This window comes from Calypte anna, chromosome 1, assembly GCF_003957555.1.
Source record: "Calypte anna isolate BGI_N300 chromosome 1, bCalAnn1_v1.p, whole genome shotgun sequence".
Classification (NCBI taxonomy): Eukaryota; Metazoa; Chordata; class Aves; order Apodiformes; family Trochilidae; genus Calypte; species Calypte anna.
The window spans coordinates 49,584,517-49,705,386 of NC_044244.1; the positions used below are offsets into that span (position 1 = coordinate 49,584,517).

General features: G+C 39.0%; 1 protein-coding gene across 1 annotated transcript; it reads left to right on the top strand.

Moving 5' to 3' along the window:
- The first annotated feature begins 11,995 nt into the window (after positions 1-11,995).
- ATF7IP (activating transcription factor 7 interacting protein) lies at positions 11,996-115,644 on the top strand. The gene is made up of 16 exons (XM_030445148.1): positions 11,996-12,072; positions 62,865-63,910; positions 70,960-71,043; positions 74,058-74,206; positions 75,381-75,518; positions 77,365-77,430; positions 78,122-78,210; positions 78,636-78,724; positions 79,978-80,619; positions 82,177-82,244; positions 83,667-83,885; positions 97,855-97,933; positions 103,687-103,854; positions 105,042-105,227; positions 109,266-109,378; positions 110,761-115,644. The coding sequence occupies exons 2-16, from the start codon at positions 62,872-62,874 to the stop codon at positions 111,175-111,177; spliced, it is 3,546 nt and encodes a 1,181-aa protein (XP_030301008.1). The 5' UTR covers positions 11,996-12,072; positions 62,865-62,871; the 3' UTR covers positions 111,178-115,644.
- The last annotated feature ends 5,226 nt before the right edge of the window (positions 115,645-120,870 follow it).

The window sequence follows — 120,870 nt, forward strand, 5'->3', positions numbered from 1 at the left end:
AGACGACAGCTCCTTCCCCTCCCCCACCCCCCCCTCCGCTCCCTTTCCAACCGCCGCGCTCCGAACTCTCTGGAGGCGCCTCGTGCCTGGAGCCCTCGTTGCTAAGCAACGCCGCTTACCTCACGCGCGTTGCCAAGGCGACAGCTCCCCGCGGCCCATCCCCAGTCGGCGGCCGCCATGGCCGCCCCTGTTCCTCTGGGCCCTGGGGCCCTCGGGGTTACTCGGGACCCCTCAGCTCCTGGCCGGGCTGTCAGCTGCGGGGTGCCCCAGGACTCCCTCCCCTCAGCCCTTTCGCCGGGGGCGCCAAGCATAAGGGGCACTCCCAGCTCCACCTTACACAGTTTCAGGACCACCTGCTGCTCCGTGACTCTGATAAAAAAATGTGAAAAATATATCGTTCACTAAAAGCACCGGAATTCAGGCAGTCCGTGCAGTGGCCCTTCACAAGCTTCACTGCTGTCGCGGTTCAGCTGTTGGGACATACACGCTTTGGTTTACTGCCATATGCTCCAAATGTTGGTGGAAGGAGTTGTCTCTGAAGGTGCTTGAGAGAGCTGAAGATCGTGTGCGCATTCATGCACACAGGGCCGGAGAGGGCTCATCATGAAGGGCATACCTCAAGTGGGAAATAAAACACTGAAATCCTTAGGTTTCCTGTTCTCAGGAACCACTTAACTCCACCATTTTAACCAAACTCCTGAAATGCAGGCAAAGAGACTATGTTTAGGAAGGAGACATTGTTTGATTCCATTGTGCCCAGAGTCGGCCCCTCAGGGAATATCTCCCAGACTGCGCCTTTGCTTACAAAACTTCACATATTTGTATGCTGAAGGTTATACCCTTGGCCTACTTGGCCTTATACATCACATCGAATCCCACCTATCTACTATATTTGCGTAATGCTAATATTGCAAAATAAAACTAGGCATGTGCGGATGCCTTAGGTGGTCATCCTAGGTGGTTTGGGGAGGTGCCCCCCCCACCCTCTCCTTATTCCAAGGGAAAGTTCACTTTAGGACTCTTCTGCTGCTTCTATTCTAAACAAGAGATGGTGAAAGCATTTTATGTATCTTTTTGTCCCTCACTGCATCAAGTCTTCAAGGACTTTGGGATACAAAGTGTCATCCTGACCTTGTGAATGTTGCACTTGAGTGATTAAAGATGCCAAATAGATGGAAAAATAGCTACAAAAGAATGGCTCCAAACATTTACATAGAGCTTCGTTTAACTCTTGCTGGTATGAATTACCACTCTAGTAGTGAACTAGCAAGTAACTAGTAAGTAAAACCATGTTGCTAATCCTTAGCAAGAAGCAGAAATGGCCTAACCCTTTCAGCAAATGGGACATTACTTTTGAGTCTCTGGAAGAAATCACTTTAAAACTAGAGGGAGTAAAACCGCTAAAAAGAGGAAAATTTGCAAAGCAAAATAAAATCACTCATCCAAGCAAAACTTGAAACAAGCAAACCTTCTACCCCTTTGCAATAGGTGGCTTTCCTGGATAAATAGCATCATGTCTTTTTGAGTATTACTGCAGAGACATTTCAGGTATCCATAGTGTCTATGGATACACAGTGTCTATGGATAAAACAGTTCTGGTTTTCTGCTGATGCTCCAATGCTGAACCTTACGGATTTGTCAGTTGGCAGTTCTGTAGTTCCTCATTGACTTGGATGACTAAAACTGTGAATGAACCTGCTCTTTCCAAAACTGATTAGAGAAGCCCTGAACAGTTTCACATTTCAGAAAGAAATCAATACCACAGACAGGTTGGGAAGCAGTAAAGCAAAAGAGATACCAGGTCCTGGAGCCACTGAAACAGGTGGGGCAGAAACAGCACATGTTCTGTGGACACAGCTCAGGAGTTAATGAGCATTAGCATGTCATTAGCATGACAGGAGTACAGAAAGCAGAACTACACAATAGTTTGGAGAGAAATGCACCTAGAAACCTCAGTGAGAGGTTTCATGTCTTTTGTTTAGAGCTTTGTCCTTTAACAATGAGACGCCTAGACAGTTAAATGCAATTCCAGAACATATTTTTTGTTTTTGTTATGGGGACAGGACTGGAAGAGTGATTGTGGAAAGGAGGATGTAGTGAGAGAAAAGATAATTGATGATATTTCGTAAGTTAAGCAGGTTTTAATGGATATGGTCTTTTAAAATGTGTCAGAATACTCAAGTGATACCTCTGACAAAATTGTTGACCAGGTCTGTTGGTAATCAAATACTGTGAAGAAAGTGTGTTATTTACGTGTTGGGAAATACTTGCTGCTCTGCCATTGATCATACAAAAAGCTGCATTTTGGTGGCTGACAGTATTACTATCAGACACAAGAAAAACTGTATATATTCCTGTTACTTCAGGTAACTCAGCATTATGAGGGTGGGCTATTTTACTCTGGGTATTATATGAAGTTCTAGAATTCTCTCTCTTTTTTTGTTTGTTTGTTTGTTTTGTTGGTTTTTTTCTTTAGAAAGAAAAGACCAGCATAAACTTAGATCACACAGTGATCACATTATAAAAATGTGGAATTTTCAATCAAATATAATTTTAGAACTTTTGACATTTCTTTAAGCAGTATTATTAATATAATACAACATAATATAAGCTATGTTTTTCTTCCAGATTAATCCTAAAGAGTTACTGGTATCTAAAAGTTGGGTTAATGTATAAATGTACCAATTGGCTCAAAGATGTTACGCACATTTAGAACATGCTTTTAAGTGACAGCATAACTTTTTCCATGTGTCTGTGGATTTCAGCATTGTTTCTCTTCCTCCAGCTACAAAAGGGGTATTTTTGCCCCAGAGCTTCCTTAGAAACCTATCCCTGCCCCATCATAAGGAAGAAACCAAGTATGATGATGTTTTGTTTTGACTTTTTAAAGTTGTTCATTTCCTTTTGAAACAAATGAAGTACATCTGAAAATATGGTTTTGTTAATAATTAATAATTTTACTTATACAGTGAGCTACATCAAGAACACATTAAAATTTCAATTTGTAAGATTATAGCAGAATAACACAAACAAAACAAGAACCAGTAGCAGCTTGTCATAAAAGAAACTAATGTTTCAGCATTTTTATCAAAAAAGCTAAGAATAAAAGAAAATGTATGATTTATTACACAACAGGAACTTGGGGCTCTTTTTGATATAAGATAGAGGAGGGACAAAGGCATTGTTTTAATTCTTGGTTTTATTTCTCACTACCCAGATATATTTTAATTACCAATAAATTAGTGTTCTAAATTAACTGGTAAGCCATTTCACTGTCTTTATCTCAACTATCCTAAGCTTGTCCATCCTATTTTTTTCCACCTGTCCTATTGAAGAGGGGCAGTAAGAAAGCAGCTGGGTGGGTATCTGGCTGCTAGAAAAGGCTTAAGCCATCCTTTTTGGTGTCCAACATGAGGCTCAAGGAATTTGAGATAATGATAGTAATTAAAAGAGATAATGTACAAAACTTGGATTAGACATTGCCAGGGAGTGGAATTATTTGGGAGTTATTATTTGATGCTGGTATTGGGATTATTTGTTGTGGTGAAGGGGAAGGGTGGAGTTTTATTGTGTGCATGTGCTGTTCACCCTTGTCAGTTTTGTTATCACATGATTTGATATCGATGTGGGGAATTTTTTGTTGACGTTTTAAGTTTGTGGAGGATGTGGGATGAATGTATATTTTAATTGGGAAAATGTGTTTCAAAAAAGGGAAGGGGAGTGTATTGTAGGTAGGTGGCAAGGTTTTGGTAGCAGGAGGGGTGGAGGGGCATCCTCTGAGAAAAGGTCACTGGACTGCCTAGTGCTGAACACAGCAGTTTCCAGCCTGCTCCACTGCAGACCCACTGAGACACAGCTGAGCCCATCCACCAACATGTTGGCAGCTCCAGGAAAACATACTTATGAAAGGGTAAAAGACTGTACGGCAGAAGGAGTGACAAAAAAAATGTGGGAAAGAACCCTGTGAATGCTAAGGTCAGAGAAGAAGGAGGTCAGGTGCTCCAGGCAGAGATTCCCGTGCAGGGAAGTATAGACCATTGTGAAGCAGGCATTTCCTGTAGCCTGTGGCTGTAGTGTGCCAGGCCATCGAATCCACACAATCCAATAGATTCGGTTGTCCCTCTCCTCCATCTGGCTGGAGGCAGGGCACCTCTAAGCTTGAGTGCATACAGCATTGTCAGTATGTGCATTACTGGAGTTTGCATTCCCAGTACTCACACCTGATGTACAGGGATCTTGAGTCACCAGCATATTTGGATTGGGTAACTCCACACTGGAGACTTGAGCAGCCATCTTTTTAGAAGGACCTCCTTTTGCCTTCGACTTACTCATCAACTCAAACACTCAGTCCTCTAGGACAGCAGTAGGTTTCTTGTCCCACTTTTTCATGTCCTCTCCATACTCACACAGGAGTGCCCATAGGGTTTCTTTTGCTGATTTCTGTTTCTCTCGATTCCGTCTCATAGGAGGGCGCCTCCTCTTAATGGCTGCAATGCAGCGTCCTCCTTCTATCTGAGAGGGAAGGGGTGAATGCAGTTTCTCAGATGCTCTCTTTATAGTTGAGTCCCAGGCCCGACGAGGGGCTGTGACAGCATCTTCACACTCAAAAGAGCCTTTGGACCTCTTTGGAGAGGCTACTCTGCTCTTTGGAGCAGATACTCTCTAGAAGCCCATGGGAGACACCATAGTGGAGCAGGTATCCATTCTGCAGCCCATGAAGGACCCCACACCAGAGCAGGTGGATATTTTCTGGAGGAACTGTGGAGGAATGATGCTGGAGAAGTTTTATCCTGAAGGACTCATGGAAGGACCTACATAGGAGCAGGGAGAAAGTGTGAAGAGAAAGGAGCAGCAGAGAGGAACTACTGTGTGCCAGCTGCAATCCTCCTGCACTACTGGGCAGGCTTAGAGGAGTTGGAAGTGAAGGTGAAATTGGGAAAAAGAGGGAGGGAGAGGAGCTGTTGTAATTTTTGCTTTTGTTTCGCACAACACTGAAACTGATTTCCACAAAGCCAAGTCTGTTTTGTCTGTGACAGTAAGTGGAAAGCAATCTCCATCTTCATCTTGACGCACGAGCTTTTCCAACCAGTTTTCTCCCCCTGTCCTGTTTCAGAGGGGAATTTGAGAGAACAGCTGGATGGGCATCTGGCTGCTGGCCATGGCTAATCCACTGCAGGGGAGCAGCTAATGCCGTTGTGTCTTGGAATCCAGGGCTAGGATTTAGGAGTATTTTCATAAAGGCTTATTATTAATAATTTTTTTTTTAATGTTAATGCCATATGCTATTAGAAATTTCAGAAAACATAACTATTATGTATATGTTTTTGCTTGCTCATATTGAATAAAAGACCTGTCATACCTGTCCTGTGGTAACTATATTTATGCCACAGCTTAAAATCAAGCTTCAGTAGGTTTTTTTGTAAATAACGTTCTAAGACACTTTTGCAGGATAGTATGGTAGAAATAGTATGGCATATTTTCAGCTTTAATTCTGTCCAGTGCCTTTCCTGATGAATGGAAACTAGGAATCTGAATAACAGGCCCATAGCCATGGAACAGATAAATCCAATGGACAGCAATGCAGTTGGAAAAGCAAATGATTGATGAACAGCTCAGAATAACTTTGCCCATCTGTTCCTGTTATTTGAGTCACAAGCAATGGACTGTAGAGTTGCAGAGCAGGTATGTTGCATAGTTGTTGGCAGAACAAAATGAAAACCTTTGGTAAATTGTTGAAATAATAAATGCTGTCCCTGAACAATGGAACTGATTTGGATCAAAGGAAAACAAGCTTTGGTAACACTTGATTCAGGGCTTACATGCAGCCACTGAACATGGATTTGAAATGCAGAAGATTGATGGAAAAGAGGAAAGAATAGAGAATAGAGGAGGGGAAAGAGTGGAAGGAAAGTTGGTTGCAGGTGTGGCAGAGGATGAGGACATTAAGCAATGAGGGATATGGATTGGATAGAGAAGATAAATCCTTGGCAGCTCTAATTTCATTCCTAGTATTTTAATACACTGGTCAACTTCCTTTTAACTTTGACTCTTCTTATTTCATAGGCAGCCATCCATCTGCTCTTCACAGCCTTCACAGCCATAAGGAGTGGCTGGTACAGAAATCGATGTATCTCACACAAAAGTGGGAATGGAGAAGTGATTTTGGGTCCCTGTATCATAAGTAATGTCTCTCCAGGAGGGCCCTGCTATGCTGGTAGAAGGATAGGATTGTTTTGATGTGTACGTATTAGCTTGTTGAAGTCTAAGAAGCTCTTTTCAGCAAAATTTTATTCAAATTTTGAGGACTATGCATCCCTGGAGAAAGAAGAAGAAGAAGCAACCTAAGCTTCCTTCCTTATTTCTTTCATGAGTCTATGTGTATACATTATGATCTGTGGGACCTCTAGCTCAAAAATACAAGACCTCCTTTCTCACTTTGCCAAATTCTCAATTTGCCAAGAGATGGAGAAATCATCTGCTAAGTCATGGAAGTTAAACATGTTATTAAGTAAGATGGCAGTAACTGCCAATGGATGGGTGCCGAGTCCTTTATTTGTTGATGACTTTAATCAGAATCTGTGACTATCCGTGTTTTGGTTAGTTACCTGCCTCCATATTGGAATAATTGCATAGTTGTTTCTAAGCTATATTTATACAAGAAGTATTGATACCACATAATGAAAAGAACCTATAGAAGGAAATAATGAGGAAGTACTCAGAATGAGGCAAAAAATAATAAATGACAACTTCAATTAGGAAAAAGCTTTGAAGGCAAGATGATGATTCCTGCCGAAAATAGTAGGCAACTTAACATTGACAAAACTCAAAACTTCAAAAGGTTCCTTTTTTTTTTTTTTTTTTTTTTTTTAAATAAGCATTATTTTCTTTTTAAGTATGGCATAAAAATGTGACACTGAAGTTGCCCTTAATTTTCACTTTTTAGTCATCATGGAGAAAATTCAACCCAAGCAGGAAATACAACAGTAGCAGAACAAACAATAATAAATAAAACCAAACAATCACATTTTTACATTCCACTCTTTTCCTCACAGCCAAATTCTTATTACAGTACTTCTAGCAACTTAATACAAAGATGATCATCTGGTGTTCAAGAAAAAAAAAAAAAAGGAAAAAAAAAAAAAGGACATCTCAAAATACAACTGAGAGCGTGATGAGATATTCTTAAGTCCCCATTCTTCTACTAAATCACTCTGCATCTAATTCTTCACTGACAATTTCCTGCAGATATACATCATTTACTTATAACTTTTTTACTACTATTACCACTTAGATTCATTAACCCATGAGTCTTCCAATTTCTAGAAAGATCTAAAGTAAGTATGAAATTGAAAAAAGCCCAAGGTTAGAGGTGAGAAAAAGATACTGAGAAAAGAAACTGACTCACTCTGAGGGCAAGCCCTTTTAAACAGCATAGACATTTTTCATTTCAAGAAAGTATTTCCATTTCTAAACATTCATAAAGGTCAAATATTTTAATTCATTTAAACAAAGCGAGTAACACGACTACACAAAAATCAGCCCATATCTTTTAGATCACCGCACAGTTAATTTACTGAAGACATCCCATATTCATTACACTCCTTTGTGATGTTCCTTCCAACAGGTCAAAACTTACTCCCAATGAGAAAATATATTAAATGTCCTTTACATTTCTTCATTAGTTTCTAAAAATACCTAAATGCATTGGATAAAACTTAATGAGACACATATTCAAAAACCTACCTGTGTAATCTGGATGTCAAGCACATTGCATCTCAGGAGTACAGTTATGGTAAAATTGAGCACTAGTTTCTCAGCCTTTACTGTAATACCAACACTTCTGCAGTATTACTCTTCATTTTTAGGGGGAGAAAGGCATCTTCCAAACCAAGCTGCTTCTAGACCAATTTTCTCTGAAGTAATGGAGCTGTGTTCAGGAAGTAAGTTACATAGTAAACAGGCTTGATGAAACCCAAATTGTTGTTCTGCCACCACAAGAATACTCATAATGATTCAAAACAAATTGCAAGAAAAATAGTTAAACCAAATGAGCTTTTTTAGCTTTAAGGTTCTCCATTATATCAGGTGTTGTTTTTACAACTAGGTTTTGTTGTTTGTTTTTTTTTTTTTTTTTTGCTTTATTTTGTCTTCTGTTTTATCTATTTATTTATTTTAGGGATGAACAGGATTGCAATCCATTTTAGGATTTTCTTCTCCCCACCCCAGAGTGGGGGGAGGGTGAGCAAGTGGATATGTGGGTTTTTTGCTGCTGGTTGGGCCTAAACCACCATAGAATGTCTGCAAATTTTCTGAGTGTATACTCAATCCCACTATCCATGTCACTGATGAAGATATTAAACAGTAATGGTCCTAGTACAAACCCCTGAGGGACACCACTTATCATCAGTCTCTATATGGACATCAAGATATTGACCACTACCTTCTGGATGTGACCACCCAACCAATTGCTCATCCACCTAACAGTCTACCCATCAGATCCATATCTCTCCCATTTAGAGAGAAAGATATTGTGGGGGACCGTGTCAAAGGCTTTAGAGAAGCCTGGATAGATGACATCCACAGCTCCTCTCTTGTCCACTGATGTAGCCACTTGATCACAGAAGGCCACTGGGTTGGTCAGGCAGGACATGCCCTGGTTGAAGTCTTCAGTCATCTTCCTGTCCTCCATGTGCCTTAGCATAGGTTCTAGGAGAGTCTCTTCCATAATGTTCCAAGGCACAGAGGTGAGGCCAACAGGCTGGCGGTTTCCATGGTCCACCTTTCTACTTTTTTTTAAAATGGGTGCTATGTTTCCCTTTTTTCCAGTCACTGGGGACTTCACCCCACTTCCATGACTTTTTATATATCACGGAGAGCGACTTGGCAACTCCTGGCTCTGGGATGTATGTCATCAGGTCCCATGGACTTACTTATTCAGGTTCCCCAGATGATCACAGATCTGATCTTCTCTTAGCCTCTGGTCTTTTTCAGAGCCTTTGCTCTCCCAGTCCCTCTTCTAGTCCCTTGCAGTCCATCAATTTGAGAGATGAGGGAAGAGGGGATGCCTGTGAAGACTGAGGAAAAAAAGCTGCTGAGTACCTCAAGCTAATAATAGCTGCAAACAATCTAAATGCAAACATTTTAAGGTGATAAAACCTTCTTCGTTCTTCCTTTAGGTGTACAAAATGCATTGCAGTGAACAAAATACTATATTGCTGTAATGGCTTCTGTACTAAATTAAATTTGAAATACCACCAATTGTTATTCAAAGAGATTGCTGTACTAATCCCAGTCTTTTGAAAACATGCATATTTTAACCACAAAGCATTCATCCCTGATTGACCCTCAAAGAATGTATATTCATAGACTCTTCGAAAATGCCCACTTCTGGATAGTTCTAGCCTATTCTTTCTGACTGCCTTCTTGTCCTCTGACTGTACCAAAAAGCTCAGAAGACTCAACTTAAATTCAAGTCTCCCTTTTTCCAAGACAACACATTCCAGTATTGCACTGCAGCTTCGTAAAGCTAGCTATGAAAATTTAAGAAATTACCATTGCAGGTATCTGCCACACTTTCTCTTAGAAATTGTCATGCCTGTAGCAAAGAAGGCAGAGCAAGGTTTATGTTCACATTGTGGCAGTTCAAATTCCCAGGCTGGTACACCTGCTTAAAGCACTTTTGCAGATGTGTCTGCACAGTTTTGTGGGCAGAACTTCTTCTATTTTGGCTGTGCAATGGAAGCTTGTAGCACTCTTACAATGGCTGTGTCATTTTGCAGCCCAGAAAGCCAACTGGGTCCTGGGCAGCATCAAAAGAAGCAGTCGGTCGAGGGAGGTGATTCTCTCTCTCTGCTCTGCTCTGCTCTCTGGAGCACTGTGCCCAGTTCTGGAGAACTCAACATAAGAAGGACGTATAGCTCCTTGAGTGTGTCCAGAGGAGAGCCACAAAAATGATGAGAGGGATGGAGCAGCTCCCCATGAAGACAGAGGAGGTTTGGGTTGTTCAGCCTGGAGAAAAGGAGGCTCCGAGGTGACCTTAAAGCAGCTTTCAAATATCTGGGGAGCCTACAAGAAAGCTGGGGTAGGGCTTTTTGTGTGGGTGTGTAGCAAAAGGACATGGGACAATGGTTTAAAACTTGAACAGGGGAGATTTAGGTTAGACCTTAGGAAAATCTAAGGTTAGACCTTTCTTCTGAGGGTGGTGAGATGCTGTAACAGGTTACCCAGGGAAGTTGTGTCTGTCTTCTCCCTGGAAGTGTTCAAGTCCAGGTTGGATAGGGCTTGGAGCAACCTGGTCTGGTGGGAGGTGTCCCTGCCCATGGCACGAGGTTTGGAACTAGATCATCTTTAAGATCCCCACCAACCCAAACTATTTTATGATTCTATGATTCCATAGGTATTGTTTCAGACCATAAAGGAACAGATCATCCTGTTGGTCAGTCTGGTCTACATGCAATGAAAAAAACCTTAATTTTTAGCTTGATCTCAAAGTTGAAAAATAAGGTTGCTACTTCGCATGCCTTCAGTAGGAAGAACATGAACTTTATTAACCTTAATAAGGAAGAAACAGGACTCTCCATTACAGGTTTAATAGGTGACTGATACTTGAATGTCAGCATTAGATTAGCACAGGCGGCATATAAGCCTTTTGGCAGAAAACTCCATTTGTCCTTCAGTGCTCTTGAATCTTTTTGCGTACCTGAGGATAGAGTTTCTCTACTGGACCTGACCTGTACTTTGTGGGATGGAGCAGCTGTTGGTCCTGCCTTTGGCTGTAGTACAAAGGGTGTCAAGTTCTGGCTCAGAATGAAGCAGGTTCCCATCTTTTTCTCCCTCTCCCACCCGTGAGTGAGAAACGGAAGGGTGGGTGGGAAGTGGCCACATGCAGGTTTTACCCGCAGCTCACCCACTATAAGGCATGATCCACTTAAAACACAGCCAATTATATTGTTTTATTGAAGCCCAAAGCTGGTTATTATAAAAAGCCTAAACTTCTGCTTTTGGGGCAGCCTCTTGTAGAGAAAACTTGAAGTCCCCTCATGCAGCCCAGAACCTGGGAGGAGTGGTAAGGGCAACGATGCCGAAAGCTGAGAACGCAGGTCTAAATCACAGCTGCCGGGTGGGCAAGCTTACAAAAGTGCCAGAGGCCTGCAAGAGCCACTACTTAGCCCACAGCCTCCGTGGCGGGAAGGAGAGAGGGAAGGAGACAAGGAATGGCGGAGGGCAGAACTGCCCGGCTGCCCCCGCCCTACCCCGGGGCCTCGCCCAGGGCCTCGCCCGGAGTCTCGCCCGCCGCAGCGCCCCCTGGCGGCCACGGCGGCAGCGCCCTCATGGAGTCCCCGTCGCGTCGCAGCGAATCAGAGTCCACCACCTCCCTCCAAGGGGCGGAGCCACCCGCTCATTTAAATAACTCGGCGGCTGATTTGCATGCGGCCGAGGTGTCTGGCCCGGGGATTGGCCGGCTCCGAGGCAGCCCCCACCGCCGGCCCCCGAGCCCACAAAAGGGGCGGGGTCAGAGGAGAGAGGGGAGGGGACACGGGGCTGATTTGCATAACGGCCCGGCGCGTGCGGCGGGGGTAGGCGGTGTTGGTGCCCGGAGTGGGTTCCGATTTTGAATCTGCGGCGGCAGCACCGGTGAGGGCGGGAGCGGCGGCGGCGGTCGCCGAGCGGTGAGGCGGGAGCGGCTGCCGGGGCCCCGGGGACACAGGTACCGTAAACGGCCCTTCCGAGGCGCGAGCGAGCCGGGCTGCGGCGGCACTTTTTGCGTGGAACGCTGCCCCGCGCGGCGGCGGCGGCAGCGGCGTCGGTAGCAGCGCGCATGCTCCGGGGCTGCAGCTCTTGCACACACACCGCTGCGCACGCCCCGCTCCCGCCCGCCGGGTGGGGAGCGCGGCGCAGCAGCCCCGCGCGCGCTGCATGGGAGCACGTGACCCGGCTCCAGTGCAGGCGGCGGCGCGCATGCGCGGTGTTGTTTTCGCGCAGAGGTGGCAGCAGTTGGGGAGCGGGAAGCGGGGCGGTGTCTTCCTTTGCGCCCCTCCCCGGGGGTAGTGGGACCCCCGTGGCGGGTCACAGGTAGGTCTCGGCGTGAGAGTTAGGGTGCAGGGTGGGGGTGCTCCGCTGTGTCTTAAAGATGCAGCGAACTGGGTGACACCAGGCAGCTGTCTGGCTGCCTTCTGCCTTACGCATCGGTGAGGTGGAGGCGCCTCACAGGGCGGGTGTTTGGGTGGGGCAGAGGTGCGTCAGGCGTCTTGGCGCCTCGAAAGGGTTTCCTTGCTCTTTGGGAATGGCGTGACCTGGGTGGTGCTTCACGCAACCAGTGGACATCCTAGCAGGTGCAGCAGGTGTGGATGGTGAGCATCGCGGTTGATGCGCTGCAGAAGCAAGAAAAAACTTTTTCTCGTTGTTGCGCTCAGTAGAGCGCTGGTGAACTTAAGAGTAATGTTTCAGAAATGTATGGACAGCGTATGCGACTAGAAACTGGGGCTTCTCAGTGCAGGAAAGAAAAAACCAAGTAAAGGCCTAAGGCCTTTCTAATCTGCCCAACCAGGGCATATTGGCTACTCCTGGTTGTTGTGGAAGCCCACATCAAACGAAATGGCAACAGTTAACAGTTTAGGTAGTATGGTTACAGAAAGAAGGTACTTCTGGTTGTCTTGCTTTCATTGAATTTAAGTATTTAAAATATTGAAACTGTATTAATGATTAAGCGTTTCATATTTTAATTCTGATGTGGAGTCCATGAGAGTTTTAGCGTTGTCAAACATTTTTTTCTTCTAAGATATGCATGTAGTTCTTATTATCGTAATACTTTTCTTATTATCGTAATACTTGACAGATATCAGTGGAAAAGGCCTAGTTTGGAATAATGTTTTTGTCACATTAACAATCTTCCTGAAATAAATTATGTATTTTAATTGTGAGTGATCCTTAGCACAAATAGAGTTATTGGACGAAATTGTTGATGGAAAAATAGTCTCTTAAAGAGTTGAACAGCTCAGCCCAGATTACGCAAACAAATACAGTATCATTATAAATAAGTTTATTGGAATTTGTATCTGCAAGATCGCTAGGTTCTACAAGCTTGCTATTTTGCTCTCTTTTGCAAGTGAAAATATATTTGGGTCACTACCTATTACACCAGTTCTAATGCCAAGTATTTTACGTTAGCTTTTTAAAAATAGTAGAAACTGGTTAGCTTCTACTTAAATCTGAAATTAAAATGTTAAATATGAATTCTGTACACAAGCAGTGGGTTTTGTTGTAAAAAACAAGTCTTTTTCTGATTAGGTCTTGTTTGGTGCAATGCTACAGGAAGGTGTGAAGAAAAGTAATTGCTTTAATATTAAGAATTCTTAAGATGAAAAAAACAATGCAAAAAACATTGCTATTTGATATGCAGTCTCTCAGTAGATAATTTCTCAGTTTTCAGATCTGTGAAAGGGGCTAATGGGTAGTTTTCAGGCCCATCATAAAATGAATTCACCAGTGACTGTATGAGAACTTTTGCAACTAATGAATCGTAGCAGTTAAACCCACTATTTTTATTCCTCAAGTTTAGCAATTATCTTACTGCTTTATATGCTCTAGAACTATCAAATCAAATTCTTGTTCATGTTCTTGTTGCTCTGCTCTTAGCTTAGTAGATTTACAATGCTGGTTGAAATAAAAGGCTTTTTTTCATCTCCAGCCTTGCTACCAAATGTGGCAGCACTGAACTGATGCTTCCTCTGATGATACATAACAGGGTTGTATTTTGCTGTATGGGTTACTTTAACGAGACTGTCTTGAGTGTTGTATAGGCAAGAAATTGATCACACTTAGAAAAGTTGATTCACAGAAGGATACAGTATCTGTATATCTCATTTGAAACAACAATTTTCCTGCTTTTGAGGGAGCTCTTTAATTCTCATTTCCTGTCCCTTATGAAGTCTGCTTCCAATAAGGTACTGAACCAAATAGCATGCATGCTGTACTCTGTGGTGTTTATTGTCCTTCTTTAGCTTTTCAGGGCTTCTTAGAACCTCAACTTTAACTGTAGTATGTTAGTTTCTCTGTAAAGGGCTCCATTAATAATGCTTCTAGAATTTGGGGCATAAATAATTGCAGGAAATATGGTCTACTATAGACACTTGCTTTCCCACCAGCATGGAAGGTGGTTTGGGTAGTGAAGAGACTGGTTAGTCTATGAAAATAGTGTAATTTCAAATACTAATTTTACACAATCTGTTGAGAACAGAAGAAACAGTTTACATGTAAAAAAAATGTTAAAATCCTCTTTTGGTAATTTATTCCTAATTAGTAACTAAGTTCTCGTTTTCATTGTGTTTGGTTGTGATTTTTAGGAGAGGGCATTAGGGTTATTAATGAAATGGAGATTATAAGGCCAAAAGATACTTTACCAGGATGTTGATGTTATGTAAACAGTTTGAAAATTTAATGTCTCCACCTAGTGGTTTTCTTATATTGGGTGCTAGTTATATGTTTATGCTATGAGTTTATTTTGGAAATTACTGCAGTGACACAGAGGAGCATTGCAGTTTTCGTAAGAGTTATTAGCTGAGGAAAATAACTTGAGAATTATTCAATGATTGTGAGGGTTTACTTTGTTTTTTCTTCCCCAGTATATATTTTGCATAGCATTTCTCTTAAATGAAATCTAAAGTTGTTAACATTTTTCAGTAAAATCTGTAGCTGGACTGTTCTCTTCAGTATGTGACATTACTTTCAAAGATTTACGTACACACAGAAAGCAAATGGGAACTCATAAGATGGCCAACACAAATGATGCTTTCAGGATATGTATTTGTAACTCTGGTATTTTAGTTATACTCATCGCACTATATGAAAAAGCACTCTCATGTTTCCACCATATTGTAGGAAATTATGTTCATCAAGCAGCAGTGGCTTTTCCAAATACGGCATGGAAACTGAGGAAATATTATTGACTGGGGTTCTTCTTCCTTTCTTTAAAAAACAATCCAACCAGTGAAAACCAGAACAAAAGCCCAACAAACACAAGTAAATAAATATATATTTATTTTTTTTTAAATTTCTTGACAGATCATTACAGAAGCAGGAGAAAGTAAGACTGTTCTCTAAAGAGAACCAGCTGTTGATAAGTTGGACTGTTACAAAATGTCTTAATCTCTGAATGGAATTTAGGTATGAATTGCATAATACTAGATATTTAAAACTACTGTAGGTCGTCTTTTGGATAGTAAAGCTGGTGGCTGATCCCAAAGAATAACTGTTAGGTCTTCTAGCGTTGAGATTTTCAGTTGGGAGGATCTAGAGCATAGTTTCTGTCAGCCTTTGAGTTCTGGTTATCTTTTTCACAGCAAAATTGTCTATGAAGTTGTAGAATCTTAATTTTCATTCACCTGAAGAGGTTTTGTGCAGCATTCATAGTGTGTTCAGGTGTCTGAACTTTTTTGTTTGCAGTTTTTTGATAATGTTTTTTTTCTTCCCTATTTCTCTGGTAATGGGAGTCAGAAAATCCTTGCAGAATGTTTTAAGTCTCAGGAAGCATCTGATCATTAGAGTCATTATTAGTCTACACAACAAACTATGAAAATGAGACAGAGACAGAAAATAATATTATCCAAAACTGGATCTGCAGAATGCATGAGTTGTTTGGGGTTTGTTTTGCTTGTTCTGGTTGGTTGTTTTTTTGTTTTGGTTTGTTTTTTTAAGAATGATAAAGAGTGAACTAAACCAATAAATTCTCCAGCTTTTCAGTATATAAGAAACTGAATTGTGATTCAGAAATGGGAGTCTTTGAGTTTTTTCTGTCTCCTACTTCATATTCTGGTTTTAGTTAGTGTTCTAGTACTTACCTCTGTTCTGTCTTGCTTATTTGTGTGGATCCATATGCTTGTAAATCCCAAAGATGAGAGTAGCATTTCAGCTACACTCAACTCTTATGTGGCTTTAATGTTTCCACTTGAGGTTATGTTCCTATTAAACAAAAACCAGAAAGATGTTAGTGAAAAATGCCAATATGAAACTTAAAAAATTAATGAATAGAGTTATTAAATGGCATTTCATAATTCCACCAATAAGGCAAATATATTTAACAAATAAACATTTTTTTTTGCATAAGTAGAAAATTCGCTGTAAAGCAGGTGAGTGACAGACAAAACTGCTTAGTTCTGCCACAGCACTGCCTATTCTAACAGAAATTTGCTCATCATTTACCACAGATACAGTAGCAAATTTTATGCGATCATTGTTTGTCAATTGGTCTATCCTTCATAATTCTTGAAAGATTTGTTAATTTTCTATATGGTTGACAGAGCAGTAAGTATCAAAGGTAACAAAATCTTGAAAATTTTGTGAAAACAAGCAGCTGGGGTGAGGAGAGTTGAGGCTACCATTGATCCTGGTGAGGGACCTTGGCATTCATACGTTGTTTAGGGGGATATCTTGGTGTCAGTCAGGACATGGGTGTTGTCTGTCAGAAGAGGCTGTCACATCAGCACACAGCTTTGCACTAGATGTGGTCGTGCACTGACTTGCCCAGTGTAGTAAGGCCCTGATGATACCCTGAGGCCATGTTGATAAAAACTAGTAAGACAGAACTTACATATCTGCAGGAAATGGGGTATCATTAGTTCCCCTGCTCACTCATTATTTTATTTAGTATCACTGGCATAAACTCTTGAAATAAAATCACCAGTGTATTTAATAGCAAGTCTTCCCTCACTCCACAGTTTTCCCCGTCTATTTTTTTATTTTATTTTTTTTAGTAATTTCTTGGTGGTGTACATGAAGGCGTAATAGTAACTATTCCTAAATGACTGATCCTCAGTTGTATGTCAGCTTCCATCAAATCAGTGTGGAGGAGTTCAGAACACTTATGTATGTATGTGATATAAATGTCCTTCAGGTTCCCTTGAAATTTATGAGTGACTTCAAAAAAACCAAACCAAAACAATACACAAGCCTCTCTCCCCCCTGCTATGTTCTTTACAGTGTTTTATTTTGAAGCTATACCATGTTATAAATGACAAATCTACACTCATACAGTACCAGATCTTATTTCTCCCAGTAACAAACATCAAGTCATGTAATATCTTAGCAAATAGGATGGCTGTGTGCAAAGAACATTTTAAAAAATAATTTGTTTTCAATTAGTTGTTTTGTAAGTAAATCAATAGTGCTTATTAGCTTGGATATTTTTAAGACAGGGAAAATGCTTTTCTCTTAGTGATAGAATTTTTGAAAATGCTCTTAATGTAAATCAAGTTACAGGTCAAGTTACAGGTTTTATGAATTATATGATTGTGGATATGTCAGCTAACTGTTAAAATAACCTGCATACTTGCTCTGTCACTTTGTGCTATCCTAAGCATTACCTTTGATTTCACAATACCATAAAGAAGGGGGGGGGGAAAAAAAAAAAGGCAAAAAAACCCCACAAAAGTTCCTTCTACCTTTGCCTCTGACATGCTGACTTATTGCAGTTTCTGGAAGGTCATTTAAAAAAGATGTTGCTATCTGGATTTTTTTACATGCATTTAAAAAGTGTTTAGTAGCAAACTAGCACACAAACGTAAGTGCTTGCTGACTTCAAGCAATACATTGAAAATTGTCTTTATTTGTTCTTTGATCATGTGGCTTGCAACTATAGGAGTACCTCGAATGTTTTGCAAACTTTGACTTCCTGGACTGTAATTCTTGTCTCATGATCATCCTGGACTTTTCTTTTTTTTCCTCAGGTAGTTTAAGTAGTTTCTATCTGCTAAGTTATTGCAGTCCAGAGTGACAGCAGAGGATGTTTCTTGAAGTCAGCTTACTGGCCTGTGTTAATACAAGAATAAAGGTTTCAGTTGATGCTCTATTGAGACTTCAGTTCAGATGCATGCAAACAGTAGTAGTCTCCCATTAATTTTTTCACTGTAAAATGCGTTCTGCCCATTTAATGTTAAATAGCATACAAAAAAAAAAAAAAAGGAGGGTAAATGAGAAAAGTGCCTAAGCTGTGCTTTGTACACAAGGAAATGTGAATGATGTGTTGCAGATTGATTTCTGATCTTATAATTTGAGCAAAATAAATTATTTATGCTTTGGCTGCTTTTTTACCGCCCTTTTAATGTGAAATGGCATAAACCCCTGCCTGAAAGTCCAGAATTTCTGCCTCCCTTTGAGTCTCCAGGGTAGGATCCCTAGTTATAAAGTGTCACTCTAGCTAATGATACTTAAGAGGTGTGTGTAGGGGTAATATTACTCCTAGAAGGCAACAATTAGAGAAATAACAGAGTACCACTCTGAGTTTCTTGCTTGATGTTCATGAGAAGGTTGGAAAATGGAAGCTCTGTGTAAAAATTTAACTCATGACTAGATAAATTGAACTTGCTGAAATGATAGAGTAGTGTGTTGGAATGTCATTAAAAGTGAGAAGAGTTAAGGCTGGAGTTTTTACTATGCATTTTAAAGGAATTTAAACATAATAGGTTAATTTTAAATTCCATTCTTTATATTTAAAAAGCCCAGTTTTCTTATTTCTATTTTTAGGAAACCTGTACAGATGCATTAAGTAGCAGTAAGAAATTGCAGTCCCATGCTGATACAGGAATTCCACATTAGTATAGGTTCGCTTCAATATTTCCTGGACTAAAGCATTTTCAGATCGGTTACTTCACTCTTATTTTGGTGTTTGATTCAATTTTATGATTTATTTTAAAATGATTTTGGTTAATATTTTCAACATGTTAACACATATATGTATATTAACTGAAATGAAGTGAATTATTGAGTAAATGCATATTGCTTCCTAACATTCAGCTAGATTTTTTTGCAGCTAGGTATCTGTATTACCATATCAGTATCTCTGCCTGTTCATGAAGCTTTCTGACAAGGTAAGACGATGGACTGCAGCAACTGGAATTCTGTTTTTTCTGGCTCAGTGGAAGTATCCTCTGATTTATTTTTTTTTCTAATCAAACCTATTTAAAGTAATTGACTTTCCGTATATTAATGTAGATTTCTTTTGATGGAGAAATTTTGTAGGTGTGCTAACCTCTTCTCTATTAAAAACATTGCTAGTGTGCAAATCAAAGTGTTTGTACTCCTTATATAAACCAAATACTGAGTCTGAATTTTTAAATGTTAGAAGTTACTGTAAACCTTTGAAGTTGTCAGTGTTCTATGTATGAAGCTCAGAGTAAGCAATGTGGAGTTAAAACTGACTAGTAGAAAACATTTCAAGTTGTAAGCTTGATGTTTTGTGGGGTTTTTTTTCTTGATTATTTATTTATTATTTTTAGAAATAGGTCTTGGTGAAGAAAAGCTTCAGGGTAGTGGGTAATGTTGAACTAACTGTCATTGGTCGCCAGACTTTACAAATTTGAGAGACTTTTCTTTTGGGTATTTGAACATCAAGCATATTTTAATTTAAACCTCTGAATCTGTACAGTATTATAAAAAATAGTAATAGTCTAAGTAGTTGCTTACATGTATTTGGCATGTGCTTTCTTGTATTGCATAACATTTTTCCTTTTGTCCTTGTAGTAGTGAGGTAGTGTATTTCAACATTTTTAAAGTTCAAAATACTAAATGGGGTGCTGATGAGTGCATCAGACATCTACTGCTGGCATGTGATTAATCAATCCTGAAATAACTACCTAGAGCTGGCAACAGACATGCACAGTTACATAAGTTTAGGCATTTTCATAAAAGAAGTAGATGGAGGGCATATTCCCCCATTTTGGAGGGAGGGGGGAGCTTACCGTGTTGGGCTAATTTTGGATCACAAAAGTAATTTTTTGGTAGATAAGAATTAATACTGATTTTCTTCAGGACAGCCCCATGTGCTCTTGAAATTACTTTGTTTTAAATAGCTGTATTGTGATTTTGTAGAAGAGGGGTACATGGGGATGTGAAGGGGATACATGGAGGAGCTCCCTCTAGAACTGATCCACCATTTTCTAGAAGAGAGCATGGGATTGGTGTTAAGGAACAGATTCTAGATAAGAGCCTGTATTACATTTACTTCTGCTTGTATTAAAATTGTGTATTTGTTTGACAAGCCCTCTGTCTCCCCGCCACCAGGATTCCACAAAATAGTTCTTTAGGAACAAACGACTCAGTATTGTTACAAGAAAATTCTAGCAAAATTGTTGAAGGTATTCTCGATCTGTCTTGTCTTCAAAAAACTTACCCAATATGCACCATGACTTAGGAGGAATTGGTTACCTGGAGTGTTCTTGGGGGTTTTTGCTAAGCTTTGTTGTTTATAAAGTGAATTTTGTTTGCCCCTCCCCCCCCCTAACTAATGTTTAATTAGTTGGACAAATAATGTTTAATTGGGCAAATAATGATACAGATCATTTTAGAAAACATTGGTTCTGTAAAAAGCTATAGATTTTCTTAAGGGCTTTGAGAAAAAAACAAAAAAACAAAAAAATCCCCACAACTGAAATGGGGCTCCAAAAAGTATTCCCTAATGTCGATCAGTCTGTGCGTGATCTGGCTCTGTAGCTGTGGCTGTTAATATGTGACATGGATTTTAAACTGCCTGGAGTTGGGAGGGACTTGAAGTATGTGACACAAATCCTGTATCACAGACCTAGCAGGGCTGCCTCTCCTTGGTCTTTGGTTTATTTTAGTTTTTCTCTTTACCAGCGGGTGCCTGGGAGTAGCTGCAGTGTTGCAGCAGTGCATTAACCATTTCCTGCCTCTCAGGAGGAAACTATTCCCCTGGCCTCTCTCTGCCTGTGCAGTTCGAGGCAGTGTGGTGAAGAGGGAGGGGCTTTGCTGTATAAGTAAATAAATGCTTTATCCACTGCTGGGTTGTCACTGAGTGCACACGGCAGCCATCTTAATCACGTTTTTAGTGCAGCTGAGGCAGTGCACTTTTAAAATGGCTGACGAGGTGTTCTCATTGCGGCAGCTTAGCGTCACTGTATGCAAATGAGCGGAGCTGTTGGTATCACATGCTCCAGACATCAAGAGGTAAGCACCAGCTCTGCTTTGCTGAGAAACATTTTCAGACTCTGTTCAGGCAAAATTAACTCATTCGGAGCTGTATAAAGTATCTTGAAATAATGTCCTTTTTTTGTCAACAAGAGGGTGGGGGTTTGTGTGTGTTTCTTTTTTTTTCTTCCCACCCCCTCCCCTCACGGAATTAATTCTCTGTTCCTTCTCAATTACAGGATAGATTGGGTGGGACAGGGAGGTCAAAGGTCATACACAGATGTCTTGCTAACGGAATTATTTCTTTTTGGCTTACCTTCCTTACCAGGCCAGAAGAGGCTTCACTTTATGGTGCCCAACTAAAACAGTAGATAACCTCGTTATGAACTTCGTTACATTTTTGTAACCGAGTGGTTAGGTTTACATTTGGTTACAATATTTTACACATTTAACTTTTCTCCAACAGTAAATAACTATAAAACCTGCATAATACACTGGAATAGCAGTGATTATGTAAATTAACTGTTTTGCAGGTAGCAGTTATTTGCTACATAAACTAGTATAAATTGTGCAGAAGTACTACAGATGATAGAATGAAAGTCTCAAAGGAAAATTATGCTTTTAATTCTTTTGCATAATTTTATTGAAATCTGAATTTCAAAGTGGTAGTGGTTTCCTGTGGCCTAGTCTCTTCCTGTGTGTTACTGGTTAGTGGCCCTAGCAATCTGTCATGCTCAACACTCATTAAAAAGTACTTGATAGGTGTCACTTCCATGGCGGAGAGCAGAAGTAGAGGAGGAGAAAGGAGACATTTTTCCTTACAACTCACTCATTTTCTTGTTTTGTCTCAAATACCTAGTTCATGTCTTTATGGGATGCTACACTAGATATGAGTTAATATTAGAAGAGTGAAATAGGGAGTTCCATGGAGTTTTCCAGAAACATGAGGAGCACCAGAAAAAATGGGTACTCACCAGGATGTAACTTAAGAGTATTTTCCTGTGTGAAGTTGAACTTAGTGCAAAGGATGTGCAAATCAGTAATAGAGACCAGAAAGTTTAGTATTTTTGTCCGACAATTCGGTGCTTAGCATAATAAAAAAAACAGTTCATGGTTAAATCAGTTTTAAAATATGTATTCCCATAAGTGATCATTCTATAGTTAATGACAATATACAGTTTATAATGAAATTAAGTATTCTGAGTAGATAGTATACATCAGATTTCTCAGTTTCTCATTTTTTTCATGTTTACTGTGTGCATTTGATACAAAGAAATAAAATAAACCCCAAGCAAACAAAAAAATCCACCACACCAAAACCCAGTAGAATACAGGATTGTAAGCCCTGATTGATTGGTGATGACAGCTGACTCTAAATTTGTGTCACTGGTCATACTGTTTTCAGAGTTTAGAATAAAAGATCAGTGACAGGATTAATCTGAATATCTTTTCATAGGTGATGAAATACAGGTCCGTAGGTAGGTTTATTACTTGTTTTATTGCTAGCTGAATTTTGTTTAGTGGACTTGATTTAGGGCATATTTTAGTTCGTAGTGCCTTTTCTGATTAAGATAGTTAAGATTCTGAGAACATTTGGGAACTTTAAAATGTCTTAGAACTCAAACAACGAATCCTACTTTATCTTAATAAAATGAAGTTTGGCCGTACATTCATTCACCTCATCTAATCAATGTAGATTAATAATGAATTGAGATTTCCTTCTTCCTGTGCCTCAAACTTGCGGGTTTTCTGCAAGATACTCTTGAGTCAAGTAATCCTGACCCGAGTCTTACAAATTATTACTGAGGTTTTGTTTGTGTGGTTTTTAGTCGGTTATTGTTGTTGATTAGTTCCAGATGTTAATAGCTCATATTGTTCAAAGCAAGCAGAAACAATTCATTGAGATCACCCAGCTCCTAGTCATTGAAGAAGATAAAATTTTCTGTTTAAAACGTACTTTACCATACACATCCTGTGGTGGTTTTGTTGATTATTTTTTTTTGTACTGTGGTTTTTTCAGTGCTTTAATTTATTGTTTTTTAAGGACCATATGCAAATCTTGTAAAACAGTAGGCATGTAAAAACTGGTGAGTTCTATTGGTTCTGTTGCTTTGGGGTTTTTGTTATTGTTTCCTCTTTAATGGAAACAGAAAAAGTAACGTATTTTTTGACATCCATTAAAAGGAGTGGTTCTTCATGCCTTTAATAATTAGAGTTGTTTTAGAACCTTTGTTATCTTTTATGTTTTCGTGAGCTGACTAAGCTTAATCCAGTTTTACAGAAAAGGCACGGGGAGATTGCCAGAGTTCAGAGGAAAGCTCTTGTCTGAATTTCTTCCTTTTGGTTTTGGTTTACTGTGCTCTTTAACAGGACATATTGAAAAACAGTATAATTCTTGAAAGTGCTGTACAAAATGACTGGCCTAGCAGGGAGCTGTAGTGTTTTGTTATAGTAAACTGGGTGGGTGGTGTGGTTTGGGGTGGGAGGTTTTTTTGGTGGTGGTTTTCTTTTTTCTGTATTAAAATGGTTGTTGGTTTTGAAACTTGTGTTGCATATGGAACACAACCCCATTTCCAGAAGTCCAGGTACACTGTAGTACTTCCTTCATAATACTGGTAGCTGACAGCATGGTCTCTCCTCTGTTTCCCCCCCATCACATTAACAGTTTGTTCTTTAATAGTCAAAAAGAAAATTAAACCCAGCAATTTACGTGCATTCACCAGGCACTTGATGATAAAAAAATAATACATGTCTGTCTTAAATACATGAATTTGATATGCACAATTTGAATTAGAAAGTTATGTATAATGAATTAACAAATACAACTGATTTAATTGTTACACATTTTTTATGTGCAATGCATTGTCAGATTTTGCTCAGTGTTGCAGTTGTCTGCATTTTCTCCACATTTGAGACCTGCTGCAGTCTCAAACACAACTGTGACTTTCAAAGAGAAATACCCAACAATTGTTGCACATTTTTTATAATGCAATTTTTTGCAAATCGTGTATTTGATTTTAAGAAAATTATTCCACTTTATTTTCATTTGTGCTCTTAACTGAGTAGTTTTTCAATACTAAATCCTACTTGCTTGGAATCACTCTGACATGACTTGATTATTTATGTTCCTTTTAAAATTTAGAATGGTCTTAATTTGCACAGCTGTATACCCTATTTTGGTAGCAAACAATTTCAGGCAGGATTTGAAAGAAATTGGAATGAACTGCTGAATTAATGCAATGCTGTTTAATGAATGTAAATCACTTTCAACCAGCTGACTTGTTTGGATCTTTAGGTACTAAATAAATAGTTACCAAGCACTTACTGTTTTGAACCTTAAATAATGAATCGCATTATGACTTACACAAGTTATATTGGACATTTATTTTTAGCTGTAGACTTTCTCGAATGTGGTGTCTTCAAAGGAATTATGAGCAAGGCATGTGTGTTTTTTCTGCATCCCCTTGATTTGCAGGTTAAGATGTCACCTTTTCAGTATTTGTTTAGTAAATTACAAAATTCTCCCTGTAAATTCAAGTGAGCAAAATTTGTTTCTTTTAGAAGTTGATAAGGAGTCAAACAGTATTTTACCTTTGTAAAAGAAAGGGAGTGCTACATTAGACTCTGGTCTTACTGCCAGCCAGTTACCCGTATTGAACATTTTCTCATCCCTTTTCTTTAGTAGAAAAGCAGATAAAACCAGTGTCAGCTTTCCCAGTCCTCACTTCCCCCTCCTTTCCCCTCTCCCTGTTTCCTGCCTTCCCTTCTTCTGTTCATGCAGACTTCTGCTGCACAGAATCTTGAAAAGGCACACTGGCTAAGGTAATGGGCCAAGTTCTCTACTTAAACTTCACTTTCAGCGCCTTTCAAAAACCGATGTGAAAAAACCCTGGGAACTGCCGAATTTCTGGGTGACTCTTAGGAGTATGGTTAGTTCTGTTTCATGCTTTGGTTAAGTCGAAGTGTAAAGAGTATTTTGGACTTCGATCTGTTGCCTACAGAAGGCCCAAGACCTTTCATTTAATTTTGTTCTGTGGTGGGTGTTCCTTCCTTTTCTTGATCAAACCACTAGTGACAGATTTAATCATTATTATTTTCTTTTAAAAATTCTTATTTTGAGTAAGTTTTGTCAATTAAATGCGTTCATTTCTAACTGTGTTGAGTTAGGCAAATGGCTTTGTGGCAGACTTTGGTGTCTTTCTTTTCTGGATCAACAGACATTTATTTAGGATTTGAGGATGTGGTCTTTGATACATAACAATTAAAACCATACAGCTAATGTTAATTATTTCAAATGCAGCTGTCCTTATTACTGGAACATCTGCTCTTTAAGGTCGTTTCCGATGAGAGGTTTTGTAATTGTTTGCATCTTGGGGGAAGACTCCCGTTATCTGGCTTTGACAAAGGCCAAGTCCTAGAAACTCCCGGGTGTTTCCGCTGACTGCAGGCTAAGTATGTGGGAAAGGCAGGCAGACATTTTGTCGTCTTCTGTTGAGGCAATCACTGGAGGATAGAATTTGAGTATGATATTGTTTATTCTCACGGATTAAATTCTTGAATTTAAAAAAACACACAAAACCAAACCAAAACAAAACCGTACCAAACAACCCAAACCAAGCAAAAACGCGAGCATAGACATAAAAAGTAAAAACACAAACTATCACCACCACCCCCAATCAATCACACCCCACACACACAACCCCCGCCAAGAAACAAAAAAATTAAAAAAAACCCCAAGAAAACCAAACCGAACAGCCCCCCCCAGACCCCCAAATATCCCGTGTTGTAAGCGGTCCCTGTGTCAGTGTGGGCTGGTGCCTGACCGGCAGGCGCTGCTGCAGCTGTTTGGGGCTCGGCGGGCGAGCCCTCGGGTTACTCTTATCTGCGAGGCCACCCCCGTGCCCTTCGTAACAGAGTCGCTGCGTTTCTCGCTGCCGAACCGATCGCTCCTCCTCCGTAGCAACGCTGCGCGTTTGAAATGGAGCTTTCTGCTCCTAGTCAGCTGGTGCGAGAGGCCAGGCGGCGCAGCGGGGGAAGGTGCAGGCGGGGGGGGTGTGGGTGTTTCTGCTTGAACGTTCTGGAAGTGGGGTGTTGCCTCCCCAAGAAGGCAGATGGAGAGCTGGCCCTCCGGGCAGCCAGCAAGCTCTGGCCTGGATTTCCCGAGGAGACTGGAGCCGAGGATAGAAAAGGTTCCAAGTACCGGCTTGTATTTTGCAGTATCTGCTTTATTGTGTTGCGAATTGTACTGTTATTTCTGTTATTTCTGGTATTTGTGTACAAGGCTGCAGAGCTGAGTAGGGGGGCGTGGCATTCTGTGGAAAACACGGCTTGGGTTCTTTTTGTTTGCTGTTTATAAAGCAGTGTTGGTGCTCTTTGATTTTTTTAAGCTCAGGCTGCTCATCGGATGATTCCTTCAGCAGATGACTACAGCAGTTGTGAAAGATGTATTCTGCACAGTGCTTAAATGTGCTAATATGCACAGATGTCTGAAAGCAAGATAAAAGATACATGTGATGTGAAAGAGCAGTACCGAACCACTGGTATAGTTAAGGGTTGTCGCTGTAACGTGATAGTCTTTCTAGAAAAGTAATAATTTCTCCTTTAGAAATCATCACTTTAGGCTTTTGGATACCATAGCTGAGGATGAATTGTTACAACGAATAATATGCATTACTAAATACTTTAAGACACAAAACCTGTAGCTTTACTGTAGATGAGGACTGTGTTATGCTGACATAATCTAGAACCAGACATGCAGCAAATTAGGCTCACACTGGAAAAGGGGAAATGTAAGGTAATCTGCCTATATACAGCCTTGACACTGCTGGCATTCTGAAGAACTAGAAGAGAGGCCCGTGGTGAAGAGCAGCCTTATGTCTGGAGGCAGCTCTGCCTTTGCCCTGCTGGGGATTGACAAGCATCACTCTCACCAGCACTTTGGATTTCCAGTAAATGGTGCCAGGCTGCAACCTACAGCATTGCTGCTAAGTGTGTAACTAGCCAAGCATTAGTGTGGGTTTAACTTAATTTTATTGAGGGTTTCACAAATTCATGTTTGTAGCTAGTGTAACAAATAGTATGTTTATTTACGTTGAGTTGTTTCATGCTCTGAGAATTTTTTAAAAAGGCAGAAAATGAGGAAAAAGGTGTTGGCAAATGATTCATAATTTTCCTGCACACACCTGGTTCCTCCCTGCCCTCCCCACCCCACCTCCCCACCCCCCCCCCCCCAAAAAAAAAAAAAAGTTACTTTTAGAATAAACATTTGTAAAATGTAATTTATTTATTGATGTACTTGAACCTTCACTGGAAGGAGAATTGTAATACTTAAGAAATTAACTGTTTGAAGTTAGAGTGAGGCTGAAATCCAAGCTTCTGCCTCCTTATGTCACTGTATCTTTTAGGTACTTGAAAAGATGAAGTGCAAAGCTCAAGCTCCGGATGACGGATATTTTTTCCTTCATTTGTCTAATGAGGAAATACTAAATGTGAAGTGGAAGCAGCAAATTAAATGGCCAGACATGTTACCTGTCAGCATTAAGTTAAAAATGAGTTTGTACTGCTTGGAGCTGAATGGTACTTATTTGTACAATACAAAACATTGGAAGAACCAGTTTAAGAAAAGCTGGTTTTTGAGCACTGAGCATACCCGTTTTTTCCAATTTTATTTTAGCTACTACAGGGCGCTCACCAGAATCCCTGGGAACTGTGAATCGCTGAGCAATATGTGGAACAGACTTCAAGGTGGATTTTTTTTTTTTTAAAGACTATAGTCAGTTTTCGTTTATATAAACAGTAAACGCAGCACTTGACTTTTGACATGGATCAGGATTATTAGCAAGCAAATAACTAGAGGATAGATACATTCTAGACCCCGTAGTGGTCTCTCGAGGGCGGGGGGAGGCTTTGCCCGGCAGTATCTCGCTGCAGTGTAGCCTTGAAATGAGGCCCCTTTTATGTAAATTTTTACTGGCGCCAGCGAGCTGTAACTGCAGTCTGGCCGTGCTTCGGCAGCAGCTAACATGTGGCATGGACTTCTGTGCACGGATTGCAGGAGCATTCGGGTTCCTGGATCCTAAGAGCCGTACTGCTGAATCTGAAAACACGTAAAAAGGAACCTGGGTGTAATTAGATTGCTATAGTAAGTGAAAATACCGAGGAAATGCTAGCTTTTTTTGTTTGTTTGTTTTTTGTTAGTGTGCTGCCTTTCACTGTGCCATAAGAAATTTATGCTTGTTGGTACTACTGTGTGGTATGTGGGAGGTTCTTCACTGCACATAGTTGCTGCAGTGCTAATAGTTGGCAGCACAGAAGGCAGTACAGAGTCCGACTGAAGGCAGTTGTGCTGTTCCCGTGGCGGCTGTGGCATGCTCAGGGAGCTGCAGGGACACTCCTGCCACAGTCAGCCACTTGTGTGAAGAAGTGGGAATAGCAGCAGGCTTGAACGAGCAGATGTAGGCTGCTAGCTGAGAGGTGCAACAGCACAGATCAGGCTGGCTTAGAAAGAGTACTCGTGCTGCTGTGTAAACAAAACGAGATCTTAGTATCAAGATGGCCGACCTGGAAGTGTACTCATGATACTTATGCAAATGAGCTGCATGTTAGTGGCTTATTCAGAGGAGGAAGCTCATTTTGCACGTGCCACCTTCTCCCCAGGTAAGAGAAGCAGCTCGTTCTAGTAATTTTTGTTTGAGAGGCCTGTGAAGTTATTTTTCCACTTAGATGCCCATCCCTCACTCTGGCATAATGCCAGCAATTAAATTTTAATATGAGGTGTTTTCAGAGAGGCCTGGAAATAATTTGTTCCTGCTGTAATTATTTTTGGGTTGCTGTTGTTACAGGTAATGTTAAGTAGCAAGCACTGTAAAATGTTTACTTAATTAAAATTGAAGACTTAAAAAAATGTTAGAAATGTGAGTATATAGGTTTTGCTGCTATTGTTTTTGTTTGGTTAAAAGCTCTTCTGTTTTACTTCTGTATTATTTTTGCTCCTCTAGTTGATGCACATGGAGACTTAGGAATACTGTGAGCTTACCCCTGAGAAGGGTGCAGAATTACAAAGGTTGAGTGCACCAATGGTGGTTTTTTGGCTTCATGGCATAATGAAGAAACTTCATTATCCTGATCGTAGTTTGAATTACCTTCTTGAGATTTGATGTTTAAATAACTGAGCATTGAACTGTTGTCCATGTACCTTTTAGTATAAATGCACATTTTCAAGCGTATATGTGTAAATTTTTTAAGATCTATTTATAAACAGGGAAACAGATCAGAATAAAATGTCTCTCACCTACCCCTCTGAGAAGACAGTAAACTTGCCTTTGAGCAGTGAATTTTAACTGAATAATGGTAATGCTAGTTACATAATATACTGTATTGTGGTTATGCATGTAGTGCATAAGCACTGCATAAGCAGATGTGCTGGTTCTAGACAAATGTATTTACATTGCTTTTATTCTACAAGGCAAAAAAGTTGTGACAGTATGGGAGACTGATAAGAGACGGTAAAAGAAAATCACTGGATCTTAGAGATAATTGGAGTTGCATGAACAGGCCAAGGAAAACATGGACCCTTAAAGGTAGACAGTAGCTGAAGATAGGGATGGGAAACTGGTGGTAGATGTGCTTGATCTTGTTGAGACAAAAATTAGATTAATTGAAGGGAATGAAACTAAAAAAGTGTAAGGACAAAGTAGGAAGACATTATTTCTATTTGAGCTTAAAATGTCAATGATAGGGACTAAATGTATGGCATCTGTTCTGAAATGAACTGCAGATTAAGGCAAATAGGGAAGATATAATTATGCTGTGAAATAAAACTGTAGTAGGTAGGTTGATTCTGAGGAGGGCAAAATTTAGTTATAATAGAGAAAGATATACTTCATTGATATGTCAGGGTGAAATGCTGCATGCCAGCAACTTGGTCCCAATGAGTTGGGTTTTGTACATATCTCGTTTAATTTGAAACTTTTAACCTTTTGGGGGTTTTTTTGTGATAAATCAAGATCTTATATGGGACACAGTTATGCTTGAGATATAAAATTCTGGTTATTTGTATACCCAGACCAGAAAAGTATCAGATTTGTGTCTGTGGGCACGTGAGAAATTATATTAATAGGTATATGGTAGATTTTCTCCTAAGAAATTACATTGAAATTACATAGAAATCACAATTAGCAACTACCAAAGTTGTCTGTAAAGGGCAAATTCTGTTACAACCAGTCTTGGTTTTATTGATATGTGAAGGGAGGAGCCCTGAATTGCTTCCTTCTTTTCTGTAGAGTGTGAGGATGAAGTGTGTAAGTAGAGGAGAAATGGAATAAAGAGGGGCATGAAAAATGTAGAAAGCTGATTATAAGCAACAAAATGTTCCTGAGAGAAAACCTTCACTTGTAAAGCAAAGGATAACAAAGGTGAGATTGTTAAAAATTGAGAGATAATTCTACGATTAATGTAGATGACAATGATAACATGATCCGTAGTGAAAGAGAAAAGGCAGAAGATTCCAGGAAGTATTTTTGGGTTTTCTTTTAGATGTAAGTGATACTACATTATAATGTCTCACAGTTGACTTAAGTACTCAAAATCTTAGGAGCTGGAAGGAAGATACTAAAAAGTCTGTGAGAGGCATTTCTTAACAAAGGCTACAAGCAGGCCTTTATAATCTTCACCCAGGAGTTCTAACAGAAACTTGAAAACTTTTGAAATAAGAAGGTCAAGCAGGATGACCTAGATCTGACTGTTTAGCCCCCTGTAAGTCCTGGATAAAAATGATGGAGGGACAACTGAGGGATTCAGTAAATAAGAAAGATGATTATCAGAATTAATGCTCAGGCAGCTCTATGGAAAGAAAGCTTAATTCAAAAAAAAAAAACCAAACCTAATTTAATTTGTTTTAGAATGAGGTTTTTAGGTCTAAATACCCAATACGTATAGTGCAACTATACCTTGATACACTCTTTTTCTTATTTAACAAACAATTCCCCACCACCTTTCCCAGCCCCCAAATGCTGTGTCTGTACAGTATTATGTTGATAAAAAAGTTTTTTAAAGCTTTTAAAAGCTGGGGTAGGATGCATGCTCTAAGCTGTTTCTTTACAGTAGGTATTGTAAAGCAGTTACTTTTGTTAACTTTCAGAGAGTAGAGAGATCAAGTCTTGGAGTTATCTGGACCATTTGCTTAGTGGGACCCACTCCAGCAATATAATACTGCACAGCAAAATCTCAAGTTGTACATTTAGAAACTGTATATTACAGGACATCTGCTCAACAGGAAGTCCTACCCTGGTGTTTAGTAGGGATCATAGAGATAAAAATGTGAGCTAAAGCCCCAAATAGAAAGTTAATGTAGAGGGGATGGAATTCTATTGAATACAGAGAAAGAGGAAGGAAGTCATCCACTACATTCATCATTAATACTGATCATGTGAGTTCCATATCAATACAGGTTACAGTCTTGTTGTTCAAAAGGGGTTTTTTTACAATGTTGAAAGATAAGGAAGGGTCCTACAAAAAAGGCACAAAAATCACTGGCTTAAGAACACAAAATTGTAAAATAATTTAAAATTTAAACTGAAAATCTAGGTTGAAGGGACCTCTGGAGATCTTCTAGTCTGACATCTTGAAAAAAAGATAACCTGAAAACGGCACCAGATTGCACTGGGGTTTTTCAGGGTAACACTTGAAAATCAGCAAAGGCAGAGATTCTGCAACCATTCTTGTTAAGCTGTTTCACTACTTTTGTGGTGAGAGGCATTAGCTACATCTATCTGGAATTTCTCCTGCTGCAGGCTGTATTTATTTCCTCTTGCAAGTGTGCTGTGCCTCTCTGAGAAGTCTGGCTTTGTCTTCTCTATGAATGCCAATCATGTTGTTGAAGAAGCAATTAGTAGTTTTCCCCGCTTAGCATTTTACATGGTGCACAAATTCTTATCACCAGTCTCACCTCATCTGTCATGTTATCCAGCGCTCAGTCATATTTATGGTTCTCCATTGAATCTGCATATCTATATATCTTTTCCATTCAGGGTCCCAAAAGTGGATGCAACATAATTCAGATGCAGGTTCGCAGGTGCCAGGTAGTGTAGAATAATTATTTGCTTTCATCTGCAGGCTATGTTTTTGCCTATGCATCCTAGTCTTGCATTTTGAAAGAATTAGTATAAAGCAGGAATTTCATTGAATATGTTCCTTCAGAAAGCAACAATTACTACTAAAATAGGGTGTAGTGAAATGAGGCAACCAGGTGCCACTAATTACCAGGTAGTGGGCATGAGCTTGTGTTAAGCCCACCTGTGCCTGATTAAGGCGGGCCCCAACTGCTCATGAGCAGGACTGGGGGGCCAATAAGCTCACCCTTAGGGTGGTAGTTAGTGGCACCTGGTTGCCTCATTTCACTACAATAGGGTCTCCAATCCAGAAGGGGAAAAAAGAAATAAAAGCGACTAAAGAAAGTGAATTTTCTGTCTTCGTGTATTATTTCTTTCTAGAAAGATAGTAATCTTGATTTGAAGACAGGTTTAAAAGAAAGGCCTACCTAGGGCACTTTAGATGGCATATGGATTTGGAACAGCTGATGCATGTGGCATCTCTGCAGCTGGGTTACATGGGATAATGCAGGCGTGAAGTCTTCCATGTAATCTAAATTTCAGGTAATTTGATACAGTTACCTAGTAGAGACTGTGACAGACTTTACCACTAGTTTGGCTCAGAGCTGGTTAAATATTTAGACAAAACATACTCAGCCTTACACTGACGTGGAGAGACCCTAGAAAAGTTGTCTATGTCTTATGTCTAAAAAGAATTTCTGGATCATCTCATTTTGTGGCTCTTAGCCAGTTAAGATGTTTAGATGATGTCAAGAAAGTCAGCCAGGTTGCATTAGCCAAGTGATTTTCTGGTTTCAGCAAATGGATGGCTAAGGGCATTCAGTGCCCATAGAACCATACCATGGAACCATAGAAATAGTTAATTTTGTTGTCATACAACGTCTTTCTTAATTCCAGGAGTTTCATATTTTTCACCAATCATGTTTCAGTGGGTAGTATTGCTTCCCCCCCCACCTTCCCTTCTGAAAGGACAGTGGGCAAGACTTACTCTGTGCGCAGTAACTTGTAACTGTTGTATGAAAACCTTTATAGTAAAAAAAAAGAAAAACATCTAATTGTTTTCAGTCATCTTTGTGCACTGTAGTCAGTAATGTTACATCTTTTTTATATTTGCAATTTTATTTCTCTTTTATTATGAGTCTTTTTCTTAATTTGTGGTCAGACCTGGTTTTCCTTTTGTGCTTACATCTGGTTTGTTTGGGCTAGGGTTTTTTAATCAAAGAGAATAATACATAGAGCTGCGACTTTTTTTGTACCGCCCTGTTATAGAACTTAAATTACAAGATCAGTCACAGGCATATCTCTCAGTTGAGGTAGAGGCCTGCCCAGTCTATATGTTGGAGTAGGAGGGGAAGTGGTCTCTTCTATTCTCCATCAGCAACCCCATAGAGGGAGAAGTCAAACCTTATTTAGCAGTTCTGAATAGATATGAATTCTACTTAAGAAATATCATCGATGCTGCAAATAATTAATATATTACCTTTATTGAAAATAGTTACGAGCTTTTCCAACTTTGATTGAGGTAGAGGATCAGCAACTTCCTGTTCATGTAGTTGATTTCATTGTTGATCAGTAAGGGGAAATTGTGAAGCTCGGTCAGACCTGGATTTACTATGATAAGATGCGATGGAAAGATATTTCTGAACATTCTGTAGCCTGGGATTTTGTACTGACAGCCCTAATAGTACCTATTATATTTGACAGCAGCAGGGAGAATGAGACTAATGTCTTGTGAGCAAGTTTGCAAAGTGAGAAATTGCAGAACTGCATCAGCTTCATTTTATTGGCTGAGATAAATCTCTTGCTGTGCATGCCAGCACAAGAGCTGCATGTGCATACCAGCAAGCATTGCTGACAGTAGTAAGGCAAATTTGCCAAATAATTTGCTGTTGCTGGACTAGGTAATTATCAGTCAGCTCAGTAATGGAGGGGGACGTAATGCAAAACCAAGACTCTTCATTTGGCACAGAAAACCAGCTGTCATAGAACTACCAAAATTAAGTTCTAATATCTTAACTTTAGTGCCACTTAAAGCAGATGATGCAGGCTAGCAGGTGGCTTAGATGTGATTATTTCTAGCTTGATATGGGAAATGAGCTGCTTCTACGGGAAAAGGCTTTGCAAGAAACAATCACAAGAAGTGATTGTTTCTAATGAAGAGTTAGCACTCATTTAACAAGGATATTGGAACAACAGCTTACAGAATAATGAAAGCACTTGATGAATATAAACGTGATAGAAGACTGGCTGATACTTGAGCTGGGGAAAGCTCATGTTATTTATCCCTTAATAGCTACAGTGCTGTTTGTTTATGTGCAGAATCTGATCACTTTTTAATATCTAAGTAAAACAGATATAAATTTCTTAAAATATCAAGTCTGTTAATGAAAGCAGCATATATTGCTGACTTTCCCTTAAAGAAGATGAAAGCATTTTGATGATCAATACTCTAGTTCTGTAAAATGGAAAAGAAACTTCTCAAACAGCTGTGGTTATTAACTACTCTGTTCAAATGCAGCATATGTAGCAAATTGGAAATTATTGATAGGCTCTGTTTCCTTGCACACTGATGGGCTGATGTGCTACTGCAGTAGCGTCTGCAAAATTTGGGAGGGTCAGCATGCTGTTGGCAGGAGCCTTTTCTGAGAATTGTGCACTTTGAAAACAAGATGGAAATTCTCAGGATTCATTGACTGTTTTTTAAAAAAATACATGTTATTGCCTCTGCTCAGACTTCTGGCTTCAATTAGTTCTGAGTAGTAAAGCCAGCTTAAAATTGTTTGAGTTTTGAGAAGAAATCGTTTGGGTATTCAGTGTTGCTGCTCTCATGATCATCAAGGAGATGGAACCAGACAGGGTGTCTGCACAGGTACTGAAGTCACTGAACCTGAGTCAGTGCTATGAACCTGAACTCACAATACTTGTATGTTAAGATGTGGAGTCTAGTGCTTTGAAACTTTACAATAAGCAGACTAGGTCTACCCAAAAACACAACATCCAGATGTGAATCTGAAATTAAAGGGTGTCTCTAACATAAAAGGCCAAATGCATAAATTGTCAACATCTATCCCAGACCTCTTTTGCATTATGCTGTGCCATATGACTAGTTAAACACTTGCATGAGTATGTGATGTTGTGTGGATGTAATGTCAAGAGACTTTACTTAACTTCTGCATCTAGATACCATTTGTGGGAGTGAGAAGGTTTCTATGGATACCAAGATAAGCAGACACTTTCTAAGCTTTATAGTTTGCTCAAATAATGGCTTCTTGATTTGCCATAAAGTTTAAAGAACATAGGTGCTTTTGATACAGAGCATTTCCAAGCTGAGGGTAACTTCTACCTGGATTCCAGTCTTCCTATTTAAGATTCTCAAGTAGATTGTCATGTTCTGTCACAACAGGGTGATGTCAGGTATTTCACAAAAGATTAAAAGAAGCAGCTTGTTTTTTGCTACCTATCAAACAGGTATTTTATTTCATGGACCACCTTCATTACTGTGCATCGATTTATTCATTTGTTTGGGAGTTAAATCACCAGATTAAAAGTGTTACGTAATTAGAAATACATAGTTGGGAGAACAGTATTCCAGGTAAATTATTTTTTTAAAGAAGTTGTTTCCCTGTAGAACTGGGACAGGCTTCTTATTTGAATCAAAATCTGGAAATGATAACTGGTTTGCTAGAGATCTCTTCACCCCAGTCCTTTCTAGAGGTTAAATAAGCCTTCCTTTATGTACAATATGAAATTTTCATTGATTTGTAATTGTTACCAAGCTAGTACAGCCCATGTAATCTGTGCTCTTTGGTGCAGCACAAGGATAATTTTGAATTGGACTTTGCTTTTGATATATTAAACATACGAAGAAAATTACATTCTGGAGTTTTCCATCTCTTAAAGGTATACCACAAATTATTAGTGTTATTTCATGACTTAGGTAGTCTCCAAGCAACTTTCACTACAGCAGAGAAACCTTTTTTTGGTAGCTTGGAGAAAGAAAGGAGGCATTTACTTTGAGTGTCCTACACTTCTGCAATTTAGGATCAGTTAGTTTTCAAGGACAGGATTCACTTCACAGACAGTCATGTAATGCCATTTCATATGATCTAGGATGTGACTTCTGCATCTCAGCTGTGATTCCAGAAGGGCACTGGTCTCCTGTGCAATATCTGCTAGCTTCATGCAGGTTCTAGAGCATCAAAACCAATACTGGTTGCATGTCGTTAGGCTACTGAGTCTCATGTGTTGGATTTCTAAGTTCCTTGAACTTCTAACTTTACCACAGCTTACTCTAACCTCTGACTCTCCATCTTGTTGTCCTTAAAGATAGAAAATCTGAACACTTCATAACTCTTCAGGTAAAACATTGCATCGTACTTAGCTTAAACTAAGATGTACATGTTCAGTTAATGCAGCACAAGTAGTTCCAGTTTTCCCCATCAAGATATACTGTATACTCTGTTCTTGCTCTCATAAGTTTGAATTACTTAAAAAAGATTCCAGAAGTACTGTCTAAAACTTTTGGTGACTGATACTAGAAACTGCCTTAATAGGAGAAGCGTTCTAATACTTGGTAAAATTGAAGCACTGAAAATAGATCTTTTTGCTTTGGTTATTTGGAGGTTTTGGTCATGTTTATTTCAGTACCCGTGTGGGGAAGAAACAAAAACACCTACATAAACAGTGGAATTTGGCATGAACTTGTAAGTTGTGGAATTTTCTTAAAAGTTGCAAATTTATTAATAAGAATTGCCACTTTTCGAATTCAAAATCTTAAACGCCATTGTTAAAGAATAGGGAAATCCCTTACTTGGTACAGTGTTAATGTCCCCAAGATCAAGAATTAAACCCAGGATACTCAGAATCACTGTAAAGTTTCACAAACAATCATGCCCGATGATACGAATTAATAATTTGTGAGTCATCTAACTGTACTTTTCCCCACAAATCATGTACACATGATAGCAAGTATATTTAGACAGTGTATCTTCAGGAACTTCTTCAGGAACATTAGGTAGACATAGACACACACCATCTTAGTGGTGAAAGTAGATAAGCCACCAGTTGCTGTTGGTTGGGGAAACTCAAAATGATCTCGAAATAATCTAGATGTGATTTCAGCATTTTGCATTCACATTGCTTAAGCAGTACTTGTGACTTCGTGGTTATAGATATTTGCTCCTAGCCTTTGCCACCTTGTTCATTACTTAGGTACAGCAAGCAGGTGGATCTGAAAATTGATCTGAAAGGCTACTGGGTAGAAGGAAGCTGGTTGAGTGGTACACTGTACTGTGATGTACAAACTCTGCTGACAACATAGTAGAAGTAGCATAGGGTGGGAATGAGGGACCGAGGACTAAGGGGTAGGACTGCCTGCTGCAAAAAATGCACATTGATCTTTAGTGCCAACAATCCTGTAAATGCCCACAGTAATTGTAGAACTGAATTTTTGATGGTTACAGGGAAGGACTATATTTTACAAGGACAGAGAAAAAAAAAGGTTTCTAATACACACAATCTTTGTGTGTTTAAGTTTTACTTTTGGTTTAGATGGGGTTGGAGTCTAATCTCTTACTCAATTTAAAAGTATTTTTATTATGTTGACTTTACAGAAAGCTATGTCTATACAGAATAACAATGAGAAAGATTATAAATGTATCAATGTTATGTAATGTGGTTCTTTCTCACACTGTCTCAGTCTGACTGAATAAACACCATTCTATTTTCAAGTCTGTCTTCTGTTGAAATGCCTCTTGCTTTAGGTCTGTCTTCCTTTTAATTTCCTCAGCTTCTGCAAATACATTGCAGAACAGTTAAGCCACAGATGAGGAAGCAAACTTTTTCTCTTCTTAAATTTGAGCACGTGGATCATCTGTTATTACTCTTTTGTTCTTGAAGAAGTCTCAAGTGTTCTAAAAGAGTTCAGACCAGAACAGGATTTTTTGCGGCCTTTTTAAGGAAGATCTTCCAAGGATTGCTGGCAGAACGTATGTTCTAAAACCTCTTGTGCTTAAAAAGAAGCAATTCTTCTCTGCCTGAGTAAGAATGGAAAGATGGGAGAACTTGAGCTGACTGAAACAGTTGCTCAGCTCTTCTGAAGGTACTCTTGCAGTAATGCATTGGCCAACAAGATTCCGAGAGAGAGCAAGAGGCTCTAAAGCTTATTGCTTGCTCTTCCTATCACCTGTCATCATCTGCACACAGTTTGAAAGTGAACCTAAGCTGTGTCATGCTGGCAATGTCAGCCCAGTTTCATCTCAATTGAGAAAGAACTCTGATGGCTAGTTCTGGATCATGTGGTTCAAAATCTGGTCCTTTGGATGTAGGCTGAACACCCCCTGTAACAAAGGATCTCTGCTGTGTCTAGGAGGCCCCTTATGAAGTCAGTAATTCAAAGATGCATAATCCTTCAAGTGTCCTGAAAGAATAAACCCAGAGTTCTACTGTCAGAAGATGCCTACATCAAATTCTGCTTTGTGCGGGATAAAGGATTGAGAAGGACTAAATTTGGATCTTTCTTTGAAGCAAAAAATACATAGCCCCAGCAAAAAAAGATACAAAAAAGATTGTCCCTTTCTTTAAAATCTCTGAGATGGTGAGAAATCTACCAAAGTTGGATTGAAAACCTTGATAAGAAAAACAGCAAAGAAAGCTGTTCTCTGTCATTTGAGGATTTTGTTAAGACACGTTCCCCTCAGCGTTTTATAGAGAATATCCTAACACTGTCCATAAGAAAGCAAAGAAGCTACCTCAATCCCTGAAGTAGTTCCATAGAGGAAGATACTTGTTGGAATAGGATGTGTTTTGCCCCTACCAAACAGTATTAAAAAAAAAAACAGACCTCCAACAAAAAAACAACAAAACATCTTTGATAAGATGTCTGCAAGAAAGGAAAACCATACCGCTCATCCAAGTCTGCGACAGAATCCTTACTCAATATCATTCTTTCTGAATAAGAAAACATTGTTTGAGGTGAAGGCATCTTCCAAGCAAAAATGAAAGATTGATAGGTATTGTGATTAAACTGTTAATTAAAAATACGAGTCTTTATCTTTCAATAACATGGATATCCCAATACAGAAAGAAGACCATTGCCAAACCACCTCATAAGCAGAACAAAAATGTTGTGGGTTGTTTTTTTTCTTTCTTCAAGGGTTACCTATGATTGATGCTCCCATAGCCGCATTTACTGTTATAACCACTTCATTTGTTGGTTTGGTGACTTCTTTTTGAAGTCTTTTGGAATCAAAATGTCATGGTTATAAAGTAGAGTGTTTATAGTTTTCTCTCAGATGAGTGTGTGGGTGTCTTAATACTATCATGGTACATTGTCTTGAATACTTGGAAAACTTAACAATAATGTGTCTGATTTCAAAGGAGAAAATAGAAATTGGAGGGAACATTTGCCCTCTGAAAAGAAACAGTTTTTTAGATTGTTCCTTAAAGGATCACGTTTCTTGTGCAGACAGTTTTCACTGGAGCTGTACAAGTTTTTAAAGAGGATAGTAACATACTCCAAAGAAAATGGATTTGAAGGATTCTTGGAAGGTTATCTGGATCAATAGCTTCTGCTACCCCTTCAACAGTATTTTATTAGTTAGAGAAGTTCTCCCTGAAGAAGATCCCATGTGACAGATGAACATGATCTAGTTAATATTCACCTTTTGGGCACACAAATGCGAACTTGAGATGATCACAGATACAGAATAGTCAGGAGAGTCTGGAGTTAGTCTGCAAGACGAACAGGAAACAGCTAGCCTATGTTATGTGGCAGCATGTGAAGAAAGTATGAATACTGATGTCTTCAGTCATTCAAAGAGAAATTTAGCCCTATTTTTGTAATAAGGTGAAACTAGAGCCCTTTCTTTAGAAGAAAAAAGCAAGCAAGCATTATGGCTTGCTGGTTTACCAAGCAAAAGTCAGCCTGTGGAGAGCTACATTCAGAATATTTCTTCTGATGTTAAATGTTGGTGAGTAGAACCTTGCTGGAGGTTGAGCTATTACAACTAACCTTAATTAATATTTAAGACTATGTTTCTTTTGAGGTTTTTATACCATTTATCAGTGGAGGCATTCCTGACTATAATTCATACTGTCTTCTCCTGGCATCTAAATCTGGGTGGCATTTGTGAAGCTTTCTAGACAAGAAAAATAAACCTTGTAGGTGAATACTCGGACTCTGTGGATGCATTTTTCTCCGTGTAATTTTCTGTGGAATTTGGGAAGGCAAGCAGTCTAAAATAGCTGTATAAATTCTTCACTTCTGTGTTCATGATGCTGCTGTATTGTTGCTTCATCAACTGCTTTTCTCCCCGCCACAATGGTAAAATTAAGGACATTTTTTGTAGAGCTATCTTGAGCTCTTCAAACTGCAGTTTGGAGATGTCTTTTATAGACCAAGTATTAACCACTGCGGAACGTGTTGGCAGTGTCATTGTAGCCTGGCCACTGGCTTTTTGGTCCAGGCTCAAAAACTTTCCATGGACTGTTATAGCAAAATCATTGTAAAAAAAAACGTGTCAGTTAAGTAAAACTTGCATCTTTTTTTCTGTATTGTATAGTATTATGAATGACAGTTTGATGTTTTATGCAGACTATCAATGCTTCCTGAGTTTGTAATGTTGTCTTGTTTTATTTTTAAAGACATGCAGTAGCAAGCAAAACAGTGACCTTATTACTGGAAGAAATGTGTTCTGCTTTTTTTAAATTCCATTCTTTCTGCGTAGGAATGCAACACTGCCATTGGTAGGTGGCTCTGTCTGAGCAGGAGGCATGGGTCCTAGGAGGACTGTACCTCTAAAGACGTATCTCAGGTTCACTAAGCTAATACTTATGATCTTTCCAGTCAGCATTAACAAAATTTTTCTGGATGAGTCTCATCCACAAGCTTGCTGCCAGTTACCCTGCACAGTTGACAGTGTTCGGTGACTGCAAACTGGGGTTCATAGTTGTCTTTGAAAATAATTCCACAGGAAAAAAAGAAATTAAAACATGTCATCATAGATGTAGAGTTTATAGCCAGGAATGGCTTTTTGAATGATTTATTGGTGCATCCTTTATAGTGGCAAACTTAATTGGAATCATTATTGAAGGAGCCTCAAGATACAAGAGAGAGTTCTGGGAGTGTAAGGTGATCTCATCTGAAGCCTTGTATCTTCTTATTCAAAAAAAGGCAGAGTTCTTCATCTATCAATTGGAACATTACACAGTCTTTTATTTTGCATTTGAATCTTCTAAGGACCCTAAGCCAAGATAATCTGCAGCCTACTGTGTTCAAGAGGACCATCAGGAAAATATTTAACATACAACTTCTACTTCCTTCTTCAAGGACCTTTCTCTAAGAAGTTGAGAAAACACAAAAATTGATTCTTTCTTGGTCATGAAGAGATGCCTTCTGACTACAGATTTTGCTTTTATTACATTTAGAAGTCAACATTCCCTTGAAATACTAAAAATAAGATGTAATTCACAAATAATAGTTTGGATTCTGGTACTGTTTATTACAGGTATGGCTGTTGACATTTGGTCATACTGCAACACAGAAGATAAATGCAAGCTAATTAGGAGCTAGAGCACCTTGTTCATAGAGGCTGGTGATGGAAGGGTTAATCCAAGTGACATCATCCCTTAAAGTAACCAGTACTCATGAATAATTTTAATGATCTTTATAGTTTACTGATCACAGAAGACCAGTTTTGAAAGGGACCGATGTCAATATGAATTTACATAAAGATTGATGGGATTTATTCATGCAGCTGGATGAAACATGTCAGACTTAAGAAGTCCCCTTCAGAAGTGCCTCTGTGCAAAATTTTTTTAGACTGGGTTGTTCGAAGTCCCATCCAACTTCTCATTACACACAGCCAACAGAAGACTTTCCTCCTAATACCTAACCTAAATCTACCCTCTTCCAGTTAAAAGCCCTTATCCCTCATCCTGTCACTACATGCTCATAGAAGATCCTCCTCAGCTTTGCTTTGGGCTCTGTTCACATACTGAAAGACTCCTATAAGGTCTCTCTGAATCCTTCTCTTCTTAACGCTGAACAACGCCAGCTGTCTCAGCCTGTCTTTGTAGGGGAGATGCTCCATCCCTCTGATCATCCTCAGGACCCTGCTGTGGACTTGCTCCAGCACCTCCATGAGCTTCTTAGGTTGGGTGCTGGTGTACACTGTTCTAGGTTGGGTCTCACAGGAGTAAAGTGTGAAGAATTACCTCCCTTGACCTGTTAACTATGGCTGCTATGTTTCTTTTGATGCAGTTAGCTTTTTGGGCTGCAAGTGCACATTGCTGGCTCATGTTGAGCTTCTCATCAGCCAGCACCCCCAAGTCCTTCTCAGAGCTATTTTCAGTCCATTCTCAGCATAGCCTGTATTTCTGCTTGGGATTGTCCTGACCCAGGTGCAGGACCTTGCACTTGGACATAACTGAAGGTTGGCATGGGTGCAATCCTGTCAGGATCCCTCTGGATGGCATCCCTACCCTCCAGTGTGTTGACTACACCACACATCTTGGGGTCATCGGCTGCACTCAATTCCACTGTCAATGTTGCTGACAGAGATGCTGAACAGCATCTGTCCCAGTACCAGTTCCCTGAGGAATGTCACTTGTCACTGGTCTCCACTGGGCCATCAAGCTGTTGACCACTACTCTTTTGAGTGTGACCATCTGGCCAATTCCTTGCCGGCAGAGTGGGCCATCCATTTTATCAATATATTTCAATTTAGAGACCAGAATGTCATGTGGGGCAGTGCTGAATGTTTTGCACAAGTCCAGGTAGATGATTTCAGTTGCTTTCCCCTCATTTATTGATGCTGCGACTCCATCGTTAAAAGGCCGCTAAATTTTTCAGGCATGATTTGCCTTATTTGCTGTTGCAAATCACCTCAACATTTTTCATATGCCTTAGGATAGTTTCCAGGAGGATCTTGCTGGGCACAGGGATGAGTCTCACTGGCCTGTAGTCCCCCAATTCTTGGAGGAGCTGAACAAATCTAGGTAATACGCAAACTGCTCTGCGGTTTGAGGTTATTGTTATTGTTATTGTTGTTACTGTGAAAGTCCCTACTTTCTGTTTTTGCTTACCCTAAGCAGAGAAACTAGAAATCAAAAAAGTTAGGAGTCACTGAAACCAGGTGGCATTTCTGTAGCACTGTGATGTTTCTTGCCAGATGCAAATACGCTATGATGCTTTTATCTGCAGAAAATACAGTGGTATTTAGAAAAGCACAGGAGAAAAGTTTTCCTTCTGGTGGGCTTTCTTGAGTTTTGGGGATTTTTTTTTTTCCCTACCTATGATTTTTGATAGTTTAATCTGCAGGTTTGGGGGAAGAAGTCTTTATGGAAGAGGATCCCCAAAAGAGTATTGTAATGGCAGAACCCAATATATAAAGAAAAAGCACCTACTGGCCCCTGGGGAATCTACCTAATTGTATTATGTAACAGTTGTGAACAGCTCACTTTTACATTTGGTTTCTGATGTTATACAATCATTGCATTATGGGTCCTTGGAAAAGGAGAGGAACAAGAGTATTAGGTTCCAATGAATATTCCCAAATGGCAAGTGTCAAAATTGAGATGAAATTAAAGAGATGTTGCTTAGCAACCGTGGTGGTCTCTGGTGACCACAGATGAATACAGTGAGTGTTTACAGCAGCCGGGCAGCTGTAAAGTAAGTCTGTCTGAAGAAGATTTTTTAGATAAATTATTTTTTCTCATGAAACTCAGTAATTTTTTGCTCCTCATTCTGGTGAACCTTCAAACTGCCTTTGTCAGGGATGGGAAAAACAACCTGTCAATAAAACTGATTTTGCAAATTGATGCGTACCTAGTGGTAAATAATACTTTGTATCAAGTACTTTGGTATTGTATTTTACATTATAGGAGCAATAAGCTCCAGTATTTCTATTCCTCAACTTGTCTTCAGAATTTGAGGCAGGATTATACTGGATTAGTTGTGCATAGGCTATGTTAGCAGAACTGGGAGAAAAAGTATTTCATTATATGAGGATAAATTTATTTCAGTATAAATATATGTGATTTATCTCAGCATAAATTGTTTTCCCCGGGTGTCAGTACTGGGGCTAGTTCTGTTTAATATCTTTATCGGTTACCTGGAGAAAAGGGATCAAGTGCACCTTCCAGCTTGCAGATGACACCAAGTTAGGTGGGAATGTTGAGCTGCCTGAGAGTAGGAAGGCTCTATAGAAGGATCAGGACAGGCTGGATCGATGGCCAAGGCCAGCTGTATGAAATTCAAGAATCCCAAGTGTGGGATTCTGTACTTGGTTCATAATAACCCCATGCAACACTACAGGCTTGGGGAAAAGTGTCTGGAAAGCTGCCTGGTGGAAAAGCACCCGCAGGTATTGGTCAGCTGAATTGGCTGAGTATGAGCTGGCAGTGTGCTCGAGTGGCCAAGAAGGCCAACAGCATCCTGGCTTCTATCAGGAATAGCGTGGCCAGCAGGACTAGGGAAGTGATTGTCCCCCTGAAAAACCAAAACCAAACCAACCAAACAAAAAACAACAACAAAACCAGAAACACCTCCCTTCCCTCCCCCCAAAAAAGAAGACCATAAAAACAATAAAAAAAACATGCCAAAATCACTGTGACACAACAAACAAAACAAACCATCTGACGCATGTATGTTTTTTACAGGCACATTAAAAGTCTTTGTTACGTGCTCAGTGTAACCTCGTCTGGACTTCTGAAAATAACCTACCCCCTTTTACAATGGCATCTTTAAGCCTTCCAATATACATTGCCCTTAAAACAAAGATATTCATGGTAGTGTTTATTCAATGTCCTGTTGCTTTGTAGTGTATTCCTAAATTAAATTCTGATTCATACCTTCTCATTACTACTGCATCATTCTTAAATATTAAAACCACTGTCCTTATCTGGTTACAGCAACTTGAAGAATTTTGCAAGATCTGTTAAACTTGGTAGTCCTTGAAGTGTCTTCAAGTATGTTTCACTATATTCTTACCAGCAGCATTTACTGAACAAAGAGTGTATATCACCATACTAGAGCAGTAAACAGTTGAAAAAGAAATGAAAGAAGAAGATGCAAAATGCAGTTCTAAATTTTATTGGTTAACCAAAGAAATGGTAGTCAGGTACTTAGCATTATGTCTCAGGTTTATCAGAAGTCCATGTCTTCCATCATATAAATTACTTCTCAGAAGCAGTCTTACTTCACTTTCTATCACTTTTTTTGCACAGCTGATAAGAGAACATGCTGCATTTATATTCCTGCAAAGATAAGTTCACTTCTGCTTATTTCGGTCTGGTCTTCTACTATTTGCTGTATTTTCAGCTTCCATACTCAGGAATTGTATTTAAAACCCTATTCAAATAAAACTAGATACTTAAGTTCACCTTTATACCATCTTTTAGACTTTTCTGACTGTAAGCTGATGACATTATTTTCAACCATATCTATCTATCTAAATAGAAAATACAGAGAGTACATGAAATGTAATTTGTATGTGTGGGTATGTATCTAACGCAGGCAGGGGGGAGTACTTTGGTTTTTTAATGGCTGAGCATATTGGTAGAAGATTGCTTAGCAATCAGCTGTACAGTTGCTGCTCTTTTGCTGAAGATGTAATGCTCCTTCAGAAGGCTGACTGACCAGTCATCTGTCTACCATTGAAGGTCCTGTTTTAGAGGTATTTTTAATATCTGACAGCTAATGCTGAACTTTGGTCATAAAATTAGTTTTATAGCTAAGTTCATAGAGTACTCCTGTCTGGAGGGGACCTTGAAATACCATCTGGTACAGCCTTCTTTGGGAAAGGGAGCCCAGGTGAGATTGTCTAACACCCTGTCCAATCACAGCTTTAAAACCTTCAGCAGTAGGGGATTTTGCCTTATCCCTGGGGATGTTGTTCCATTGAATCCATTGTTCTCACTGTAAAAAATCTTTTTTAAAGGAAGATCCTTCCTTTTTAAAGGAAGTTCCTTTAAAGAACTTTAAAGGAAGTTCTTCCCTTTTCATGATTCTTTACCCACCAAGTGATTCAGCCAAACTTCAGCGGTATAGAAACCTTGAAGCTGGTTCCTGCAAGCTCTTTGAGACTTGCTAATTGGATAGAAGTGGAAGGAATCTCAAGTTAGTGTTCCTGCTGAGACTAAAGCAGGGCTCTTAGCATTCCTGTGTAGCTAGTCATCAGTTGGCACCTGTATAACTTTCAACAAACCAGAGAGGGTGCTTTCCTTTCTCTCCTGGGAGAATTCTAAAGCCTGTATTGACAAGAAAAAGTTATGCAGAAGTGGAACAATCTCCCATTTTTGTTGTTTGGTTTGTTGTTTTTTAATGTGGAAGCATGTAGAAATGCCTTCCTGATTTTTTGTGCATTTGATATTTTGTGCCTATTTATTTATTCATTTTTCTCAAATCATAACTATTTTTATAAGGTAGCCTGCAATGGTATAAACAGAAACAAAGCTTTTTCATTTTGCTTTTTTGTTACTGACAGTAACAGAATTGAAGTGTAAATGCTTAAGATGCATCTTTCAGAATCACTGTGCTCATCTCTGTACTGCTTCTCTGTAGAACTGGTTAGTACTGACCTGTCCAAAGAGGATGCTGTCCAATAGTGAAAATGAAATCTGCGTGTTGGTGGCACTTGCATGGTTACTTCATATTTTACTTGTGCTGAGTATACACTTGGTTTGAAGGACAGAAGACTCAGTTATCTGGGCATATAATGGGGGGGGGAAAACCAACAAACCAAAAACAGAAAACCAGAAAATAACTTCAGGTTATTTCTGTTACGAGTTTTACAGTGAGAAGTGTGATTGGAAAGGTACCAATGATCAGAGACTGTTGATCTTTCTGTAGTTATGCATTCAGTGTCCTGGGTTTTCTTATTTTGTTTGTTTTCAGTGGTGCACTACCAGCTTGATCTTTCTGAAAGCAGTTTGTTAATGTTCCCAATTGTCATGTAAAATAACTAGAAGCTTTGAATAGTAGAATAGCCTTGTTAACTAGGCTTCAATATAGCTGAGGTTGTGAGGAGTTTACCCGGGTACTTCCTTCCCCCACCCCCAAAGAAAATCTTGAACATTTTCTTCAGCTTTCGTTGTATGCAGCTACAAGTTGTTTACAAATGAAGAAATGGCACCGGACTGCTGCCAAATGGAGTATTGCTGTGCGTCCTTTTTGCACTAACTTCATCAAATAAAATATCCTCTTAGTTTTATCTATCAAAGTACCTTAGAGTACTGGACAGTTTGAAAATACTGGTTTAAGTGGTTGTAGGAACTGGTTAGAAATGCAAATGTGTGCAAAAAAAGGGTAGATGTCACTATTTGGAAGAACCTAATCTAATTCAAGACCTGATTTTACAAGCTGTCAGTTTGGAAGATAATTAGTTTACTTATGGTTTACTGTTATTTATACTTATGGTTTACATGGCGTAAATGAAATGAAGACAGGAAAGACATGAGATTTGCAAATTGTAGGTTTTTTTTCTTACTGTGGTTCGTTGATCAAGTATTTCTAGGCTTTTTATCTCAAGTAACCAGTTAACTTTCTTTCTCTACTGCTAAGTTCACCATTAGTTAAATAAATGTCATATATATGCATTCAGTAGAGGAATCAGCCAGGTCTTTGTTAGCAAATAAGTTGAAATCAGAATGATCATATCTAGAATATTTCTTGAAAAATATTTCAGTATTGTCAATGTGACAGAATTTTTGCATGCACTGTTTAAGACTAACATTGTTAAAGACAGGTGTGACCACAGGTGTAACCATCAAAGGAGACAGTTAATCCAGACTAGTTCACCAGTGGGTGTATTTGGAGTGCTGTGCTCCAAACTTCTCTACTTTTATGTGTTATTGTTTAAAGTGTGTCTCCAACTGGCCAGATCTGCCATCACCTACTGTTTCTCCTGAGACAGGAAAGCTGCATCACATGTTAGTTACTGTATTTATAGGGTTTTTTTGTCAACTTAGTACAGCTACATTATAGTTTGCTCTCTTTAATACTTAGTGAAGAGGTTTAGATCAGCAAAAACTCCGATTGTTCAGTATTGTCCTGGTTTGGACCAGGATAAAGGTGATTTTCTGTCTTGTACTTTTGGTTTTAGCTAAGTTTCTTGTAAGTAGTTGCACTTGCTGAAATTAACAGCAAGTTTCTCAGTGTGTGTTTCTAGGATTGATAACACTTGATGTTTATAGTTACTGCTAGAGACTGGTATGCAGAGCCAAGGACACTGCTCAGCTCTGAGGAAAACATTCTACCGTCTAGGAGGACACAGAGGTCCCACCTGAGCCCTCCTTTGGGGAGGAACAGACAAGATAGATACCAGAATTGACCAAACAGAGTATTCCATCCCATATATGTCACACTCAGTATAAATTTGAGGCATCACGAGGGCCGAGCCAGATCTTTTCCTGATTTCCTGCTTCCCTTCTTACTCGGCATCCTGGAAGGATCCCATCCGTTCGTTTGCCTGTGGTCCTGATCCGTGCCAGCCCATATCTGTGTGTTCCTGCCTCCGGTTCCCGACTGCTGCTGACTCCAGGAGTCCAGCCTGGACTTTCCCAGGGCTGCCCTACAGCCTCGGTGGTGACGTGAGAGTTATTGGGGGAGAGGGGGGAGGAATGTGGTATCCATTTTCCTGTATATTTGTATATATTTAGTAATTTTACCTATTTATCATTACTGTTTCATTAAAGTTGTGTAGTTTAGTTTCCAACCCATAAGTCTCTCTCCCTTATTCACTCTCCTTTCTCTATCAAGGAGAGAGAGATTAATAGAGAGCATCTGTTATTCGGTTTAATTGCCGGGCCAGTGTTAAACCGTGACAAGTATACATCAAGAAGAACTAGAGTTTGAGGGGCTTTATTCTGTTTAGTTTTTTCCTAATACGGTTTTGCAACATTGTTTTTGTCAGATTATTTCCAGGTAAGAATAGAGCCAGGGAATCACAGAATTGTAGCATGATATGGGTTGTAAGAGAGCTAAAAGATCATCTAGTTCCAACCCTTCTGCATGGGCAGGGACACCTCCCACTACACCAAGTTATTCAAAGTCCAAACCTGGCCTCGAACACTTCGAAGGAGGAGGCAGCCACAGCCTCCCTTGACAGTTTGTTCCACTGTCTCACCAACCTCACACTAAAGCATTTCTTCCTAACGTCTAACCTGAATCTACCCTCTTCCAGTTTAAAACCATTCCCCCTTGTCCTATAACTATATGCCCTTGTAAGCAGACCCTCCCCAGCTTTCCTGAAGTCCCCCTTCAGGTACTGGAAGGCTGCTATAAGGTCTCCCCAGAGCCTTCTCTTCTCCAGGCTGAGCAACACCAACTGTCTCAGCCTCTCCTTCTAGGAGAGCTGCTTCAGCCCTCAGATTATCTTTGTGGCCCTGAAAATCATGGAAATCAGTTTTCTGCCTAGGTAACAAAAATTATTTTGGAGGGGAAGGGGAGAAATACTTCAATGATATCAACCTCTGCTAAAAATCAGAAGTTTTCTTTTGAGTTTCAGGATGATATGTGATGCTTGAAGGAGTTGCTTCTCCCTGTTGGTCCTTGTCACAAATGACAGTTCTCTGATTATCAAATGCAGACCCATGAATTTTGGAAATCATGTTTATGCAAGATGTAATTACTTTTAGGCTAAGCCATTTCAGGCTTCAATAGTTATCTTCCCCTAAGGGTACTCCAGCACACCAGGCTTTGATTTTTGTCAGCTTTCTGACCTTTTTAGTTGATGCAATACTCAGCTTCATGATGATGATACTTTGTGGTTTTTTGGGATAACAGTATTAAGTAGAGCCATCCAAACCAGCTGTGGTTGGTATATAGTTATAACTCTTCCTTAATTAATTGTCCTGATATGTTTAGAATAGATACCAAGTCACTAAATTAATGGCTACCCCAAATCGATGAGTGAGTAGAGAATTTCCACTGAAAATTTCTACAGTGAAATTTCATGTGACCAGGAAAATTTGAGAGAACATCTTGGAATAAAGTTTGGAAATACTTAAAGAAAATTTCACATTAAGAGCTTGGTATTGCCTACAGAGCAGAGGCAAATTTTGTCTTCCATTCTTCTTAATTACACTGTCCAAAAGCAGTGTGTGTTTTAGGGCCCTTCCACCACTGTATAATCTAGTACAACCCAAAATTGAATTAAATTAAATTCAGCCTTTAATTTGCTTCTTTATAGTACTTTATTTTTGAAGCTTTCAATAAATAATTATATATTATTTTATGTGTAATTAATGTAATTGCATCTGTTGCTTTTATGTCAGAGTAGTAGTTATGAGAATGTAAAAATACTTAACAAGACCAACACTTGAATATATCAAATACAATTTCATTGTGGGAACAGCCTCCTTGCCTTGTCCCTAAAACACCCAAATAACCAGATGAAGCTGATTTAATGGGACACCATGTAGTGTTTTCTCTACCTCTGGAAGGTCTGTCTATTACAGCAAGTCCTTGACTCAGACATTCACACCCAGAAAATGCAAGGCTGTTCTGTTCCATGTTCTAACACAGCAGCAGCCCTGCTGTTCCTGTGATTGTTTTCCAGCCAGTTCAAGGAGCTGAGTTTAACAAAGCACTGATCCCACTAAATCTGTTTCTGAAGGTTAAGCTTCCTGATCTAGCTCAGTGTTGTAGTTGCAGGGGTAATGTAAATTGGTGTTGAAAGTCTGGTATGCAACACACTAGTCTTGAAATACTTCTCTGTTCCCCTTTCTGCCCCTTTTGTTGTGCTGGCCTAAGTGTCAAAAATAGCTGCATGGTTGATAGCTTCTAGCAACTGATCTGGGCTGATGCTGTTTTTACTTGCTGGGTTATTTTCATTTGCTGGGTGTCGTGGTGTGGGCCCAGCTGGTGACAAAAGAAGCATGTGGCTGCTTGCTCACTTCTCCTCCCACTTTTAATTTGTCACCAGTCAGATCAGGGCAAAACAACAATGAACAAAATCAGATCTTGAAAACACCCTCCTCCATCCCTTTCTTTCTTCCTGGGCCTGAATTACTTCCAGTCTTTCTACCCCCTCACCCCAAGCAGAGCAGAGGGTAGGAAGTGGGAGTTGTGGTCTGTCACACGTTCTCTCTGCCACTCCTTCCTCCTCAAGGACAATAATTTCTCACACTCTTCCCCTGCTCCAGCGGGGGGTCACTTCCATGGGAAAGAGTCTTTCATGAACTCCTCCAACATAAGTCCCTCCCCACAAGGTGTAGTCCCTCAGTATCAGACTGCTCCACTGCAGGCATCCATACAGTCTCGGCTGCTTTGGGAACAGCCACCTCCCCTGGTGTGGGGTCCTCCATGGCTGCAGTTCCTCATCCTCTCTACCATGGTCCTCCTGCCATCTCTCCGCAGGATGCAGGGTAGTCTCTGCCATCTTGCACCTCCTTCCCCATTGACCTTGGTATTGCTCTAACAGGCCCCTACTCTGGCCTGCAGGTCTTTTAGCAGCTTCCTTTTCCCTTTCTTAAATGTCAGCTGCAGAGGTGATATCCCTGTAACTGATAGGTTTGGTCTCAGACAGAGGCAGGGCCAGATTTGGAGCCAGAGAAGCTTCCAGCAGCTTCTTACAGGAGCCACTCTTATGACCCCTCCGTTTACCAAAGGCCCCCATAGAACCAATACACTGACTTAAACTAAAAAGTTAGCTTTAACATGGCTGAGGCTACTAATTTGAATTTACATGCAGCCTCACCAGCACTTGCATCTCTCTTCATGGCACCTTTCAGATGCAAACATGACTGCATACTGTGTAATGTGTAATATCAACACTTTATGTGGAGTATATGTAATTTTGTTATTAATGTTCATTCAGAAACATTCATACAAAGCTTAAATATTTAAGTTTGTTGGGGTTTTTTTGTTTGTTTTTTTTTCTGAAGAACCAAGTACAAAAGGCTTTTTGCATCAGATGAGTGATTATACACAGGACATTCCTCTGGTCCTTCTTTGCTTTTCATAAAACATCTTTGCTTCTCTGAGTATATAACTGAGTTGACCTGAATATATTAGCATTAAGTGTATGTCAGCACCTCAGAAATCAGTAGGGCGTATTGTGATTTTCTGTTTGTTTAAGGTGCTGCTTATGCAGACAACTACAGCTGTGCCACTTAAAACTAGTATGACTGTATTTTAAAATTTATGACTTCTTGCATTGAATTTTAAAACTCTGGGAAGAAGATACTAATGGTAAAAATTAAACCTGCATGTTGCATTTGGTCTCATCTAGGGCAAAATGGAGTATAGCAAGATCGTAAATCTACTGACCAGTAATTACACTAAAAAAAAAAGTGAGGTATGTTTGTTGAAAGTTCTAGAAAGGAGGAGCAAGAATCAGTGCAATTACAAGTAACATTCTGTCCTCAAAATCCCCGTCAAAAGTAGTTCTATTCTTAATGTCTATTTCCACTATGGGAACTACATAAAGAAACCATCTTATATTTGTTTACTTTCTGCTTCCTGTTCCTTAGCCAGTTGAGCAAAGAATTAATTTAAGCCTGGCAATCTGTGTCTGTAGAACTTATTCCAAGCCTACTTAAATTGAAGGATCATCTATGCTGTGGTTGCTTACGTATTGGATTATGAAACATTTAAACTGCTTTTCGGGTAATACCTCAGGTAATTTTTCTTACAGGTCTCTAAAAGTTTGAGATATGACAAACGCAGCAAATACAGAAAAATAAAAGCCCATTGAATTTAAACTACCAAGGAATTTAAACTACCACTGTACACTTTTACTAGCATAAATAATAAGAAATATATATATATATATATATAGTAAAGGTACAATAAGAAATTGACTACCACAGAAATTTAATAGTGACTGTTTATTATTGTAAAAACCTGGACTACCTGCAGCATCTAGGATTCTATCATATTAGTACAGTGCATTACCAGCACTGAAAAGAGGCTTTTTGATTTTTTTCTTGTGTCTAGTAGTGAAGAGACTACTGAGCTGCTAAGAACATTTTAAAGTTCCAGTTCTTCCCCACCATTAGTTTCTTTTGGAAAACATTTAGTTTCTGATGAGTTAACTATCATGTGGGCAGGGGGGCACAGCTACTAATAACATTTAGTAGTAGTAACTAAGATCTGTGGAGTAAGCTTCCTTGCTTAGAGGGATCCTTCTGACAAATAGTTCTAACAGTAGGTATGGTTACTAAAGTTTCAGTAAATTGTAGCTTTTAAAAGAAACTTTTTGTGCTTTTTTGTTTGTCTAGGTTTTTTTTCCCCTAAGTTATGTTATTTTAATTTTTTTTTCATACTCAAATTATGTTAAAGTATTTGTGGTTTATTTTTATGATTCTGTTTTGTCAAGTCATTCAAAAGCCATCAGCCATTGTCAGTGGTCACTCCATGGCCGTCTGCATTATCCATTTTTCTTCCTTCTTACTTAATGGCAACAGCCTTGTAGAAAATACATTTTTACACATCAGAGTTGCTTGTGTATACCTTACATTATTGGTGCTTTTCAGGCTGCCAAAGACCTGGATTAGGCAGCTTTAGAAGTCCCATGTGTACTGGGTGCTTTTCTTTCTTGTCTATCTCACTATGTTTACTTGCTTGTAACTATCTCCATAAAACAAATTTTGGGGCAGGTGCAGATAGAAGAGCGCAGAAGCCTCTTTACTTGTTTCTGCTGCAGTCAGAAGAGTTTATGCTTTCAGTTCTGTAGTAATGAAAATCAGGCTTGTGTAGATGCCCATTTTGTAGGTCAGAAATAGTAAAATGCTGTAAATGTAGATGATTGCTGAAGTTATTAATAATAGAACGTGTATTTACATAATTTTAAAGTTGTGTGCTTTACTTAACCTGGTTTTGCATCTAATCTTTATTCTGAAGATGCCGTACCTGTTTACAGCTTCTTCTCTTGGTTCAGCCTGCTCGCCTTTCCAAATCCACACTTCTTTAGTTTCAGTGCATGAATTGTGTGACTTACTGAGGTGTGACTTACTGAGGGTTAACTGGGGAGCCAAGAAGCAGACTAATTTAAGGTGTAAGGGCCCACCCATATTTAGTGAGGATTTGATTAGAGCTGCTGTGGATGTTGCAGATGATTCCATTTTCATGCCACTGAATTGACATAGGGTATTAAGGAGAGAAAGAGTGATGGTTTCTGTTCCTGCGTGTTTAAAAATGAAGGCAAGAAAGAAGGTCATGTGTAGACAGTACGTGTTTTGATTTGAAAATTGCGTCAGAATGAATTATTTTCCTATTAAAAAAAAAATTGCCAAAACACACAAAATCCGGAGAGACTTAAGCGTGCCGTGCCCCCAAGTAGAGCATCAACTTTTGGCACAAAACTTGGAAGCTGAGGCGTCCCTCCGTTCCTCGAGTTGGCAGAGCGGCAGTCCTGTTGCGTCTCCTCGGCAGCGGCAGCGTGGTGGGTGCGCGTTTCGGGAGGAGGCGGAGGAGGAGCCGAAGCCGCCGCTCCGCCCGGGGAGACCGTTCTATTTTTAGCCGGTTGCCGGGCAGATTTGCAGAGGCCTCCTGGGGCGGCTCCGCGTCGCGGCTGCCGATTGGTCTATGCAAAGCAGCTCTCCCGCAGCCAATCCCGAGACGGTATGCAAATTGCTAACAGTCCCCGCCCATCAGGCAGCTGGTGAGGGGACAAGATGGCGGCGGGGAATCCACCCTGTCCTCCCACCGACCCTAACAGAAAAAAAAAACAAACCACAAAACAAACAAACAAAAAGGGAAAAAAAAAACAAGGAAAAAGGAAAAAAGCCAAAAAACGAGGAAAAAACCCACCACCACATCATTTTGTGTGGAAAACAGGCAAATAACCTTCCAGCCTGCAAAGTACAAGAACTGTGAAAAACCCCTACTAGGTTTCAGTTAAATGAAATTCTGGAACAGTGGGTTCCTTCATACACTGAAGACCTGCTTCCTCCGATCCGAGGTGATGTGCGTGGTGATAGTTTAGCACTGACTTACCTATTTACAGAGTTTTATTTATTTTATTTTATTTACCTTCTACACACACTATGTGGAAGGACTGGTCTGAGCAAGGAACAAGCAAGCAAGGCAGCAGGTGCACTGTTCCTCCTGGAGAAAAGGTATTTTCCCAAGAGGAAATACTGAAAATAACAGGTCTCTACAGCCAACTAGTAACTGCTACTGCATTTTTGTATTCCCTTTTTTCATTACTGAGAAAAGGTAATCTTTGCAAGGAACTTACAAAATGCACACGTATTCATGACAAACAATACCATTTTAATTCAGCATCTGCTCTTTCTCTTTGCTTGTGTTTCTTTTGGTATTTGAGAAGTAATCTCAGGGGACCACTATTAGTATCAGACAGCTCACCTCTGAAATCTGCATTTATTTATCGGAAGATTTGTAAAGAGATCTGCCTTAGAAGGATGTAGTTCTGCATGCATTACTGGTACCTTCTTACAGCTAAAGCTGTGTTTCTAACGCTCTTGAGTTGCCTGTAGAAAGGTTACTGGACTACGCATTTTAATTAAAAGTTGTCTAGGAAAGATTCTCACTTGTTTTCCATTTTTCTGTCTTCGAAAGTCTGCATTTTATGTGCAGTAGTTACCAAGGCATTAACTGATGAAGCCATAAGGAGAGCAATTGTGCAAAACCTGCAAAATTGTGCAGGTGAGTGGTCTAATTTGCGGTGAGTGGTCTTATTTTTCCCATGAGGAATTAAATTTTCTCATAAGACATGGCAGCATTATGCTTACAGAACAGGTTCACGAGCCAGCATCAAAACAGTAGTATCCTCTGGAGGCAGACAAGACGCTGGACAACTTCTAATTTACTGTGATGTGAAAGCGGCCAGCACAGTTCAAGGATGTACTTGATGTTGCTGATCAAGTACAGTACCTAAGGCCATACAACATGTTTGAAACTGCTGGGAATTTACTCTGGTATACCAAGCCTGTAGCCATACGTTGGAGCGTTGTTATTAGGCGTAGATACGTGTGTGGATTCTTTCTGAACTCCTTCTTTAAAAGGCAGTCTGCAAGGTTGGGGGAGAATGGCCTCCACTTTCAAGGCAGAAATCATGTTGCACTTGTGAAGAAACACTGATTTTGATGTTTCTGTTGCTACACCAAGAAATACGCGGGCACTGCATGGTATTTGAAGAAAGAAAAGCTTACCAGCTGTCTCCTTGAACCCAGCCTGGGTCTCAGCAATTCTTTCAATTCAACATGTAAGATCGCAGAAATTCAGGAGTCCTGTAATAGACTAAAAATGCTTCTGCACGTTTAACACCAAATCTTTATTTTGTCTGTGCTCCCCTGGTGCACTGCGCTCACACATTAGTGCTTTTGTGCGGCTTCAGGCCTCAAATCTGAAAACCCTTAACTTTTCCTTACGGCATTTACCAGCTCTTTGGAAAATCTTCTCAGTTCCACGGATACCTGCAGTCCTGCTCCGTGGGCCCCTGCCTTCCTGCTCACGCTGTGGCCGACTTCTCGACGGCTTCACGCGTGTGGTTTGGTTTGAGGAGGGGGGGGTGAGAGGGGAAGTTGTTGCTGGGTAGACTATAAAGAGCTGCTCTCCCATTGGCTGCCGTGCAGCTCCTCTGGCAGCCAATCGGAGAAGGGGCTGCAGCCCGTACCCCCGGGGTGCCGGGGGGAGGGCGCAGCGGGGGAGCGGTGCCTAGCGGGCTCCCCCTCGGGGGCACCGGAGAGATTGCAGCGCCCTGCTGCGGGGAAAGTGGTGTTTGTGCCTGAAAACGCGAACCTGCATGCTGCAGAGTGGGGGGGAGAACTAGATAATTTTTTTGTTTGTTTATTACAGTGGACCTTTTTTTTCTGTGTATGTACTAGGTGAACTAGGACAGGTTGGTGACCTAATTTTTTCTTTAAAAATGGCACATTTTTCTGTCACTTTGTTCAGCCAACACTAACAGAGCTTTAGCCTAAAAGGGAGGAAAATTCAAATTATCTATGGTGTGCTAGTATTGTTAGCACTTACCATATCCTCTGTCCTATTTATTACATTTTAAAATAAAGTCATAATTGTGTGTAGGCTGGTGATGGGTATCTTTCATGGAGTCAGATAAGTAGACTTATGCTACAAAAAACATTATGGGCAACTTATTTCTGCAAGTAAGAAAGATCACAAATGTGGGATTTTTTTCCGCTTTGTTATCAACGTTATTATAGATGATTTCAACTGAAAACTGCCTTTTATGTACCACGGCTTAAAAGGTAGGTTCTATTAACCACTTTCATTCTCTGGGACTCTCCATCTAGATCAAAATGCTCCTGAACGTTTGCTGCTTTGCTTTTCTTGATTTGGCTGTGCTCCATTTTAAGTAGACTTGCATATTAGAGCACTGATTTTCATGATCATAGGCATTACTTCCTCCACATAGTTCTTGTGCTTTGGCAGATGTTTTATGGTTTTGGTGGTTTTGGCTAGCACTGCCTGCACTCTGGGAACCCTGTGCCAGTGCTGTTCTAGACCAATGATATAATGCAAACTGCATTGTGTACAATTGTTCGGATTCCAGCTTCCCCCCCTTCCGCCCATGTTTTCATGACTTTCTCTTTGTCTGTTGCCTGTTACCAGGCAGGATTCAGGCAGTTGCTTTCTGATTGGCTGACATTTTGAATAGCTCATGTGAGCCCACAGCTATAGGCTGTCCATTGCTGCTTAAAGCTATGATTTCTCCACAAAGTAATAATAAATAAATATATATATATATATAAAAGGAAATAGAGGGAAAACTATTTGGATGAGAGAGGGGGCCTTCCTGTATACCTAGATACCCTGGCCTTTGGTCGTGAGGAAGAAATCTCTTATTACTAGAAAGGAGTTGCCTAATGATGTGTTTGTGTCACTCCCGCTGAAGGGTATGTAACTTTCAAGCTCAAAATGAAACATGGAATTTTCATAAATGATAGCGAAAAAAATAGACACAATTTTTGTGTCTGTTTCAAAATTGATTATTGTGTTTAAAAAAATCAGAAAAAAAAAAGGCAACCTAAAACCTACCTCCTTATTTTCAGCATTTAGCCCTTACACATTTAAGCTTTACTTGCAGTAACAGTTTTGTGATGCTCTGTACAAATGCCTTTCTTTGAAATAAAAGATGCCCCGCCATTGCCTTGGTGCTTGGGCCATTTGTTTCTTTCTCATGACTTGGCCGCACAATAAGTAAAAACTGAAAATATGCAAGCATCAGATGAGGGATGTGCATAGCAAATATAGCTAAAGTTTGTGTTGTTTTTTTAAATATTAAGGGAGACTACCAACATACATTAATTTAGAACACTAGTAGTTTTTAATGTTTTATTTGTCCAAAATTGAATTCATGGAACCATCTCTGGAGTTGATGTCTGAAGGGCAACCTCCTTAAGCTCCTTTAAAAGACTGTGCCTTGGGTCCCTGTGGTGCAGTTTTGCTAGTGGAGGAGAGAGGGGAGCAATATACGAGGTGAGAGTAGTGCTGGAGCAGACACCAAGATTGTTGAGGAAGCAGGGGAAAAGATGTCTGAGCAGAGGTTCCCCTGCAGCACGTGGAGTATCATGATGGAGCAGATGTGGACCTGCAACCATGGAGGAAAAGAATGGAGTAGAAATGGATCTCTGCAGCCGTGGAGGACACTGTGCCAGGGGAGGTGATTGCTTCTGAAGCAGCTGTGACCCTGTGTGCAGCTGTGCTGGAGCAGTCTGTGCCTTAGGGACTGCACCTGTGGGAAGTACTCACTTCGGAGGGGTTCCTGAAGGGCTCTCCCATGGGAGGGATCCCACACTGGAGTAGATGAAACCTTCTCCCTCAGGATAAAAGAGTGTCTGAAAGCAATGTGTAACCAACAGACTATAAACCCAACCCCCTGTTCCGATGTGCTACGGGGCTGGAGGAGGTATCAGAAGGAAGTAATTTGGGCCTAGTAAGAAATGGGGGGTGTAGGGTATTTAAACTCTGGGTTTTGTTCTCTCTTTGCCCTGTTTTGATTTGATTAATGATAAATTAAGTTGATTGTTTTTCCCCAAGTTGAGTCTGCTTTGCCCGTGACCGTAATCGGTGAGTGGAGCCCTTGTAGTCCTTGTCTTGAACCATGAGATTTTAGGGGGTATTTAGAGGTATTTCCTCCTTGCCATCCCACAATGGGGGAGGGGGGGCAAGCAGCCACTTGGTCCTTTGTTACTGGCTGGGTCTAAACCATGACAGACTGGAAGGCAGTATTGATGAGATGAATGCTGATTGGCTTGCACCGGTATGACCAAACCTGGCTGGACTGGTTTACCAATTTTCCTTCTTTTATTCATCTCTCGAGATCTGTTACTTGGCTGCAGTGTGCTCCCTTGTGGGTATGTCTGGGAACGCATTAAGGTTGCTCTGAAGGGATACTTGATATTTTCCTGTAGAGCAGCTTTTAGTGTTCATCTTTTGACCTCATCTGTGCATACAATTTTTTCATGTCCGGCAGTTTTTACTGGGTACTTCTTGTTTGCAAAAGATTGTGGGATTGAGCTGAAAATACACATGCGTTACTCAAGCGTGAAACAACGGAATTTTGAGAAGTTTTTTTTCATACAGGTTCACCATAGAACTGTATTAGATTTTTGTTTTTAAACTAGATTTTCTAGTTTTCTTAGAGTATTCCAAGGTACAAAGTAAACATAATTTTGAAATATATCAGAAATTCAAGTTTATTAATTCAGTATTCTTTAGAGAATAAAGTAAGGATGCATCAATATAAAGGTATTCTGATAGTTTGATTTTTTAAGGGCTCCTATTGACAAGTATGAAAAGGAAATGCTCTTCATTTTACTCTGCATTTACTGTATGTTAAAATCTGAATGAAAGAGTGCTTAGATGATTAAGAAAACCAGAGTGGAACATAATGCTTGCAGTTCTGTTTTATGACTACTCGAGTGATGCACTTATGAACTTGATTTTGAGCTGTCCGTGAACATTTTATTGATCTGTTAGTATATCTTTAGGTCATAGGAAAAGTGAGGTTGTGAATTTAGTAAGAACATCTAAATTTTGAATAATGCTTATAAAACAAAGCATTGTAGTCAGGGACATCAAACTACTTGTCTGTCTTAATTTTGATACAGAGGCCCTCTATTTCTGTACTACATTAACAGGAGACTTAGTTATCTCGTCATATATTAGGAGCTCTTGAAGTTGTTCAAGGTTAGCCAAGTGTAGAATTTTCTTTTTTTTTCCAAATTGACTCTTTGAGATATACATCTGTAAGAACATGCTATATATGGAACATCAGTATTATTAATATATTATGTGACTGATACATGCTTTTGTAGTGACATGAAAAAATGTGCTTTACATTTTAAGCTCTTGGGGAGGTAGGAAGGTGTGTGCTTTCAAAAAGTTGCATGTGCACTTCTAAAACAATAGAGGGTTTTATATACTTCTAATACACAGTTACTTCTAATACTGTTTTAATTACTGTGCTAAATGTGTTTTCTTCTGGAGGAATTTGAAGATACTGTATTTAGCATGTAGACAGCTCTGGAAGAACATTAACAGATCGCCTGAAGTTCGTATTTCATCTGACTGGAAATGGTTGTGTGATTTGAACAGTTTCTAAAAACAAGTAAACTGATGTTTTGGATCAGCATTTCTATAGGTGTTATATCTTGCTCCCACTAGTGGCAGTTCAGTAATAGACAATCCTGTTCAGAAAATCTACTTCAGACTGGCAGAAATTCATGTCTTAAAGGTATTAGTGAGAGTTTGTAAATAGAATTCATAAAATCTTTTGTGACAATTTGTTGATCTGTTCCTGATCTGTGATCCAATTCTGTGAATTGAAATGTTATTTAAGCACATTAGAAGGATTCAAGATTGTTACACAGAAAAGAACTGAAATACAGAGGAAGGGAATCTCAATGTTATGTTAATAGGAAATGTAAAATGGGGGGAATCTTAATTTTTTTCATCATACTATTTTCTTTTTTGCCCATACTTAGTCAGGTCATGTTAATTAAGTGTGAAAGAATCCTTGTAATTATAAGATATGGTATATCATGGTTGGAAGGTTTAGAATTTGTCTTGATAATTGCATTCTTATTGTGTCTTAGAATATGTACTCATATCTTACAGTAGAATTCTCTCATTGAGCAATGCGTAAATGTTAAATAATTTCCTGCATAAACAAACGGTTCCAAGTAAGCTAGAGAGGATCCAGAAGAGTTTTTATCCAAAATTATAGAAGCCTTAAACATATGACCTTTGATGAGACACTGAGGAAACTTGACAACTAATTTAGTAAAGATAAGGTTGTCTTATGGCTGCCTAAACAGAACTTGTAGACAGGCGTGGTTACAAAGAGGGTGAAGCCAAACTGTCGCTTAGAGACTGCAGAGTCTCTTTTTCATGAATTTTACAACTTGCTTGCACAAAACTGTCATTAATCTGAGCTGGTGGTGATCAAAAAATCAGAAAAAAATTTTTATACCCATCTGAAAAGACAAAAATCAGTTAACTAATTTCTCAGTTCTGTAAATGCAAGTGGATTGGGCAAAGATGCAAAATGAGATGTACTAAATATTTTAAATGTCTCTTTTTAAAGTAATTCTGCTGTGTTAATTGTATAAACATTTGCTTATGTGGTGCTTATGGGAAAAAAAAACATACAGAGACAACCGCCTGATTTATTTTCTTGCATTGTCCTATTTTCTGTGATATCTTTAAAAAGATACAGTGTCACCCAAGTGAGTTTTCACGTTTTGAGAGACTTCAGAAAAGCCGTATCCTGGACAGGAGTAAGTTACAATGGTGTAGTATCTTCAGCAGAGCTAAACTCGTTAGCATCAGCTGGTCAAGATCTTAGTTGCTGATTGTCATTTAGGATTTAATGAGTTCCCTCTTTTCTGCATCTGAATGAAGTTACCATATGAAGTCCCTTAAAACTGTGTCCTAAAACCAGACTACATGGGGACAAAAATATTTTAAGAATCCCTATGGATTCTTTTTGCTTGTTTAATACAAACAGATACAATAAGATTGTTGTGTTGTATTTCAACAAAATTACTTTTAACTTCCAAGGTAATGCTGTATTCAACTCAATTTATTGATTTAATAAAGTATATTTGAAAAGTTTTCTACACTTTTATAAGTTAGTGTTCTTAATTTGATTAATATTTGCATGGCTGCATTAGATGAATAAAATGATAGAGGAGAACATTAGTTTTCCTGGAGAAAAGATTTTTTCTTAAAAGACCTAGAAAACTTGCAGGTTTTACGAGCACAAATTAGTCATAGTAAAATATTGCAAACTGAATTAAAGTGTTCTAAGAGCCCAGGTTCAGGTAATTATTGTACAAATATGGATAATGAATGGTATTTTATCTCTAAATAAAAAGTACCTTAAGGATATATTTAGAAATTCTTCCAATAAATTTAAGTTTTCTTAAACTACTTGATATAAAAATCTTGTCATTTGCATCACTTCTTAAATCTGTTTGAAATTTGTGAAATTACATTGTTTTAAGTTAAGAAAAATGGAAACTGGTGGAACAAGTATATTTCTTTTTTATGAGAGCTTGCTGTCTCTTACATTAAAATAATATGTATAGCTAAAAAGCCTCATTAGGAGGCTTTGCTGTTAAAATTCTATGAGATAACTGGTGGTACACTGATGTGTAGTCAGAACATTGCTACTTAGTGTGGCAGTGTGATCTTAGGGGTCTTTACATATATCTGTGCAGCACAACTCGTATTCACTTTCTCTGAGGACAAACTGAATTTAAGTATGTTGTCAGGTGTTTAAACAGTTTGCTTTAAAAATTGCTAAATGCTGCAATCTTTCTTAGGAACTCTGTAGCATGATGGTAATAAATAATGACCTTCACAATTCTTTCCCAACCTTTTTTTTTTTTTTTTTTAAGGGTCAAAATGGATAGCACAGATGAACCTCAGAAGAAAGTCTTTAAAGCACGAAAAACAATGAGAGTAAGTGATCGACAACAACTTGAAGCTGTCTATAAGGTTAAAGAGGAACTTTTGAAGACAACTGAAGTTAAACTGTTAAATGGAAAGCATGAAAATGGAGATTCTGATTTAAATTCTCCATTAAGCAATACAGACTGTCCGGAGGACAAGAGGGAAGTTAATGGCCTAGTGGACTTGGGTGTTAACTCTGAAGGAGGAAAAACAGCATCTGATGAGATCTGTGAGGCCAAAAGCCCTGAAAGTAGGACAGGGGACATAACTGATGATGTGGAACCCAAACTTCTAGCGCTGTCTCCAGAAAATGCTGCTCCTGAGCAGGAGGAAGATACTAATACTGCTTCAGCTTGTGAGCCTGAAAATGGAGTGCTTGGTAGCAATAAAGAGAACTTTGATGAGGAAAATAATACAAAAGATAATTTGGACCAAAGAGAGAGTGACAGCCCAGCAGTAGGTGAGAATAACTCAGCCTGTGAAATGTCTAGTGAGGAGAAGGGAGAAACAAATGACTTAATTATTAATTCCAATTCATCTGGTGAGGAAAATAAGACTGAAGAAGTAGCAGTTGATGATGCTGTTGGAGAAGAAACCATCTCTAGCAGTATGGAAGCTGACGAGGAACCAAAGGACAAACAAGATAGCACTTCAGAAACCACAGTTCAGAAGACAGTGGATGGTCCAAGTGAAAGAATCTTGGACGATACCAATTCTATGGAAACAGATGAAATTATTCCAATTTTGGAAAAACTAGCCCCTGCTGAAGATGAACTGAGCTGTTTTTCTAAAAATTCTCTGCTTCCAGTAGATGACACAGGCACAGATTTAGAAGATAAAACAGATAGCTGTTTGGGTTCACCATCCAAGCAGGAAAGCAATGAAAGTTTGCCAAAAGAGGCTTTCTTAGTACTGTCTGATGAAGAAGATCCATGTGATGAGAAGGAGGAACATGCTGTAGAGGTACTACCAAATAAGCCAAGTCTTCCAGGTAAGATTATTCTAAAATGGTAGTAATGATTGGGGTTTTGTTCATTTCTTACAGTGACACACTTGTCACACATTTCTAAATGAAAAAGGCAGTTTTATCCACCAGTTCTGTGTTATGTAGTCTTTACAGCTTTCAAGGATGGAATTTGAGGCCCAGGAAGAAATGAAAATAACACAGAGAAACTGTCATCTTCAAAATCTGTCATGGTTTGTTTTTTTTTTTTTCTCATAATCTTTGCAAACTGGGGTGCGGTTGTGGGTGGAAAAAGAGGAAAGATGAATAATTGCCAGGCATAGAAGAGAAAGGTCTATGAGAAGAGAAATCTGCAAATCTAGAGGGCAAGAAAGGATTTCAGCTTTCTTTACATGCAAATAAATTTTAAGAAGAAAGCATGTTGGTAATACAAGCATGCCACAAGTCCCATTCGTTTCAAATCTATTTTTTTTCACTAAAAAATATTGGAAAGATTCAATGAAAAAGGCAAGTCATGTACGGTTTTCATGCCATATAACTTTCATTCATTTACCTTATTGGTTTTTATCTGACTTTCATTTGATGATTATGCCAAGTGATAAGCCTTTGAAAGCATTAAGGCAAGGAAGCTGGTACTTTGGTCTCATCATGTGCTTAGCAGAAGATTGCACTGGGATTACAGAAGTGGGTACCATTGTTGTTTAATTAAAGTGTTCAGAAACTATTCAGAGGTGGGGGTGGGGGATTGCAGTGAGAAAGAACACTGCGTGTGATTCTGTCAGAGTTGTAATGCATTACTAGTCCCTTTTATAACATGTAAATTACAAAGAAATTGGTGATCCATGTTTTTAGCACAGTTTAAGGGTTCTTTCATTGGAGAAGAATAACAGTAGTTTTTTCATCTTACCCAACAATAAAACACACTGTGGTCACAGTGGAGTTACTGTGTGTCGCTGTTCTGGAGCAAAAAACCCACCAAGGTAAATATTAAGGATTGGACTACAGTTTGCAGAAGTCTAAAATTATTGTATCCAGCAATACTTCTTTCAGATTTTCCATGTTGGTTACAGGACGAATTCTCCTGACGCATTTTATTTATTGACTCTAACAGTTAATGACTCTTAGAATTGCATGGTTGTAACTGAGACTATTCATGAAATTAAAACTGGCCACTGTGAAGTATGTTTTGTCCTTCAGTAGTGGTCACCTGTTAATTTCTGTGTTCTAAGCCCCATAAAGCTTGTCCATCAAGTTGCAGAGAAGAAATTAAAACTTCCCTGAGTAATACATTCTTATGTGAAATATTTCAAGCAGATCTTTTGGGTACTCATTTTGTACTGAATCTGACATGGTATTAATACAGAAGATTTACAGTCTTCACTGATTTCAGTCTTTCAATAACAAAAATAATGGCAGAAAGGCTCCAGAGGCAGGAAACAGTTGTATGCGAAAACAAGAGGAGTTATCTTAGAAGATAAAGATCAACTTTTGGAAAGACTCTCTGAATATTAAATCTATGGAGATCGTATGGAAATCATTTGCAGATGCTGTATTGGAGGTACAGGTACAAGTTGCTCAAAAACCCCAAGATGAAAACCTAAAAAATTATGTAATAAATGATAGTAGAAGACTTTCTTCAACAGAATCTTTTTCTCAGGTAGGATTAGTAAATATAATAGCTGCACTGACACTTAAGATTTTTATAATGAAAGATCATACATCAGAAAACCTTGGAGCTCTTCGGGTAAGTAAACTAGCGCATGACAAAGAAGACCTGATGGATACAATTGAATTATCTTGGCTATTCAAACACAAATGATTTCTTCCCAAGAACTTTTGGAAACTGAACTGTCTTTGGATAAGATGAATAGTATTCATGGAAGAAATAACCATTTGAAGAACAGAAAGTAAACATACAGTGATCTGTTCCAGAGACTGTGCTATGTGATAGAATTAATCATCTACCAAAGATGAAGGGTGAATATCAAGGTGACAGTTTCCTGATGATACTGTGAAGAGCTGGAGAAGAATCTGAGTCACAGTGCTGAATAATTGGGGTACCAAAATGGTAGATGAAACTCATGGTTAAATACAGAGTGGTACAAATGAGTACAAAAACATTGGTAACCTCATAGGAATATAGAACTAACTCCACTGTAGGACACGAAGCTCTTCAATGTTTTGTGTAATTCTGTTTGCGTCTCCCTACCCATGTCAAAGAAGATGCCACAGAACTGGAGAGAGTACGTAAGTAAAGAGCAACAGGGAAGATGATGGGATTGCAGATAGTTTTAATTCAACTCTCTGATGGTCCTTATTCCAACCCCCTACTCAAACCAGATCCAGTTACATCAGATGTCTCTGGGACCTTGGCAGTTTATTTTTTTACATCTCCAAGAATGGATATACCACAACTTCTTGGGTAGCCTAATACTTGACCAGAATCACCAGTAGAAAGCTGTTTGCCTAATTGGAATCTTCTGTCCGTTGGACAGAACATTGGAAACTTGTGTCCATTGCTTCCTGTCCTGTTGCTTTGCACCTTGAAAAGTAGTGGCTCTCACTATTTAATGGAAGGCAATAATACAATCTCCAGATACTCTTCACTTGTTTAGACTGAGCAAAGCCAGTTCTGTCATCTACTCTTTACAGCATGTACTTCATCACCTTGACCTTTCTGGTGACACTTCACCGTGGTTTTGGCAGCGCTTTTCTTGTACTGAGGATCCTAAACTAGGATGCAGTGGTCCAGAGGGGGGTTCTCAAGTGCTGAACAAAGGAGAATCACTTGTTTTATCATTATGGACACATTTCTTTTTAATATGGCCTGAAATGCTATTGAACTTATTTCACACTGCAGACTAATGTTCAAATTGTTTTCCAGTAGGAATCAAGGCCCTGTTCTCCCTCTGAGAAGCAGCTATGCCCTGAAGAATATTTACCACTCCCTGCAGTTTCTATCTGCAAACTTGCCAAATGTGATGATACCTTGGCCATAGGGCCAGGTCTGTCCCTGGACCCAGGCATTCCTGGGTCCTTCACTTCTCAGTGCAGTTGCCTTTGGGATTCTACTAAGTTGGTCTTGAATAAGGTGAAATACACTGTCAGCTCATCTGAATGGACAAAAGGAAGAAAGTGAGAGGTGGGATCAAAACATGAAAGAAGAGATTGTTCTCTAGGTGGAGAACGGTGGACTTTCTTGCTAGCAGCACTGTTACTTCTAAAAGTTTACCTACATTTATGTTCTGTGGAAGAGAAATTTTTTAGAGGGCTGTCAAGCACAGAAACCCAGAGAAGCCTCTGGTGGTCTTCCATACAGTTTTTCAGAAAGCCGAAAAAGTTTTTTGGGGCTGCAGTTACTGTTCTTTGTTCCTCTTTATATTCCTCCCTGCTTGATCATCTACTGTTAACATAAAAAGATTGAAGATAGGATCCTGGGTTAGCTGAGCTGTTTTTACTAAATGCAGCTGATCTACATTCTTTCTCTTACATAATTTGTACACACTCAAGTTTGACCGGGTGAGAGTGTCTGCCACAGCAAATCTGAAGTCCTTCTTTCTCAGAACCACTAGCACTTTGACTCTGGACATACTGATTCTTAGCTTCTCTACAGCAATGGCATTTCCTGCCCTCCAGGGGTACTTTCTAAGAGAACTCATTACTGATCTTTGTTAAGAGAATCTGAAGTCAAGCTGCAAGCACACCCAAATACAACCTTTTAAGAGTAAAGGGTGTACTTAACATTTGAAAGAAAACAGCTTGACTTCTGGAAAATAATAGATAAACAACTAAACATGAACTTTTGTGCCTGTGTTGTACCATAACTAGTTGTCAAAATTCACAAACAGGAAAACAAGTTATGCTTAAATAGCACAAATTAAACCACTTTTCTGCAATAATATTTCTGGTTCTTGTTACTACATCAAAAGTAGTAAGATGAAAGAGTATATTTCAGAGAGTATATTTCAGCATTTGTGAAACAGACTTTAGAAAAGAAAACTTTTGAGATCGTAAGTTTTGTTCATTCATTAGATGATTAGGAAGGTCTGTGCTTTCTGCAAAAAGGAGTTGAATATATGGTGGAAAGAGGTTTCTTTACTGTATCAGAGACACAACTGTTGTATTTTTGATACATAAAATTTTGCAAGCCAAAATTGAGGTATGCTTCTCTCTAACAGACTGTGGAGGACTGACTAATGTGTGTTGGATTCATAAATTGTAATCTTTGTATCATTTATGGATTTTTTTTACTTCAACTAAAAATTTAGTAGTAAATGAGTAAAGAAGATAATATTGTACTTTGTATCTGATACACTCACTGAATTGAATTTGGTGTTTTGTTTTTTTTTAATCTGCAGTTTGTGATAGGAGTTGCAACCAAATAATAGAGGAGTTCAGGTTAGGTGAGACCTTAAGAGGTCTCTAGTTCACTCTTCTGTTCAAAGTAATGTTAGCTGTGAGACTAGACAAGGTAGCTCAGAACTTGATCCCATTAGGTCTTGAAAACTTTCACTGATGAAGACCAGACAACTTTTCTGGGAACCTGTTCCTATGACTCTCTTCCAGTTGGAAATGTTTTTAATTCAAATCAGTTGGAATAGCTTCTTTCCATCCCTTCTTGTCCCTTACCCTTTGGCATGGACCTTTACAATGAGTCTGGCTCCATCTTCTCAAAAGCCACCTAGCTGGTATTGGAAAGCTGCCTCTAAGTCCCCATTAAGTTTTGTCCTCTCCATGCTGAACAAGCCCAGCTCCTTCAGCCTCTTTTACAGGTCATGTTCCCCAGCCTCATAAACATTCTCTTGCCCCGTACTGAACAATGGTATAACAAGCGTCAAGTAAAGGGCAGTAACCACTTCCTATGATATACTGGTTCTGTTCCTATAAATGCAGCTCAGAATGCTGTGGACCTTTTTTGCTGCCAGGGCACACTGTTAGCTCATGCTTTGTTTACTGTCTTATGGGAGTCCTCAAAGCAGAACTGCTTCCCAGCCATGTGGGACCCAGCCTGTGTCATTGCAAGGAGTCTCTCCCCTCCCAAGTACACAACTTGTATTTGTCTTCCTTGCTATCATAAAATGTTTGTCATCTCATTTCTCCAGCTTGTCTGGGTCATGAAGATTGCTCTGAAAGTAGAAATATATTATTTCTTCCTAAATAAAAATAGTCAAATCCCATCATGTTTCATGGGGAAAAATTGTATTTGTTTTATAATAACTTTTGGATAGAGTTTGATCAAGGATTCACTACTTAGGAAGCCTATGCATTGGTACTCCCCTGTAACTGCTGTCTGTGCAGATCAGTTCTAGCCAGTATATAAGGTGAATGACATAGTTGTAGGATTATGGAATAGGGAGTGTATACGAAGTCCAAAATAAATAGCAAATACTATTCAGATGTTCTTAGGCTTGCTTACTATTTTTATTTCCATGTATATGTTTATTTTGGCACAACTGACATCCACAGAAGCATTTAGTCAGCTACTAAGCACATCTAAATGCTTGCAACTGTAGAAATCACTGTTATTTTCATCTGTTTAGTGACAGGCAGACACCTAGTAAAAAAACAAACATCTTTGTGTTTAGATCCACAGCAGATGTTGTGAATTACTAAGATGACTGTGAAATATACAGTGATAACTTCATTATGTCAAATCATATTTAAAGGATTTCATTTATTGCCTCTGTCTGTCTAGCATCAGGATAATGAGATCACAGCTTATCTGTGAAGAAAAAGCTGATAGCCAGCTCTAAAATTAACTCCATTATGGTTCAAACCTTACTAACTAATGCTTAGATAGGTATCATGTTTAAAACACTTTTAAATATTTAAAAGTAAAGTATTCTTTAAATGAGCTAAGTTTGTTCACAGAGTGATGAAGGCTTTAAAGGAAGGGACTTCATTCCTGGAATTACTGTGTTCTCTCCATAGAACTCAAAAAGCTTGGCATTGAAACTTGTAACCTGAATCTTTCATTTGAATTTAAAAATCTGTAAAATGTAGAGAAAATACTCCTGAACTAACTGACTCTCCTTTACATTCTGTTTTATTGATATCTTAAAAAACAGCTGGCATTGGCACTGTATGATTTTTTTTACCTTAAAAATAAACCATAAAATAAATAAAAATAAAAATTTCTTACATAAATCATCAAAACGAAAAACTTTATACTTAAGTTCTTAATTTTCTGAATCCTTCCATTTTATGATTTATTTGGCAACTTATCTTAAATCGTTCACATGTTCTTCATAATAGAAGTAAAATTTAGTGTTAAGAAAGTGTCAAGCAAATCTTCACAGCCAGAACTTCCTCTAAAAAAAGCCTCTGTAATAACAAAAATGAAAATAGGGCATTGGTGAAGTGTACAGATGAAGACACGCATAGCAGTGCTGACTTGTTCTGTTACAGTTTGGATAGATATTAATGTAATCTTAAAAGTAATAGTCTTATGTTGTATCTAACAAGGGCAGGAGGCAGCACATACAGCCTGTACAAAACACAGTAATGGAAGTTCATGGAACATATAATAAGAGTTTTCAGGAAGTGTTTGCATTTTTCATTTTAACCTGCATGTGTTTGAGGGTGTTGTTTCACGTATTTATTAAGAATTTCCTAGACTGTGTGTTTTTAAAGGACTAATCTTAAATTGTGATACATATTAGGAAGAAACTTCAAAGGAAAATCTGTGTTTGTTAAGAACTAGGTCTCTTCTACCATAAAGATTGTGGATTATTTTGCCACTTTTAAATAAATAAATCTACTAGTATTTTGTTACTGAAATTTTAATACTTTTTTCTAGGTGAAAAATAAACTAATCTGTTGAGAATTTTATCTACATTAAAAATACATGCTTTCATTTTAGAAGTAACTTCCAAGGCATTTTGTTGATTTTTAAAGCTAACCAAATCCAGAAGTGAATCTTGCTGTATCGTAGTGTAGTTTAAATTTTTGCTTTAGAGGTATGCTGTGCATTCCTTTTGTATCCCATACTTCCTTCTCTTGCCTTCCCCAACATAAATTTTCTTAAGTTGTAGGTCAGCATAAATAGCAATGCTATTTTTTTCTTACCTTTGTAGAAGAGGTGGAGGAGGAGAGAATAAAGGACAGTGAAGAGGATAAAGAAGAAGAGCCCAACAAAGAAGAGAAACACACAGAGAGAAGTACGTAATGTTGAAACTATTATGCTTCATTTTTGGCACACATTAGAAACATGGAATTGAGGTTGGAAGGGATCTTTGGAGATAATCTAGTCCAACCCTCCCCAAAACCAGGTCAACTAGAGTAATTTTCTCAGAAACATGTCCAGACAGGTTTTGAGTACCTCCAGAGATGGAGACTCTACAACCTTCCCATGTGCCACTTCCAGTGTTTGACCATCCTCAACAGTAAAAAAGTTGTGATACATTTGAATTTCCTTTATTTCCGTTTCACCCATTTCTCTCCTTTCACTGGTACTCACTAAGAGCCTTGCTCTTTTTCCCCTCTCCACCCATCACATACAGTTGATCCCTGATGAACTTTGGTTGAACAATGCACGCTGTCATTTCCTCACATGACCAATGCTCCTGTCCATAAAACATCCTGGTGACCCTACACTGAACTCCATCCAGAATGCTTATGTCTGTCTTCAGAAGCCCAGAACTGGACACAAACCCCAAGGTTCAGTCTAACAGTACTGATTACCAGGGACTGATTACCTCCCTCAGCCTGCTGGCAATCCTCTTCCTCAGGCAGCCAAGGACGTGGTAACAGCGCATGTTGCTGAGACCATGAAGGCCTTTTCTGCAAAGGTGTTTTTCAGCCAGTCAGTGTCCAGCCTTTGCTAGTACATGGACTTTATTCCCACCCAAGTGTAAGACACGGCGTTTCCTTCTGTTGAACTTCATGAAGTTTCTGTTTGCCTGTTTCTCCAGCTTGTCTGGATGACACTGAATGGCAGCATAACCATCCAGTGTAGCAACTATTTCTTCTACTTTCCTATCATCTGCAAATTGCTGAAACTGCCCTCAATCCCATTACCTAGGTCATTCATGAACGTGTTGGTAACCATTGGTGTACATTACCACTGACAGGCTCTAACTGGATTTTTTCCAACTAATGACAGCTCTTGGAGCCCAACAGTTGAGCCAGTTCATTAATCTGGGCCACACATCATGGGTTTGTTTCTGAGCATGATTCAGGTGTCAAATCATTACTAACCACCCAGCTAAACAGTATCCATTGCTCTCCTCTCATCCACCAAGCCAGTAATCTCATAATAAAAGGCTATCAGGATGAGGAAGCATAATTTCCCTTGATAAATCTGGTCTCATTATGACCCATCACCTTCTTGATATGTTCAGTGGTGATATTTAATATTACTTGCTCCATCACATTGCCAGGGACCGCGGTGAGGCTGACCATCCTGTAATTCCCTGGGTCTTTCTTCGCCCTTCTTGAGGAAATCAAATGTCACTCCTGCCCTCAGGAAACTTCTGCTATTGCCACAAACCTTAAGTTCATAGTGGCCTGGCCGTGTTCCTCAGCCCCCTCTCTCCACACTTGTCAGTGCCTCCTCTGGCTGTCATGGGCCTGTGTATATCTAGTTTGTTTAAATGCTGGTGCTCCTCCACTGAGAGGAGAACTGCTTTTGCTCCAGACTGTCCGCTAGTAGCAGTGACCCTGAAGCTCCTCAAAGCAAATCTAGCTGCAGTAAAATTAAATGTGTATCTGCTTCAGAACAAATTACCTGACCATCAAAATGTTCTATTAACTATGTAAGTAGCCCTTGCATGTTACATGATACTTGTTGTATTGTTCAGTAGTTAAGTGTTTTATAGAGACTAACTGGGAGTAGGGAAGAGTTGCATGAAAGTTTGTAATAAACTTATCTTCAATAGTGTGGGACAAGATTTTTTGTTTATTTTACTTCTACAATATTTTCTGATGGATTGAAGGAAGCTGAAGATGTAGCTTTCCTTTTTTCCCTTAATTTTTGACTGTTAACTCAAAACACAACAAAACAAAACCTCGTATCTTAGATATTTACATTGATTGAAAATATTCAGCTTTCTGCAAATGTTTATGAAAAGCCCTGTGGCCCTATAGAACTTAGCTAAGTTTGTGGACATATGCTTTCACAAGGTTTAAAAAACCTAGATTGTGATGCAAATATAAAAATAATTACTTTAAAATAATTTTAGTACATTTTCTTTTAGTGAATTTTTATGGCAATTAAACAAATCTGAAAACATCAGAAAATGAGATCAGACTGAAGCCATTAGAAAACTAAACATCAAAAAATCTGACTAAAATGTTTTCTGAAGTTAGAAGTATGACTCACAGTGTATGTGATACACGTAAAGAGAAAATGGTAGTGGAAAGTAACTTTGGCTGTTTAAACTGAGGTACTGCTAGGTCTGTCTTTCTGTATTGTCCTCAGGTTTGGGGTGGAGAGGTTAAGGAGGGTATGGTTTTTGGTGTTTTGATGATGGTCAGGTACCCAGAATATGCTGTGCAGTTTTCCTTCCCGATAGTTTACCCATAGTTTGTTTTTTTATGTGGATCTCAAGGCAATACAGCTCCAGGAGCTGGAGAAGCACCATGAAATCTCTTTGGTTCTTTTGTGCTTTATCACTGTGATGAAAATTGCTTTTATAATATTGTTCTGTTTTGAACAGATTTTTTTCTTAGATTTTTACTTTTCTTCTTACTCAAGAGGAAAAAAGCTTGATTTTTTTGATGTGCAGATTAAAATGTGATGCCAGAAAAACAGATCATTGCTCACACAGGCAGAATGAGGTGTAAGTTGTCTGGTATCCTGAGGATTCATTTTTCTGTAGAGCTTTTGGCTTCTCAGGAGATGTGTTTAGTTACAGAGTGGCTCTGACTGGAGCAGGAAGAATTTGAGGCAAAGTTTGGACAAGGGGGTGGGGGTGCTTATAGCCATTTTGCATTCGAGGCAGTTATATGGTGAATCACAAAGCAAAACTCACTAACGGCAGCAGTGTACAGAGAACAAAGGGACTGTTGTTCTGCTTTGATGTCATCAAATATCTTGTTTTTCCAAAGGTGTTCTTTCTGGTTTAGGATGAAAAAGCTTAAATTGAGGACAAATGAAATTCATAATAATCACAGCATTCTGCAGATACCTCTTTTTTTAAAAGTTCCTCACAAGCAGTTGTAACTGTTCCAGGTGAAGCATCAAGGAGAAAGCGTTCCAAATCTGAGGACATGGACAATGTTCATTCTAAACGTCGTCGGTACATGGCAGAAGATTATGAAGCAGAACTCCAAGTAAAAATTACAACCAGAAAGGATGTTGATGAAAATTACAAAGGTAGTGTGGAGGTGCAGAGCAAAGATGGCAAACAGACACCTGTCACTTGTCTTACTGTGTTGGAATTAGCTGTCCTTTCCCACAAACTCTCTGCCCCCTCAAACAGTTCCTCTCTTTTGTGGTTGAAAATGGGTCATAATTGAAATACCAAAGGTGGCATAAGTCATATGAAGTCCTATACAGCCCTCCTTTTGCGAAGAGACAAAATATCATTTGAAAACTATGCTGCAAGAGTTATGTTTGAAATTTGTTAAATGCTTAAGCTCGTAAGTCTGTGATTTAAATCACCCTACAGTGTGACTGTAGATGGAGAATCTTAGCAAAGGAGGCATTTCAGTATGGTGAAGTTGTATATGTGGTGCACTTAAACACTGCCTAACTTTAAAGAAGGCCTGTCTCTAAGTGAGTGCAATCAACATGGTGTTTTGCAGGCTCTTACAGAGTTTTTAATAGCATGACTGCACTATTGGCATTTTAAGAAACACTATGGTCCTGAAAAAAACTTACATTGTGCCCACCTTTCATTAGTTAGGTGGTGGGTGTTGTAATGTTGTTAGTGTAGGATGCAGAAAACTGAACCACATTTGTTGCTTATTAGCTTTTGTTTCCTAAGGAAAAATTTTGCATTGCAGTAAGTGTAGGAGGAAGAAAAAAAAATAATGAGTGTAACAGGTAAACTTTGCAGAAGTCAGTCTCGTCTCTTTCCATTTTTAGCTTCTACATGACAAACAACATGGCATTTTTGCTAGGGAAAAATGCATCTCAAATAAAGTTTTGTTAAATTTCCTAGTTTGTGTTCTGTGAATGCCAGTATCACACTCAAGAACAGAAAAATAAGAGGAAAAAAATTATTTGTGTAAACACAGCAATTTATGAAGATATGTCCTCCATGGTTGAGGTTCTTAATATATACACTTATACGTACTTTCATTAATTTCTTGAATTAATGGCAAAGAGGGGCAGTCTGTATTTGCAAAAATAGATGTAGAAACTTTCTTAGCTTCTTAACTACTTCATGCTTATTAGTGAATATGAATTTACTTGAGTGACATGGTTCAACCTTAGTCATAGTTCTCTTTGTAGCAGGATATTTGTTAAGAGCTCAGAATGTTTTTATAGGTGGTCTCCCAAATTATGAGGATACATTTGTTACTTTTTTTTTTAATAATAATTTTGCAGATTATCCAGAGACTGTTAGAAGAAAAACTTAATGCTTTACAGTGTGCTGTGTTTGACAAGACTCTGGCAGACTTGAGAACCCGAATAGAGAAAGTAGAATGTAACAAGAGGCACAAAACTGTGCTTACTGAGCTACAGGTGAGTGTTTTAAGTGTTGAACTGCTTACTGAAGTAAAAATCTAAAACTTAAGTTTCTCACCATTTAGTAGTACAAAGGGGAGGGTGCTGCAGGAAGCAGCAAATACTGATGTTGCTTTTGAGTTGTGAAATTCCCAACTCAGAAGGAAGAAAGCAACCAATTAAGTATGCAGAAACCACAAAGCAAATTGTCCTTATGGCACACTGATTCATTGGCTGTTAGTAAATCACTTTTCCTCTCTTCTGTTCCATTTAGACATTCTTCAAATAAATGTTAAGTATGAAAATATCTAATGCCTAAATGAAGCCAGAAACTTGCTTTTAAATAGGAAAGTGCAGAAAGGGGAAGACAGTAGTACTGGACTTTGTAGAATGTTCAAACAAAGAAACATCATACCATACTCATATTATTTCCCCAGAAACTAAATAATTATTTTCTAGTAAGGAAACAAATAGCTAGTGTTGAATGCAGTGTGCTCTCCTGCATTCTTTATAGAAATCATGTGTGTGGTGGTGAGATGAGGAACGGCACAACAATCTAAGAATTTTGAAGTGACAAGGCAATTAAAAGGTTATGTCATAAATAATGCAAACAATAAGGCTGTTTTACTGTTAGCATAAGAACTATGAAGTTTCCCAGATCAGCTCATACTGCATAACTCTTACCCCTTGCTTCCCCAGACAGTTTGTGTTCACTTTCTGTTATGTGCAGTCTAAGATACTTTCAGTATACTTGTTTATCAGTGTCTTTAGACATCAACTACAGTGTCAAATTAATAACATTGTAGAAGATTGTTCATGTTAATATACTTGCAGTCTAGGCTTACATGGTTTTATTATTCAAGGTGCTCCAAAAAAACCTCTACATTGTAAAATATAACAAAAATTGAAATACAAATATAATTCAAGGTGTAATTCATAGTTGTAGCCTGTCCCTGTTGCTTTTTAAAAGTGCTTTTTAAAAGAAGTGAGGTTTCTGTTGCTTTTTAAGAGGTGAGGTTTCTAAATGGATCGGCTCCTTTAAGTAAGAAGTTCTGAAAAAACAGCATACAAAACTCACTGATTTTTTTTTCTTTAAATGTTCCATTTTTCTAGTGCTAAACCTAGTGTTTCCAGGGGTTTTTAAAAAGAACTTAACTCTTTCTGTGCCAAAAAAACCTGAAAACAAACAAAAAAAAGTACCTGCTTAGAACAAGTGGCATAACAGCTGCCTCCTGAATAAGTCAGCCAACCTAGAAAGAATAAATCAGGGTCTTGTAATGCTGAGGTAATTACAGTAAGAATAATTGCCAAGTAGTATATTGTAGGAAGCACAAGAAGTAAAAGATGAGATTTAAAAATGGTGCCTGATAAAATAATGAAGCTGACAACTGAATATCCATCTAATAAAGTAGAACAAAGCTGGCAGTAAGGTGTGTGTCAGTGAGAGGGAGAAACAGAGCAAGGGGCAGGAGTAGACAATATGAAGGGCAAAAAGGGGTGCATTTTTCATTATGGTTGGTACTTAAGACATCAAAAACCCAAATGGTTTTGTTCCTTCATTCATGGAGAATATTATGTGAACTTCTGCAAGACAGATTCCGTTTGTGCAGTTGTGAAAGTAATTCAAAAGGAAGGAAAATAATTCAGATTGTCTCTCAGCATATTTTGATGATGATAAACGTGTTTGTTTCTCCCGTTCTGAAATAATTGTACAGTATTTCAAGAAGAATAAATTCCTCTGATATGTAAATAGCCTTTGACTTTGACTTGATGTCTTAACCATATATCTTTTAGTTTGTATGATTTCTTTCATGTTTTTTGTGATGGATATTTATGGGTTTGTTTTCATCTTCTTCCCATTTAGGCTAAAATTGCTAGATTGACAAAACGATTTGGAGCTGCCAGGGAAGACTTAAAGAAAAGACAGGAAGTAAGAACTAGATTTACTGTTTTTCTTTTTGTTCTGAGTTTGCCTAAGCCTTGTGCTGAAAAACAAAGAAACTTTATATGTGCAAAAATGTGACCTGGTTGTATAATGGTGTTCACAAAGTAGGCTTGCAAAGCAGTGATATGAAATAATAGATTCTAACAGCTGTTAACGTAATTCTGATTTGTACAGAGGTTCTTCAGACATCACTAGTGTGAAAGCACTTGAATAGTATTAAAGTAAATCTAATTCGCTTCAATATGAAGTGAATAGCGAAGAGTGAATCCCAGTACCTTGATTTTGGGGATGGAGAAGGAAGAGGAGAGTAATGGATACAAACGCTAGTATTTGTCTGTGTCTAGAATTAATATTTTGAATTAATTCCTGTGAAGAAACAGAAGGTACAAGTCCGTTAACATTCAATAAGAAATTTTGTTTCTCTATAAAAATACAAAATCATGAAGGCAATAGACTTACAAAAAGGGAGGATGTAGGAAAGTGAGACAGGTCGGACCAAGAAGGATTTGGGGAATTGTAAAGTAAAGTTGTCCTGTAATGTTAGCTCCAGAAAATAAGCACAGAGATGAGCAAACACAAAATATTATCAAAGCATAAGTTGTGATTTAGGATTGGCTCTTAGGGTTGGTTTATTATGGCTTTTCTCTTTTTTTTTTTTTTTTTTTTTTTTTTGTAGAATTCATCAAATACAGCTCTGTCTCCAGGGAAAGCAGCAGCAGCAGCAGCAGCGAGTGACACTGCAAACACAAACAATGCGGCATATCGGTAAGCAACCAACATCCCTGAGACCACGTTAAAATTTACAGTAGGACACTTGATATAACTGGTGCATAATGCCTGTATTTTATTTTTTTAATTGAAAAGTGCTCTTCCTTTTCCTTCATTGCCTTTCAATTGTAAAATTCAGTTGTCTTTCACAGAAGTCATAAAAGGACAGTATTGAATCCATTCTTAAAGAAACTGAGATGAGTGTTGTTCCAGCAAGCACCTGAAAAGTTACAAATAACCCTACTTCCTTTTTTTAGTAGTATAATATCTAAGCTAATAAGCATACAGGACCGAATAAATGGTTTTATAAAACCTCAATGAGAGGAATAGCTGTAAAAGAGGAGACTTTTCATCATTGTATTTTTCATAATTTTACCTGGTATGGCTCATTGAGAATTGCTAACTGAAACTTTGTTACACAGAAGTACTGGCACAGTGAGGCAGATGCTGGAGTCAAAAAGGAATACAGGAGAGAGCACACCAGCAACTTTTCAAGCCCCTGTGAGTGCAGGTAAGAAACTGCCTATGGACTATAAACACACTTTATTCTTACTCATTGAATAAGAATTCATTAAATAAGTAACTAATTGAACAGAGTGAAACTGGGTTTTGTGACTTTTTTTTCTGACATCAGAGTCATTATTTTTAGCTCCCTACCACATTGGCAGTTTATATTTGTGTAATGTGCTTATCAGATAAGGGTAAGAAATGTGTTGATTTGGCCAACCAGAACATGTGGGTCAATTAGGTGCTTCAGCAGACTGCTTGCTGGGTATGGCAGTAAAATGTGTAGTCTCTCAGCTGCTGAGAAGTGAAACAAAAGATTCATAGGTCATGTCATGCTGACTCTTCTAGCTGATGGCTATAGAAGTTGAGTAGGGAACTAAAGGAAGTCCTAAATCTACATTTCTCAAGGAACTCAAGTTGAAAAATGGGATTCCTAGACTAGAATGTAAAATCAATCCCGCCCATTAGTTATATTCATTGTAGTCACACCATCATTGGTTTTAAACATGGTTTACTAAATACTGAATGCTGAATCTTTTCCACAGAATCATCTCATAGTAGGCATATGCCAGCTTTCTGTAGTGTAATATGCTCCCGATCTTCTGATTTAGTCCTGAAATTCTGTTGCGTAAAAGAGAGTATGTTTTCTGACACATTAATCCTTGGTTTCAGTTTAACCTTCTGGATATAAGGTCCTGTTTATACAAAGCAAGTTAGTCATAACTTTATTTTTCTTCTATGTTTCTAAAGGCCCAGGTATTCTGCCATTTCTGTAATGATTGCTTAAAATGCTGTATTTCATATGTTTTCAACAGTTAAATTTTGGAGCTTTCTTCAAGCCTCAAAGTTCTTTGTACATCTTAATTTTGTCATTTGTTTATATAGTTCTTTCAAACAAATGCAGTATCATTAGCCGTATCATTAACTAAGACATAGAATATCAGAGTGTACAACAGAAGAAAGAGTATCTATAGCTTTCCTTCACAAAAAGTTAATCATACACCACATTTTTCATAGAATCATAGAAAGGTTTGAGTTGTTAGAGATCTTCAAAAATCCTCTAGTGAAACTCCCCTTTGATAGGTCAGGACATCTTCTACTGGATCAGGTTGCTCAAAGCCCCATCGTGTCCAGCCTGACAAGCCATGCTAGTGTCTCATATCCCTCATTCTAAATAGTTCCTGTTTGTTGTGTTGGGGTGAAACTTCCCACTTGGTTCAAATACTTAAATTTGGTTTATTTTTTTTCCTGGTGTAGTGCCAGCTTCCAGTGTTGCTGCTCCTCCAGCAGTTGTCAGTGGACATCTTAAGCCTCAGACTCCAGTGATCTCCACCAGCTCTTTGACAACAACAGTTCTTCCCACAGCTAACACAGCTACGGTTGTAGGCACTAACCAAGTGCCCAGTGGCAGCACTCAGTCAGTGTCTGTCTCGTTGCAGTCTTTACCCGTGATCTGGCACGTACCTGTTGCAGTGTCATCCCAGCCTCAGCTTCTGCAAGGCCACACAGGGACTTTGGTCACTAACCAACAGTCAGGCAGCGTTGAATTTATACCCGTACAAAGCGCATCTACAGTTGGTAGCCTTACCAAAACTACAGTGTCTTTGGCATCAGCTAACCCAGCTAAACCAAGTAACAGCCCAGCTGTGCCCAGTCCTAGTGTTCAAAGGAACTCTCCAGCCAGTGCTGGGTCAATAGGCACAGCATTGGCAGTACAGGCTGTTCCTACTGCACATTCTGTTGCCCAGGCCCCAAGGACTTCTTTGCCCACAGTGGGTACTTCAGGACTTCATAATGCTACCAGCAGACAACCCCCTCCCCTACAGATGAAGATTCCTCTTTCTGCATTTAGTAGTGCAGCTCCTGTTGAACCACACACAGCTACAGCACCCGGGGTTGGTAAGTTATGCTTGAATGTTGACACTGGAAAAGGAAAAGGGTTTTGAAAGGGAAACACAAAACTCCACTCCTGTGGAAATTTGTTTGCTAGTGTGTTTTTCCTAGATGTTCCTTCTGGGTTATCTTCCGGTTGAAACTGTCAAGATCAAAATTTTCTCTCTCATAGATGTGTTTCAGCTGTTGTTGAAAATCATCTCTCCTTAGAAGGAGTCAGTAGTGTGGCTCTGTAAGCTTTGTTTGATCTTGATTTATATCATTCCTAGCATGAAATCAGAAACTCCCATTATACTGTTAACAGCTTGATATTTATTTTCAGTGGAGTCTTTCAAAATAATCTGGTTAACTTTCTAGGCAAAGATATACTGAAAGGAAAGTATAGTCACTATTTTAATTCTTGTAACACTTGAAAGTTAAAAAAATGGGGGAAAAAATACAACTGAATACTAACTTCATTCCAAAGAAGTACATTTATAGTATTTTAAATAAAGTCTCCTAATACAGTGAATGTTCAAATACAATATGTAATTTAAAATATTTCTCTCCATCTTTGGCCATGCCATGATGATTTTCTGCACTTCTGATTTTACATCGCTCAAATTTTTTTTCTAAAAGGTAATCAAGATTCTCAAGTGAGTTTGAATTATAGCAGGTTTCTCATTAGCACAATGTAATGTTAAAATGAACTCAAGCAGAGTTTGACGTCAGAACTAATTCTGTTTAGTTTTACAGTCTTTTAAGCTAGCTATGTTAAAATATGTCTTCCACAGAGTTGGACAATTAACTGCTTTGTATTAATTTTTAGTTCTAAAGTAAATGTAGTGATTTAATACCACATTAGGAGGGCTGCAATAGATAAGGCATAGTGACCAAAGGCCCATTTTCTGCAGTTCCCATAACCCTGGTGCATATGCTGCTAGTTTCCTCACCAGAACTAAAACAGTGCTTTGGACTGGCACTGTTGCTGGTCAGCTCTGGTTAAAATGAAAAGGAATGAGAAGGGAGAATTTGTGTTTAAGTGTTTATACTGAATATTCAAGTAACTTCGGTTTAAGTTGCTAGTTGTAGATGTATGTTTGGCTGAGCTAATAAAGATACACAGGCTCTGTGCACAAATCATTTCAGTTACATATGCTGCCATCTGCTTAGCCCTCTGTTCAGTCAAATTTTTGGAGAAAAGTACTGAATTATTTTAATTTTTTCAATTTAATATCTTGTCAGCTTATATGCAAAAGGAGGTGAAGTTGGAGTTACGCTTTGTCCTCAGACAGTCAAGGGAATTGTCAAAATATTTTGAACACACTGTCAGACTTTGAAGGAAGGAAACATGAACTGCTTCTAGGCTGGAAAGTGCCATTTTGCTTTGAAGTATCTTTTGTTCCTTCTGAGATAGGATAGTAATCAAGTTCAAATACTCGTAACTGAAAATCAGGGCTGAAAAATGTTAAAAATGCTATATATACTGAATATTTAGTATCAAACCAAGTAATAATGTATAGTGGATAGCAGTATTTAGTACTGATTAGATACTGCAAATGAACAATTTCTTTACCCCCCCAGAAAACCAGATAAGCAAACCACCAACAGATACTTCGGCAAACAAGCGAAATCCTGAGGGAACAACACAGGTAGGTTGTTGACCATGTTTCTGTATGAAAATCTAAAGTTACAATCCACAGGAGAAAAGTTCTTTACCTTTACTGCTTATGATTAAACAATTTTAGTTTCTTTTTTGTGCCATCCTTTCTAGTTTCTGTCCATTTGTATTTTTCTTCTTCTTCTAATCTCTAATATTACTTGAAGCATGAGCTTGATAGTATTTTCAGAATTTTTCTGGTGGGATTTATGTAAGTAGATGAATTAATAATTCAGGAGCACACTAAAAACGTGTCTGCAACAGAGCTAACGTACAAAAGAAAACCTTGTCCAGTTTTTGTCTGAAAGACTTGTAGTTAAAGCTACCTATATTTTGTAAATTATTGCAGCTCTCTCATTTACACACTAATCCAGAAGTTAGTAAGAATTGAGGTTCTAATATTTCATTGCCATATATCATAGGAAAAAAAAAAGAAACTTCTTCATTAATGCTAGTTACTAATAGAGGAGAACTTGCAGTACTTCTGGATTCCTCATCTAAGACTTGTTGAGCTTACTTTGAAGTTTAAAGGTTGAAGTTAGATTATTTTAAGTTATTCTTAATATTATTTCTGCATACACAGATATTTCATAAAGCACCTTGTAATTGCATTGCTCTTAGCTGAAAGTAATTTTATTAAGGGGAATAAAATTAATTTTTTATAGCCAAAATTTCCACATTTAATAGTGTTTCAAGGTACAACAAGAAGAAAATATACTGGACAGGATTCTGTTTTTCAGCTGTCACAGAAATTGTTTGGCAAAGATAACTAGTATTACAGAACATAAACTGTGCCTCACTTTACCTTTTTATTAAGACATTTTATAAAGAGTGGTTGTTCGGAACTTCATTTTTCAAAGATACCTGTGGATTATAGCTATTAAAACATTTTTCTGAAGTTGGTATGTAGGGAATTCAGTACCAGAATGGATGACAGATGTATGGATTTAAGATTTAGTTTTCAATGTAAGGTGAATATTTTGGATTTTCTCTCTTCTTTGGTAGAGTCTGAAATCCGGAAAATGTTTTGGAAATACAGATTGTGTGATAGTGGTCTTTAGAAATGGAAGGTGAGCAAGAGGGAAATAAAAGACACATGATGCTTTCCGGTTTTCAGTCTTATGTTATAGTGTATGTTTCTAGGCTTGCTTTCAGTCATATCAGTTAAAGCATTTGTAATGCCATGGTTAATAAAGAAGGACCTGATGGATTTTAACTGGCTAGTGAGGTATGGAGTTGACATGCCGTATCATTTGAAAAATCCAGTCAATGCCACCTGCTTTTTGTTATGTAAAATCAAAAATATTATGTATTACTCCGCACTTCACAGCGCTCAGAACAAAAAGTAGTTCACTGTGTGCCGTATACTTGTGGCATATTTGATGGTACAACTTTGATCAATTGTTTCAAAAAGCAGTTGAAACAGGAAGAGACTTCATCAGAAAATAAAGAAGCAGTAGAAGCAGCACAGACGAATTTAAACTTCCCCGAGGATGTCCTCTTTGGCTTGGAGGAAGAGGAAGAGGATGCTAAGAGCATCAAAAACACCCACAAGCAGACTGGCTGGGCAGCTAACCTATTAAAACAATGGCTGGCCAAAAATGGCAAGGATCCTAGCTTTGAATTGGTCCCTGTAAGTGAACTCAATGATATCTTAAGAGAGTTTTATTACACTATAAGGAATCATGATGGAAATACCTACAGTGTGGCAAGCTACAAATCAATGCGTGCTGGACTAAACCGGCATCTCAAAATGCCACCTTATAATCGTCAGATTTGCTTAATGAAGGACAAAGAGTTTGCTAGTGCAAATATGGTATTTGTGAGTGTGCTGAAGATGCTGCGCATGCAGGGAAAGGATGAGACTCACCACTATCCTCCTATAACAGCTGAGGACTTGCGTAAGATTAAACAATCTGGTGTGCTGGGATTGCACAGTCCACTGGCACTCGTCAACAAGGTGTGGTTTGATTTGCAGTTGCATTTTGCCAAACGAGGGAGGGAAATTTTAAGAGATCTGGCTCCAGATGCCTTTGTTGTTGAGAAGGACAAGAACGGGCGTCGGTACGCTATGTTTAGGTATCCTGGCAAAGCGAAAAATGGAGAAGATCCTCATAAAATGGGGAAAATGTATGATATGCCAGGGGACCCAAACTGTCCTGTTTTTTCCTTGGAGCTTTATTTGTCTAAATTGCCTCCGGAGCCCCCTGCCTTTTACCTGCATCCTTTAAAGCTAACATCAGAGCAAATGCAAGAACAGCCCGTCTGGTACAAAAGAGAACCAATGGGCGTGAACTATTTAGGTACCATGATGCCCAGGATAAGTGTGGCAGCCAGGCTCTCTCAACGATATACCAATCATTCTCTCCGAACTACCACCATCCAGCTACTGTGTGAAGCGGGACTTGGGCCTAGAGAAATAATGGCAGTGACAGGCCATCGCTCTGAGTCTGCTATCAGACACTACTGGGGAGCTGCAGAAGTTCGCTACAGGGCTTGGTCAGATATAATGGAGAATAAGGCCCCCAGTTGCCTATATAGCAAGATCCCAAATGAAGTGATAAAAAAATCACTATCTGGTGTCTCCACTTCAACTATAAACCATGTTGTTCTAGAACAAAGCAAAATTTTATTACCTAAGAAATCTGTGGTGCCACCTGGCACTAATGCTATGACTTTAGTCCCTGAGGGGCACCCAGCTCTGAATTCCAAAAGTCCCATCCTGTGGAGCCACAGTTCTTCCAAGGTATTTCTCCCCAAGAACATGGTCAGTGGGAACCTAACTGTTGGTCCCTTTCAAGGCTGTTATAACAAACCTGTCTTGATAAAGCATGTGGTGAAACAAGAACCAATGACTTGATGCTTCTGTAATAGAACTGATTTCACATTAATTGCTAGAATGAAAAAAATACCAGTTTGTTTTTTCACTTGGTTTACTAAGGAAATATCTTAGAGTCTAGTTCAGCAGGAAGTATCCTGTTCACAATCCTGCAGTGAACTATGAACAGAAACTTTAACAGAGCAGGGCTTGAAGTTTGTATGACTTTCTGTGGCAGTTGTGACTGAGCAAAGCTATTTTTAAAAAATGAAAGGGAGGTACTGACTTCCACTTAGTTGAAGAGCAATGCTTTCTTCACTAAGTGCATGGCTTTTATATTTTGTGAGGGGTACATTTATTATACCATTTTGTGCCTGCTGGCACTATTGTAGCATCTTACACATCAAATGCTTGATTACTGAAGAGCACAGAGAAAATAGACGCTGAAGGAAATACAAAGATACACTTCAAAATTATACATGTGCATGAAAACATGTGAAATTGCTTGACCACTGTCACCCTCTGTTCAAATTGTTAAGACCTATCAGAGGATTGTCCCTTTTTTGAAACATTCTTCTAAATTGATTTTCAGTGTGAGCTACAGATTTGTAGCTCAGGTCTTTTCCTGTTTAATATTTCTGACTAAGATTTCAGTCATTCTGTTCTCCAAAGGTACTGATACAGATTATATCAAAATTGAGATCTTTTCAGTTGTGCATGAAACGGGAGAAACATTCTCAAAAGAGTCAAGAACAGATTTGTTGCTTCAAGTTGGAGTGTTGTCTCAGTATGATCTTATCTTGAGAGGGTTTTTTTTAATTTCCTCTCACCTACCCCTTACATTACATTTCACAGTGTCTTTGCAGTATTGTCAGTGTATTCATCAAGTAAAAAATTTTGGTAGGTCCACTTTGTACGAAGCAGCTGTGTAGCACCTAAGCCTGTTTTCCATTATAATAACTTTGTCCTTTTGAAATAGTGTGTGTTTGTGTCTACACACACAGGCTATCACACTAAGGACTGCACTGAAAGTGTTCATGTTGCAGTGGACAGAACAGAGAAAAATCCCATCTGACGTAACAAATTTACCATGATAAACTCTTAATTCTGTGAAGAATTTCCTTGCTAGGAAAGGCTTTAACTATGGAAAGAGATTTATCACTTTGTTATGTATAGTCTGAACAGAGGACTTGATGTCTGAACTTCAGAGTTTTTATCTTGGCTGATAAATATTTACCTTTGTGGCCTTTGGTACATTGTTCATACTTACTGCATCGGTTTCCCAAAGTGTAAGACCAGCACAGAGTGTTCCATTTTCTGGATGGAACATGTTAAGGATTAAAAGGTTTTGAAAGTTCTCTATTCATCTTCTGTATTGTGTGTACAGTCACTTTTATTTGTTTTTGCTAGAATGGTTGAACTAGTTGATCAAACATAATTGCTAACGTTGAAGATATTTTTGCACAATCCTAATTTCCTTAGTTGCAGCTTTAACTTACAACATCAATGAATAGAGGAAGGATGTCATGGATCCAGGATTATAATTTTGTCAAGCCTAGAGAAGATCAAACAGAAATGGAGAAATATATATAAAATATATATTTTCTAATGGATAAAAAGAAGAAAAATTGAAGAAAAAAAAAAGCAAACGGTTCTCAAAATATAGGAGGACTGTGCAGTAATTTATTCAAGGATATTTTACAGTAACAAATATTTCCAAATTTTAGACATTCACAGAATTCATTGTTTAGACAGATTGGCAAATATAATTTCTTGTTGAAAAGACTCTAAACATTCACCAAGATGAGTGTGAGAGGTTTTTCCCCCCAAAAATATATTCCTGTCTTTGTCTCAGGTACTTGCTTGTTCTAGCATACTGGCTTTGAAAAATTATGTTGCCAGGAGATGATTTTTTTTGTTCCCTCTTGCTGCATACTGTGCTCATACTGCCCACGTGCCCTGCTCTGATCAGAACGGCATCTAAGTAATTTACTGTAACAGCATATTGCTGATCCTTTAATTTCTTAACACAAATCTCTGGTGATATAAATTGGAAAAGGGACTCTCTTGGCCAATTTGAGTATCTCTCTTACTCTTTTTAATTAGAATTTGGCTTCTAACTTGACTTCCATTCTGTTGGCTCACAATTGCATATTTTTTTCTTCTCATTTGTTAAATTCTAACTCTGTTGGCACCAACTCTGCAGTGTCCTCTTATTACCCTCAGTTTGAACCTCATACTTCAAAGCTACTGATGGCAGTATTACTGACTTCTTATTTTTCTAAGGGATAATTTTTTTTCCTGAAAATTAGAAAAAGCATTCCTGGTTTAGCTTGGAAGTACTATTTTTTCAGTGGTCACTAAGCTTTATGCTAGTATTTGAATTGATTCTAATTGATAGAATATATTTCTAACCTTCCAGAACTCAAAAAGCATTCTCCTGTTCTCCCTCCACCCAAAGTGTTGAATGAATCATTCCAACATGTATTTCCTTTCTAGAAAAGCTCAAGTAGGCAGACATAATGGGTGTTTTGCTGCTTTTTTTGAAAGCAAACTTTGGAATATCGGCTATATTTACAGTAATACAGGGAGCAGAGGCTCTTTTCCCTGGTTTTTTTTCCTTAACTGAGTTTCAAGTTAAAATTTCAAGTTAATCCTGTTCATTGAAGAGCAGGTTATGCTGTGTGAACATCATAAATGTCAAAATGGACATGGATTGGACTCCTCAGTGACTGTATCAGAGATTCTCGAACAACAGGATAACTGAGCTGCTGCTTTTTTTTTTTTTTTCCCCTATTATATTTCCCTTTCAAGTGAAACATACTAGTGAGCCAGTGGGTTCAGTGTGCCTTGATTGAAACTCTGAATTTAGACTTTGGCTGTAGACTTTATAGAAAATTGTTAATCATCATTTCAAGATCAGTTTTAAAATTCTGAATATAGCAAACAGACTTTGAAATAAATATATCATATGTCACTCCGGAATTTTCTAAAAAATTTTATCTTTTCCCAAAATAAGAGTATTTCAGTTGCAAAAAAACAGTACTTAGCCTTTACCAAGGCAACAAAATTAATTTTCTGAACAGTGGCTGCATGTCATTACTTAATTTCCTTCCCCTTAATGGAGACTACTTTGAAAACAGTGAGGAGTGACTGGAACCTTATGTATTGCATCCATATATATTTAGTTTTGTGTGTCATTTTCATAATGAAACTTTAGTACTGGTACTGTGAATCTAGAACTTGAGTTTTCTGTGCCCTTTCCTGGTAAGTTTGAAAATATCTGATGTTAATTCAAGGAATACTCTTAATTACTTTCTATTTTCATGAAACTGGCACAGTATCTGACAGTTTTACGTTTTAAAAATTCTTTTATTGCAATTTAAGTCATCCCCAGTGTAAGAAAGTGATGCGTAGTATTGTTCTTTGCTACATACACCTTCTCTGTGCCCTCTAATGAGCTCCTTTGTACACAATGTCAAATACCTGAAGGCATTGGAATTATGCTTTGAAATTAAATGTGTCCTTGGCTTTGTTGTATTTTTAGTCTGATGTATCTCCTTTTTTTGTTATCCTGAACTATACAGCTTCTTAATAGTTGCATATTGTTTAGATCAGTATAGTCAGTTTTCAGTAAGCAGCTTGGATATATGATTTTGCTGTATGACTACTCCTCCTTTTTCATCCTTCCTCTGCTTCTTGCTCCAAAAGGAATGGCCACGAGGATGTGGGAGGGGACATCCTCCTATGTATGTGTTAGTCTCACAACTTTAATTTTTTCCTGCATACACAGAAATTTAACTGTGGTTATTCAGTCTCAGTCATTTTACCATTCCAGTGCCTCAGGTCCTAAAATTGCATTTCTGAAGACATGACAAGCACTTTTATAGGGTAAATATTATTGGTACAGGAGGCCAAGGCATTTTGATTATGTAACAAATCTTTAGAATGTTTTTTAAGTATTTTATTATGAATCCCAGTTACAGATGCAGAAATTATATGTATTATATATAATAGATAAATGTAGCCATGATATACTGAGGGTACCAATGAAAGCATAACAGTCAACAAATCTGAATGGGTTTGGTTATGTTAAAAATGGTTTACATAAAGTCAGTCTGTTCAGGAAAGATTATGTTATATTTATTTAAACCCCAGGTGAAGTGTATAGTCCTTTCTTCCCTGTTTTCCACTCCAGATATACCTTATCCTCTTAGGAATCTTTTTTTAGTCTCCGTTTCTGCTGTGTATTTCACCTTTTCAGCTAATACTAGGCTTAAAAAAAAAAGAATCCACCAGTCTCCTATCCATTTCCCTTTGTTTCTGACATGCCTTGATCTCTTTGACTGAACTACAGTTTAATTGAAGCTATTTTGCTGACTACTGGAAATCCATCTGGTAAAATGTTAATAAGGTACATTTATAACATCTATCCCTTTACTTTGCAATGTGTAACAAACTTTGTGAATGTCTGTTGGGAAACAATGTGAACAAAGTGGTTATGTCAGCATACAGTTTATAAGCAGCTATTGATTCTGCATTGTTGAAGCGTTATTGATGAATATGTTTCCTTGCATTTCATGGTTTTGTCACTGAAAATAAACATGCATAATTATATATGTAAAATGGGATGCTTGATTTTTGTCTCTGACCCCGGGGTTATGTCTGTGCTGTTTAAAATGGAACTAGCTCTCATCTGTAAGGTGTGGAACCTTTAACTGAGTCTAATTAGAAATATAAATTGCAAAGATGTTAGCAGGAGGACAGTTTGAAAGTCATAGAAGAATGGAATAATTTCAATTTTGTTTCTTAAAACAGCCACCCAATTCAGCTACATGACATCCTATTGGGAGTTTTTCAGCTGATTTTTTAAGTTCATATTTAAAGTGAATTGTCTTACCTGAGACTGTATCTGTGTTACCTAAACCACTCAATAAGTAAATATACTTGTGTTTTGTAGGCTTCAATTTGTAATTTTGATCCAAAAATTTGCAAGGAATACTAAAACAATAACTGATGATGTCATTGCATCAGAGAAGGAAAATAGATTTTAAAAGCTGCGTTGTCCAAAAACACATTGCCCAGGGAAGCTGTGGCTGCCCCCTCTCTGGAAGTGTTTGAACAACCTGGTGTACTGGTAGGCGTCCCTGCCCATGGCAGGAAGGTTGGACCTAGATGATCTTTGAAGTCCCTTCCAACACAAGGCTTTCAGTGATTCTACGAATAATCTAATCTGGAAAGTACTGTAAATAAAATTTTGATAGTGTAGTAAGATGTTTTTCAGTCTTCTGAGGTGTCTGTCCCACATAATACTATTGGGAAACTTTCGCTGTCCTTTGGGAAAACAAGGTAGATGAGTTTTGACCTTACAAGAGTAAGAACCAGTAGAGAGATGAGTGTGTGCACATGCATGCATATAGGTTTTTATTATGCATGCTTTTAACTGACTGAGAAAAAAAAAAACCACAGCAGGAGAGAAATAGTTCAAGCATTGGTGTGAGTTTTAGTTGGAATTATAATGTCTAGCACCATTTCAGGTAGCCAGTCTCTCAGGTAGCCTTCTTGACTGTTACTAATAGGGGTAGTAGAATCAACAATGTCTGATCTTTCCACCAAAGAACTGAGAAGGTGTATATTACCTCAGGGTTACTAAGACTGGTTATTAATTTTCTTCATGCTTGCATTGCTCTTGATCTGTAGCGAGTGTTGCACAGTACCACTTTGGGGCAAGGGGGACTCAGCTTGTTTAAATGCAACATGTAAAATGTCTGTTAATAGTGTTCAAGTATGCAATTACACTATCAAAACATGCATTGCAGCTGTGTGAAATTTTGTTTGTGTAAACCGTGATCTTGGTAAACTGTTGACATTTTTAGCATGGGAAGAGCTGACAGATGCATTTGGTACCTGGTCAAATAAATTTTCATGAGAGCTTTGCAAGGCTGGAATAATTCCTTCAATTTTGTGGAGTTGCTGCATTGTAAAAAATTATTACAAAGTGATAAGTGATATTTGAAGCAGTTAGTGATTGAAATATGTTTCAAAATGTATTAAAAAAAATCTTTCCGCCACTGCTTAGACTGGTTTTGAAATATGTAGTTTTGCACACGGATGACTGAAAAACTAATATAGGCATTATAATTATGCATACAGGCACAGTATCACCACCCTCCACACACAAATCCCATTCCCAGAATTTATTTTTAACATCACCCTGCATAATTTAGGATTGATTTTGCTATTATATAACGCCTTGATGCGTCGTCTGCGATTGTGGTGGTGTGAAGCTTTACAACCCCCGGAATTTTTTCTGTTTTGTTACTGTAGAAACTGTTTTATCTTCATTCTGTTTTATCTTCATTGTTAGTGTGCCACATCTAATCCTCAGAATTTTGATCTTTACTATGCTGGAATTAATTTGTATTTTGCACTGTGTTTTTTGTTGTTGCATTTTTTTCCCTTTGTTTTTCACTTTTATATACTGAAATATTCCTTTATGAAAAGCGGGTGGCATTACACTTAACAGCTTTGTTATTGCTATGTGATAAACTAAACTGAGGCGTTATATAATACCAAAACCTTTTTAAAAGTCATAAATGAATAGAGAAGTGCCTTTTCAGATCTCCCTTCAAAACACCAAGATCTACCTTTTGGTTTTTCATGTCGTACAATACATGTGCATGTTGATGTATGTGCCTGTGGGGTTACATAAAATAATGTAACAAGTAACATTTTCTGTTCCATTCAAGTTTCAGATATTTCTTCTCCTGTGTTCTTCAGTAGTTTGTGATTGATCTGTGTATGCTGTGATGTTGGAACTACTTCTTTTTGTCTTAAATTGCACAGTTGTCATAGTGGAAGATACCTTCTTTTCTCAACATCATGTCTACCATACATGCTTTTGCCTTCCTTTTATTTTCCTTATGGAATTGGAATAGCTTTCTTCCATATCTCCACTCAGCCCTCTACCCCACCCTTTTTTTCTTACTCTTTTCAAAATTACAAAAGGTGAATCAAACTCACTGGCAGTAGTCTTTTATGTGAAACAGCTGTTGGATACCAAAGCAATTATTTCTCCCACTACAGTGGGTTATAGAGCACTGTGAAATGGTCTCAGGATGTTGAAAAATGCAGCATAGCACAGAAGGTAGTAGTCTGTCTCAGTGTCCTTACTTTTCCATAGTCAAGTAGAAATCTGCTTCAGATTCACTTCAGCATCAGAGAAAGCCCCTCACTTTATTACTAATCTGACTCCTTTCAGATTTCCCTTGACTGATTTACTACTGACTGGAGTGTAGGTTGATCATTAGATGTATCAGTCAGTGACATGGGATATAATGACAGTGTCCTGGTAAAATATTTGCGTTGCTTTCACTGCAAACCTTGATTGTGACTTCAGATTCATATGGCCCTATTCACTGTATTTTTATGCATTTTAACAAGTTCTGAGGGCTCTTTTTCTGTTATACTTTTTAAAATTTGTGTAATATGAATACAACATTGGTTCCAGAACATCACTCTGTAGTTCTTCTCTTCCTCAAGGAAAACTGTAGTACTGCTGCTTTTTTCCTTGCACTTCTTCCTGTAAGTGTGGGGGATTTTTGTCAGTGCCCCTGCTTCTCAGTGTTTTCTTTAACTGTTAAAAACACTTGTGGTTGGAATTGGAGGAAGGCAGGTATTACGTTGTCATAGTTTGCTGTGTAGTGGAAAATGCATGAAATTTTGAGTTTAGGTCAGTTTCACCAGGCTTTGTAGAAAAAGCTGCCTTTTTTCCTCCTCCTGTGTCCTTTTTCCATCTTTGTTTCTGCTCTTAAATTATACTGTCCAGTCCTCTTTCCCTGCCTCAGCTGGTGTTTTGTCTTTGCCTCAAAAGTTACGTGCATCTTCTTGGGCTGGATCTGCGTTATACTTAAGTATGAAATGTTTCGTTACAGGACACATTGTACAAAACGTCTTAATTAAGAATTGCTAAAGTTGTGACTATATTAAAATTAGGTAGTCAGGAAAGGATGGTGTCATATTTTTCTTGCTTCCTTCCTTTTTTTTTTCTTTGTTTTTTTGTCTTCATTTTTATCTTTAGAACTATGACATTTTGGAATACAATCTGTTAGGTTTAATTTTTAATTTCATTTTTATTTTAATTTTTTCATTGCATTGTTTTGTGTTAAAATTTTTATGCTACTGGCTGCTATGTGAAAGCAGAGAAGGCAGCTCAGATACTGTGGGTTAACTTGATGGTCTAATTCATGATACTGATACTTCCAGGTTGTATGAAGTTACTTCATTAGCTATGGATAAACCAGGTTCAAAATGGCTGTGTGAATTACAGTATTTTGGTGTATTTCGGCTTTGAATTTAAAGGCATATACATTAACATGAGAGCTGTTAAGAAGGATAGAAAAGGGAGTTTTGGCAGTTCACATCTGTTTTAAATCTCAGTGTAAACCTTTTTCTGTTTGGTTACTAGAAACTACACAGATGCTGTTGTAAACAATCACATTTAAGTGCCACTTATGGTCTGTCTGGAGTCTGGTTCTCTGATTCTGACAAATGATGAAATGGTGGTTTGGGGTGCTGTGGTTTTGTTTGCTTTTGATTTTTTTATAATGGTGATATTTAAATAGAGGTCACTTCATCTTACTCTGGTTATCTTATTTCTCTCCCAGCTTACTTGATCTTCTAAGGTAATATTCTAAGGTTGAATCTTCTGTTACTTAGACTTGCTAGGCCGTAAGTGGACTAAAGAATCAGGCATATGTTTGGGGTTCTTATTATATTGTTTGAATTATTTTGCTAGGATGACTGTACTGATGAAAAAGTGTTGTAATTGCATCATTCTCTTCTGCAGAGATCAGCTGAAGCACATTCAGATTCTTGGCTTCCTATGTTTGTAGTAAGCTGAAAGCTGATAGCAGACCAGAATGCTTTGGTTTTGCTCTTAGGTGTTAGCAGTTTCTGCCCAAACACTTGATGCAATTTTACATGCTGAAAGACTTCTTCTCTTATTTCAGTTTTCAATATAAAAATGCAGGTTGTTCATACATGACTGAAATTCCAATGTCAAGCTGCCCTTTGCCTTCATGAGGGCAACAAGCCCTTTTAAGTCAGCTTCTGACTTTGCTCAGAGCAGCTTGTCTGAGTCTCTTCTTCTGATGTGTGACATGGAAGTCTCCTCAGAATCCCCTTCTATTTACAGAAGCAGAAGCAGTTGTGTCTCTTTAGCCTTTCCTCAAATGTAGCTTTGTTGTTAACTAGAGTTCTCACAAGTCCTTGTAGTAAGAAAAAATTTCCCTGAGAGAATTTCTGAGTAAAATATTCATGATACTCAGAAGGGATATTTGTACTTTCTTGATTGGTTGAGCACAAATTTTCTGAAAACCATTTATGAATTGCACTTGGCAGGAGTGTTTCCAAATGGTTCCATTTGCAGGTCTTAACCATTCAGGTGTAAGTGACTCCTGTACACTCCTGTAGTCATGTATACCCCTAGGCAGGAAACACAGTGGGCAGCGTTTTCGGTGTTTCCAGTTTTCTTAAGATTTTCCTGTACCCCTGGATTTCATTCAAGTGAGATGCAAAGTCACTGAAATAGGGGAATCTACTTGGGGAGGCTGGGAAGTAAAGAATTTATGGATGTGCTTTGTGGGGGCAGTACAGCTTCTTGGAGTGGCTGAAGTGTGTGCCATAGAACCAGGACTGAGGGATGTACCAAGGAGTGTGTTCCACCCCTCAAAACACTGCCCTGTTCATCTGCAACTTCTGTTTTGGGTTGTGGAGAGAACCTAACTAACTACCTTTTGATTATTCCTGTTGAGGAGATTGGTACCGGGGTTGGTTAGCAGAAAACTTCCATTAATGGGGCATAACTACAAGAAGGTCTTGTCTTCCTGAGAAATGCACATCTTGTCAGCTTATTGGAGTTACCATTTAATTAATAGTTGCCTGTTCAACTAACTCAAGATCTTGGCCATCCAGATATACCAAAATAAATGCATGCAGTAACACTCGCTGACTTGGAAATTCAAAGAATTTTCTTGACTGGCACACTTAAGTAGGGCTTAAATTAGCTCGCATAGTGTATTTTTCTAAGGATTTAGATTTCCAAGCAGAGAAAAAATTGAAATTACTTGACTAATGTATTTTATAGTGGGGAGAAATTAATAGCTCATTATTAGGTTTTTCTTTATGCAGTTTCTTACAAATTTCTCCCTCCATTCTTCAGTCTGCTTTCTCTTGGCAGAGAGAGCCATAGTTCAAAGTGCTCATTGTTTGCTGGTAAGATTATTAAGTTGGAACGAAATTTCTCTTTATGCAAATCATTGGTAATTTGAATATGCCTTTTATGTTAAGCTTCAAGTGAGTAAATCAGTGCATCATACTAAGAAAGCTGAAGCTGGAAGGGTATTGTAATAGAAATTGCTCAACAAAAGAGTTCCATGGTTAACAAATGTGGAAAATGTTATGCATAACAAAGATAGAATCATAGAATCATTTTGGTTGGAAAAGACCTTTATGGTCATCAAGTCGAGCTGCTAACCTAGGGCTATAAAGTCCACCACTAAATCGTGTCCCTAAGCAGCACATATACGTGTCTTTTAAATACCTCCAGAAATGGTGACTCCACCACTTCACTGGGCAGCTTGTTCCAGTGTCAGACAACCCTTTCGGTGAATAAATTGCTCATAATACCCAATCTGAACTTCCCCTACCACAACTTGAGGCCTTTTCTTCTTTCCCTTTTGCTTGTTACTTGGCAGAAGAGACAAACACCCACCTTGCTACAACATTGTAGGTAGTTTTAGAGATCAGTAAGGTCTCCCCTCAGCCTCCTTAACTCCAGGCTAAACAACCTCAGTTTTCTCAGGCTCTCCTTACAAGACTTGTTCTTTAGACCGTTCACCAGCTGCATTGCCCTTCTCTGGATATGTTCCAGCACTTCAATGTCCTTCTTGTAGTAAGAGGCCCAAAACTTAGCACAGTCAAGTGCAGCCCCACCAGTGCCAGGTACAGGGAACAATCCTTTCCCGAGCCCTACTGGCCACACTATTTCTGATAGAAGCCAGGATGCTGTTGACCTTCTAGGCCACTTGGGCACAATGCTGGCTCTTGTTCAGGGGGCTGTTAGCCAGCACCCCCAGGTCTTCTGACAACTTCCTGGCCACTGTTAATATCACAGAATTGTTAGGGTTGGAAGGGGCCTTAAAGTAGTGCTTCCTTGGCTTGTTGTGACTGAAATGCAGGACCTGACATTTGGTCATGTTGTGTCTTAGACAACTGGCCCTGTAAAGGTGTCTTCTATTGCCCGTAAACATAAGTAGTTAGGTGTTTCTTATTCAAATTGTGTATGGTGTAGGTAATTAGCAGAATTTAATCAGTGGCAGTATCGGAATTTATAGCAAAAAGAAACTGGGTTGTAATAATGCATAATGAAGAGGTCAGTCATTTCAGGAACTCCAAATTGAGTGACCAATAATTTAGACCGAGTTCTTTTTGCATCTAATAATCATATGATACCTCTTTTTCATCATCTCAAAGACTTGTCTGTGTGAGAATTGTGTTCAGGACCTCCCTAAAGGCTTAGTTGTACCCAAAGGAAAGGTCATGGAGCAGATAATCGAGCAGATAATCCCAGTGCATAGGCTTTTTGCATCTGTTCCCATCAGACTGCACAGAAAAATCTTTAATCTTCCTATGTTGGCATTTGTACAGGCCATGAGGGGCTGTTAACTCTCATGCTTTTTTCCATGCTAATTGCTCAGCTAATTTTGATAGCTATGTTGCTTTCCCAACCCTTTGCCTGTCCTCAGGAACTTAAGGAACTTACATATTAGTAAATCAGTAGCACTTCAGTTCAACAATAAATGATGATCTCTTCAGAACAACATACACTGATATTTCTGCAAGTTTAATGAACTAGAAGTTGACATAATTGATTCTTCCTAGAAAGTATATTCAAAGCCAGAGAACTATATAGCACCTTTCCCAATATTTTTTTCCGTCATCTGAAGGAAAATGGTGGTCCCTCCAATCTGAAGAGCTACAGGACAGCAATTGATCTAGAAGATAAATCTTGTTTGATAGTCCTCTAGGTTTTTAATAACATATTTAGCCTTCACAGTAGCTTAAAAGATCCCTTTATCACTTCTAAATAGATAGATAGAAACGGCTTCACTTTTAGATAGTGATAAAATTTGTGATAACAGATAAAAATACAATAATGAAAGTCCTTTAAAAGCTGGATACAGTTGGAGTTTTCTGATGGCTTTTGATTACATTTTTTATAAGCATTACAGGTTCCAGTGTAGCTTTCCCTTTCCCTTACTGTGAAGTCAGTTTCTTTATAGGCATATAGACCAAGCTGTATTAAGATGAGTAATAGGTTCTTCTGGTGACATTTCTCTCAAAAGGTTATGCTACTATAAAGGCAACCACAAATTACAACCAGGTTAAAATTTATAATAAGAGTATTGAATGATATACCAAATTGTTACTTATTTACCTCTAAAGTAACAGTATGCTACTGGTCATCAGGGTTTTTTTACTCCCTACAAAGCTAGAAGTACTTAAATATTTGACACCTCAGTACAGTGATAGTGTTATTGCCTGTTTCTCAAGTCATGCGAAATTTGACTGAAATTTCCTTCTCCTGCTCATTTCATGAGTTCCTTTCAAATAAGAGCATCAATTCTGAGATCTCTCCTTCTCTAAGTGTTCAGTTTGTGTCCCTATTCCACCTGTGTTCCCTGGATTTGCTTTTGCAAAATGAAGGAGTTTTGTCTTTCAGAGCGGGAAGGTCACAGGAAGCAATACAGGAGGTGTCATCGATCTTACACTGGATGAAGAGGAGGATGGGTCTTCTCAAGGTAGGTTGAAAAGGTTTTGCTAGCTGCAGGGCTAATTAAGCTACAAGTATTATTTCAGTCTTTGAATGGTAGGCAGAAATAAATAAACTGCAAAGTGTTTTTATTCCTTGGTGTTACAGTTAGAAAAGTTGCTAAAGAATTCCAGTGGGCATTAAATACATAAAGAACTCTGCTTTCAGAAAAAAGACATTTTGATTTTTACCTTTTCTTTAGCTGTTGTTGCTGTCTATGCTTAATCTGTTAGGCTTGTAAAATAATTTGAGACTGCTTAATTCTCTTATTACATTTTGGGATGTTTCTCTAGCTGTATTTAATTTTTCTGTTTACTGATTAATTAAGTTTGAATTCTACAGTTGAGATTCAAGGTCTAGATTATTACAGCTTCTAATCTTCTGTTTAACTAAAAATTATTTGTGCCAGATGTAAGATACCAAATGCAGGTCTATTCTTTGCTTTATGGCTATATGTCTTTTTTCTCTTCTATCCTTTGGAAGTGTGGATGCAGTCCATCTTTTAGAAGAATACACTTTTTAATCTTGCATAACTGTGGGCAAGTCTAATTGTAATTAGCATAGAATTGGTGAAGGACTATAGTATTTCAGAGAATAAGTCCATATATAAGACTGCGTATTGCTCTGTCATCCTGTCTGAAAAATCTGTATTCCTGCTGTTAGAGATAAGATTTTATTTCTGTATGATCTCTAAATGCACGCCCCTGTGCTGCATTCTGAATCCAGCCACCAAGAAGTTTGATTCCTCTAGACAACCTCAGTAGTTATTCCTCTAGACAACCTCAGTCTCTAGGGAGTGAGTTAAAATTCTTCACAGACATTCGCAATGTTTTCATTTGCTCTGTGTTTGTATTGCACAAATGTAGGATATCAGTGAGGGAGAAATGCCAAAAGGAGTTCATGTGGTGCACAGGTATTAAGTAAGCATTGTGCAATTCAGATTGCTCACAGTCTGCGTTTTTTATTAGGATACATGGTGGACACTGAGCTGAGTATGAGCCAGCAGTGTGTTCTCGTTTGAATTTAAGTCAGTGTTCCCCCCACACTGACACTTTTAGGACCACACCTCAAATAGGGTGTCCAGTTTTGGTTCCCCCTTGCTTTAATTGAGAATAGTTGTGGTACCACTGTAGATGTCCCAATAGCTGGTGTCAGAAGAGTGAGGGCCTAGAGTACCTGACCTGTGAGAAGAGTTTTCCAAACCATGGCATGTTTGGCAAAGAGCAAATGGAGAGACAGTATAATAGCAACTTACAGCTCCTTGGAGGATAGCTACAAAGGTGAGGAAGATCAACTCTTCTCAGCAGTGCCAGATGAAATATCAGGGGGCAGTGGCCATGATCTGCAAGTTCAGGAGGTTCAATTTGAGCTTGAGGGGAGAAATAATCACAGAAGGAAGCTGGTGCAGCTAAGAGAGATGGTGCAAACTCCAGTCTTGAATGTTCTCAAGATTCATCTGGGCAAAACCTCAACTCATTTGATTACATGTTGGCAGTTCATCTTCAACATATGGCCACCAGATGTCCTTTCCAGCTAGGATTTTGATGTGTCTCTGAATTGCTTAGATGAGTGTCAGAATAGCACAGGGAATCAAGGTTTCAACACTGACATCTCTTCTGAGGGCTAGTTCTCAAAAAGATGAAAAAGGTGGTTGCACTTGGACTGTGGAACTCTGTCAGGTAAGGTTAAACTACTTAGTCCAATTTAATAGTCTGTCAAAGGCACCAAGACATAAAAATGAGTTTATGTTGTGTTAAAGTAGCATGCCACAGTATTGTAATATATTTCAGCTAATCTTTCTCTATCAAAAGTAACATTTCACAGTGAGTTTTTTCCTCCCTGAAAGCATGTCTTCACCTTACAATTACTATAAAAGACCAACACCGTGGCTGCATGTGCTGCACTAAAAAGACTTGTCTAAAATAGGATTGCTAGCTGGCACAGCAGTCATAGATGCTTTTTTTGTTTCTGTTGTTTTGGGCTTGAGCCAATATCTTACAATTTTATCTCGTGGGATATTCTCTGAGGTTCTTTCCCCTTAGTTTTGTCAGATTTTAGAAAATCGTCCTTTTTGTTAGGAGGAAGATTAGTGGGGTGCTTCAAGCCTGGGTTAGCTCCTGTGTGTCTCTTTGCAAAACAGAAGCCAGACAGACACTTGACAGTTTTCAGTCTTGCAGATTGGTTTATCTATAATCTTAAGTTACACTGTTTTGGTAGTATATGACTACAGTGTGTGTCTGTATTGGCTGAAATTACTAAAGATGCAGTTTGAGAGTAAATTTTAATGTTGTAGTAGATTTTAAAACTTGTTTGTGTAATCTACTCTCCATTCCCCCCATTTTCTAATGAAGTTCCATATGTGTTAATAATCAGTGTGTGTAATACTGTCTGCCAAAGTATGCCTGTAGGATAACTTAGACTTAAACTTTAGGTTAAGAAATAAGCAATTTTTAAGTGTTTTGTTTTGCAAGGTTATTAAACTGAAATCAGAGTTTCTCTATTGGGTCATGGAAGAGCAGACTAGTAGATGGTCATAAAGGACAGGGGTAACCATGTTTTGAGGACAGGGATTTTAGGTTGGTTGGTTTTGGGGTATTTTTTTGTTAAGTTTTTTGTTTGTTCAGGTTGGGGTTTTTTAGTGTCACAGTGGATAGGACCTCAAAGTGTGTGCTTGAGCTACTGGGTTGGGACACGGAACTCCTATAAAACAGAGTAGCAGTCATTTAGCAGCTTTAGTGGTTTGAAACCCCACTCTCTTGACACAGGAAAACACATAGAGCAGTTTGCATTCAAATAGTGCTTCATGTAGGGGTGAAAAAAAAAAAGCATTGCTGTCAGTCACAATGGAAACATTCACCTGATGAAGCCTAGATTTGCATTTCCTCTCTTAATCAGGCAAGCAATACACAGACATTTCATAATTACAAATGTTTGCAGGTTTTCCTGATCATCTTCACTGCCCCCACACTATTTCCCACATTAGTAATAGAAGTTCATATCAGTTCCTAGATGTCTGATGTTGATGTTGGACACTTATCATCTTCTTTTTCCTAGTTTTTAGGTCTTGTCTTTGTTCTATTAGTATATGTTCGTCCACCTCTATACTGGTAGCATCTTCCAGTTTAATACACTGGCAGCTGAACTGACTGCACACCTGATGTGTGCAAAGATTAATGAAAATGTTTTTGAGAAGTGATATTGTTGATTTCTGTTCAGAACAATTATTGTTGTCTTGTTACTAAAGAGTAACCTAGATACTTTTCTGTCTGCAAGTATCTTGGCAATACTTGTACTTTTCTTGTTCTTTTTATTAGATATTTGCATAGAACGCTGCATGAAATTATTTCATGAAAATACTGAACCAAGTAATTAATTTAGCTGATACGTATCCTTAGTGTAAAGTGGATTTGTAATCTAAGAAAGATACAGAGATATACTCTCAAAACCAGCCATGTTCTACTTTTTTTTGCGTTTATGTTCTTGTAAGAGAAATATTAAACACTATAATTTTTTTATTTTATAAGCTGTTTTATCTGATGGAACAAATCTTTACTTTTCTGGGTCAGTTTTTTTCTTAATCTTGAACATGCATGTGGTGTGTTTGCTGTTCTGTAATCCTGTTATATGACTTCTGAATTAGTATGCTGATTAAAACTCCTTCCTGCAATAACTGCAGTGTTTTAAGCCCATTTTGTGGCATGGAAGGTAGCCCCTCTTATTTCCATTTTGTTTATTTCCAATTAGAGTTTTGCTTACACTTCCCGTATTAATGATTTCCATTTTATGCTCATTTCTGTAAATCAGATTGTCCGGTCTCCTCCAGTTCCACATTTTTAATTAATATGTTGAGTTCATTTAGCATTGGAACAGTTCCTGTACTACTTTTAACCTTAGTTCTGTGCTTACTAAGCACTCAGTTCTCCTGTTTTCCTTGCTGATTTTTTTTCTTGCATAGCTAAGTTTGCCTTTGTTGTTTGTTTCCATTACTTCAGTGAAGTCTAGTTAGTTCTCTCTCATCATTTCTTGTGGCTGGTGCAATCCCAATATAACTTCCAGCAACTGGCATCTCCACAGGGCTCTTTGACTTGTCAGAGACAAATGAATGTGATTCTGTGTGAGATTAGAAAGAAAATCAAAACCAAAAAAGCCTTCACATTTGTTCAGACTGTCATTTTTACCTGAACCTACATTTTTACAGCAATAGTGTCTCTGTTATTACTAGTTGGATCATAAGCACAGTTCCTCTTCATGACTAAGAATGCACCCACTTAAGTTATCCACTGCCAGTTAAAATTTTCATCAGTGTGTAAATATTCAAACACGTATATGCATCTCTGCAGGAATCTCTTTAGAGTCAAATAATTTGTTGAAAAGTGGAAAATCTCTCATACAAGACTTGATAGTTGATGAAAGAGCAGGAAATATCTCACCTTTTGTTTTCAATATAAGCATCCTGTTATTTCTCCTTTATTAGACTTTGAAAATATAAAAGAAATCATATTCTCATCAAATGGCTTCAGTGAAGCTACTCAGTCTACAGATAGACTATGATTCACAGTTTATGTTGCATTTTCTTTTTGAGTTCTTGAATTGTATTTTATTCATCATAATACTTTGGTGAAGGATGCTGCTACATCAAGCTATTAGTAGCTGGTGTTAAAGACAGCTTGGTGAGACCATCAAAATTGTATCCAGCTGCTAAAAACCCAACATTTTGAGCTACACTGCCATTAATGCTTGATGTTCTTAATCTTTTAAAATCTAGTCAGTAATTGATAATTCCTAGATGTGTTTTTCAATATGTTGTTGTTTTCTCAAGACTGAAACACCTTTTAACATGTGTTTGTGGTTTTTTTTTTATATTATGCAATCTTTTACTAAATTAGTGGCTGCTGCATGTACAGTTTTATTAGGGCAAATCTTTTTTGAATGAATACACTTAAAACCTACTCTTTTCTCTTGTGTTTTATAGATTTTGGTGGTGACTTCTCTGCCCACTACTGCTCTAATCTAGTTGAACTATCCAGGCAAAAGCATCTAGTGCCATCTTTATTCAGCTTGTGCACAGGCATGATTACATACAGACTTGCACTCAAATGAATATTTTATATTGTTGCAAATAAACTAAAGCAGGAAAAAATACTGCTGTAGTAAGCACAACTCAGGAAGTCATGTTGAGGAGGGTTTCAGTGAGGAAGCAAATTCTCTTTTGAGGTCTTTTATAAATATTTAAGCAATTCCATTTTTTAAGAAAATAATATGAAAATTCAAACCAGCAACAAACAGGTCTGACTAACAGATTGAACAAAAGAAATGGACAACAAATAACAGAAGGATGCAAGTTTCAAGGATAGACAAGATTTAGGGACCTTTTTTTTTTTTTTGAAAAAAACAAATTGAGTACAGCAGTGGTTTTCTTAAGATTTTAGGCTGTTCTTTTTTTTAAAAGAAAATCAGGCTTTGGCATAGTGTCCCATTTAATTCAGGTTTCAAATTATGCTGAAATATGCAGATTTCATGAATGAAATATTGTGGAGTATAGGGGAAAAAAGTTTGAGATTATGAAAGTGAGGGGAGCTCAATGAATTTTCGTTTTGTTTGCAGAATTAACAGGTCGAAGTAATGTCATGGTACAAAATATTCTTTGCTATCTGTGAATGACAGGGTGGAAAAAAGATTTTAAAACTCTCTAATGTTCTGATTTTGGTTTGCTATTGCCTGTAACTTTGTTTTGTTTCAAAGCAGATGTCAAGAAGCAGAACCAAATACCTAATACAGGACAGAGCATACCCACCCAGCCTTTGGCCCGACCCTCGCAGCCCTCACAGCCTTTGCAGCCAAACCCTATGCAGCAGGCAGGTGTGCCAACAAGTGGACCCTCCCAGACTACCTTACATGTATTACCTACAGGTAACTTAATCTCATATCATTATGTGAGTGCAGTGAATGCTTTTTTTCTTAAATTAGAATCTTACACGTTCTGTGTTGTGCTGATCTTTTCAGGTGAATTTTCAGAATCTGAGTCACTTCTTAGTCTTACATTCTAGTCAGTTTCACATAACATTTTTGTTTAAATTGAGGTGAAAGATAGTTCCATTGATTGGGAAAGAATCCAGGATCAATCCCATGGAGAGGAAGAAATCCTACTAAAGATCATCATGGAAATTATTAAATATGCTGTTGTTTTTAAAAGTGAAGGAGAAGCCTGTTGCAGTTGTATTATTTCAGCAATGGGGGAAAAACATTAGCAAAACTACTCCTAGCTCTGTCCACCTCCAATTGACAATTAATCCTGTTGGCAGAGTAAATAGGGAGGCTGACACTTAACCTAAATTTTATTTTGTCTGCTGTGTTAAATTTATTCATTTATTCTTTTCTTTCAAACATAAACATAGATCTTTCTGTAGAACCTTCCAGTACCTGAAGGGGTTCTGCAGGGAAGCTGGGGAGGGGCTTTTTATCAGGGAATGTAGTAAAAGGATGAGGGGTAATGGCTTTAAACTGGAGGAGGGTAGATTTAAGTTGACATTTTGAAGAAATTCTCTATGAAGGTGGTGAGGCACTGGCACAGGTTGTCCATGGGGGTTATGGATAGCTCATCTCTGGAAGAATTCAAGGCCAAGTTGGATGGGGCTTTGAGCAACCCCCCAGGCAGGGGGTTGGGACTAGATGATCTTCAGGGTCCCTTCCAACCCAGACCATTCCATGATGTGATCCTGTGGTGTGATTCTTTTTTTTCCCCTTTCATTTTACTTTTGTCTTCTGTACATGATTGTTGAAGATTATTTAGCATTGGAATTATGTTATGATTGATCTGTTCTACAGACTTTGGCGATGGGTTTTATATTCTTTTATGTTTGGAATTGGTATATATTTTAGCAGTATTTTAGCACCTGAAATAACAGGTGAAAATTACTGTTTGTTTAGGCAGTTTTCTCTTTTCTTGCATTATCAAATAGATAGATTTCCACCAAGAGTGTTTAGTTTGCATGGCTCAGATGAGTCAGTTTTCCAGAAGAGTTGTGTGCTTCGGAATAAGCATAGCAGCATAATGTCATGGAATTCCATCCTAGGTTGTGGTCTCCTTCTTTTTCCAGGTTCCACAACAGTGAATGTAACACAACGGCCAGTGACTCAAACTGTTGCAAAATTACCTATACCAAGAACCCCTGCTAACCACCAGGTGGTCTATACCACTCTCCCTGCACCACCAGCTCAGAATGCTGTAAGAGGAGCTGTCATGCCAAACCCAGGTTTAAGGCCAGTCAACCCACAGGCCGGAGGTAGGGGATGCTTTCTTCCATGCACATTTGAACATGACACAGCTTGATATGTATTTTCTGATGGATGGGGCATTGTATTTTTGTTTTGGGTTCATTACTTTTCTTTTTTTACAATACTAGTCTTACTTACAGAGGCTAGGGTTTTTTTCCCAGCTTACAGGTTTGTGAAAAGCTCAGGCTGTTAAGAAATCATTCCCCCTGCAGCTATGTGAATAAGGAAAAACTGGCTTTAAGTCATCTTGGGCACTAGATGTGCCAATTAAGCATCTCTGAATGACATGCCCAGTACTTTACAAGGTAGAGGAAGGTAACATGATGAGCAACACTGTTTTGTAGAAAGATAGTTCAGAAACCGTTTTGTTATTATGGAATAAGATTACAATGTGTAAGTATGCAGTAAATGGTGTTTGATTTCCTGTTTAATAGTAATGTTTATGGCAAATATCCTAGCATAATTCCATGACAACATCTGATGTCTTGTGGCTAGCAAATTTTCTTATTTTCTCTAGGCCTGAACAGGTGAAATTTCTCACCAGCTGTATCAGAAATTTATGTATGCATGAGTTTCCTTGACTAGAGATGTCATCAAGTTCACCTTGACTTTACAAACATAACCAATATCTTCCCACTACAATAAACTAATTTTCTGAGTAAAAAATAGCCTTAAAAGTTAAGCAGTTGTTTATATTTTGTTGCTAAGTGGTAGATCATAAGGGCCTTTTTTTTTGTTTCCACTATTTCTATGGTTATGGTTTTATGGTCCCCACCAAGTAACTGTGGTTATTTCAACACCACGGTGTTAAACTTAGATTTCCCTGTTCCAGTGCACTGCATATGAGGTTACTTCTGTGACATCCAGGTGGTGTTTTATCAAACACAATCTGTATAAGCCAGACTTGGAGCACTGTGTGCTTCAGATGTGTAAGACTGCACCTATGTAGGTTTGTGCAGAAATAATTGATTCATTGTTCTGAAGCAATAGTTTTTGGAAAGGACAATATCCATGTATGTTTGTAGCAATTTAAGTGTCTCCTACAACTGGATTCAGCTACATTGCCATAGGCTGTGAAAAATCAGCAGTGCTTCCTAAACAGAAGTTGTTAAGACAGTTCATGAGCTACCTTTGTCAGGGTGTGAGGTACTTGCTGTTCTTTTCAGAGTACTTGCTCATATTTCTTTAACTGCTTCCACTCCTGTGCCATGTGCATTTATTTCAGTTCAGCTTCTTCTGACTAGTGATATCCTTTGAGAGGCATCTTGTATTCCAGATGGCAAAAGGCCATAAAAGACAAGACAGCCTCAGCCCACAGTTAGTTTTCTTCATCATTGCCTTTAGCTACAAGTTAGACATGTGTTATCTACCTGTTGTTTTGGAAGAAGCTTTGAGTACGTAACCATGCATTCACTATATTATCTTCAGTAGCATTTTCTTCTTCTTTACAAAAATACAAAATACATTTTTGTCACAATCTGTGACATTTTTGAGTAGTTATTATGACTAAATACACACCCCTAGTACTAATACCTACAAAATACATGCAAGAATACATTAGACATGGGAGGTAATTAACATGTTGTTGAAGAACATACAATAGGTAATGCACGATTTTAAGGCCTTTTCTAGGACAGCTCAATGAGGTAGGAAATTTGTATGTTTTCCAGGCAAGGTCATCCAACAATAGATTTCTGTGTAGTGATTATGACCTGATGATCCAGTGTTATAATGAATGCTCATCCTTCAGTTGTCTGCTGACAAATTCTCAGAAATCAAGGCAGGTTTCCATGAAAATAATTAAGATTCAGCTTGCCTAGACCCTAAATAACCTAATTAAGAGCATTTTTTGAACAGAAGGTTGGGACAGATCATCTCCAGAGGTCCCTTCAAACCTGAACTTTATTGTGGTTCTGTTACAGGCAGTCCTGTTAAAAGCATGTCTGTGTATTATAGAGTACTATTGTCTGACAAGCCACCTGAGGAAAAGGAAGCCAGATGGTTAGCCTGAGTAGATAAAAGACCAGTTTAGTTAGAATATAGATTATTTCAAGGCTTTGTATTTACGTACCAGGTAGAGAGGTTTCACATATTTGTTGTTTACAAAAAAGAAATCATGTCTTCTGCATTTCTCATCAACTCTGCTGCTGGTGTATACTGGTTTATGTTGTCATAGAATCATAGTTGGAAGGGACCTTTAAAGGTAATCTAGTCTAACCCCCCTGCAGTGAGCACCAGATCTTCAACTTGATCAGGTTGTTCAGAGCCCTGTCCAACCTGACTGTGAACATTTCCAGGAATGGGGCTTCCACCACCCCATGAGGCAAAAACTGTTTCATTGTTTCACCGCTCTCACCGTAAAAAGATTCCTCCTAATATTTAGTTCAAATCTGCTATCTTTTATTTAAAATCCATCACCTCTTCTACTTTCACAAGCCCTGCTAAAAGTTTGTCCCCACCTCTCTCACAGGACTCCTTTAAGTATTAAAAGGGCACTATGAGGTCTTCCTCAGAGCTTTTTCTTCTCCAGGCTGAACAACCCCAGCTCTCTCAGCCTTTCTTCATAGGACAGGTGCTTCATCCTTCTGGTGTTTTCTGGGGCTTTCCTTTAGATGTGCTCCCAACAGGTCCATGTCTTTCCTGTGCTGAAGCCTCCACAGCTGGATACAGACCTCCATTGGGTTGTCTCATACTATCATTGAAACAGTCTTTAGTGTCAGTAGCAGATGCCGTGTAAGTTCTCTGCACTTGGACAGAACCCTTACAAATTGTTGTACAAATTGTAGTTTTGTACTTCTCCCTAGTATGCCTGCCTAGAAATAATGCTACATTTGTACCTTATATATCAATGAGGCACTTCTGTCCATCTCCCTTCAGAGTATTGTAATTTCCTCAGATATAATCACAGTCATACTAAAGCTGCTTTATCTGATTGGATTCTCATAAATGAAACATGGCCAGTTCAGGTGACTGTTTATCCTGGAAGAGTTTGCACAGCTTTGTTAGCTTCCAAGATACATGTGCCAATAGCAAAAAGGATGTGAAGCAGCTATCTAGAGTTCAGTACTTTATTATAAATGCATTAAGATTTAGGATTCTTGTCTCAGACTCACAGATTATATAGACTTCTGACATTCATCACCTATGATCATGATGACTGTTTATTTGGAGAAGAAATAACTAGACATTAGTTGTGGTTTCCTGACATGTCATCTGCAAGCTTCTCTTCTGGAGTATTACGAAGCTTTGATCTCATACAAGTTTTAGAGCATTGTGGAGATTGCCCCAGATCTCGTATTTCTAGACAGATACAGAGGGACACCCTAGGCAACCCATAACAATGAGCAAAAACTTTGAGCTCACAGAACAGACATGTTCCAGCAGTGAATGGACAAGATGCTACTTAAGAAAGTGAGATGTATAAATTTAATGCAAACTTTCTAGTTTGCAACAGTTCTGGATGTTACCTACAAGGTTATAAAATTACCTTGTTTATTCCTGCTAGTCACATCCGTTTCCTGTGGGAATGGATGAAATGGTAGTGCCTGTGAGTGATGTGTATTGTGATGGTGTCCGTTCTGTGAGGGAGGACAAGTTTCTTGGACAATGGCTGTGTTTTGTGGTTTTGGTGCCATCCACTGCACAGCCTTCTGGCATTTGAATACTGAGTGGGTGTCACTCTGCTGCAGGTGCATTTTATGTTTTCCTTTCTGAATCCCAAAGTGATGTAACTTTCTCCTTTCATACTTAAGCTTCCTGTATCTCCCATACACCTCCCTCTCCACCTATTTCTTCCATTCTTTCATACAAATTATTAAAACATTATTGTGTCCTTTCTGCAGACAGAAGCACTTGCTCCCTTTCACTTTTTCTGCTTCAGAGGATGGGAGGTTGTTTTATTGTGCTGCTGGCTGGCAGTTTGAGGAGAGCTTGTCAGTTTGAAATTTGATGTCTTCAAATGAACTAAGGAGTCCATCTCCCCAGTGTTCTGTTGAGCTAATTTTAACCACTGAGTATTCAAGGTGTACTCACTGTGCTTCTTACAGGTATGACAGTGCGAATGCCTCAAACAGCTGCATATGTTGTGAACAATGGACTAACTCTTGGATCTGGAGCACCTCAGCTTACAGTGCATCATCGACCACCACAGATGCATGCTGTGAGTAGTTATTTTGAAATTACTTAATGCAATTTACAGGCTTGTCTCTGCATTAATGTCTTTCAGATTGTTCTCTGGTGTAAACTGCAGAATACTGAAACACCTTGCAAACATTCTGCAGTCAGCTCACTTGCATAGCACCACCCTATCACCTACAGCAACTTTTACCAAGAATGGTAACATCTGTGCAATCTGTGAGCTTACCCCAGAGTTTTCCAGATCACCAGAGCAGCACATATTGGAAAATGGTGTGTGAGTTTTCTGCAGGTGACTTGTGGAGTCAAGGGTACAGAACTGGCACTAAAAAGTTTAGTCATAGTTTGGCTACAAATTGGATGACAGTTTTCTCAGTACAGCTGTTTGCAAAACCGAGGTAGGAGAACAAGGGGCAGACAAGATCCTCAAGGTTGCAAACTCCCAAATTTCAAGTTAGTGGTTTTTTATCACTGGTGGGGTGATTACTTCTGCATCACCTGAAGCCCCTTTTTGTAGGTATTGGAGAACTTATTCTGACTCATTTCCTGTAACTTTCTTGTTGAGAATGAACAAAATACATGGCCTGCAATACTCAATGTTAGGCAGTCATACCAGTTGTGATGTCCTGAAATAGTAAATACCAAAACACCAACAAGCTGGCTCATCATTCTTTCAATTGAGACACCAATCAGCATCATGCATTCTCCAGTGACAAATAAGAAGAAATCAAGACAATATCACACAGAATGCTTAAGATGACAAAAACTACCCTAGATTCCAACCTGAGAGGCCCCTGGCTTGAAGAATAACAATATTTCATACTCATTGTAACTACATTCCTAAATGCATCTTAACATAAACCTAGGGCTGTTTGTGTAGTGTAAAAAAAACAAATCAGTGGAAAGACTGATTCATGCTTTTATTTCAGAATTTTCTGGAAACTGAGGCTGAGCTTTCTCAAGCAATTTCAGATGATGAAATCTGTGTAGCACATCCATTCTTCCTTTTATGACTGAAAACTTTCTTACTGAAAAGTTGATTAATTATCAGCTTAATTCACTGCCTGGGGTCTTCTGGATAATGGGGACCAGTAGCTCTGATGTAGATTATCTCAAAGTCATTGAGAACCTGCCTGATCAGTCTTGGCAAAAGGCAGAGTGTTCGATCCCTCATCTCTTGGGTGGGAAATGAAGAGGAATGCAAAGAGAAAGAACTTACAGCATCCTTGCTCCCACCTCTTTCCAACCTTTGCTGCTGCTCTCTGGGCTCTGCACACAGGACTTAGGTTGTGATGCTTGGGTGACTGCAGGCTCATTTGTTTCCGTTTGCTTGGGGAATGATGAATTAAAGCCTCCTTGTACTGGTGTAGACTCTGATTTTTCCCTCACTGCTCTTTCTTGTCATAGGAGCTGCCCCGCCCCATACATCCTGCCCCACTCCCTGAGGCACCACAGCCCCCACGCCTTCCCCCAGAAGCTGCCAACACTTCTCTGCCTCAAAAGCCACAGCTGAAGCTGGCACGGGTCCAGAGCCAGAATGGTATTGTGCTGTCGTGGAGTGTCACGGAGGTGGACCGGAGCTGTGCCACTGTGGACAGTTACCATCTCTATGCCTACCACGAGGACCCAAGTGCCACTATGCCCTCCCAGTGGAAGAAGATTGGGGAAGTGAAGGCCCTCCCACTACCCATGGCATGCACTCTTACACAGTTTGTGTCTGGCAGCAAATACTACTTCGCCGTCAGGGCTAAGGACATCTATGGACGTTTTGGACCCTTCTGTGACCCCCAGTCCACAGATGTGATCTCTTCCCAGAGCAGTTAAACGAGGGATCTTTGGAGCCTTTAAAGCTGTCCTACTACCATGGTTTACCCCAGTTTGGGGGGGAGTTTATCCCATGCATGAAATTCACTTTTAAATCCTCTCTCTGCAGGATTATTTTAGACAGTTGTGTGATACACTACATGCATTCAGAACCAAAACTAAAATAAAGTCTCGCCTGCAGCAAGAGAACCTGTTTTTTCTGGATAGCTCAAGTCATGGGTTGTCTGTAATTTTCATTTTCCCTTCCATGACAGCTGTTCCACCTACCTACCCTTTGTCCAAGGGCACCATGGATGCCTGGGATTGTGCTTCAGAGTGGGAGCAAAACAATGAATTACAGTTTGTCTGAAGCAAAACATACACATCTGTTATATCCGTCAAGGCACTGACATGAGGGCAAGAACAGATTTGCCTCTTGCTCCCCGCTACTCTGTCAGCAGGCTGTGATATTAACAAGGGTGACTCAAGGTCTCACTTTTGTACTGGATGATTGAGTGGTCTGGTCTTATTTTACAAACTGTAATGAGCTCTCTGAGGGGAGGGAAGGGAAGGGAACTTGAGTCTGGCCAGGCAACCAATGTGAAGGTGGTGAAAAAAGAAATAATCATCCCACTACCTCCTACCTCTCCTAAATAAGAATGTTCCTTTGCATTCACCATCCTCCCCCACTCAGACTGGGAGCATTCCTGGGTCAGATCTGAAACTGGATTGTAGAGACTGCATTCACACCTCTCTAGCTCAGATAATTTCTCTCCCCCTTCCCTCATACATCCGACCCTATTTTTTAGATTTATTTTGTGCCTTAAAGAATAATTTTAGAAATAAATGTAGCCAGATACTTTGTGGTGTTCTTTTATTTGCTTGGAATTATTTCTCCATCCAACTAGCCTGTCATTACTTCTCATTTTCCAAGTCTGCAGTAATTATGATTTCTGTAAAAAACAGGAAGTGTAACCTCTGCTGATGCTGGATTCATTTTGCTCTGCAGTATCCTTTAACGCTTTCTTCACTGTAATTCTTGAATAATTGTTTTTATCTTGTTAAAAATACTAGAGTAAACAGAGAGTATTTTCCACCAGAGCCTTTCCCTGTTCATTTGGGAAAGCTGTATGTTGCAGTTCAGCCAAAGAAACCTCTGTGGTGTAGCACCATGAAAGCTTCTGGCTCTTTGTGCTCAGTCTGGATGTTCAGTGAGTGCACACAAAGGTAAGAAGTTGGCTTCCAAGTCCTCTTCTCTAGCTCATCACCTGCCTTCCTCTGCAGACAGTTAACACACCCCAAGCAGTTCAGAAATATTTTAGGTGCTGGCTTAAAACTTGTCAACAATTGCAAATGTTAATAGATCTTTTTTCATGGTGCTTCTGAGCTGAGACGAGAAATTGGTGCATCTGCCCCAACTATCATTCACTTGTTTTTTTGTATCATTAGACTTGTTTTTTGCATAACCAAATAGTAACACATGTGGACAAGAGTGGATATGTAAGGGGTTTATTATGGGACTTGTAAGTCCTATTCTGGCCCAGCAAAACCGAACAGTGAATTTAGAAGTGGAAGAGTCTTTTTTTGCCACATAGCAAAGATGCAGAAATTAATAGGTTTTTCTAATTTAAGTGCTCTCTTTCTTAAGCCAAATATTTTAAAATGTATAGCAAGGTTGAAAAAGGGCAGAAAAAATTAAATCCTAAAACATGACTGGTGAAATATGCAGTGAGATTATGGGTTCCTTAGTTGTGTTCCCTTTGAGAACTTTCACAGTGAAAGAAACTGCATTGTAGACTTTTTTTCTGTACTATTTGACTGCACTCCTTCACATAGCTGGGATTGTCACTTCTGTCAGATGAGTAAAAAGTACTCTCTGTATGGAAACTTCCATTTACAGTATGGTATTTTTATTGACTGGGGGAGCAAAAAATTGTCTAAATCCAAGTATCATAAGAGAAAGAAGGTTCAGACTGAATCTCATGTATGAATGATACCTGAGATTACTTTACTTTCCTTTGGGTAAGTTGTCCCTGTATTACTGGTGCCAATAATCATTAATGCCTTGAATTTTTCTATGTTTACTAAATGCTTTGTCTGCCTATTTTGAGGAATAATTATTACTTAAAAATGCATTTAGTCTACTTACTGAAAGTTGGGTCCTTTTAAAGCCAGTTCTGTAGTACAGCTTAGAGCAGTTCATTCCAGTTGATGGCTGTCAAGTCCTCCTTGGGCAATTTTCTTTTTCTGTGTATTTGAGGTGGTACCAAAGGGCTGTTGGCCATATCAGTTCAATGAGGTTTTATAATTTGAAAGTTTAAATGAACATTAGAATACAATATATGCCTCTTACTTAATTGCAGTTGCAGCCCAAACTATGCATGAGCTTTTCTACAGTTTGTGCTTGCATTTAGGCTACTGTTGTTCTTAGCTTTGTCTTGGTTGAGATAGGCAGGGGGTGAGAGTCCTGTGTTTGAACTTTTTTCTTTCCTCCAATGGAGGTATTATTAGGGATGGTCTGGTACTGTGTTCAGAGGTTTTGTTGGCTGTATCTTTAGTGAAAGACAACTCATCTTTATTTACTTACAACAGGTATAGTTCTCAACTGACCTGACTGTAAAAACTGGCTTCTGGCTGCAAGGGTCAGTGTCTTCTGAGTATGGCAGAGTGCAGCTGATTGTGAATTGGTTGGCTGAATCCATGGCAGCTGTGGTGAGAAAGCCGAGATTCTTGTTTTCATCTGAGCAGAGCTGCTGAAGGTTCAGTTTCAGGAGGTAGCAAAGTATGGGATAAGGCATGGCTGCACTTAAAGATGTCAGGCTCAGTTTAGAGACTGTAAAGGTAGGGCCTTAAATCACTGACACAGAGAGCACGATGCCATTTCTGCAAAATCATTTTCATGGTGGAGCAGATCTCTGCAGTGAGTATTCACTCCATATTCTAACAAACAGGAGCATCGCTTAGTTCCTAAATTCATAGCACTTTAACTCTGTATCAGGTGGCTATTTATTTTATTATCCTTTATCTCCCAGAAACAATAAAACTATTGAGAAACTAGAATTTCTGCTATCAGCAAACATTCAAAACCAATGTATCTAATTTAATAAATTTTATTTGAAAGTATTGCTAAAACATCGGGGCATGTTCAGCACAGGTCTGTTAACACCGTGCTTCTGACTGGGCTCTTCATAAGTGTGAAGTTGCTGGAAGCTTCCAATAAGCCACTTTTAAATATGCAAAAAAAAATATATGGCTTTTAAGTGGAAGGTTTGGATTTAGATTTTACTCTGCAGTTGATGCAAGTTTTCCCATCTTATTTTCAATAGCCTGGTATAAAGTTGTTCTCAACAGTGCTCTGTTCCCACTGGGTACGTGATGTTTTAGCAGTACCACCACTTGGATCAAGTTCCCCGTGTTTTAGCAAACAGCACTGATCCTATAGCTGTGTTTTCCATCCTCATTTGCTTTCTGGATTGTTCTAGGTTCAGTTTTTCTTTTTTGTGTGATATAAAGGCATCTGGATGTCTTAGGTTGAAAGTAATTCCCCTTTAGTTCCTGGTTATTGAGGAGCCCTGCCATGGAGTGCTGATGGCAAAATGCTGTTCCTTTCCACTGCATTATAGCTTCACTGTGATGAACTGTAATGAAGTTAACAGCTTCAGTGGTCTCATTTATTTCACTATGTGTCTGCAAAAGCTTTATTGGAGTTAAATAACTAAGCCCTAGGAAAGGGACAGACATAGGTATAGCATCTGTACTGCATCTGCAGTGGCAGCTTCAGAAAATGTGAGGGTGAAGAGCCAGGTTCCTTGTGGTCATCTCCTTGCTCTGAGCAGCCTCCCTAGGACTAGCAATTGGTCTTAGAATTTACTCCTTTGAACTATTTGCACTGCTCTTGACTATGTTCAATTCCTGAGCACAAGCACCAAGATACCCATCCCAGTGTTTTCGGCACAAGGCTGGAAACACCCATGGTGTCTTCCCTGTGAAAACTGGGAGTCTTACCCCACTTCCTTTGAAAACAATAGCAAAACCCCTCCTGCCCTCAGGGAGAAGCATGAATGGGCACAATAATAGGAGCTGAGCACCATTTTACACTGTAACACAGCCACTTCATCCCTTCCCTTATGCTCTTTGTCTTAAATGTCCAATAAATTAGAATCCATATTGTGTGTAGGGACAAGTCAAATCTGTTCCTGCTCCCCAAACAGCCATTTCCCAGTATTAGAGTATTGCATACACTGTACACAATCAAGCTGTGATTTTGCCTTCTAGAAACTCCTGAGTATTTCCATTTAGTCAAAAATATCTATCCAGATATCTTAAACAGAAGCTTGATATATTAAATATATATGTTTTTGAATTTGTTGGGTTGGGTAGGGGTGTGCATTGTATGAAAACACTGGAGGGAGATTAATTCAGATGGCACTGAACCAGCCCTGCCCCCAAAATCTGTATTCCTTTCCAAACACCTTGTGAGAGGAGAAAGAAAAAAAAAAAAGGATGCCTGAGAGAAAGCAAGTAAATGATTTTTCCTTTTCATCCTTTCAAAGTACTTCTTAAAATGCATTTTTATTTCTCATTGTCATTACACAGGCTGAGCATTCTTTTTTTTTCATATATATATATATAAATATGCATACATTTATATATTTGAAGCACTGTCTTAATTTAATGAGGTATAGCTGTAAATAAAATCACTGGGCAGTAGCTGTTTGGGGAGTCCTGTTCAGCTTTAGTAATTTATTGCCTATTGGGAGTCAAATGTGCAAAATCCTTTGTTAGGAAACTCAGAACCTGATTTCTCGTTTTGTTTTGCAGCTGGACTTGTAAATACAAATAAATAAATAGTAGGACAGATTTAAGATCCAATTTAAACCGGGCAGCTGCAAGCTCTCCCCATTTTTGTATGTTCTGTAGACCTAGTGTGTGTGTGTCTGTGTTAACTGTAGTGGGGTTTTGTCTGACAAGCCTGAAATTTATACTTTGAAATAAACTACTGGGTTTTTAACATTTTGAGTCATCTGTACTTAGTTCCAGACATCCTGGGAGACAACTCTTCTGAAAAGATCCCAGTCTGTGCTCCTCCTCTTCAGCAGTGTTGCCACCTTGCTCAAGTAACATTGAGCACCATTTTACACTGTAACACAGCCACTTCATCCCTTCCCTTACGCAATTTGTCTTAAATGTCCAATAAATTAGAATCCAGGTTTGGCTCGTTCTGGTCATCCCCAGAAGGTCAGCAGCGTGATGCTGCTCTCACAGAAGCAAAAGAAAATGAAAGCAATGCTGCAAAGTCACCTTCCAGGCACTTCTGTAAAAAGTAAAGAGGGTCTGTGTGTCCTGGGCAGACAGAACCCCGTAACTTAACACCCCAGAGTTGCCACAGAGGGGGACAGGAATGGAAACAGATTGCTGGTGCTACTCTACCCCCAGAGGGAGCTGTGTGTGACCTCTGAAAGAAGGTCATTCGTTTTACAAGAAGCTTTGGGCAAAATAAAGGAAATTACTTTGTTTTTTGACAACAACGTTAAGCACTGGAACCTTAAGCTTGGCACACCTGACTGGCCATGGGCTTCTGACTGACCAGGAGACAAACTGTAGTGCATAGAACTGCATTAGTCAAGGGTAATGAAAGCTGGGGTAATAAAAAGGGTTTTAGTGCAGGGATCAAGAGAAATCTCTGCCCCAGCCCTGTTGCTTTTCAAGGATAGAAGCCAGGTTTAGCACCATGAAACCTGTTGTGCAATTTAGTTGACAACCAGTGAACTGCCTCGCTAGAAGGCAGCATGGTGAAAGCTGCCTCTTGGACCCAGCACTGCTGTTAGAAGTACAGAACTCTTAAAAACTGGAATTACTGACACACTGACTGACACATCTACCTGAAGTTAATGCCAAGCCCATACTTCAAGGGCATATTATTAATTTGTGATGGTGATAATTAGTTTCCTCACACTTGCTAAAACTTGCTTCTAGTCACTGACCAAAAGAGAATTATGCCTGTACACAATCACACTTGAAAGTCCCGAGCTTCTCAAACTGCCCATTTAAAGTAAGAGTATGGACACTTAATTTTATCCTAAAATACAGTGCAACTGCACTGCTAAAGCAGTGTCGTAATTGCAGTTTGTGCTGGTATAAACCAAGGTAAGTGAGTGAACATCCAGAGCACTCACTCCATGTTGCTGCAGGATGGCCTTGCCCTATGGTCAATGGTACATCTGGAAAGAGGAGCTGGAACCTCAGAGCAGAATGTACGCACAGCAAAAGGCACCTCTGTAGACCCACGAGGACTTCTGCTGCATAATGTATGGAAACTAAAAAAAAACAAAACAACAACAACAACAAAAACTAACCCACAAAACACTACAGGAAAGGGGCAAGAAGTAACCTGGAGTAGCAGCAGAGCACTGGACACTCACAAGGAAGAAAAAGCCATTTATTCCCTGAGGAGCTCTGTGTGGTCTTGCCCAGACAAGCTCTGGTTGGACCTTGTAGAGCTGTGTCCTGCTCGAGGGCAGTGTCTGTGTTGCCCTCTGTGAGAGCTGAGGCCATGCAGGGTATGACCAGTAGCACCCATTTGCTGAATTGGGAGGGGTGAGCAGGGGCAAGTTCCTTACTGGAAGTCAGGGAAAGAGGATGGTCAAGGAAGTGAAAGCTTCCGTGAGATGTAATTGAGGAATGCAGTGACTTTTAGCAGCACAACCATCAAAGGCAAAAAATAAATATATAAAAAATTAACCACTGTCATATGGGCAAGAGTCCTAAGGCTCATGAGGTCCCCTTGATGTGAACACTTAAGAGATGAGAGAGCTCTTAAAAGTAGAGCTCTGTTTTCCTACAACTCTGGGTTTGAGTGCAAAGCAGCTCCTGCCCCAGGGTATAGGAGGCAGAAGGTGGGAGAAAGGCAGAGGTGCAGATTTGTGTCCATACCTGTGCATATTTACAAATCTATTGCCCACCTTGACTCCTGCAGCAGGAAGCAGCCAGGAGTGTCCCAGATCAAGAACACTGCCCAACACAGTCATCCGCTGGCAACTTCCTGGTCTTCAGGGACCAGGGTTTAAGCAGTACTTTTCCATTAGTATTTTCACATAAGATCACATGAAAAGGCAGCAAATACGCCCCGGTCTGTTGCTGTGTTGCCTTGGAAGTGACAAACAGCAAACAGCCATCCTCCAGTCACTTCGCACTTACATTCTCAACAGGCTGCTGAGATTACTGCTCCAGTACCTGGAAGGAGCCTACAAGAGAGCTGGAGAGACACCTTGAACAAGGACATGTAGTGATAGGACAAGGGGCAATGGCTTTAAACTAGAAGAGGATAGATTTAGGTTAGACATGAGGAAGAAATTCTTTACTGTGAGGATGGAGAGATGCTGGCACAGGTTGCCCAGAGAGAGGCTGTGGATGCCCTCTCCCTGGAAGTGTTCAAGACCAGGTTGGATGAGGACTTGAGCAACCTGATCTAGTGTGAGGTGTCCCAACCTATGCAGGGGGCAGGAACTAGGTGATCTTTAAGGTCCCTTCCATCCCAAACCATTCTGACTCTTGGTTCTCTACTTGCTGTCTGATCCCTACACTTCAGGCTCCATTCCTTCTAAGTGTGCTCCTCAAGGCCTTTTATAACCTGTTCAATCCAATTCAATCTGTAGCAGTGGCTCTGTAGCTCTCAGTTCCCATATCAGAGTTTAAACACATCCTCAAGGCAGCCATCAGCAGCAAACACCTGAGAGCTACACAAAAAAACTTGCTTAGTTTGTATTTGTTGCTTAGCCATAAAGCATCAAGATTGCTGCCCCGTAAGGCTAGAACAGCAGAGACTCCCTGTAAGAGGTCCAAAAGCTGAGAAACCAGGCTGAAACTGAGCTGCCTGTCATGATGGGCCAGCAGCCAGACCTTCACAGCCTCCAAGCAAACACCACCAGGTAAGTGACACCTGGCTGGTGGAGCTCCCCCTCAGCCAGGGCCTCACACAGGGGTAGGGCTGTTGGGTTTATCACTGCTGTCTATGCTCAGAGGACATCTCAAGCCCACAGTAGGACACAGAGAGAATGGAAGATGCACTTCACTTGCGAGAAGCAACAATACACTCTGTTTTATATAAACTTTATATAAACTATTGAACTCATATATATAAAACGTAAGCTCAATAGTAAATGCAACAGCAGTTGAACAAGATTTGATGGTGAGGTACACGTGACTATTTACTGCATAGAGGACAGGGTTAGACAAAATTGTCAGGGAGGCCACGCTCCTGTGGAGTCACAGGATTCAGAAACTTGCTTCCTGAACTCCTCAGAGAAGAGTCTAAGTGTGGCTGGATCCAGTTCTAGTCTCAGACTTGGATAACAGTTTAAGTCTAAAGGATTAGATACATGCAATCATTCCTTTATATCAGTTAACTAAAATTTCAAAGTTTCAGTGCTTATCCACATGTCACTTACCAAGAAGCTGATACAATAAGGATCCTCAACCTCCATGAGTAACCTTGAGAGGTGTCCCTACTCAAGGTGGGATCCTGTGTGCAGCCCACTGTCATTTCAGTAGAGCCCAAGCGGCCATGGGCTCCCCTTCAGTCAGAGAACAATACAATTGCCTTACAGTCACACTTGCATTCCAGAAAGACACCTGTTTCAGACAGCTCTTGGCTACCACATTGCCATCCAACCCCCAAAGTCCAGCATAAACAGGATGCACAACCATCTCTTTTTGGCTCATAGGAGACACCAAGGGAAGATCACACACTCACTGCTCTAGCACAGGCGCAGCTGCAGCCAGCACATGCACCAATGCATGCACTACCAGTGGAGCTGTGTCTCTCTGTACCATGGGGGAGTAATTTAGCTCAGCAATCTTGCCGAAGAGCTGCACCACAGAGCAAAATGTAGCTCTATAGTGAGTACTTCAGCAGTCAATCATTTTACACAATGCTCTCCCCTACTCCTGTATCCCAGCCCACTCCTCCTACCCCCCTGCACATGGCACAGATGCTGTCTCCAGCCTCTTACACTTAACCTCCTCCTGCTCCAGCAAACAAATCCCTTCATCCCCTACATCTATTTTTACCTGCAGCAAAACCTCTGCTGTAACTGTGGATCTCCCTGTTCCCTCAGCAGGTATCAGCCCTACATTGACAGTCAGATATTTAGGCTAGAACCTCACCCATGCTGTGGTAACTCATTCCCTTCCCCATCACATGAGCTAAACTCCAGCAGCCTGATCAGAACCTCACACTGCTCATTCTTCACCTTCATAATACAGGGCAGTGCTGTACACTATTTAGCTTGGACCATTAAGGCCATGAGGAAAAAGCTGTTAATTTTGTTTTACTTAATTATACATATAACATCTAACCCCAGTGACTCGCTCCTCAGTGTAAACACAGGGAAGAGTAATATGTGGAGCCCCAGCCCTTGCAGCCATCTCACTGTCACATTCCACTTCCACAGCTGAGGGAGCAGGCAGAGAGGTCCCTGAGCAACTGCATGGGCTCATCAGCAAGAGATCCATTGCACGGGCACACACACACTCAGTTCTTTTCCTGCTACTTCACTGCAGCCCAGGGGAGGGGGAAGTGTGGGGGATGTTTCCAAAAGTTTTCCCAAAGCATCAGGCTGCTTTCAGAACTCACCAGGCACAGCCCTTCGCTACCTTCTGCAGCCTGATCCTCCCAGGTTGCTTTGGAAAGACAAAGAACATCTTGGAAGCACC

Bases quoted from the DNA above. Each gene is read 5' to 3' on its own strand.
- ATF7IP (XM_030445148.1), top strand. From the start codon at position 62,872: ATGGATAGCACAGATGAACCTCAGAAGAAAGTCTTTAAAGCACGAAAA. The intron at 77,431-78,121 runs GTAAGAACTAGA...TTTTTTTTGTAG, and splicing joins ACTTAAAGAAAAGACAGGAA to AATTCATCAAATACAGCTCT. The intron at 82,245-83,666 runs GTAGGTTGTTGA...TGTTTCAAAAAG, and splicing joins ATCCTGAGGGAACAACACAG to CAGTTGAAACAGGAAGAGAC.